Source organism: Marmota monax, unplaced genomic scaffold (genome assembly GCF_021218885.2).
Source record: "Marmota monax isolate L192 unplaced genomic scaffold, Marmota_monax_Labrador192_F-V1.1 WCK01_AAM20220418_F8-fsc00001, whole genome shotgun sequence".
Taxonomy (NCBI): Eukaryota; Metazoa; Chordata; class Mammalia; order Rodentia; family Sciuridae; genus Marmota; species Marmota monax.
In genome coordinates this window covers 14,104,900-14,231,456 of record NW_026693777.1, presented here as the reverse complement: position 1 = coordinate 14,231,456, position 126,557 = coordinate 14,104,900, and the positions used below count along the sequence as shown (strand labels likewise).

At 42.2% G+C, this 126,557-nt stretch overlaps 2 long non-coding RNA genes and 1 other non-coding gene across 3 annotated transcripts; 2 read left to right on the top strand and 1 right to left on the bottom strand.

Annotated features, from left to right (window-relative positions):
- The first annotated feature begins 5,463 nt into the window (after window positions 1-5,463).
- Window positions 5,464-77,786, top strand: LOC124104729 (uncharacterized). The gene is made up of 4 exons (XR_006855500.2): window positions 5,464-5,606; window positions 6,206-6,280; window positions 75,935-76,037; window positions 77,614-77,786. It is a non-coding gene; the product is annotated as an uncharacterized LOC124104729 (long non-coding RNA).
- LOC124104795 (uncharacterized) lies at window positions 18,975-30,396 on the bottom strand. Its single transcript, XR_006855515.2, has 2 exons — window positions 30,196-30,396; window positions 18,975-21,345 (listed from the first exon to the last, which is right to left on the bottom strand). It is a non-coding gene; the product is annotated as an uncharacterized LOC124104795 (long non-coding RNA).
- A 29,794-nt stretch (window positions 77,787-107,580) lies between the features above and the next one.
- On the top strand, window positions 107,581-107,653 carry Trnaa-agc (transfer RNA alanine (anticodon AGC)). The gene has a single exon. It is a non-coding gene; the product is annotated as a tRNA-Ala (tRNA).
- The last annotated feature ends 18,904 nt before the right edge of the window (window positions 107,654-126,557 follow it).

Here is a 126,557-nt window from a genome sequence, read left to right as displayed (position 1 = left end):
ATTTTGAGACAGGGTCTAAGTTGCTGAAGGCCTCACTAAGTGGCTGAGGCTGGCCTCAGACTTGCAATTCTCCTGCCTCAGCTTTCCACAGTCACTTGAATTACAAGCCAATGCCACAGCTGGGCTGACACATCTTTCCTCTCTAGATGCCAGCTGGAATGCTGGGGGTCCCAAGAAGCTAGTCCATGTGCCAGGCTGCCAGGGGAAGCCCAGCTACAGTGGGGACAGAGGAGGCGCTGTTTCAGGGAGCAAGGGGTGAGTGAAGCAGAAGGTGCTCAGGAGACAGAGTCCCTAACCCAGTGGTCCAAAGCAGGCTCCATCTTCCCTCCAATCCATCCTCCACAGGGTCCCAGAATTTCCTTCCATTTTCCCTAATTTCTTGTTTTAAAAAATGTAAAAGTATAGAGAAGTGCTAACTTTTGATCACTTTGTTAAGTGTTAAGTGCCAGCTCTCTCCATTCTAAAGGTCCCATTTTCCCTGGCCATCTGAGAATATTTAAATAAACATATATTCCCATGCCCTTTTCTTCAGCACCAATCCCCACAGGTCACTGCAAAGAAGGCCAGGTGACACTTGCCCACACAGGGGTCACACTGGAGAGAGCCCTGAGCTTGGGAAATTAGATTTCTAATGGGTAGTAAGTCTCCTGAACTGTTCTGCGGGAGACACCATCTTTATGACACTGGACACTAAGCTGCCTGCATTTTGCTCCAGAGGGAGACATTACCCTTGTTTTCTAAGACTGCTTGCTATACAAACATTCTTAGAAAGATAGTCTAGGCAACAAGTACCTCAGTTCGCAAGACATCCACAAACGTGAGAGGCAAAAGAGAGCTGTATTCTGACAGATCCTGAAAAATTATCTTTCTTTCCACCTTACAATCCAATCACAGATCATGTCTATTGCTCCGCAGTAGTTCTCTCCATCCTCAGTGGTGGATGCTTCCCAATGTAACTGTTTCCCATCTTCTCTCTAGCAAGAGGCTTTCAGTGTAAGTGGTATATGTGCAGCTTCTGGCAAGTGCCCCTTGAGGATGGGCACCATGCCTTTCTCTTTCTTTCTTCCTGCAACATAAATTATCAGCCTCCCTAGGACACTTTCTAATCCTGTCATCTACTTTATTATTCTCCATACCAGAAAACAGCTCTCGACACATTCTTTATTTTATTTTGTATGTTGTCTGTCTCTTATTAAAATGTGAACTCCATGAACAGTGTTGATACATCACAGTAGATTAGTGTCAATGGTTAAAATATTGAAATATTTCTGTATCAGTTTTGGTGACTAGCCACTGCCCCAAGGCCCCATATACCTCCCACGGCACTTTCCAGGTTCTAACTGCCTTAGTCTGTTTGTGATGCCATAAAAAAATTACCATAGTCCAGGTGGTTCTGGAGGTTGGGAAGTGTTCCAATTCCCTAAGCTTTCCATCCAGTTCTGGCAGCTAGGGAGTCTAAGGTCAAGATGCCAACTGATTTTGTCCTGGTAAAATTTCTCTTTTTGGCTGTTTTTCTCCAAGTCCTCTCATGATAGATGAAAGAGAAACAGAGAAAGAGAGAGTGCCCACAAGTGCACACTGGTGTCTCTTCTTATAAAAGCACTAATGCCATCAGATCAGATCCCACCCTCATGACCTCATCTAAACCTAAACACCTCCCAAAGCCCTCATTGGAAGTTAGGGATTCAGCATTTGAATTTGGAGAGAACATGATTTAGTCCATTGCACCAACTACACAGTCATTGGTTTTCACAGCAGGGAGCTCCCAGGACCCCACCTCTCCATTAGGACCAGTGATGTTCTGATTAATCCGAGTTCTGATTAATCTGACATGCCTGGAACATGCTCCTTAAATACTTATTGAGTTAGTGCATGATAGACTCTAGGGTGGCTCCAAGCCTTCCCTTTGTCCATTTCAACAACAGGAGCTAGAATCAGATTTTTCAGTAAATAAAGATCAAAGCTGGACATGTTGCATGGGTGCCTATAGTCCTAGCTATTCAGGAGACTGAGGCAGAAGGATCATAAGTTTTGAGGCCAACCTAGGAAACTTTGCAAGACCCTGTCTCAAAATAAAAAATTTAAAGGGCTAGGGGCATAGCTTATGGGTATATCACCCCTGAGTTTTATTTATTATTATTAATAATAATAATAAATGAAAATCAAAGATGGTGGAATGAGATGAACATCATTATCCTGGGTACATATATGATTGCATGAATGGTGTAACTCTACTTCATGCATAATCAGAGAAGTGAAAAATTCTTCATTTGTGTACAACGAATCAAAGAGCTTTCTACTATCATGTATAACTGATTAGAACTAATAAATAAATAAATAAATAATAAATAAATAAAAATCAAGAAAACTACCAAGCAGTACTTCTTTGCTATTTTTAAACAAATAATTTCTTATACTTCTTTTTTTTTTTGTGTGTGTGTGTATGCCAGAGGTGCTTAACAATATTCCCAGTCCATTTAATTTTTATTTTGAGGCAGGGTTTCGCTAAGTTGCTCAAGGCCTTCATTAAGTTAGTGAGGCTGGCCTCAAACTTGTGATCCTCCTGCCTCAACCTTCCAGGTAGCTGGGATTACTTGTGTACACCACCACTCTCAGCTCTTACACCTTTTTCAAGTCCTTCCATGTCCAATTCCATCCTACTCCCATGAAGAAGAGAAAGTTACTGAGTAGAAACATAGAAGGGGAAAACATTTGAGACAAGTCATTGCTAGAACCTTCAATATATTAACTAAGGGAAATGAGAAGGCCAGAGAAGCAACACAGCAACAGTGACAGGATCGGTCCATCCGTCAACTCAGATCCACACTCACCTTGCTGACCTTGCCTTTCAGGGGTTCCAAGGAGATGCAGTGGTTCAAAAGCATGTATCTATTCTATTTTTTTAAATGTGCAAACCCAGCCAGTCATGGCAGCACACACCTATAATCCCAGTGGCTTGGGAGGCTGAAGCAGGAGGATTATGAGTTCAAAGCCAGTCTCAGCAACTTAGTGAGCCCCTGAGCAACTTAGTGAGAACCTGTCTCTAAATAAAATATTTAAAAAGAGCTGGGATGTGGCTCAATGGTTAAGCACCCCTGGGTTCCATTACCAGTACCTCTCCCACCCACCCCAACCCCCCAAAAAAACACTGTGCAAACCGTGTAAACTAAGCAATTCTTTGTTCTGGAATCTACCTTTGAGAAATTCTTACACTTATGCATGGGGAGGCATTGCTTGCAACAGCAAAAGATTAAATAACGTTGTAGTTCAACGGTAGGAAACAACTCAAATGTGTTGCTACAGCACACTGTGGAAAACCATTTAACAATTAAAAAATGATGAATTGATCTATTAGACCAATATGAAAAGAACCTTGCAGATTTGTTTTGGAGAGAAAAAGAGCCACTTGAAAAATAATATTTGCAGAATTTTTTTTCCTAGTACTGGAGTTGAACCCAGTGGTGCTTTACCACCGAGCAACATCCACAGCCCTTTTTGTATTTTATTTTGAGACAGGGTCTTGCTAAGTTGTCAGACTGGCTTTGAACTTGTGATCCTCCTGCCTCAGCCTCTTAAATTGCTGAGATTACAGGCATAAGCCATTGTATCCGGCTAGAGGATTTGTATTATTATTTGTATTTAATTGCTCCCAATATTTTCTTTAAAAAAATCTTCCCTAAAATGTTATTAATTTAAGCATACAGGAGGTGTTTGTTATTTATTCTCCATGCAGTATCTGAAATAAATTTATTTATTAATTCAACAAATATTTGTTGAGCATATACTACATGACAAACACTGTACTCAAGACTGATAAGTGACATGGATCTAACTGAACAAGACAGATAGCAACCTGCCCTCCTGGAGCTTAATGTTTGTGGGGAAGAAAGAATACAAGCAACAAAACAAATGTATTATTACAAATTATGATGCACAATATGAAGAAAACAAACACAGAAACAGGTTGGGGCTGCCTTGGATAGGAGCAGGAGGGTAGGACCATCTGAGGAGGCGGACTGTGCATGGCCCTAAGGATGGGAAAGACAGCCAGGGAAAGAGCATCTGGACGGAGGCTCCAAAACACTTAGAACAAGTACTGGCTGTAAATTTTGATAAGTCTGTTTAATAAACAAATGAAAATGTGACCCTGGCTGGGGTGGGAGAATCAGTTTCCACACCAAGGGCTCATTACCCCTACCCACGGCAGATGGGAAACCCCACAAGATTGTGACCTCTGTCCTGGGATATGCTTAGTATCTAAATTGGGCCAGCCTGGATGAGAGACCCTGCCAAAGGTGCCATGGGCTCCCTAGTGGGCAGAGAAGACTCTGCTGTGCCTATACAGAGATGCCACCCCAACATGCCTGACTCCAGCCCTCCTTGCCACCCAGCCCAAGCCCCTTTCAGGGGTGAAGGACAATAGCAGAATGTGGGCTTCCCTCTGCCAATGTACCTGGCCAGGGAGGAAGGGGATGGCAGGAGGTGGGACTACAGACTTGGTGAGGCTCCCAGTCCAGTACAGATGGCATGTCCCATTATCCCATCTAACTTCCCTTAAAGAACACAGATTCAAGATGGTGACAACAGTTCATTACACCCAGGCACATGGCTCCTTCCGGGAGCTGGGTCCCAGGTGACTGCACTGTCTCAGGCTCCTCGGGCCAGCCCTGCTCAGAACTGACAGGAAGCAAGCCTCTTACAGTGAGCAGAGACAGGGTCTGAGATGGGGCAGGGGCCAGAGAATGGGTCACTGAAAAGACTTTGGGTTTTGTTTTAGTTCAGGGAAACCACCAAAGAGAAGAAGGAGAGACATGACTACTGATGTCAGGGGAAAATAGTGACTCAAACTCTGGCAGAGGCCACAGAAGACAGATGGATGTGAGACATTGTTTTGGAAATATGGAGGAAGAAGTGGGAGGTGAGGAGGTCAGGAGGTATGAATCCTGAGAGAGGGAGGGTTGAACTAGGCAGGTGTTGAAGTCACACGGAAGGAAGACACACACTGTGGGCTGGAGGAAGTGAGGGAAGCTCCAGAAGCCCATCTCAGAGCTGCCTCTCAGCTGGTGTCCTGCCATCGATTCTGCAAACTGTCTTTCTTGGTCACATTGTTTTTGTGTCCGGTGAAGCAAGCAGAGAGCACTGAGCGTCTCTCTGTTGCCCTAGCAAGTCATATCTCACAAGCCCAATCTTACCCAGCAGATAGTAGCCCAGAGGTCAAGTTGCAGCCTGCGAAGGTTGCACAAATCCCCAGTCCTTCCTCCCATGGCCCTATCTCTTAAAACTGCGTCAGAGTGGGACAGAGGTGAGCCCACAGAAGAAAGTGAGGACCAAGAACGGACAGAAGGGGGAGCAAGTGGTTATGGATGAGAAATCAACTTGCACCTTGGTTACCTTGAGGGCTAAGCCTGTCCTTCCTGTTGCCCAAACCCCTCCCCCTTCTTAGTTCTGAGGACTATAGGAGGAGAGCGCGCGGGCTGTTCTAAGTAAAGAGCTACAGTGTGTTTCCATCTGCATTCAAATACCAATTGAGCAGAAACTTCAAGGCCTTCTTTCTGTAAACCATTAAACCAATAAGAAATTTCTTACCAGGGGAGAGTCACAGAGAAGTAAGAGGGTAGGGAGACGGGAGGATGAAGGAAGAGGGGGCGGTTGGTGGTGGAGCTCTGGTAAGAGCGGCTGCCAGCTGTCCAGGCTCCTGGCAGGCTCCTGGCTGGGATCAGTGGCCATGGAGAAGCATTCTTACAGGCTTCGCTAATGCACACACAGACGGGGAGGAAGTGAAGTCCTGATTTGACCTAACCATGGGGCCCTCTCTAATCACTATTAAAAGCAGTCATTTCCACCTTCCCTGGTGGCACTGGAGTGCTGGAAAAGATTAACGGGAAGAAATTCAACTAAAACCAATTCTTCAACCTATTCATTTAGAATGGCCAAAGAGAAAAAAGCCTGCAAAAGAACAAAAACTCTTGCCTTTATTTTTCTTCAAATTATCGAATCATTCTCTTTGTTCTCCATTGTTTTCTGAGAGCAATGTCTGACTCTGGGGCTATGCTAAAAAACTCTCTGGACATTTGATGGAGGACAATCAGCCTGGTGAGACCCAGCTTTTCTGCCTGTGAGAAGTTGATAAGAACTCCAAGAAAAAATAAGTTTGGGAAGCACTGGGTTAGAAGGAATAAAACAGGTTTCTTTTTTTATTTTCTAGGTATAGATGGACACAACACAATGCCTTTATTTTTATGTGGTGCTGAGGATCGAACCCTGGTCCCGCCTGTGCTAGGTGAGTGCTCTACCGCTGAGCCACAACCCCAGCTCCTAAAACAGGTTTCTTTACTATAAAGCTTTAAACATTTTCATGTGCAATGGGACTCTTCAGAAGGGTGTGGAATCTTGGGTTGGTTTCCTACTTGAAAACATTCTTCACTATACTTCTTTGCCCAAAGAAGAAACAAACTCAGAAGAGCTGTTCCTTCTGTGATTTCCTCTTATGGCATCTTGAAACAAAGAAGGGCATGATTCATTGGATGGTCCCCAATTCACTGGGCAGTAGCAGATCCTCTGGAATAAGTTTCCATGGTATGCTTCTGGAAGGCCTACAGAGGAAGGGGTGTGGAGGTGGCAATCAGAAGTGCCAGGTTCTACTTCAGGTTCTAAAAGCTACATGAGCTTCTGGGTCTCATTTTCAACTCTGAAAAAGACATGTTCACCAGGACAACATAAGTCAAGTTTCTAGGGGCTGGAACGTAGCTCAGTAGTAGAGCACTCACCCAGCGTGCAGGAGGCCCTGAGTTTAATCTTTAGAAATGCTTTAAAAAAATTTTTTTTTAAAAGTCAAACATCTAATACTATTGCATAGCACATGTGATACATGGCACCTATATGTCATAAATAGTTATATTTTTAAAATGAGGGAGGGGAATATTCCACTATCAAAATCTAGTTTATGACAGAGTTCTCACCATTCAAAAAAAAAAAAAATCTGTGTTCCTTGGCCTCATACCCAATAATAGAACCCTCTCACCTCCATTCAGCAGGAAAAAAGATAAATATACCATAAATGTCCTAGGTGAGCACAGTTACGCCAGGGCCCACAGCCTCAGTTCCTCACTCTTCTGCTAAAGCAACCCAGGACTCAGCTGGGAGCTCCTTGGATGGCCAGTGTCCCCCTGAAGGTGTTAATGGCTCCAGGAAACACTTCAATGAGAACTTCCACATGTGCCAAACACCCAGCCTGCCCCAGACTGGTGATCTCCAGTCTCCATGCTTAGGTAGATGCCAAGAGCATTGAGCTCCTCCTTGCCCAGAGCCCTGGCTGAGACTCAGAGCAGCTGGTAGACAGCTGACCTAGGGCTTCTCTCTCTTGTCCACTGAGGCATTTTTTGGTATGCGTGCCCTACATCTTAGGAAAGGAATCCAGAACTTTCCCTGGAAGCAATTCTACCAAGACAGGGAGGGGCTCAGAACCCACTGAGACTATAAGGTGCTGCTAACCTCACTCCTCCTGCCAGCAGAAAGAGACTAGGACACCTGGCTGTCTTCTCAGGAGAAAGGCTGAGAGGGCTGAAAGAGAACCAGAGTAGGCAGGGGGACCCAGCTAGATGACATACCTCCTGTGGGCTGAGCACCAGCAGAGAGTGGGTAGGAGACAGGCATGGGACCACAGGAAGGAGAGAGGATATTTTCTTGACTTAGGGCCTGCCTAGGGATAAAATATCCCTTGGGCCACACTTTAAACCTGACGGTTCTCTGGGACTGAACTATGAAAGTCCTAACTTTTGAGATGTTACAATTACAGTGGTCATGGATTCCTGGTATTGGTTTGGAAGAACTTGATGAGTGTGTCTCGGACGGCTTCCTGGAGGAGTGGCTCTTGAACCACGTTGTAGGTCTGTACTTCTTATTTGCTGATGTGCACAGGAAGCACTGAGGGCCTGCTTCAGCGGGGCTGGGGAAGGGCCTGTGATTCTGCATTTGAAACAAGCTCCCAGGTGATGCTGATACCTTGTGTCAGCTATAAAGGATACTAAAGAGTTGCCCCATGGACAGGGGGTCATTCAGGAGGACATTCCTGTCACCAGGCAAAAAGAGCAAAGGGGGAAGATGAGATGTACCTTAGAGAGCAAGGTGTGGGGAAAGAGTGGGAGAGGCAGGGAAGATGGGGAGGACCTTGCCTGAGAGGGGACAAGGGACACATGAGAAGTGCAGGGAGAGTGAACCACCAAGTTTAACTTTATCCTGTGAATCACAGCTATTTTCCGGGTGCATGTCCAGGCTCTATCAGAATCCTTGGGCACCAATTAAAGGCATGCTTCTGTTGGCCCCCACCCAGCAGAATATCAGATTTATTGGGTATGGAAAGGGGTTCAGAAATCTGCATTTTTAAAAACTTAATATTTTTCTTTTTAAAAGACAGGTTCTTACTGTGTTACCCAGGCTGGCCTCAAACTCCTGGGCTCAAGCAGTCCTCCTGCCTCAGCCTTCCAAGTAGCTGGGACTAGAGGCATGTGCTACCATAACCAGCAGATTCTGCATTTAAAAAACAATAATCTCTATTGATTTTATTTTTTTTTATTCTAGAATTGGGCAACACTTTATTCCATGAAAAGGAATAAAGTACAGGAAATCTGTACTTTTAAGAAGTTCTCTAGGTGATTTGCATGCAGTTTGGTAACCCGTGATGGGAATTAACATATTTCAGACAGGGGAAAGGCCAAGGTTAAATTAGCATATTGACAGATCCCCTGGAAAGCAGAGGAGGGTAGAAGGTAGGCAGAGGGGATGTAGACCAGAAAAACCAAGGACTTGGACCAGAATTCTGGCAGGAATGAAGAGGAGAGTGACCCAAAAAATATCCACCAATGGTTCATATTCATCCTCTCATTGCTCACTGGTGGACCGCCAGTCCAGGGGTATGTGAGGGCAAGAGAGGTGATGAATGCAATTTTAGATCTGCCAAGTTTGGTGGACATCCAGGTAGGGAAGACCATTGGGCAAATGGCTATGAGAGTCTGAAGATCAGAGGCAATGACCAGCTCTGGCTCTGGATTTTAGAACCTGTGACCTGAAGTATCACATTAAACTTTGTGTTGGCAGCAGTAAGCATTTCAGATTTTCCCAGAGATCATTTCTGGGGGAAAATGGCGATCAGAGTCCTTCTTCTGCCAGGAATCAATACTGTTACCAGCAGTGATCGTGATTGTCCCAAGTACAGAGGGCAGATGCTTCCTGGAGAAGCTTGAGCAATGGGGAACTTACGTAAGTTCTCCCCTGGAGACTTGCAGGCCTCTAAGGTGGTGAGGGTAGCCTCCCAGTATCAGCTGAAAAGAACAGAGGACCTCATAACAGGATCTACAAATATCTCTTTCTGCTATGATTTGATCTTGTAATGTACATTTTCAGGGCTTTTGTTTGTTTTAATTCCTGATACTGGGGATTGAACCTAAGAACCTTCTACCTTTGAGGCATATCTCTAGTCCTTTTTATATTTATTTATTTGTTTGTTTTTGGCACTGGAGATCAAACCCAGAGGCACTTAACCACTGAGCCACATCCCCAGCCCTTTTTTGTATTCTATTTAGAGACAGAGTCTCACTGAGTTGCTAAGTGTCTCACTAAGTTGCTGGGGCTGGCTTTGAACTCATGATCCTCTTGCCTCAACCACCTGAGTAGCTAGGATTATAGGTGTACACCACTGTGTCAGGCCTCCAACCCTTTTTATTTCTAAGACAGGGTCTCACTAAGTTTTTGAGGGTCTTGCCAAATGGTCCAGGTTGCCCTTGAATTTTCAACCACCCTGCCTCAGCATCCTGAATCTCTGAGATCTCAGGTATGTGCCACTGTACCTGGCCTGTAACGTACATTTTCAGACTCCAAGAGCAAACTATGGCAAACATGCTAGTGTCAGCTTATGGAACACTCCACCAGGTTAAGGTTGCTGAGAGCCACAGGCAAGTCAGAATGGCCCCTGGCATTTTGCCAGAAGTAATGGTTGAGAGGCGAGCCATTAAGATGATGATATTGGGGCTGTGGATATAGCTCAATTGGTAGAGTGCTTACCTCCCATGCACAAGGCCCTGGGTTCAATCCCCAGCACCACAAAAACAAACAAACAAAAAAGATGATGATATTAAGTTAAGCTGTTTATAATCGCTGTGACTGGATGATGCTGGATTGAAACAGGCTGTGTATTCAATTGTATATTAGACCTTTACTGTCCGGTAATAAGGTGGCTCGCGGGGTTGCGAGAGCGTGCGCAGCCCACTACTTTGGAGTTCTTGTTGAGTTCTCGCGGGATTCCGAGAGCGCGCGCAGCCCAGTGGTGTTCTGGGAGAGTTCCCGGGAGAGTTCCCCGGGGGAGTTCCTGTTGGTGTGTGGTGTTCCTGGGAGCCGCGCGTGTGGCGTTCGGGAGAGTTCCTGGGGAGTGTGCGTGGAGTGCTGTTGGAGTTCAGGCAATAAAGTTTCCTATTTGAACATACAAGTACTTTGTGGCGGCTCAGTGATTTGTGCCCAGCCAGACTGCGGCAAAGGTGACTGTCCCTACCCTTAAGGAACCCAGTTAACCGGAAAAGACAAACAAGGACCTGAACATCTATGCTGCCTTGCTGCATAACCATCCAAATAAACCAGGTTTCAGGGAAGGCTTAGCGGAAGAGCTGACACTGTTATATTTTAAAGGAGTAATAGAAGTTGGGTATGTGAAATAATGGAATGAGGGAGAAGAAGGATTCTAGGTAGAATAAACAGCCCATGCCAGGCACAGGCTGATGTGATCAGGGAACAGAAGAATTAGGCATGGCTGGAGCAAAAGGCAGATGGGGGACAGGGACAGGAAATGGATCTAATACAGGGGAAGGCAGAGCCTAATAAATCCTTACTGTTTGAAGACACTAAGTTTTGGAGAGGTTTGTACACAGCAAGAGGTCGCTGCAACCTCCTCCCAATACAGTGAAGGTTGATGTGCGGTGCCAGGCACTGCTGGGCACATGTGTGGAGTCAGTAGATATTTGCTGAATATGGTTTTTTTGTTGTTGTTTTTGTGTTTTTGGTTTGTGCTGGAAATGAAATCCAGGGCCTCACACATGCTAGGCAAGTGCTCTGTCACTAAGCTACACTCCCGGCTCTGAATGTGTGAATTCAGGGAAAATGGATTTGTCCATTGTCCATGGATCTTTATAAACAAAAATGCTAATGTCTTACAGTATTAATGCCAGAACTGAAGGGAACTGAAGTTAGGAAATGGGATTTGGGGCCAGGTATAATGGCACACACCTATAATCCCAGAGACTCAGGAGACTGAAGCAGGATGATCACAAGTTCAAGGGTAAGTCTCAGAAATTTAGCAAAACCCTGCCTAGAAAAAATAAATAAAAGGAGCTAGGGACATAAAACTCAGTGGTACAAATGCCCTGGGTTGAATCCCCTATACCAAAAAAAGAAAGAAAGAAAAGAAAAGGAGAGGGTGGGGTTTGGAGCTTAACATTTCAGTTCTGAGTTTTGAGAAGGTATAAGACATAGTCACGCTGAAGTGGTGGAGAGACGGAGGTAACTGAAGTTGAGGAGGTAAACAAATTTGAGGTTAACATACTGGCTGAGACAAATGAATATTCAGCTTATCCAGGAAGATGGCAGGACTGGTGCTGGGGAGAGATACTGGAAGGTTCTACCTGAGAGCCATGAGAGGGCATAGGACAGGTGGAATCCATGGAATTATCAAGCTTCAAAAAGGCAAAAAGGATTCAGTGAAGGATCTGTGGGAGCAGATATAACAGGAGACTCAGGGGAAAAGAGGACAACCCAGCACCATCCTCAGCAATGGCTATCAGGTCACCTTCAGGGGCTGATGAATGAGGTGGGGCTTTCACAGCATTGCAGCCAAGCACAGATGAGGCTTCATTCTGGGCAGATGAGAAGCATACTCAGATGAGATCACCAGGAAGATTAACTGGCCTCTGATTTTGGCTGGCCCCGAAGGTTAAAAAAAAAAAAAATGGTTTCCTTGCCAGCATACCCAGAAGATAGATAATGTTTGCCGTTGGCAGTGGAATCAGCAAACTGAGACCTTGGCTCAAGAGTCCAAATGAAACTATAGTGAAAGGATGCAGGCAGGGCTGTGGGTAGGCCCAAGTCAGTAAGCCCCCAACTGGCCTGCAGACCTCGGACGCTGAGCAGAGAGGGAGGAGCAGCAAGCTGAGTCCTGGGGTGAGCAAGAATGGGGCTCACCTGGACTGCTGTGTACCCTAAAACTTGTCCTCACAGGAAGGGTTGGCATGGCTGGTCAGAGTTAGCTATATGGAACCAGTGCTCGGTCTGGAAAGGCAAGATGGTCTGAGTTGATTCTCTTCAAATCCTATGAAAAAATAAACTTTATAATGATTCTTCCATATTATAAAAAGTAGTCACATTTAATGTTAAAAACTCTGTTTTCAAATCCCCAAAGCAGAAAGGCCTTCCACTTCTGTCTCCCTCTACACACATAAAAAATGAGCATGGATAAGAAATAATCCTTAACATACTTTTAAATTCTCATTTTAATAACCCAGTCACAGCCTTTGGGCTATTCTGTTTCCTGCCTTGATATTCCAGTCCAAAGGAACCAAGCAGAGAACGGTGACAGAACTAGAACTAAACAATGGACTCCTTCAAGTCCTTGCAGTATATCATTCAAACTGAAAGGCATTTATTAAGCTCCAACCCATTAGTCAGGTCTCTCTCAATTTCAAGTGAGTGAAACCAACATAAGCTGGCTTAGGCCAAGTAGGAAATTTATTGGTTCATATTTTAAAAGAACAAGAAGAGGAATGAAAGAAAGAACAGAAACAAATAGGAGATCCGCTCAATCAGATGTTGGCAGGAATCTCATCTCATCATTTCAGCCCTGCTTTTTCAGTATCAGTTTTTTCTCAGGCAGGGTTTCCCAACTGGTGACCAAGTTAACAACACAAGGAAAAAGTACCTCCTTTTTGAAGCAAAATTCTGAGGCATGTTCTCATTGGTTATGCTTGGGTCACATGCCCATCCTTGAACCAATCATGGCCAGGAGGATGCAGTTCTCTCATTGGCCAGGCCAGATCGCACATCCACACCTGGAATGGTGTGGTGATGTTAGTCCCATTCAAGCTACACACATAGTTGGGTCCTCAAATAAAAGTTGCAGTTACCAGAGGGAAGGGCATGGCATGCAGGGTAATTGCAAATAGGTGGCTAGACACAGCAGACTTCATGGACCTGCAACCATGGACCTTGGGCCAGACTCATGGCCTGGCTCTTAGAAAGGATTAATGCATCTCTGTTTTGAAATTCTTAATACTTCTTAATAATTCAATATTTAATTTTTTTTAGTTGTAGGTGGACACAATACCTTTATTTTTAATTTTTGTATGTGGTGCTGAGGATCAAACCCAGTGCCTCACACACAGTAGGCGTGCGCTCTACCGCTGAGCCACAACCCCAGTCCCAATAATTTAATATTTCATAGTTTGTTTATGAATTTTAAAGAATTTTAAGCTTCAAAATTATAAGAATAATAATTAGAAGTAGGAGCCTTGCGTTTTCATTTTTCAGTGGGCCCTACAAATCAGGTAGCTGATCTTGTGGTTACACTACTGTGTGCCTGGGAAGGATTCAAGAAACCCATAAAACAGTCCCCTCAGGGAGAAGAAACAAAGGACACTTTTGGGGAAAAGAAGAAGTGATCTGTGCTGGTTTAGGCCTGTAAGGAAGGAAAATGTACTCATTCATTCATTCTTTCTTTCATTTATTCATTTAAAACTTTATTAAGGGGCTGGGGAACTACTATTGCCAGGGAGTAGAGAAAGAAATGACTGTCACAGTCCTAAGGAAGTCCCTGCTCTGCTGGAGTGGGAGAAGGATCACAAGCACAGCAGAGTAAGGGTTGGGATGTAAAGAAACACCCAACGCTGTGGAGTGCAGGGTAGATACTGCAAGCAGTCCAGCCTGGAGATGGGGTCCAGCCTGAAGGTGGGTATATGCTGTTGTCCTAAGAGTCAGGCATGTGATTGATTGGTCAATAGAAGCCAATAGTTGCAAAGCCTGCTAAGCTTCTCCACCAGTGGAGATAGTTTCACAGTGCAGAAAAAATCATGCCAGGTGCTTCCAGGCAGAAGCTTGTGTCTGAGCCATGATATGGACTGAATGAAACTTCTCAGGGTGTCAGCCCTAGCCACAAACTTAACCACTAGATAGCCTTAGGCATGAATATTCTTGCATTCCAGTGCCTGATCTAAGTGTCAAGAAAGGAGAAGTATCCCAGTGGCTCAGGAGGCTGAGGCAGAAGGATCACAAGTTCAAAGCCAGTCTCAGCAACTTAGCGAGGCCCTAATCATCTTAGTAAGACCCTGTCTCTAAATAGAATATTAAAAAATAACATAAAGAGAGTCTACAGAATGGGAGAAAATCTTTACTACAAGCACCTGAGATAGAGCATTAATCTCCAGGATATGTAAAGAACTCAAAAAACTTAATATCAATAATAATAATTAATAATAATAATAGTAATAATACAAATAACCCAATCAATAAATGGGCTAAGGAACTGAACAGACACTTAACAGAAGAAGAAATACAATTGATCAACAAATATATGGAAAATTGTTCAACCTCTTTAGCAATTAGAGAAATGGAAATCAAAACAACTCTAAGATTTCATCTCCCTCATCAGAATGGCAATTATCAAGAATACAAATAACAATAAATGTTGATGAGGATGTGGGGAAAAAGGTAACTCATACATTGCTGGTAGGAATGCAAATTGGTGCAATTGCTATGGAAAGCAGTATGGAGATTCCTCAAAAAACTTGGAATGGAATCACCATTTGACCCAGCTATCCCACCTCTCAGTTTATACTCAAAGGACTTAAAATCAGCATATTACAGTGATGCAGCCACATCAATGTTTATCGCAGTTCAACTCACAATAGCTAAACTATGGAACCAATCTAGGTGCCCTTCAACAGATGATAAAAAAAATGTGGTATATACAATGGAATATTACTTAGCCTTAAAGAAGAATGAAATTCTGGCATTTTCTGGTAAATGAATGAAGCTGGAGAATATCATGCTCAGTGAAATCAGCCAATCCCAAAAAACCAAAGGTTGAATGTTTTCTCTGATATGTGGATGCTAATTCACAATGGGGCAGGGAGCTAGGGAAGAATAGAATTACTTTAGATTAGGTAAAGGGGAATGAAGGGAGGGGAGAGGGTATAGGGGTAGGAAAGATAATAGAATGAATCAGACATTATTACTCTCTCTATATAACTATATAACCAGTGGGATTCTACAAATAAAAAAATTATTATTAAAACAAAAGAGGCTGGGGATGTGGCACAATGGTTAACCCTGGGTTCAATCCTTGTAACCAAAAAAAAAAAAAGAAAGAAATAAAGAAAGGGGAAGTAGCATCAAATCAATTGGGAGAAATTTAATTCTGATCCCTGGACTTTTCATTTATATGAACCATTTTCATGTTGTTTTCACAGTAGAATCATTTGTCCCCACACACTTTGTTTGTTTATAATGGGAGTTTGGGCAACAATTAACTCACATCCAGCGGTGTGGTTTTTTTCCCTAGCATAATTGCAATTATTTGTTCCTTCATAGTTTCATCATGGGCTTAGCTTTTCATAAACTCAAATGGTTGCAATTAACTATAATCACTGCTTTCTTTCTTTTTTAGTTGTACATGGACACAGTACAATTATTTATTTATTTTTATGTGGTGCTGAAGATGGAACCCAGGGCCTCACTTGTGCCAGTCGAGCGCTCTACCATGAGCCACAACTCCAACTCTCTGCTTTCTTTTTGATACTCAAAAAAGCTAAGATAGGTCACTGCCCTCAAGAAACTTAAATTCTTTTTGGATAAACAAGATCTAACATACATGAGAAACACAGTGAGCAGAGCGATGCAGAACGTGTAACAGGCTGTTCTGATCCCTGTAGCCATGGGTGACAGGTAACGCTCTCTTCCTCCCACATGATTCTTTGCATGCACTGATTTTCATGGGAGATAGGAAGTCTCCTCTGGAGTGAAAGCTTGAATTCAATCTACAGTTGGACTCGGGTACTACAAGCATGTCTGAAGGGGAAGGGCACAATTCACTGTGCAAAGCTGGGGAGGAAGAATCAACATGGATAGTCTCCAGTTGCCAGAGATGAACAGCAAGTAAAGACGGGGATCCTTCAAAACCAAAAGGGGCTGGGGATGTGGTCCAGTGGCCACATGAGACCCCCTACAACAATTACATAAAGATTCCAGATATCCATTACTGAATAACAAACTACTAGAGAACCTATTCAGGGTTAGTTGGCACAAAACTCTAATCATTTTATTCTTACGGCTCTGGTTCTGGGGTTGACTGGGACCATCTAGGTGGTGTGAATCAAGGCTTCCAATGTCTAATTTCTGTGTTTACAGTCAGGTGGTGGCTGCAAAAGGAGTCATGTCAAAAGCTCTTGGCTTTTGTGCTGACTGTTTTCTTGAACTTCAGGTGGACTTCTAGCTAAAATATGTCTCTTTGTGGGCCTGGTTTTCTCACTGTGGTGCCTGGGTTCCAAGAGGCGGGGCAGGACATGGAAACTGCATTTAGTGATTATAGTTAATTGGGTTGTGTAGTAAGCCACTGATGTGGGTCTCTTATCTAAATTCTACTGGCCAAGCAGATTCAGAGACCAGACCCAAGGAGAGGGGACATAGAATACCACTTCTACATGGGGCTGGGAATGGGGGAGCCCAATTTGGGAACTCCTTTTAAGTTTTTTGAGCGTGAAGTGTATTGCATGAATTTTCTCATTCAGTTCTCACTTTGACTATTAAAACCATTTTACAAATAAGGAACCAAGTTCAGAGGAACTGAAACAGAGAACACAAGAGACTTGCTGAAGACCACGTGGACTCCATTTCCTATTCGTTTTAGCTATCATTCTCTGTTCCAAATACCTGAGGGAAGAGGAATCTTCAAAGGGATGACATCCTGAGGGGGCAGGGACCCTAAACAATCCTAGCTGAGCTCTAACATGAATCTGGAATGTGTTCACTCACTGGGGCCCACAGCGCTTGGGTTGTGTAGTAAGCCACGCCCTTTTCTGAGGTTTCAGTTTCAGTGGTTTCAGCTACTGAAGTCAACCACAATCCAAAAATATTAAATGGAAAATTCCAGAAGGAAATAATTCATAAGTTTTTAATTGCATACCACCATTCTGCATAGTGTGATGAAATCTCCTGCCATTCCACTTCATCTAGCCTGGGACACGAATTACCCATTTGTCCAGTGTATTCATGCTGTATACATTGCCCATCTGTTAGTCACTTAGCAGCCATCTTGGTTAAGGACTATTGTAGCAGCATCTATATGTTGTTATAATTATTCCGTTTTAGTATTAGTTAATATTACTACTCTTACTGTATCTAATTTATAAATCAAACTTTATCATAGGTATATATTTATAGAAAAAGACATAGTATATATTGGGTTTGGTATATCCTCAGTTTCAGGCATCTACTGGGAGTCTTGGAATGTATCCCCTGTGTATAAGGGGGGACTACAGTGTATTTAAATGATAAATTGCATGATACATACTCTTCACTAAAAAGTAACTTGGAGATTGGACAGACAAGGTGTGGGTAGACTGGTCCCCAGAAAACTTTATGTGTATTTTTTTTGGCTGGGTCTGAAGGACAGGTAGGATCTGAGTCATGGAGAGGAATGGAGAAAGAATAACAAAGTTTTTCTTGTAGGCTCTCTCCAGAGTCCTGGGGCAAGGCCAGGCTTGGTTTTTCATTTGTTCCAGAGAAGCCTCTTTTGCTGAGGTCGACCACATGCAGGACCTTGTGTTAAAAACAAGTTCTTCCTTCCCTGCATTTCTTCATTTTTATTTGCTGAAAAGACAGCAAGTTAAATTAAAATGGCTCCATCACACTATACACAAAATTTATACGTGACCAGGCACAGTGGCACATGCCTTTAATCCCTCTGGAGGCTGAGGCAGGAGGATAACAGGTTTGAAGCCAGCCTCAGCAATTTAGCTTGACTGTCTCAAAATAAAAAGAGCTGGGGATGTAGTTCAGTAGTAGAGCACTCCTGGATCCAATCCCAGTACAAAAACAACAACAACAACAACACACACACACAAACAACAACACACACACACACAAACTTATACATAGTTGGTATTAATATATGGTCTTCTCACAGAACACAAAAGAACTTTCCTCAAAATGTAACCTCAGTGGCTTGTTCCCCCCACATGAGGGTGTGCTGAGGAGAGCAGGGAGTGGATTTGGCAGGGAAAAAATGGAGTTTCAACTTAATTTTGGCATGACCATGTATTTGGAAGGTCAAAATAACTGGCAACGCTACATTTGTTAAAAGTTCACTTGGAGAGATGCCACTCGAAGCTTTGATCTTGTGGGTCAGGGCACTGAGGTTCCAGGGCTCTCGAGCTTGTGGTGAGGTTGCTGGATTTCTGAATAAAAACCTACAGTTAGAATGTAATTTCCTGCCCTGACTCTGCGGTATAGCCATGGTCTGCGTCACTCAGCTGTAGCAGGGTGGGAGGGGTCTTGTGGCACAGTTTTCCAAAATCATCCAAATTAGGACCCGAAGAGAAGAGACTTGTTAAAACAAGCCCAGCAACTCTCTGAGAAAATTCTGAAAAACACTATAGTGAAAAGCACTTCCTTTCTTAAAGCCAGAGCGCTTGTCCCTGGTGCTGAGCTTTCGGCTGTGTGAAGGGCTGGAGAGCTACTCTTAGTGGTGAGAATTTAACCTTATGGGTGGTGGAATTGGAGCCCAGAAGACCCAGCAAGGGACCTGGGATTCCACTTAACATTCAGGAAGAGAAAGTCCAGCCTTCAAGTTCAAAGAAGATCCATCCCTTTGCAGCAGGCTACTTAAAAAACCATTTTTAACTGAAGAAATACATGCTCATTATAGAAAACATGTAAAACTGCCAGACTCAGGGATACATGCCTTTAATCCCAGCTACTCAGGAGGCTGAGGCAGGAGGATGACAAGTTTGAGACCAGTCTGAACAATTTAGCAAGACATTGTCAAGGAAGGAAGGAAGGGAGGGAGGGAGGGAGGGAGAGAGGGAGGGAAGGAAGGAAGAGGAAGGAAGGACAGACTCATCAGAATGTAGCTCAGTTGGAGAGCACTTGCCTAGCATGTGCAAGGTTCTGGGGTTCAATCCCCATCAATGCAAAAAGAAAAGAAAGAAAGAAAAAGCATAAAACTGCAGAATAGAAATACTTTTTTACAAAGCCACCTATAATCCTATTAATAGAAATAATCCCTGTTTCTGGTATAGATTGAGACTTTTTCTATTCATATATTGACATACATAAATAAATATAGGTTCATACTCTCTAAGCTGTTTTGATACTTGCCCTTTTTCAAGTAATACTATAGCATGACATGTCAATAAATACATTTCAGTGATATTAAAATGTCTGAATAATATTCCTGTACAGGGCTGTATTATTTAATTTAATTAATCTTCTATGATTTGAAATTCATGTTGTTGGATTTTTATTTATTTATTTATTTATTTACTTTTGCTGTTATAATCAATACAGTAGTGAGTACCCTTAATTATTTTCTTAGAGTATGTTTCAAAGAATGTTTATTGCTAGGGCAAAACTTATGACATTTTTAAGAATTGTGATACTACACCATTCAGGATAGTCTAAATGTTATAATAAAAACCTCCAGACCTCAGTAGTTTAACATAATAAAGACTTATTTCTCTATTATAGCTCAAATGAAGGTCACCTGGTTGGGATGGGAGAGTGCTCTGCACATCTGTCTGGAACCAGGGATTGGTCATAGAATGGCTTCCCATTTGCCAAAGCCCTGGAATGCTCCACTGGATCGTCTGATTTCAGTTGTTATGTAAAGGGAGAAAGAGTGTGAAGATTCTAAGCTGGTTTTAAGGCCAGGCCTGGAAGTGACTCACATCACTTCTCTACCCACCTTCCAACTGTCTGGAACTCAGTAACATGACCACTGCTAACCTCAAGGGAGGGTGGGAAATGTAGTCTTTTTTGTGTATGCACAAGAAGGGTTTGGTGAACACAGAGCCAGCATTGTCCATTGTCTGCTTCAAACATAAGCAAGTCCCAACCAGCAAAGTGTTTCCAATTTACATTCCTACCAGCAGGGTATGAAAACTCATATTTCCCTACACTCTCAATAGTTAAGAGGATGAGACGAGTGTGTGTGTGTGTGTGTGTGTGTGTGTGCGCGCGCGCTTGCGTGCTTTCCACAGATTTGCACATGACATTGTTACTTCAAGTAGACTCAGCATCTGCTTCTGTCTGTAGTTAATCTTACTGGAAAGTCAGGATCTAATTCCTGATTGCTTTCAGTACAGCCACACCTTTCAACTGTCTCCCAGCCTAGCCTGAGTTTCTGCACCTTTCTCTACCTATTCTTTCCTCTCTCTTCCTTTCTCACTTATCCCCCAACCCCACCAAAAAAAAAAAAAGGTGTTATATATAGGTGTCTGTAAAATGGGCCAGGGTTACAGGGATCTTACCCAAACCCACTGCCCCAAACCCATCCCCGAATGCAAGGCTTACTTAGAGGCCCAAGGAGATTAGAGCTCTGCATTTTCTATGCCATCTCAGGTATAGAAAATACCTGACATTTACGCAAAACAAAAGTTCAAGAACAGAATTTGGAGGCAAGAATTGCTGCCAGATGCTGCCTTGGCATATCAGCTTTGACCAAATCATTCAGTGGCTTTGTCTTTACTACTCAGTGTTCCACCAGAATAACCTTTCCCTCCCTGGGTGGTAGAGTCAGGAAGAGTAAACTGCTTAGAAATCAAAAGGGGAAGACCATAGAATTGTGTAAAGTCTCTTCTTGCTTGTCTTCATGGGAACTCAGGTTGCTGAACACTGGCTCACATTTGAGCTGTGGTTTCCTCCTTGTTTTGAAATGCAATTACTAGAAGATAATGCTTTCGAATGGCTTCTTGTCTTTATCTTCCGTGAGATAGCTAGCTGTTGCCTGATGATTAGCTAGAAGGCCTGGCTCCTTGGCAAAGCAAGGTTTCCAGTGAGATCTGCAAAAAAGTCTTCAAAAAGTAGACTTGTCCCAGGCCTCCTGGGACCTGAGGGCTTGGCATTAGCAGAGCAGAGAAATGCAAATCAGGTGAGTCAAGATTTCCCAGGTAGGCATTGGTGCCTAGCATGCAGCAGTCCTAAAAGCCTAGGACTGTTTTCTTAGGACTGAACCAATGCCTTGGCCTTCCAAGTCCCATCCTCCAACCTTGTTCTCTGGGCCTCCTGAGTGAGTGACTCACACCAAGTGAGACTTATGACCTAGAAAAGGAAACAGGAAGTGGCTTAGAGATGTAAAGAGCACAGCCCAGGGAAGGGCTGTGGTTGAATTTGAACACGGTAGACTTACCGTGTACAGTGGGCAAAGGTGTGACGTGGCATCCTCCCACTCCCTCCATCACTAGGATGCTCTCTGGCAGGGCTCGACCATCTCAATAGGAGTGGGATGACTTTCTGGGGCGGTGTAAAGGGGTGGCAGCAGCAGCTCTGTGGCTGGTTCAGTGGCCTCTCTCCAGAGTGAGCCCCTGGGTGAGGTGACAGTCTGCTCTTCACCCATCTTTGCAAATGGGCTTGGGTTTGAGGGGAGGAATTTTTACAGGCTTTATAAATTGGAGACCTCAAAAAGTGCTTCCATTGCCTCTTCCAACAAGAAATACTGACCTCTGACACCTGCCAGATATTCCAGGAGAATGTCCAAAGCCCATTGGGGAAGAGTTCCCTTCATTTGTACAGAGAAATACAAGTCCACTGTCATCCCTATAATCCCAGGGGGAGGCTGCCCCTGCCCTCACATGGCCCCAGAGTGATTTGGCTGCAGGAAGGGTGGCTGATCCAGGGGGAAAGCAGAGCAGAGGGCTGGCCTCCCTGTGGATGGAGGCCACTACCCAGGGCTTCCCTGCTTCCTTTCCCAGCTCTCCCAGGGATGGGCAGATGTCAGCCCCCGGCTGGTGGAGGCTGAGCTCTGGGGCTGGTCCTGCAATGGCATCCCATCTGTTCTTCTTGGAGCCTCTGCCTACTCTTCCAGACACCACCCCTGCACCTCCTCAGTCATGGAGAGGAACATATCATGCTTTTGTGTTTTCAGGCTGTTCCATTGTATCTGGCCCAATGCTGGGCCTATGGACCCCAAAGACCCACCTCTGTGGCAGGTCAGGGCCTGAGCACTGGAGGACCCCACTCAGTGCTCAATTCCACCATCTATAAATTAGCTTTTTAGTTTTTCAGAGTTTAGTCCTCAAGCTGGCACCAGAAGAATTGTGAGGTGGGAGTGTAAGCTATTACAAAGACTTGTTCTTGGTTACAAAGACTTAGACATCCAGAATCTAATTTTCTTAGGGAAGATCCTGGCAATCTGTACATCTAGAAGTACTTCTTTTCCAGATTGGCCGCTGCAGTCAAATTTAAGAACCTTTCTCCATACAAATCCTGGTCTCACTTATTCTCCTTCCTATGAAAATAACTTTCTTCCTTTTCAAACTTTTGTGGCTACTGAATATGATATCTGAAGCAGAGGGACCCACTCACAGGAGTGGCCAGAGGGATTGTCATTTTTATCAGGGAGGGATTTGAAGATGCCAACCCTGAATTACCAGGCTGCCTCTCTCTACTTTTTCACTGGCCTGCCATCATTACAAGCACCTCTATAGCTTTTTCTTCTCTTTTACTCCGGGAGTCAAGCCTGATGCTTTAGGAGGTTGTGCTCTTGGAGTCTTTCAGCACAGGGGCCAGGAAATTCAACTTCACATTCACTGAAGGAACAGGAGTGGGATCCATTGGTGTTTCTCTCCGAGGAGAGAAAACATAACCCCAGGGAAACATGAAGGGCTGAGGAAGATGATGCCATGAAGATATCAGGAAAGTACCAAACACCCTTTGCTCTGCTCACCCTGTGATCTTTTCCAGCCCCCTCCGACCTCCTCCTGGTAACCCAGCATGTAGTGGTAAAGCAGCTGACTGGAAAAAAATCATCCAACCCGATATGTAGCACTGGCCAGTTCCCACAGAGTAAATACTCCCATCATGGCAGATTTTAAGTTTCTAGTGGTTCAACAACTGGTCTACAAAAGTCTTGGGTACTTAGCAATAGTTTCTTGCAAACCAGTAAGAGACAATATCAGCACAAATTATTGCAGCCCTGCCCTTCAAAATCCCCACATCTCTCCCAGGGTGAATATCATTTTTGATCTCTCTGTTAGGAGAAGTGTGCCCAGACTATAATGACTAAATTTTATCATAACAGAATAAAGAGGGTATTTTTTTTTTTTTGTCTACTAAACTGAGTCCTTATTTCTCAGTTTTGATGTTGAGACACCAAGACTTTCCAGGGCTGGGGAAATTAGGGGGAGCCCTGTGGAGCTTCTCGTGAGCAGAGGCGGCAGTGCTGACACATAAGGCCCCACAGATCCCTAACTGGACCAGTTTAAAGTGGTGGGTTGGGCAGCCATCTGGATTCTGGGTGCTACCTGTTGTCTTAAATGGTGCTAAATATGGATTCTTTCTTTAAAAGCTGTGCTTGGGAAAAGTCTATCCAAAAACAAAAGGCTGAACAGCCCAGACTGATCTTTTCTGATTTTGAGAGAGTTTTATGAACAAGGGAAGTGGAGAATGGGGCAGGTAGTTCTCATAAAGTTGAGCATGACCACATTTACCCACAGGGGTGACAGTAAAGATCTCACAACTCTTCCTTCCCCTTTAGGGCCTGGGGATGACGCTGGACTGACCTACTTTTCCTCCCCAAACGCTGGGCAGTCATTGCCCTTTCAGATCTAAACCCACCCACGTGGCTGCAGTTTCTGTTCTGCTGCCCTCCTGGGCGTGCTTTTGGCTACAGCCTATTCTCTAAATCGAAGCTTACGGTGGGCGTGGGAGTCCTCCCCAGCGGCTAGTCTGACAGTTCCTACCGGTGTCTCTCCCATGGGCATTTGGACTGCTCAAATCCTGGCAGGTATGCAGCACAGGAGAATCTGGGTTTTACACTAGTCTCAGCTGGGGAAGTCAATTAAAGACAGGAAAATTCTCATTGGAAATGGTATTGAATCTAAGATCTTTCTAGTATTCTAATCACTGAAAGTCAGACACTTAACAAATATTTATTGAAAACTCACTAGGTGTCACACAATGGGAGGCAAAGGTGAGCAGAGTCCCTGCCCACATGGAGCTTACAGTTTTATTTTCAGATAAGATGGTCCTTACACAGAAAATTCCAGATAATAAAAACAATAACCAGGATGAAATATGCTTTGAGGAAGAAGCAGAAGGTGCAATTAAAACACCAAACAGAGAAACCTAGTGCAGACTGAGAGATCCAGGGAGGTTTCCTTAAGGAAAGGAGGTTGAAGCCGAGACAGGAGGGGTGAATCACAGGCATTGGAAGAGAAGATCCTCCAATACGCAAAGAATGCTTCAGAAACATTCTCTTCTTGAGGATAGGTTTGAGAATTTAGATAGCAATTATTTCCTCTTCATGCATATGTGGTGGGGACCACTGTAGGCCTGCCCCCCAACATTCCCTCTTTTCTTAATAACAAATCCTCAGTTTTTGCAGGATACATAGCTACTCAGAGAAAAGATTATTTGGTGACCTTACTAAATTCTGACCAATAAGATAAAAGAAGTAATATGTGGGTTTCCTGAGAAGCCAATCTTCTGCTACCTTCTCTGGATGTGGTGGCTGGAGGCTGAGCAGCCATCAGGGACCCTGAGGAGAGTTGCTAAGTTTGGAGGAACAGTATTTTAGGTGCAATCTGTTTCCCCTGATGACTCCAGGGCTGCCACACCAGCCCTGGATTACCTATCTACAGACTTAAATAAGGGAGAAATAGAGGCTTTTAAAAGCCTCTATTGTTTTGACTATTTTCTGTAATACACAGCCAAATGTAATTCTCACTATTATACACAAATCCTACACTTAATGAAAAGATAATTTTTCTCCACTACACGCAAATTACTTAGAAAAGCTTGTGATACCACTAGTACCTATTTTCTCAGGGCCCTTCTTCCCCTCCCTGGTCCCTTCTCTCCCCTTAGCCTTCGTGCTTCTCCTCCAGGAGTAACCTAAGATCTCAGCTCAGCAACCTCTGAACTCCTGTTGGCTTTCCTCAGTGGTCACCCTGGCAAGAGTCCTGCATTGGGTGTTTTCAGCTGTGCTGGCTTGAATGGGCCTGTTTTCCCAGCCTTTGACCACAGGAGTTCACAAGGTCAAGATTCAAGGGTAGAAGGTCAGCAGGTCTCACCCTTTGAGGCACAAAATATAATCTTATTATATTTTGTGCATGTACAAATATTAAACAGCGGGTCCAACCATTCACCATTATACATAGCTATAAGGCATCAATTTAAAAAAAATATGGAAAAAATGTTGAAGTCTTAAGCCCTGGTACTTCAGAACATAACCTTATTGGGAAATAGGATCTTTATATCGATAATAAAGTTAAAATGTGTCATTAGGATCAGCCCTAATCTGACATGACTTGTGTTCTTATGGAAAGGGGAAAGTTAGAGACAGACACTCATCCAGGGAGAGTGCCATGTGGTGATGGAGGGAGAGGCCGAGCAGTGCTTCCACACGCCAGAGAACACCAAAGACGGTCTTGATCTTGGACTTCAAGCCTCTAGGACTGCGAGACAATGCATTTCTCCTCTTTAAGTGACCCCATCTGTGATATTTTGTTATGCAGCCCTAGCAAACTAATACAAGGTCCCTGAAGTACCAGCCAACAGAGGGATGTGGTAACAGCCACTGTTTACAAACAGTTTTCCCTGCTGTCTCGCATGGTGGTGTGAAGGTGTGGAGGACAGCTGGCCTCCTCTGTTTTCTCTGGCTGATGGAAAATCAAGAGGAACACAAACCACCTCATGGCCTCTGAAGGCTACATTGCTCTGAGAATCAGGTGTGTGTCTCCCAGGGAGGTACCAGTAACCACTATGTAGATGGTACTCACTTTGTGTCAGAAGCTGTGCCCAAAGCTTTAATATTCTAACTCCTTTTGTGAATATAACAGATGAGTAAACTGAGGTGCAGAGAGGTTAACTTACTCAAGCTTAGCAGCTCATTGTATAGAAGGTAGGATTTACATTCAGGCAGGCTAGCCCTAGAGTCTATGGGCACTTTCAAGTTCATGAGTTGGAAGTTGAGCTCAGTCCAACCACATGATGGTTCCTGGTTGATGCTTCCTGGTGTGCTGAGTGAAACTTTGTTCCCGCACCATGTTGATTGCCACAGAGTGGAGTGTGTGTGTGTGTGTGTGTGTGTGTGTGTGTGTGTGTACCTCTTTGTGTTTATCACTGGTGGCTATCCCAGACAGGGTTATATTGAAACACAGCCAAAACGCCAAAGTGGCAGACTCCCATCTCTTCCTCTGCTCATCCTGGAACTTTTATCCATCCATGGCAGGCCAGGAGTCTTCACAGAGAACCTAGAGTCCTCTCTTCAGCTATTGGCAACCAGTGGATCTTAAGAGAGATCAAATCCTTCAGAAGGGCTTTCCTTCTGCCCACCTCCTGGGAGTCACATTTTAAACAGGGTTCTTCTTGAGAAGCAAGGTGATGTTGATTGACAAAGCCTATCTGTGACCATCTGTTACCTTTTCAATACCATCTTTTTGTCCTTTTCATATCAGAAAATTGATGTCCAGGTGGGTAGGAATCCTTCAAATTGTACAGCCTTGAAAGTCCTTTCTAAAGCTTTTCTCTGTTGAACAATTCTTGTATGTGCACACACACACACACTCACGAAAAAACTCCGTGTGAGATCTCTCCTGCCTGGACCCCCACTTTGGTTTAGCTTGGGGGATTGGAAGGCAGCTGGAATAGGAGGAAGAAAGCCAAAGGACACTCAAAGGCTCTGCAGAAGCAGGCCACCGAGACAAGCTGCCACCAGCTGGCTGATCCCATCTGCTCACTTTGCCCATCTCACATCATGACAGTCTATGCTGAGGCTGCCTTGGGCACATAGGCATTTGTTAAGCAGAAGTGAGGTCACAGTTGCTGCAAGCATCATGCTACAGAACACTTTCTGTTCTGCAAATAGTTTTTCATTTTTACTATTTTCCCCTCACCATAACCAGATGTTAACTTGTTTTAAGAGGTTGAATCCAAAGCCCAGCAATTTACTCTGGGGAACCTGAATAAGAGGCTTGGAGCCCAGGCTACAGCAATTCTGAAAGTTCACTCGGTGCCCATGATTGACACCATAGCAATTAAGAAGGTCCTAGAAGTTTGTGCCAAGTGGGCATAGGGACTATTTCCTGAGTAAGGATATTGGTATTTTCTCTCTCATTTGTCCAATAATAATGCTTCAGGTTGATTTTCTAGACTTGGCTACAAAGAGGAGGAGGAAGATGATAATGAAACAAACCTATGTGAATTTGGCAGTAAGCCATCTGCAGGTTGTTTATTGTGGCTCCCACCATGCTAGGTTCATGGAGAAGACAAACAGGAGCTTTGCTTTCTAGGAGACTAAAGTCTAAATGGAAGGTCAAACTAAACTCATGAAGCAGGTAGGCAACTGGTTTGCCTCTAAACAGAGTGGTTTTATTCGGGATTTGCTGATTATACAGACAGAGAGATATCTCAAATTATCTAGGAAAGTATGGATTTATTCTAAGAGTCCACGTGGCTGGTCCTGGAATTGAGACTGCTCTGGAGCCTGGTGAGCCCTCTCCGTCTCTCTTCTGGAAGGCCTAGCTCCTCCCTCATGGTGTCTCTGCCCTCTTTTTCTTTGTGCACCTGTTTCCTGCTCTTCTTACTAATGATGCTTCCTCTGCTCACTCAACTTCTGTTCTTTCCTAACCCCAACTTGCATGTGACTTCCACCTGCTAAGATTCTGACTCCACATTTAGGCATCCTTTCAACCTCAACTACCACCCCAAGATGTAAGTTCTTTCTGTATTTGGTAGTTGTTACTTCCAGGAGAGCTTCTGATTGACCCAGCTCCTATGCCTCTGTGAACCTATATTGGCTGACCTTAGGTCACTTGCCCATCCCAGTAGTCTAGTCGGGTGTGGCCAGGAGTAGTTGATCACAAGTCACGTAAAGGACTACAAGCCAGTAGACCCCTTTACGATTCCTGTGTAAAGTTATTTAATTATAGTCAACCAATGGTCACAAAAAAAAAAGAGAAATCCCTCTGAACTGGAGAAAGTGGACTTCATAGTCATAAGATGATTGGGGTTTCATCATATGGTATTTAAGTCACAGCAGAGAAGAGGAAGCTGAAATGCTGGAATCAGTATGATGGTAGATTGTTTTAGTGTTCACAATGATTTGCTTCCCTTTCCTGTGGACAGATTCTACATCGATGCCCAGATGACATCAGAGGATGAAGCTTTTGTCAATGAAATGTATGAGGAACATACGTCAATTTTAGGCAAACACTTTGATAACCTCTGCATAGTTCAACAAGTACTCATTTCTCTCTGCCATGAGAACATCAGTGTCCCAAATAGGGACCATTTCATCAGCTTGGGTCCCAGAATGAAAACAACCTGGAGCAGAGCCAGAGCCTGTCCATGAAGGATATGTCATGAAAATAAGTAAACCTCTGTGCATTAAGCCACTAAGGTTTAGGGGTCATTTGTTACTGTTGCATAACTTACCTTACCCTGACTGATAAAAAGATCAAGTTATTTTTTTTTTTTAGAATATCAGATAAATTGGAGACAAGGATGGAAGTTAAGAAGTAATGAACAAATAGTAATGAATATAGATGTCAGGGAGGAAGGACTGGAAGCAGGGCAGCAAGACAAGATATGGAAAGAATGAGACTTCAAGAGTCATTTTGAGGGGCTGGGCGTGGCTCAGTGGCAGAGCGCTCGCCTCGCATGTGTGAGGCGCTGGGTTCGATCCCCAGCACCACGTAAAGATAAATAAGTAACATAAAGGTATTGTGCCCATCTACAACTAAAAAAAAAAAAAAAAAAAGAGTCATTTTGAAGAAAGCTGTACCAGGTTTTGGTAACAGGTTGTGAATTTTTTTTTTTTTTAGACTGTCTCAACAGTACTATAGACTGAGTCCCTTAAACATGACATTTATTTCCTGACAGTTCTAGAGACTAAAAGTCCAAAATCAAGGTACCGGCAGAGCTGCTTTATTTTCAGTCTTCTCTTCTGGCTTGTATATGGTCACCTTCTCTGTGTGTCTCATCAGAGTCAGTCTCTGATGTTGCTTCCTCTTTTTATAAGGTTACCAGTATTATATATTAGGGCCCCACCTATATGACCTCACTTAGCCTAATTACTCATTTAAGGCCCTGTCTCCAAATACAATTGTCAAATGGGGCATTAGGGTTTCAACATAAGGATTCTAGGGCAGAGGATACAATTTAGTTCATAGCAAATTGGAATAAGAAATGAAAGATAAAGCATAAAAAATGTTCCTTATTTAATAGCTTGTCATCATTGGGAGTTGGAAACATTTTGAGGGAAAGATTTACTTCTCCACAAATTGAACCTAAGGTGCTGCAGCTAGTGATTTCCTAAAGGCCCTTGGAACTGGGCGCAGGGCCAGGGAAGGAGATTTGAGAGTCATCAGCAGGGGGCCAGGGGTTGGGTCAGCGAGTTTATGAAAACTGTCTTTTGGTTTGTTTTAAAACACAAACAAATAGGTTGTGACAAATGGAACACAGAAACTACATTTGAGGAGAGAAAGCCAGGGAGAGGACCAGCAGGCAGCACTGATGGATGAAAAGAAGAGGCAGGAATAAAACAAAGAGCTCCCAGTAGCATTGCTTCACTGTGTGGGACAAGTTTGTCTGCCCACCTGAGCTTTGGGCTTCTCTGATGGAGCAGGCACAGCAGGCAACCAGCCTGGGTTTCCCATAGTATGAGACTCATGGCAAGACCCCTTCAGCTGATCCTGGATGTTTGGGTTATTAAAGGAGCAGATCAGGCATTATAAAATGGAATCGAGAGGTTATTTTTCAGGGTTCAAACCTTATTCACACACAGCCTTCCATTAAAATTTGACAAAACCAAAACAACCCTCCCCCCATGAGATAGGTGTTATCTCCCTTGTAAAGGGGTTAAAACAACTGCTCCGAGAACCTAAGGAAGTTTCTGGAGGTGGACAGCTGGTAAGCCTCTGAGGCAGGACTCAGCCCTCATTAACATACCTTCTCACTCTGTAGTTCCACCTGCACCTTCCCTCTGAGAAATCCTCCTTTTGGAGACTCAGCAGGGTATGGCTCCAGCACACTTCAGGGCAAGAGCAAGAAGACAAGTTAGTGACCATTTCCTGGCTCTGTGAGTCTCTTTCTTTCCTGTGACTTCAGTAATAGTTCAGCCTCTGTCCTTGGAAACCTTCCAGAAACAAGACCAGGACTATCTTTAATTAATATTAAGGGAAAAAGCATGGCTTTTGCATTAAGAAAGATTTGCATTGGTTTTGAGGAAGCTTCGAAATCACCTACAGTATTTGCATTTTCTCTTGCTTGGAGAGGTCCCCAAGAACTGGTCACTCCCTGACATTTCCACAAAAATCTCTCTTTTTTTGAAACGGTCTTCCCAGATCCCTCAGATTCCAAAAGAATACATGCGGAAGTTCCCATGGTGAGGTTCTCATGGTAGTAAGAGCCTGTGCATAATTTTATTTAATGCTCCTTGAGAGCAATTGCTGCTGTGTGAGAAACACAATTGCACCCATTGTTCCTGTTGGTGGAAATTGACTTCTGGCTCCATTTTCTTCTGCAGCTTGGTCTCCTTTAGGAGACAAAAAAAAAAAAAAAACAGCTGGAGAGATGAGGTGGTTGGCTCACACACAATAGGCCCTGAAAGTGCCTCTAGTCCTTCTCCAGCTGTACCAAATTAACTTGGCATCCGTCTGTACAGTGGGACTCTGTGGCATTACAGAGCATCCTCAACCCGCTGTTAGTCTCAACTTGACCTGAGAGACCCCATCAGTCCCAACTCTCTGCTTGTCTGTCCCCAGTGTGTTCAACTGAAATCCTTCTGGAAAGGAAGGCTGTATTCTTGTTGGATCTTTAACAAAAGAAGCCAGAAAGTTTCCCAGAGTCTCTGAATCTATACTCCAAGTCAAGAGGGGAGAAAAAAAGTATTAACCTAATTTAGCTGTATTTTAGGACACAAATACTGGGACCCTAGAAGCCCAAATTATGCTTCTGGCTATAGGTTTTCTGGAGAAAACAAAACAGCTCAACCTGGGCACATGTGCAAGAAGGGCACAGGCTGTTCCTTAAGAACCCTGTAGCTCTGGACCCTTCAATGAGCAAGTCTGTCAGAAAAAGCACATGTGACCATATTCTGTGAGACGTATACATTTGTAGGATGCTTTGGGCTCAGGAACTTTTCAAAGAGTTTCCTGTCTTGAAGGCATTGGGATGGTAGAAAGGGCAGGACCAAAGGTATGGGGAGAGGGGACCATTGAGTGCAGACCCTGCCTTTCTCCAGCCTCCAAAACATCTCATGTGGAAACACCATTCCCTACTTCAAAGCCAGAGTTACGGAAAGTCACTCCACAGTCACTCACAAGGGACTCTATTTCTAAAGCATTATAAGGCTTATATATTATGCATTTTATTTGATTAACATTGGTACTGGACACAGGCTCACAACTTCTGTAAAGGAAGCTGGAATATTTTAGCAGTATACCAACTGGAATTCTTTCCCACAGGCCCAGGAAGATATCTTAGTCCTCTGCCAATGAGCATCTCTGCAGGCCTAGAGGAAGCCAGCTCTATTCTTATTGGCCACAGTTTTATTCCTTAGAGTGGTATAGGACAAAGTCTTGCTGAATGGCTATGGTGGAAACAGGGACTTTCTTTCTTTTTCTATAAAAAATAAAAAGCCAAGGGGGGAAAAACACCATTTTTTTCCCCTCTGTTGCTATATAACAAATTACTCTTTTTTTAAAATTTTCTCTTTTTTGGGTAACATAGATTGAACCCAGGGGCACTTAACCACTGAGCCACATCCCCAGTCCTTCCCAAGATCTCTAATGTCTTCAGAACATGGCAGTGAGATTCCTCCAGAGTGATCTGGGAGCAAGAAGAGACAGCCCAAGACAGAAGACACACATAGTCTTCTGTATCCTAATCTCAGGAGTGCATTCTATCACTCTGCTGTTTGTCTGTGGTCACACAGACAAACCCTAGTGAAATGAGGGAGGGGACTATGCAAAGGTGTGAATATAGAGAGGCAGGAATTTGGGGGGGGCCACCTTGGAGGCTGGCTACCATACCCCATTTTGAAAAGGATAGAAGAGAGAGAAGGTCATGTGCTCAGAGAATAATGCTTTAAAAAGCTGGTTCATGGGCTGGGGATGTGGCTCAAGCCGGTAGCGCGCTCGCCTGGCATGCGCGCGGCCCGGGTTCGATCCTCAGCACCACATACAAAGATGTTGTGTCTGCCAAAAACTAAAAAATAAACATTAAAAAAAAATTTTAAGAAAAAAAAAAAGCTGGTTCATGAATAGCTCTTTTGTTGTCCTTCAGAAATCATTTCTGGGCTTCATCTCTGAGCGTGGCCTGTACCTTCAGGTATTCAGACTAGCATGATCTCAAAGTTCTCTATGGTCCACAGTATTGCCAATTAGAGGTTGGTGAGGAAAGGAGAGTAGAAAGCATGGAGTAGAGAGAGGAAAGAACTTGGGCCTCATGAAGCAGCCCCAAAGCCTGAGCCTGTAACCCTGAGTTTGCTCTCAAGGCCCCAGGCACAGTATGTTGTATAGCCCTGGGATCAGGCTGGATATAAATCCTACCATTTGCTGAAATAGGAAATGGGAATGGGAAGCTTTGATTTAATAGCTATTGCCCTATTTTCCTGAGCCTGAGACAGGGCTTCCTTGTGTATGGAGCTGGTACCAGTCTGTGTATAAATTGATGATGGTTCCTTACTATCTAAATGTTTTCAGGGTGCAGTACAGCTGAGACCAGAGATGATACTCGTGTTGAAAATAAGGACCTGGGTCCCTGTTCCCGTGGTGTTAAAGACTGAACACCTGAGAAACTCCAAGGCAAAACCAAAAACTTTTATTTAAATGATAGAATATGGCAGGCTGGGGGTGGGGTGGCGGGAGGTGGGGTGGGGGAAGGGTGTGAGGTGTTGGGGGGTGTCAGGGGTGGGGGGGTGTCAGGGATGGGGGGGACAGGACTCCTCCTCAGAAGAAGGGGTCCAAAACTGGTGCCAAAGGGAGCGGAAGTGTCCTGCCTCTTTTATAGATTTCAGATTTCCTTTGTTCTCATGACCCCTCCCTCTCCCATCCTGCCCACAAGACCAAAAGGTGGAGAGATTCAAGGACTGAACAAGTCACCCAGGGGTTCAGGCAGGAAGAGAGCCACCCAGGGGATACTCATTAACAACTTCTCTTTGGGAGAAAAAAATTCCCTGGAGGCAGGTGACCTTGGCAACAGGTTGGTGGAGGGGGAAGTGCTCTGGAGGTATTAGCATTTTATTTCCTTTTGAACCAGCCCCCCCTTCCTGACCCAATCATTCATTACCTACACTGACTGTCCTTTTGCCCCGTCCCCTCACAACTGTGCACCTGCCTCCAGAGAGCAGTTCTTGAGACTGTCATTGCTTCTTATTTCACACCCTCTCCAGACCATTCAGACCCTCTACCCACCTGTGACCCAGATCCACTGGACCCCATGGATCACATTTTTCAGTGGGCCCAGAGAAATCCCAGTGTTAAAGTGCCTTTGGAAAACCTTTGATGGGGCTCTCTTGGTCCATTTTCTATTGCTATAACAGAATTCTGTGGAATCAGTTATTTATAAAGAAAAGAAATTTATTTCTCGCAGTTCTGGAGGCTATGAAGCCCAGGAGCCTGATGCCAGCATCTGTGAGGGCCTCTATGCCCTCATAATGAGGAGGGAGGGTAAGCATGTGAGCTTGGCTCTCTTCCTCTTTTTATAAATCCTATTCTAATCCTATTTTGGGGCCCCACCTGCATGACCTTCCCAAAGCCCTACCTCCAAATTCCAAATGTATGAGTATGGGGGATTAAGTTTTCAATGCATGAACTTTTGGGGACCATATTTAAACCACAGCAGGCTGATCCCAATGTCATAGAAAAGCAGGGAGCGGGAACTCCAAACCTCGGTTCTTGTGTTCTGGAAAAGAAAATTTAAAGTCAAACACCAAAAGCCATGCAAGAGAACTTTATTATTATAGGTGAAAGTAGAAGTGAGGCTTAAGCAGAGGGTACTCTTAAGAAAGAGAGTGGGCCATCTCCGAGCAGAGAATGACAAAGGAGACAATGCTGTCGCTAAGTTTATTGCTGTTTGATGCTTACCAGGAAAACTGGGACCACCTTCTTCTTCTTCTGTACTCTTCACTAATCAGGTGTTCGATTCCTCCTTCACTAGAGTTTTTGACCTTAGTTGATCCTCTCTGGAACTGTCACGGTGGCCATCCTATTCAGGAGGGCTTCATCTACAAGTCAACCTCATGTTAATGTGGGCACTGGGGTCGGTAGCTGGTCAGAAGTTACCTTAGTGTACCTGTGCTACTAAAGGAATCTTCCTTCCCAGACAATTGGAGACACTTACAGCCATAATTCCTAGCTTTACATCAACATCAATGGAGCCCGTCAAGAGTTAGTCCCTTAATCCTTTTTTCTTGACATGATTTCTAACTAGCTCCTTTGCTGCTGCTGCTGCTTCTTCTTCTTCTTCTTCTTATTATTATTATTATACAAATTAACTACTACTCTTTGCTTTCTCATCTACTTTGGAAGTAGTTTAAAGACCCTAAAGTAATTTAAAGAACTTGTGACCCCACCTGCATCTTGCTGCTCATTGCTAGCTACTACTAACACCAGTTGTGAAAGCTGTCTGATGAAATTACTGAACCAGGCTTCCAGGAACCAACCTGACTGCCCTCAGAACCTGAGAAAATGACAGCTCCTTAGAATCAAAGGTGCATGGGCTTCCACAAATTTCGAGGTGAACAACTTTATTCTGAGTTATCTACTTCAGTGACCATTCTGAGTATTTCCTGAAGGCTCCAAGACCCTCTGATTCCTCCCTATAAATCCTTGGCTGGGCCAGGGGGCCTGAGCCATTCCAGGAAAACATCCTGATGTTGATTCCCAAAAGTTTTGAGCTGCTCCTTCAAGAAAGCTTCCAGTTTTGTGGTTCTCATTATAAAACAATAACCTTCAACTGCTTCAGGATGCCTCCAAGGATTGGGGGAATGTGTCCAAGATCTGCCTCAAGCAGATCACTGAATACCATTGCAGAGCTGCAGAGACGCAGTCAGCAAGAGAGAGGAGAATTGGATTCTGGTTGAGCCAAAGAGACTACATGCTAAACCCCTAGCAAATTTGCCTTCTGGGAAAAATAAAAGAAGCCCACTTGGAAAGAAAGAGGACTGTCTAAAAGCCAGCTAAGATCAATGGTTGCATTCTGCTACACTGAGAACATCTAAACATTTCAGACCCTAGAGCTGGAGCCATCTGCTGTCATTTGAACTGACTTGGGATAAAATAAAAGTTGTCCTTTCATATCAAATATTCTGGTTGTGTGATTGGACTCATCTGACCAAGCTCAGACCAGAATTTAACACTCACCCTTCCTTCTTACTCTCCTTTCTCTTTCCCCTTGCCTGCTTTGATTTCAAAAGTAAATGATTCCAGATTTGGAAGTTCAGAACATTCTTACAACCAGAATTGAAGAGATAATTGGGACCTTAGAGGCTGTCTAGTTCAACCTCTCCCCCAGTTCAGAAATCTGCAAAGGCTTGGCCTCTGACAGACACTTTTATGATAAAAAGAACACTGGCACCAAGCAATATATTCTCTTTGGATGACTCTATTATCATAGAACCCATTTTCATACTAAATTTCTTATGGTGAAATCTGCCTCTCTGAAACTTGCACTGACTCTTATTTTGCATTTTATGGTAACCTACAATACAGCTACTCCTTCTGTAGACCACCCTTTCAGGTATTTGAGGGAATTTGCTATGAGGTAGGGTGATACTATAGCCAAAGCATGCACTTTGAGTCTTGGCTGAGTCCCAGATCTGCCACTATTGGTCATGTGTGATTTTGAGAAAGGCCCATGATCTCATCTGCAAGTAGAGATAATACCCACTGGATACAGTGCTGTGCTGGGGCCAGGTGTTGACTGCATCTCCTCCACCTCTGCACCCAGTGACCTCATGATGATGGCTTGATGTGGACTACAGGAGCATTTACACCATGGAAATTGGCAAATGCAACAAATCAGGAGCTGTTTTTATTTTACCAGCACAGCACGAACCACATCTCAGTTTAGTTGAAAGGATCAAATAAGTTGGTGCAAGTCCTTTGTGAATTTGCACAGTGTCCTTTGTGAACTTGCACAATGTCTTTTGTGAACTGTAAAGACTCTAAATATCGATTATAAAATAATATATGTTGGTTATTTTGATAGACTGCCTCAAACCAGTCCTCCATCAGTTGTCCTCCTGAATTCACACATGTGGACAATCACTTTCCATATTGTAATTGAGTAGGTCTTACGACTTGCATGATCCCATAGAAGGTGGCAGACATTCTGTCACAGGGCAGAATTATATATATTATAGGTGCTCCTATAGCAGCACCTTTCACTGTCCTGCTTTCCTAAAATCATGAAGCCTGGGCTACCCTCTTGCTGAAGAAGCAGCCATGTGGAAGAAGATGACAGAACATGAGGAAAGTGGTACAGGTTGTCCCCAGGCATTTTGGCCACCCCAGCTGAAGCAGCAGACTTGAGGGAAGCCACCGCAGATCCTCTAGCCATAGTCAACCTACCAGTTAGTCCTAAATGGATCAGTGAGTCCAGCCCACACCACTCTATCACATGGAACAGAGAAAAGTCCCCAGGCCAGATTGCAGAATTGTGAGCAAATGAAGGATTATTGTTGGTTTAAGACACTAAGTTTAAGGTGTGGTTTTTATACAATAGTAGATGACTATTATAGTTATTATCAAGCCTATCCAAGTCTTCTCTTGTCCAAGTGAAACTTTCTCAGATCTCTGGCTGGCAACCCATCTTCTTGAGGATGCATCCTGTTCACCATCTGGGGATGGACATAGCATGGCTGCTAGTGCTTGGACTGTGCAGAGCCGAGGGATGCCTGTCTGGGTCTAGATCCTGGCTGATCATTGCCATCACAGGCCAAGTGAGAACTTGGTAGCCCCTGACCTGAACACATTCCTGGCACTCAGGGCTCCCTCTCTGAGCTCATCCTTAGCCCTTATAGTCAACTCAAACCCCCAAGCTGTGAAACTCAGCACTCCTGTTCTCATGTCTTTTTAAAAATCTAACTACAAGGTTTTAGTCATCACCATTGTCTTTTCACCTTCAGCTTATTATTTCAGTCTTTCAAAATCTGTATTCCAGTTTGATTTAAGATTTTGTTAACAACTGTAGCATTTCTGCTATGATTTGAATGTGTCCCCCAAAGTCTATGTGTTAGAAATTAACCCCCAACACAATAGTATGAAGAATTGGGATTTAAGAGGTGATTAGGTTATGAGGACTGTGTCCCCATGAATGGAGTAACGTCATTAAAACAAGAGTGGGTTTGTATAAAACCAGGTTTGGCACCTCTCCCTCTCTTTCTTTCTTCCTTCTTCTCTTCATCCCCTCCCTCTCTCCCATGTGGTACCTCCCATCATGTTATGACACAGCAAGGATGCCCTCATGTTCTTGGTCTCTTTAGCTTCCAAAACCATAAGCCATATAAATATCTGCCCATTATAAGTTACCTGATCTGTGGTACTCTATAGCAGCACAAAATGAACTAAGACAACATGCTTATGTATACACAGTAGCCCCTGACCCAAACACATTCATCCATGCTGGTGCATAACCAGATACACATGAGCACAAATGCATACAACACAAAGCAGAAGTTCATTTAAGTTTGCCTGATAGCTATGGTGTCTTCCTCAGAGTCCTGGCCCTTTTGTGCTCAGACTTCTGCCTTCTTTCTCAAACTTATCTCTTCAGCAATCCCTATTTTGGTAGCAGAAACCACAGCTCTGTGACTTTACCAATCAGGGTTAATTTTTCTCAGGCTTTGAAAAACCCAGAGTAGAACAGAGTCCCCATGATGCCATCAGAGATCAAACTTCCTCTGTCTGAACACTCCTTGGCCATTTTTCATATCATCCTCATGATTTCAAGATGGCTGCTCCACCCTAAGAGTGGCATAGTGACTCAAGCAGGAATGAGACAGGAAGGAAAGGGGAAGACAGAGGCAAGTGCCACTGAGTCTGATCCCTTTTATTCAAAAAACAGCAATTTTCCTGAAGGCCCTGCTGTGGATACTTCCAGTTACACTCATTGGCCAGAAATGGGTGACCCCAGGGGTCAGGGAATCTGGGGAGGTGAATACTTATAGTTGGGCACCTTGCCACCCTGAAAAAGATAAGGATGGTTCTATTAATCAAAAAGAAATAGAGAATGAATTATGAGTAGGGAACTAGCAGTGTTTGCCACATTTTCCCACACATACTACACTTTGTCATATCTATATGCCCCAACACATGCCAAATTTATTGAAAAAGGGTTATAGAAAATGAGGAGAGGGGGCTGGGGTTGAGGCTCAGTGGTAGAGAGCTCGCCTGGCACATGTGAGGCCCTGGGTTCAATCCTAAGCACCACATAAAAAATAAATAAATAAATAAAATAAAGGTGCTGTATCCAACTATAACTAAAAAATAAATAAATAATTTTTAAAAAGAATGAGTAGAGGGCTGAGGTTGTAGCTCAGTGGTAGAACATTTGCCTTGTATGTGTGAGACATGAGGTTCGATCCTCAGCACCACATAAAAATAAATAAAATAAAGGCATTGTGCCCATCTACAACTAAAAATATTTTAAAAAGAAGAAGAAGAAGAAAGAAAGAAAAGAAAAGAAAAGAAAAGGAGGAGAAATGGTAGGTTGCAAAAAACAGCCATACATTTCTCTCATTCATGTATGAACAACTCTTTTCCATGTGACTTTGATATTCCACCAAGGGTCTATTTATTCACCCCTTAAATCTGAGTTGATTTGGCCAGGAGAATGTGGCAAAAGTGATGTTGGGTGGCTTCCCATCTCACACCTGAAGAGGACTTTCACCTTCCAGTCCTGTCCTCTTAGAATTCAGTGCCACCTGTGAAGAATTCCAGAATAGCCTACTTGAGGAAAGGGACCAAGTATATATAGTCATCAGCACGAACTACCAGATGTGAGAGTGGAGCCAGTTTAGCTAATCCAGCCCCATTCCTGTCTCTGGCAACCCCAGAGAAAACCACCCTGCTGAGCCCAGCCCACAGAATCATAAACAAATAAAATGGCTATTGTTTTAAAACACTACATTTTGAGGTGGATAATGACATAGATCATTCATTTGAGGAGTGCAGCAGAGTGTGTTATAGTCATGGAGCCTGGATTGACCCAGATCTAGTTTTCAAACTTTGTTCTTAGGAGCTCTATGTGGAGGGCAACAGGAAAGCCAAACTAACTGCTTCTCAGCCCCTGTCCTTGCACTGTCCAGCCCCGTGCCTTCATTTATTTGTAATATTTTGTTTCTACCTATGGTTTCATTTTTTTAAAAAAGGCTGATCTCTAGGCTTTAATGACCAGTCAGAACTTTACCAAATTTGTTTCACCCCATCTCTCTTTCTCTTCCTTTTCCTCTCTGTCTCTGCATTTCATCTCATTCACCACCATTGCAACTTGTCATGAGCACTTGGTATTCTTCAAACGACTTGCACCTCCAACAACCTATCCACCTACATACTCAGCACCTAGCCCTCTCTCCTCCCTTTGCAACCTTCCTTAATGGGGCAGGGGTCTTAGGTTTTACCCTGAAAAACCAAAGCAAAGCTAGGAGAGCAGGTGGGGGGTGGGATTCTGTGTGACTCTCAGAAGGACAGACTAGACCAGATACAGTCCAAAGCGAGAGCAGTGGGCTGTGAGTGACCCTTGCCCAATGAGAGCCAGGGTGAATGTTAAGTCTTAAATGGCTGACATATTCTAGAGCTCTCCATCTGTCATGATCCACGCTAGCTGGTTACTGATCTCACTAAATTCTGAAAACCTCAGGAGATAGGCCTTATCCTCTCACTTCACAGAATAGAAAGATTCAGAAAAGAGACTCTGAGCCAGAACATCCTTCCCAGAGGCCCTTTCAGATCTCAGAGGTCTATGAGGGAGCAGAAAGATGGGCAGATGCTATAACCCATGGCTGATGCTTCTGAGATGGTCAGACATTATTGCTGTCTGCTTGGGTTTCTTTCTCTGGGAATTCACTCTTTTTCAAGTAGATGCATACAGGTGGGGCTGTCAGTCATGGTTTCCACTTCCTCCCACCATCACAAATCCTACCAAAAACAATCCATCATCAGCATCACCTGTCATTCACCCTAACAATGATTTACCTAAGGGGTAGGCACCTGAGGGTTTTTCTCTGTGGAAGTCCTGTAGTTGCTTCCCTAGAGTTTTCAGTACAACCCTTAAAACCATACCATAGGGGTATAAGCATGGGCTCTGGAGACAGACTCTCTGGGTTCAATATCCAACTCCATCAGTTAATAGCTATATGGCCTTGAGAAATCCTCTTAACTTCTTTAATAACTTAAATAAGTTAGTATTTGTGACCTGCTTAAATAGTGATCAGCTATACAAGTTTGTGGTTTGAAAAGAAAATAGCCTGCAGCTGTAAGGTTTAGGACCCAAGCAGGGTCAGCATCCTTTCCTGAGATTGATTTTCAGAAGTGGAGAAAGCGAATGCCTTTATCCTACTGGGATTTCTAAATTAGGGTTTGGGTTGGCCATGATCCTTAGCATGTGGCAAAGGCGTCTCTGCTGAGAGAATGAGGCCAGCATGCAAAGACAGGCAGAGATGAGCAGCAAGGAGAACTGGAGGGAAACCTCGCAGGGATAAGTGGCCATTTTCTGTGATTCCCGAAGTCCTTCCTCCAATCCTGTCACCCCCCCAGGGGTTCCTCCCAGGTGCATGAGCCAGTCAGCCACTCTTTTTATTTTTGTTGACATTAGGTGGGGTTTTCAGTCCTGTGCAGTGGAACCAATCCTGGCTAATCCAGGTGCTTTCAAAGGGGTTATAAATTCTAAAGTCCATAGGAGTCATGGAGGTCAAGTGTGGAAAATCACTTTTGATGGCAATGATATAGAAAAATCTTTCTCTGCTATAAGAAAAACAGCAGTGCAAGTGGAAGGTCTGTAGCACCTAACCTCAGTGTAAGAGCTGTCACAGGGAATGGTAGAGAGAATGCACACGCTCTGTCTAAATGGCACATCCATTTGGCCATGAAAGCCCAATTTAGCACTATCTTCTAATTTTGTTCCACCCAAAGAAGCCATAAATCTGGAAGTCTCCCAACTTATAAATGTTGGATCAAAATTTTCTATGATATATTGTTCAACACATCTACAGATCAAATATGCCCTCAGGTTGCCAGTCATCACCATAGTCAAGCTAGGTATCTGTGTTAGTCAGTTTTCTGTCACTGTGATAAACACCTGAGACAAACAATATAATGAGAAGCTGAGCACTGTGGGGCATGCCTATAATCCTGACTACTAGGGAGGCTGAGGCAGGAGAATTGCAAGTTCAAAGCCAGCCTAGGCAATTTGACAAGACCCTGTCTCAAAATTTAAAAAAATAAAATAAAATAAAAAGGACTAGGGAGGTAGCTCAGTGGTAGAGTGTCCCTGGGTTCAAAAAAAAGAAAAAATCAGGAAATGTTTATTTTGGTTCATGGTTTCAGTCCATGGTTGGTTGGCTCTATTGCTCTGGGCCTGTGCTGAAGCAGTACATCAGAGCAGGAGCCCATGGCCAAGAAAGCTGTCCATCTCATGGCAGCCAGGAAGCAAAAACAGAGAGGAGAAGGAGTTGGGGTTCCTATTCCTCTTCAAATGCAACCCCCCAGACCTAACTTCCTCCCACTAGGCCTCACCTCTTAAAGGTTCCACCACTTACCAATAGAACCATAGGCTGATGACCAAGCTGTCAACACAGGGGCCTCTCCAGAGGACTCTCCAGATCCAAACTATATCAGGGTTTCAAGAAAATTATAGTCCTGCTCTCTGGTTCTTAGATTCAGGTTCTGGAGAGGACTTCTGGTTTCCTAGCTTGACCTCCCACATCAAAGCTGGTCCCTATGTAAAGAGATTTCCCCGCTGCATGGTGGACCAGTACCCTCCTCACCAGTGCTCTAAGTTCCTATTTGACTTTTTATCCACAAGATGTATTTTTCCATATGTGTGTTGTGTGCGTGTATGCACACGTGTGCGATTATGATAGATGAGGCCTGCCAGCCAAAATTGAACCCACAGCAATTTGATGTTCCAGTTCTGCTTGGGTTTTTATAGCTCATATAGCAGCAACCTGGGCACCCAGGCCCCACCAGAAATGTTAATGGCCATTCAGGCAAGGAAAGAGAGAGAGGCTCTCCAGGAAGTCTCTGAGGGCAGATCCAGGTGGCAGCCATCCAAGACCTTTCCTTCTGTCTTGCTGAATCTTCAGTCCTGCTCTACTGAAGCATCACAGCCTGAAACAGAACAAAGGAAGGAGGATCATCAACTTTCATAGGAGAGCAGCAAGGAGGGATGTGAGGCTCACTTTGTAGGCTCTTTTCCTGCCTCTTCTTTTGGAAATTAGAAGGAACACTTGTGCTGCTCTAGCGCTTGTTAATGTAGAAAGAGTCAAGACATAATTTTCTGAGAAACACACCTCAGGTTTTGGAGGCAGCAGTTGTTTCCATGTGAAAATGAAAAGGGATCCTCAGATTCCCTTCAGAACAAAATGAAATGGGAGATGGAATACAGGGAGGAGCAGCAGATGAGGCTCCCCCTCCACTGGAGAACAGGAGAGAAAACCAGAGGGTCTGCCCTGGAGGACCCAGAAGCAGCTCTATCTACTAAGGATTGTGCATTTCCACTTTGCTCACCTGGTAACTTGAGGTGGGTGGGGAAATCAGTACCTTAGAGAGGCCACCAAAATTGTTGTACTCTCATTTATCAAGCTAAAGAGTTTCTAGAATTCCAAAGGAGATTTGCAAATGCTGAGCCCAGAAGAGAGAGCTTAAGGCTACATCTGGAACTCTCCACTGCCTTCTGACCTGCTAGCTTCCTCTGATTTTTGAGACAATCCTCATCCTCATCCCTGGCCACTTTATTTTTGCCCTATAGCTTCATGCGCCCTTTATACAACTCCACCCATACAGGTATGAGAACAGTTGGATCATTGGAACTGACCCTAATTCTTACCCTCATCTTAGTCTGTGCTGCTATAACAAAATACCACATAATTTAACAAGAACAGAAATTTATTTTCTCTCATTTCTGGAAGCTGGGAAGTCCTAGAACAAGGCACTGGCAGATTTGGCATCTGGTGAGGTCCTGTTCCTCCTGTGGGGACTTGCATCTTCCCAGGGAGGTGAAGAAAAAGGGAGACACAGGCTCTGTCCTCACTTGGCAGAAGTGATGAGAGGGCAAAAGGGAGGAACAGCTCCCTAAACACCTGTTTTATGAGGTCATGTATGAAGTCTCTCCCCGAAATCACCTCCCAAAAGGCAGGGGATATATTAATATATTACATTAGGGATTAAGCTTCAACATATGAGTGTGGGTGGGATCTATTCAGACAGTTGCACCCCTACAACACACCAAGGAACCCCCCGCCTCAGATCCTTGATTTCCAACTCCAGCTGAGTCCTCAGATATTTTTTAATGGCTACTGACATTTGAAGTGGGACTTGGGATGGGAGAGAGGTAAATTGGCAGGCTCAGCCAGTTGCAGGAAGATGTCAATGCCAATGTCACAGATGTGTCTGTGGAGTGAGCGCTGAGGAAGGGATATTGGGATTGGGATTAACTATTAGGACCCCATTGAACCTCTGTTTCTGCAGAGTTAGCAGAAAGCAGACTGCAGCTGTCTGGATGAATGAGTGAGAGGAGGTAAACCTGTGCAAGGAGTCACCGTCCGAGGCATTGGCTGCTAATCAGAAGGGAGTGTTTAACAGACTGAAGAGAGGCTAGGGTTCTAGAGGCAGATGGACCTGAAATTAAGTCCTAGTTCTACCACCTGGCAGCTGTGTGGGCTTGGAAATGTCATCAAACTCCTTTGAGCTTCATTTATGAATGGAGAAGACATGATCTACTTTATTGGATTGATGTGAGGATTAATCAAAATAAAACATATTAGTCACTATGCACCTGGCCCATAAAAAGTGCCCAAATTTAATTATGTCAAAATGGATTCTACTGTTATGTATAACTAAAAAGAATAAATAAATAAATAAATAAATAAACAAACAAACAAGATATATTTGCTCTGAAAAAAAAAATGCCCAAATTATCATCTCTCTCATATTTGCAGCTTATGGGAAGGACAAATGAAATATCCTAAAGGAGGTGGTAATTATCACTGGTATGTGCTACAGAAGGGAGAAGATGAGGTTCACCTCTGGAAGGAGGAGAACAATTCTTCCTCTGAGTCAGGCAGTCATGAAGGGATAAAAGAAGACACAGGTCACATTTTGAGGGGAAGAGGCCAGAAGTTGTGGAAGTTCACAATCTGAGAACAATGAAACCATTCTCCAGGGTCCCTTTTCCGTCTGACCAATGTGAAGAAGGTTGTCATGTCTATAAATTATTTTTATAGGCTGGAAATCAAAAGTTTCTCACGTGGTGTGGTCTCCACATTTATACTACCCTCCCCTGGGGATCCTTCTCTATGTTAAAGTGTCTCTTAACGTGGAACTACATACTTCAGGTATGGCTTGGCCTGTGACAAAATCAAGGACCATCCTTCTCCCTAGATAGCTGTGACGCCATCAACATAGTCAAGGGTTGTCTAGGTTTCCATCTGCCACATCAGTCCTTTGTGTACCCTGAGCTTGCAGTCAACCAAAATCTCTGAACAGCTTCACTTACGCCACCATCAAATGGGATTCCTTCTGCCTTCGTCGTTTTCTTCCCTCATTTAATCACTAGGTACAGAACTCTACTTCTATTCCTTTTAAATCTTATCTTTGTTTTTAACCCATCCTTCTAGCCTTTCAGGTTCCTTTTCCTGCGCCCCAGGGGAGGAAGCTACATTTCAGGCCTGTCGGTAACTCAGCCCTACCAACACAAAGAGTCTTTGTTTGCTATATCCAGGCATCTCTGATTTCCCTGGAGACAATCGGGGGACTGCACAAAGTTGCTATGGTCCTTTGGAATGCCCCCGTGAGGATGTGCAGGAAGATGGATGTTAACCTGGGCCAAGGACGCTCGCTGGAGGCTTCTTTGGAGAAGTAGGTGTCTCCTTAAGGAATTGAGACACTGCTTTTGGGAAAGCTTCTGAGTAACATCTCCTTTCAAGTCCAAAACCACTTGGGGAATGAAACAAATTGTGCAGAAAAGGAGATGCAAGTACAAACCCTTCCTGATGGCAAACAGAGATAAGATTTCCAGGCGGTGCCTATAAACATTGACTGAATATAGAATGAGTAAATGAATGAATGAATGAAATGTGGATGGTTTTGAGGACTCCGTATGGCTGTGGAGTGTGGAGGAGTGTGACCCTGGAGCAGGGGCAGTGGCTGCTGAAGACACCAATTGGAGGACAAGGACACCCAGAGATGAAAGAGCTGCCTTCGCATCTGGTGGCAGAAGACAGGGCTCTGGAAATCAGCAATCTTCTCCCAGGGGATTCTGGTATCTTGTTTTACTCTCCCATGGGCATTTTATCTGCTCTCTGACCCTCACTCATCACTTCTCCTGAATTCAAAACAAAATAGCCATTTTGAAAAGCCAGCTGTTTCACTCCCACATTCCCAAGAAAGATGTAAAATCGGTTCTCAGAAAGCTCCATGTGATTCACAGACATTATCACTTCTATGGGCACCGAGTGCAAGACAGGGAGGGAGCCAGGAAGAAATGAACGCAGTTGTCTCACCTTGGAGAAGGGATAACCTGAGGCAGGCTCAGCCAGGAGGCAGGAGGTGATAGGAATCAATGGGAGGCTCTGCTGCTGCTTCTGGGGACACATTCAGCCTTGGCCGCATCACATCCTCCCCATCTCTTCCCAGAGACAGATACAGGGATTTAGAAACCAGCCTCTTCAAAACACTTAGAATTGTAAATGTAAGAAGCAGGTCACCCAGCTTCTTCCCTTGTTTGTGTTTTACTTTGTTTTTGGAAACAGACATTTAAAAAATGGTCTTTCGAAATAACTCGTTTTTTTTTTTCTCTTAGATTATAAACTCCCTGTGGCAGGGACAGTGCCTTTTTCATCTCTGTGATCTTTCCACAGTACTTAAAGCAGTGCTTTATACATAGTGAATATATAATATAATAAGTACTTGATGATGATGATGGTGGTGGTGGTGGTGGTGGTAGTGGTAGTGGTGGTGATAATAATGATTTTTCTCATCCAGAATGCTTAGGCCCATATCCTGAGCTGACCAACATTTTAAGCACTTTCCAAGTGTTGATCAGTGAACCAGGAGGTTAGGTTTCTTTCCTCAGTTGTTTGTCACATGGTTGTTAATGACCTGCCAAGGTGGTGTTTGGAGAATCCAGTTACAGTTCTCCTGAGCTGCAGAAGAAGCTGAAGGGTCTTGTGTGGAAGTCCACAGTTCACTTACTCACAAGCAGACCCTGGGTCTCAGTGAAGCGTATCAAGAAACACTTCCCACTTCACTTCTTCTTGAAGAAAGCTGCTATTGTTTAATCTCAGCTGAGACAGGGTCAAGTAGGGACACGGTTCCTTTGCCTGGCCTCTGGCTCCCTGGAAGTTTTCTGGACTGTTTCTTCAGGCCAAATACTATTGTAGGTCCAGCTGTTCTTAGAGAATTGAAATGGGATTGGAGGCCTTACCCCCTAAGGGTTGAGATCTCTGAATGGTCAGGATAGATGATGAAGTAGGTTTTCCCTGGTGGGCTCAAGCCATTCTCTTAGCATTTGTAGAATGAAGATATATTTCCTAATGTTTCTGCAAATAACTATTCCTTTCCCCAGTGGCCTTCATTGGCTACCCAGCACTGGATTTGTGTGAGGATTTTCCTGTGGCATTCAGGAACTCTTTTTGGCAGAGAATCCTAATGTTCCCCAGTATCCATCCTACATATTTTCCTTAACAATGGGCCCCCAACATTTATTTGGTAACAGAAGATCTGCCTTTCCCTTGCTATTGTGTCTCTGTGCTTTGTCCAATGATGTCAGTGAAAGTGGTGTGGAGGTGGGAGGAGGGGGTAGGGCAGGGAATGCTGGGATGTATATCCCCCCCCTCGCCCCCCTCCCACTGAGGACGGTGGGAAAGGGCGGTAGAAAGACACTGGGTTCTTGATAACGCCAAGAAACCTAAGACCAGGCTCATTTACTTGAGAAAAAGTAGATTTCTATCTTGTTTAAACCATTTGGGGGTGGAGGGTGGGGTGATTAAAAGATTAATCTAATTTTCACTGGCAACTGGTTAGGGCATGAGGTTGCTTGCCCCATGAAAGTCAACACGTACTCCTTGGATGTTTCCCAAGCTGTGGGCTGGAGGTCAAGATGGTCAAACCCGGTGGCCAGTGCAGGAGCAGACAGGGCTTGGGGGAGGAGCCAGAACAAGCCAGGCTGGGGGAGGTTTCAAACAAGGAGGGATCCTTGGGAGAAAACCTCACTGAAAGCTTTGCCTAGCCAGAGCAAGTCTCTTGGAGTCTCTTTTTCAAGGGAGTGTTGCTAAAAGCACAGTGGTGACAGATTTTGCGGTTTGGATGGAGAGAGGGGAATGGTTTTAATAAAGAAGAAGCAAGTTTAGGTAGCATTTTGCAGACTCTGGATTTTTCTGCTCTTCTTGCCCCCGACTCCTCACTCTTCCTTCCGCCCATTCTCTCTGTCTTTCTCCCCCCATGCCCCTTCTTCTCTCCTTCACCTAAAAAATCGCACTGCTTTTGATTGCTGAAAATGAGTTTATACTTCAGCCAGCCTGTGATCAGCTCTCTTTCAAATACAAGTGATATAAAATCCTATTCAAATGGACCTAAAGATCATCTGTCGGCTCATATAACCAGGACTTCAGGAGCTTCAGCAGTGTCATCAGGTGGCAATCTCTCAGAGTTTTTTTCCACTATATGCCTCTCCAGCCCAAAACAGCCTCCAGCAGCCTCGGGGTTCACCGGGCCAGATTAGCAAGCCCTGTGGAAAGCTAGACCCTCTTTTCCAATAATCACAGCAAAAATATGGGGACTATTATCTGTACCCTGCCTTGACCCACCCACTAGGCTGGGTCAGTGTCAGTCCTGAGGCGGGGTGGCGTCAGCCTCACCAGAACCACCATGCAGTGGGGAAGAAGGGTGAAGATGCCAAGAAAAAACAGGACAATGCTGAGCAGCTGAGACAAAGGGCCTTTCCCCTAATATAGCCCAGGGCACCTGGATTTCATAAATGCTGTGCAGGAGGCAAATCTGGTTTACTAGTTCTAATGGAAGAGACAACCAGGGGGAGCGTGGATGGAGTCTTTAGGGATAGAAATTCATTTGTTTCCATGCTGAGTGCTAGAAGGGTCTGGGTCAAGCAGTAGAGGAGGGCATGAGCCTTAGAAATCTGTAGAAGAATGTCTTCTGAATCACAATATCTTATTTGAAATCATGAAGAATCTTCCTGGTCACAGGGAGATGTAAAGAGCAATTAGACCAAGTACAGGGGTACACACTTGTAATCCCAGTGACTCTGGTGGCTAAGGCAAGAAGATCACAAGTTCAAAGTCAGGCTGGGCAATTTAGCAAGACCCTGTCTCAAAATAAAATAAAAAGGTCTGTGGGTATAGCTCAGTGGTAGAGTGTTTGCCTAACATGTGCAAGACCCTGGGTTCAATCCCCACCACAGGGAAGGGGGAAAAAAAGCAGTTAAGGCAGGGGAGGAAGGTCCTGTACTGGATGAGTCTAAGAAGCTTAGATCCCTGCAAATCTGGTTCCATGGATTCTCCGGCACTCAGCTGGGTGGGTAGCACAGCAGTCAGCATGAACCCCACACAACCCTGCCTTGGAGAAATGCCTGGATGCCCTGCCTGGAGGAAAACATTGGGGTCACACAGCCAGGAAGTATTTGTGTTTGAAAGTGGCCCCAGCCTAAATGTACATTTATGAGGATCAGAAGGGTAAGTCTCTGCTCCATCCCCAAAGGAAATTATCCCTCATCTCTTAGGAAGCAGGCACTGTCCTTGTGCACACTGCAGAGAAAGGAACTAAGATAGACCTGCAGTTCAGGGGACTTGCCCAAGGTCATAGGGACTCCCCATCACTATAACCTTCCCTCCCCCTAACCTGCCATGACATTCCACCATTGGTGCTGATCTTTGTGAGAGAAGGGAAATGGGTCAGGGCTGCTGCAGCAGGGTGTCTGTAAAGCTCTGCAACCTAGGGAACACAATTCAGTTCGCTTGCATAGTACATTTGCCAGCCAATGCTGTATACCTCAATGCAGCACTAGGTGTGGCCCCTGGGAGGAGGAAAAACTGAGCCAAACCTCAAATTCCTGTCCCTTTTCCTGCCATCCTGCGTGCCTGGACACTTGGGATTAGAAATTGGACTGGAAATTAGAAGTTTATCTGGAGTTTGGAATGACAACTGAGAATTGGGTCTTTATTGCACATCCTTTTTTTTTTTTTTTACACCATTTCCTAAAATCAGTTAAGATTACTGTCATCACTAAGAAAAATCAAGACTGGACTCTCATTGGCCCAAACTTAGAAGAGAGAAGATTCATTCTCATGAAATAAACCAAAAACAATCCTTAAGTTTAAAAATCAAGTCCAGAAGTCTCTCAACATTTAGACTTTACAGACCAATAGAACCCAAGCTACAGGGTTAACTATAACAAATATCTCACAGTAACAAATATTGAAGGCATTGCAACACAAAAACATCAGAAGGAGAACCATAAATTTTGCTGAGGCCACTATTTAATTAATCCAAGTTGAACATATGGCTTTGGTTATGTGTGGTTCCAGGCCAGAAGCATGAAAGTCAATGTTTATGGGAAAGCTAGGAAGAAAAGCTGCCAAGACAGGCCATGGAGCCAGGGAGTGCCCTTCCCATCCCACCCTGAGCACCAGGTTCTGGCGCCCCCATCTCCAGAGGCACCCAGGCTCACCCTCCTACTTCCCTCCTGCACCAGCCCCCTTTTGTAACACTGCATTGGCAAGATTGTGAGCTTCTTCAATGTGTGATGTTGCCTCCCTCATTTAGAATCTGTGGTGTGCTTCTGGGGAGAATAAATTATCCAATAGAAATGAATGGAGAGAGGGCTGGGGATGTGGCTCAAGCGGTAGCACGCTCGCCTGGCATGCGTGCGGCCCAGGTTCGATCCTCAGCACCACATACAAAGATGTTGTGTCCGCCGAGAACTAAAATAAATAAATATTAAAAAAAAATGAATGGAGAGAGATGGAGGGAAGACAGGTCTAACCAAGGAAACTTATTTTCCTTAGAAAATTCTTGACAACCCTGGAGACAGTAGACTGAACAAAAGGAAATAATACTTTTTAAATGTCTAAAAATTTTTTTTACATTGACACATAATAATTGTACTATTATGGGGGATGGTGTGATTATTTCAATATATGTATATAATGTGTGATGATTATATCAGAGTGATGGGCATATCCGTCACCTCAAACATTTATCATTTCTTTGTGTCAGGAGAATTCAAAATCCCCTCTACTAACTATTTTGAAGTATTTAATTGTTGTCAACCATAATTACCCATCTGTGATATAGAACACATTAGAAGTTTTTGCTCCTAACTGCACCCCTGAATCCATTAGGATCCTCTCTTCTTCTCTCCTCCACACCCTTCTCAGCCTGTGGTCACTACTATTCTATTCTCTACATCTATGAAATCAGCTTTTTTTTAGCTTCCATATATAAGCGAGAATATGTGATATTTGTCTTTCTGGGCCTGGTTTATTGAACTTATCGTAATATCCTCCAATTCTAACCCTGTTGGGGAAAATGTCAGGATTTTCTTCTTTTTATGGCTGAATAATATTCCATTGTGCATACATAATGCATTTTCCTCATCCATTCATCCATTGATGGTGACCAAGTTGATTGTATATCTTGTGTATGGTGGTAATGCTGCAATGGACATGACAGAGTAGACGTCTCTTCAATATACTGATTTCATTTTGTTTGGATAAATACCCAGGAATGGGATTGCTGGATCATATGGTAGTTCTATTTGCAGATTTTTGAAGAACTTTCATGCTGGATATATTTTATTATTCTTTAATACATTGATTGTTACTTAACTTACTAAGTTATAAGAAAATGTGAGAGAACAAGTCAGGGTCTTTTGAGAGAAAGAAGCAGAGACCTATAAATTTCCCTTGAGTATTGTGGGGTTTCTTTGATGGACACACATGGATAAGACAGTAAGAGCTGTAGACCAAATAATGAGTCGGATGGCAACCCAGGATACACCACACCACTTGGCTTTTGGGAGGAATAGGAGCAGCAGAATAGTCATAGAGCCTGACAGAACCCAGGACATAGCTGGAGAACCCAGAGTCTTTCAAGATCAAACACAGCTCTAAAAAGCAAACACCAACCTTGCCAGCTCAGCTGTAGAGTCCATGCCTCTGTGTTTCCATGCTCAGCCACGGGAGCAACTTGGGCATTCCACACCTGCTGCAGCTCTTCCTGCTAATTATTGGCCTGTTGATTTGTGACTTCAAATCCCTGCTTGATTTTGGCTCTTGCACTAGCAAATATTAACTCCAAGTTTCCTTGTCAAATTTGCCCAGTCAGGTATCTCATTGGGCCTGGCCTTCCTTCCCTGATTGTCCAACCAGTAGGTAGGCAGCTACATGGATCAGGTGCGTGGCCACGGTTTATTCAACTTAGCTGGGCCCTGGAATTACGTGTATGACTGTGTGTGGGCAGAGGCTCTTAGCAGGACTGAGAGGATAGCAGGTATACTGAGGACCAGAGCCCCAGCCCCAGATCATGGATATAGATTGAACAAAATGTGAACAAAGAGGGGCAGATTACTTGGAGTAACATGTTGAGTTTGTACATTTCGACAATTCTAGCTTTGTCCTGGTGATTTATTTTACTTGCAAAGATGGGGAGTATATGTATCTCTAGAGGTGTTTATTTTCCTGATGTCATGAGAATGCTCCAGAGAAACCACTTGGGTCAGAAAATCAACGATAGTTGTTAAGTGCATATTAAATTGGTGGGGACTACAGAAGCAGAGGTATATGAGGTCTTGACAAGAAGTGGTGAATATGTGTTAATCACTTTTCATTAAGGAGGGAATCTGCAGGGTGACAAACCTGGTTCAAAGAGAAGGGGAAAAAAAGGTGCATTCAGAGAATAAAAAAGAATGCTAAAGATTGCAAAGTTAGATACAAAAATCAGTTGATGTCCTGCAGGGCAACAAAACTAACCTTTGCAGTTATTTTCCTAGCTCATAGAAATAATTTGCATCTCTATTGAACAGAAAAGTCCATTTACATTTTAACAGTTTCCACACAGTATAATCTAATTTTACAGAGTTATAAATGTCTAGACTCTAATTAATAATAAATAGTAGAATCAGTGGTGCATGCCTGTAATCCTAGCTACTTGGGAGGCTGAGATGGGAGGATCAAAAGTGCAAGGCCTGCCTGGGCAATTTAAAGAGACCCTCTCTCAAAAAATAAAAAGGTCTGTGGATATAGCTTCTTGGTAAAGCATTCCTGGGTTCGATCCCCAGTACTACTATGACTACTACTGATGATGATGATAATAATAATAAATAGCAAGTCAAGGGCTGGGGTTGTTGCTTGGTAGCAGAGTGATTGCCTAGCATGTGTGAGGAACCAGGTTTGATCCTCAGTTTATTAAATAAATAAATAAATTTATTTCTAAAAACATAGCAAGTCAAAGTTGCATTCTCCAAGAAAGCCAGATGATTCTCAGGTGGGCTTTATGGACAGTAATCTGAGAAGAGCTTTGCATTTTCCTCTAGTTGTTACAATTCTTTTAAAAAAACATATTTATTTTTTAGTTTTAGTTGAACACAATACCTTTATTTATTTTTATTTTTTTTAATGTGGTGCTGAGGATCAAACCCAGGGCCTCCTACGTGCTAGGTGAGTGCGCTACCGCAGAGCCACAACCCCAGTTACAATTCTTAACAGAGAAAAATCAACAAAAATTTCCTTCCACTGGCAACAAGGGAAAACAAGGGCCAATGTGGGAGGCATAGTGCCCAAGGAGTGAAGACACCACTCCTGTTCTGACACCTTACCTACAGTGTGACCTGAAAACTGATATCCATGGTCAAAACCCGGCTATTGAGCACCCTGGCCAGGACTTTGCCCTATGGGTCATTTTCAAGAATTAAAAAAAGAAAAAAAAAAAAATCCTGTGTTCCTTTCCCCCATACAATTCCTGAGAGACAAAGAGGAAGGCGGAAACTAGGACGGCTTCGCAGACCAACACCCAATTGTGCATCTTTACCAACCCAAGCCAGGGGAAGGAAACGGGCTCGGCCTGCTCGGAGCTCTGTGGTATTCGCCTGCCGCGCTCTCTTAGCTGAATGCAGGACAAGAGTCACCAAAAGGCTGATGAATTTCTTCACCAACGTCACCCTTCTGTGTCTAAAGCCAGATTACTCATTTCTCGGGCCGCGCAGCAGTGGAGCTGATGTGGGGCGGATGGGCGTCTCCGTATGGACTCGGTACCCGCCGAGCCGCTCCACCCTGCAGCGCGGTCCCCCCACCTAACTGCGCAGCGCGGGAAGCAGAGCCAGCCCCGCCTAGGACCCGCGCCCAGTGGGCTCCGGGCCAGGCGTGGGGCCAGACGCGGGGCCAGGATCTCCCCGGGGTGGCTGCCGCCAGGAGCCACCCACCCACCACTTGTTTTGTCAAACACACGAGGCTGCTTCAGGCAGTACTCTCCAGTTGCCATGGGCGTTTTCTGTTTTGAGAGAAGCAGGGACACACGGAAACAAGTGACTTTGAGTTGCATACTGTGGTTTGTGGCTCTGCTGCTGCGTTACCTCCCTCCCTCCCAAGAAGGAGGAAGGCTTTCACTCTGCGTGCTCATTTTTCTTTCCAAAGTCACTGGGCCTTGTCTAGGCACCAGGTGTTGTCTCTTAGGTTTGAACTCTTTCTCCTGAGAGGTGGAAAGAGGTGGTCAACTTCCTCTTCATCCTCCAGGGACCCCCTGAACCGCACCCTTTCTTCATCTCCAGAATTGATGGAAACATGGATCTCTGCCCTCTTATTGCTCTGTGAACTCCAAATGCGACCACACTCACACACACACACACAAAAAAAAAAAAAAAAAAAAAACTAAAAACCCCAAAAAACTAAAAACAAAACAAAACCCTAGGAATGAACTTTCTCAAGTAAGGAGGTTGGGGGGTGGGGAGCAGGGGATGTCCATGCAAACAACCTAACAAGAGGCAACAAGGAGCCACAAAACCCAGAGGACAGTAAGAAGTGAGTGCTGAGCACATGTCCCACCACTGCTTCTCAGTCGGGGTGTGGAACCCAGTAGGAAGTGCTATGGGCACCTGGCTCAGAACCAGGCTGCACTACAGGAAGATTATTAGCATCTTCCCTTCCCCATGCATTAAATGCCAATAGCACCTTCCCTTCTTTATGACAACAAATGTCACCATCTATGTCCATTCACCCTCTGAAGAGTAAGATGCCTCCTTAGATTGGAAACTATGTTAGATCATTTCCTAATGTATATTCCAAAAGACATTAGTTATGATCAGTATCATGCTGGGTTTGACCAAAGGGAGAACAGGATTTACTTACAGAACTTCTCAGACTTTAATATATATGTGAATCACCAAGAGGGGGAATCAGGTATGCAAAATTCAATTGACTATGATATTTTTCCCCCCTTGGGTCTTCCATTAGATGGAACACATCCACCTTGCATGACTCTTAATTACACTGTAGCCTCCAGAGCACTCCCCAGAGACTTCAGTATTCTCCACAGTGCAAAGTGTGAAAGTGAGCAGTCAAAAGTCCCTTTCGTTTTTTTACTGAACTGAAACACATCCAGAATGTGTGAAGATACCAGGAAGGAGGCCAGAGCTCAGGCAACTTCTGAAAAGATGACCTCACACAGAAACCAGTATGGTGGGCTCTTGGCTTGCCGGAAGCAATCCCACGCAATGGGTCCTACTCCACAGAGGGAGCAGCCCTGCCGCCGCCTTTGGCTTGCATGGTTCTGGGAAATAAAAATAGTGCCGGTGATTGGAAGAGATGTGTGTGGATGAAATTATTCAAATGTTGACAGATTTGGAGGTTTCCTCTCCTGCTGGCCTGGCAGCCTCCGTGTGGAAAGTCTTGCCTAGGAGATGGGTCACAGCAGTGAGTTGCTAGAAATATAAGTCCAAACAGATATAATGGCAGTGAGTCATAATAAACCAACAGCCATCAGGTGCTCAGGAGGGAAGCTGAAGCCAGGAGACAGAGCTGAGCTGAGTGACTGAACAGGACTTTCCTGTTGTGCAAAGCACAAAGAGCAGAGTGTTCAAGTCAAAGGATCAGGTTTCTCAAGATGGAAGCCAGAACTCTGCACTCTGAACACAGCCTTGCTTCAAGGTCAGGAGTACAAAAACCTGTATATTCCCATCCAGGTAGTAACACCTCAGCACACCCATTCTCCCAGGGTCCAGGGTCCAGAGTCCAGGGGTGACAGGGTTCTGATGCTTCCCAGGTAAACTGGGTGAGCAATCTCATAACTTGATGTTCCAGCACTCACACAAACCGCCCCAGGCCTGTACTCTGGACTTGGCCTACAGGCGCTCTGTACTAGTGAAACTTCTCTCTGAGCAGTTTATAAGCTGTTGGCTCTTAAATTTTTCCAGTTTAACCTGACTGGCCACTGCCTAAGGCTCTAGCTTCAGGATTACAGTTCCAAAACAGAAAGAGAAAAGAAAAAAGTGGGTAATCCCCAATTTTCCAGGGCTAATGGGCTCTGGGATTCTGCCTCAGACTGCTGTACAGTCCAGAGAGGCAATAAACAGAAAAATTTGGACACTATTTTTCCTCCTCATAGGTCGCAGTCAAGCTTATTAAACTTGGATGACAGTAAAATAGTGACTTAACTGGATAATTAAAACCACAACTCTGGAGGCCTGGGCAGTTCCCTCTTTTGGACTTTCCAGTGGCCTGTTCCATAGGCAAATGCCCCTCATTGTCCCCACAGCAAGAATGCTTTGTGAATTCGAAACCCTCTGTGGTGACCTCCACCTCCCCTCAAGGTCTGTTCTCCACTTGTCCTCGGCTTCATCCCCTCTCCCCACCATCCCTGTCCACTGCAAGGATGGAGGAAATCTAACCACTGGCCACAGCACAGCCCACACTCACCAGCCTGTCCTGACAGGAACAGGACAGAAGGTTTCCAAGGAAAACCAAAGCTACTCAGCAGAGCTTCCTGCCAGGCAGCCCTGGAGGGCACAGCGTGGGGCCCTTGGCTCTTTCTGTTCTATGAAATTTCTCTGCTTCAATTACTTGGAGCCTCCCAATTTCCTTGGGAGAATGAGCTGAGAACTTCAAAGTGACAAGGCTGCAGCTGAAAACCCCCTGGGTTGTTACAAAGACTGTCTCCTCCTAGCTTGAACCTTCTGGGGAAGGTTTCTTCCCCATTTCTGAAACAACAGACGCAATTGCTGAGTTTACAAAGGCCCTCAAGGCATTCGTGTGTTTCCACCTTTAATCTAAAGCCTCTGGGCCTCCACAGGAATGCCCCTGGCCCTCCAGGCCTTGGCGATGCTCTCTGCAGTTTATACATCACAGTGATGCCTCCCCAGTCTCTCCAGCCTGATACTCTGGCTGCCCCTGCTTCCTCCCTCCTCATCAGCTGCCTTTGTTCCTCATTCAAACTGTAGCCCCTTTCCAACTGAGGGTGGAGGACAAGCTGCAATTGTGGTGGGCGTGGTGCTACAGTTTGAATGTGTCTCCCAACATTCATGTGTTGCAAACTTAATCCCCAATGCCACACACACTGTTGAAAAATGGGACCGTTAAAAGGTGATTCTATAATGAATCACCCTGTGCCTCCATGAGTGGATTAATGATGTTATCCTGCGAGTTGACTTGTTATAAATTGGGTTTGCCTCCTCTCCCCTTCTCTAACATGTATTCTCTCACCAGGTGGTACTTTCAGCCCATACAGTGATGCAGCAAGTAGGCCCTCACTAGATGCAGCCCTTTGATCTTGGACTTCCTGGCCTCCAGAATCATAAGCCAAATAAACCTCTGTTCTTCATAAACTACCCAGTCTGTGGTATTGTGTTATAGCAGCACAAAATGGACTAAAACTGGTGGGCTATGTGATTTTTGTACACTGTTCCAGAATGTTTGCGATTATTTTAATTTTAAACACTAAAGTTCCCTCCAAATCTTTGAAGACCTTGGATTTCAAGAGATTATGAGCTGTGTTTAGGCAATGGTTCAGCGTGCCCTTGGACATGCTGCTGCTTACTCCTGGATAGAAGTTCCTTAACATGAGAAGCAAGAGTGATTTGGATTTGAACTTCAAGCAAAAATCTCTTTCCTCTTTCTGGAGTGTGGGGGTTCTCTGGTATTGAACCTTATTGTCTTACAACAATGCCTGGAAAACAGTTGGTATTCTCAGGAGATGGCATTTATTGAATTACAATCATTCCCTAGAAGAAAAAAAAAATTGAAGTCACTTTCTGTGCGTAAGATGGTGTACGTGAAAGAGTTTCAGCCAAACGCATGTTGAGAAATAGCATACAGATGGTGTACATCTCATGTCACCAGAATCTGAGGTTAATCAGATCTCATGTTCATCTATCATCTTAAAATTTATGTTGAACAGAGAGACATAGGAGCTCAGATGAACCTTCAGGAAAACTACAGACTGATACAGGCATTTGAGACAAAGAAGTCCTGCAGAGTTCTAAACCAAAATGAAAAGTCTAAAAATGGTTGTCCTGTGATGTGGCCAAAAGCCTTAGACCTGCTTGAACTGTCAGTCTCCATGTCTAGTGCCATTGAAGATGCTTGGTGCAGAGTCTCTGCCATGGCTGTGACTTCCTGACCAGCCAGGCCCGAGGGGTGGACAAAGGTGAAAGGATGCACTGTCTGCACGTGGGGAGGTGGCCTAGGACAGACAAAACTGTAGGGGGGCCACCTCCTCTGCAGAAGTGGTTTTCTTGTCTCCTCTCATCCAAATGCACACGCCTACTTTAAAAAAGAATCATTATGCATAATTTTGAAGGCAGACCCATACTGTATGCATGTGCCCTGCCAAAATTCTCTGCTCTTGGGGGGAAGGATAAGCTATAAACACCACATTCCTTTTCAGTGTTGAATTGCCACTGCTTAAAAGTCAAAGAGAAAAAGTTGCAGTCAAACCATCTATTAACAGATAAATTTAAGCGAGAACAGCACGAGTTCCTGCCAGTAGTTGATGACGGGTTTTCCTAAAGAAAATGACGTGCCTACCAGGCAGTTATTAAGTATGATGACAACCATTCATTTAGTGAAGGGTCAGTGGTTTGTTGGCTTACTTATTTTAAAATTGAAACCCCCCTGATCACGTACTTGAAATAATACCAAACAGTAGCATTATGGTAACAGAAAGAATTCAGCCACTTCCTGGCAAGTGATGGGTATTTCATTTGACATTTTCATTTTATTCTACTTTTCTAGAGTTTAGACATCACTTAGAATAAATCTGTAAGTTGGGTCTACCCAGAACTAAGGATCTCCCTTGAGCATGCCAATCCTAAGAATGTCTGTAGGATACATTCTGAGCAATGAGGCTAAGCCACTGTGACCAAGTCACCTGCCTGCCACCAGAACCAGATGTCATAATGAGCCACTGGACCAATGAAGATGAGGGCAGGAGTCTGGGATGTTTCTGACATTTCCACTGACCTTTGCCAAGAAGCAGCTTTGGAATAGCCTAGTCGGGTGGTGAGAATGCACCTCCTGGGCCCAGGACACTTTCAAGAACTAGATTCACAATTCTCAACCTGAAAATTGATTTTTTTTTTTCATGGAGCACCATGGTGCATGCCTGTAATCCCAGCAACTTGGGAGGCTGAGGCAGGAGGATCACAAGTTCAAAGCCAGCCTCGGCAACTTAGGGAGGCCCTCAGCAAAATAAAATATAAAAAGTGCTGGGTATATAGCTCAGTGATTAAGCCCCTCTGCATTCCATCCTCAGTACCAAAACGTAATAATAATAATTAAATATTTTCTTTGAGCAGAGGGGTCTACTTTGCCCCTGGGTTATTCTGAGACTTCCTTTTGCCTATTTCCCTTCTCATCTAAAACAAAGAGGTCTCTGCAGATCTTACTGTTCTTTCATGTGTCTTGACCAATCACAATGGTAGAACCAAGGCTTGGCTCCTGGAGGGTTTTTTTTTTGTGTGTGTGTGTGTACTAGGGCTCTCCAAAGAAACAGAATCAGCAGGAGAGATAGATGGATAGATGATAGATAGGTATATAGATAAAATCGACCGATAGATGGACACACAAACAGACAAATGGAGATACATTCTGAGGAAAATGCTCAGGCAGCTATAAAGGTAGAAGTCCCCCAGTCTACCATCTGCAAGCTGAAGACCCAGCAAAGCTGGTAGTTCGTGCAATTGAGAACCAGGGGAGCCGATGATGCAGATCTCAGTCAAGGGCAAGAGATGAGAGATGTCCCAGCTCCAGCTGTGAAAAGGAAAAAGAGGACAAATTCCTCCTTTCTCTCCTTTGCCTTGTACTATCCAGGCCTTTGATGGGCTGAGCGGCACCTCCCCCCCACTTACCAGAGCACACGTGCTTCTGCTTGTTGCCCGCCCCACAACGCACACGCATGCAGCCCTTGCCCTACTTCCTGCTCAGAGTGTCCTGCAGGCCTTGAGGGGCCACTGCATGGTTCCCACCATGAGCCCAGCTCCCCTGTTTTCTCTGCCTCTCGAAGGGAGTCTAAACATACATTTCCTGGATCAAAGTCAGCCCAGAGGGCCTGAGTTTATTCCTGCCTCTGTCCCCACACAAACAGAAACCTCTTCTCCACTTACTAAGGCAAAGAAATGTCGTGAATATCCCCTAATTGAGACTTCTGAAAAAGGCAGCGTTCACCTCAGCATTCCACAGCTTCTCATTACAGCAGGAACTTTTTGTAACTCTGGAGCAGCTGGAAACATGTGACTGTGAACTCAAGAGCCCACGTGAGGGATGCTGTCCCCCAGGATGTGAGGGAAACTGGTCAGGATTTGTAATCTGCTCTTTGAATTTAGGATAAGTGGATCTGTTGTTCCAGACCACAGCACCACGGCCAGAAGATTCCAGGCCCTCAAGACAAGTCAGGAGATAGACATGGTCCAGCCAAGGCACTCTTGGTTTCCATGTAAGTTTAAGACACAGGCTCTAAAGATAAATTGACCCAAAACTGAATGGGGCACACACAGGCAGCCTCTCACACCAAACTAGGTGGGTGCCCTGTGATCTTTGTGTATCCCCAGGATCACATGTTTCTCTCATAGTGCTTGACTATGAGGGCTGCCATCTCCTGAGGACTGAGTTGTGTGGAATGAGCTTAAAGGGGCTTTGGAGTCAGAATACATGAGAGCCCCACGAGACACCCTTAAATAGCCTTTGCTCCAGAGCTCCCAATGGCATCTGCTCTTCAGAATCATGTATAACACTTCAAAATACAGATTCCCAAGCTCCAGAGAACCCCCTCAGCACACAGCATTCTCAAGAGCACTCAAGAGTGGGAATGCCTGACATTGCCAAACTCTTGGGTTTCTCAAGAGCAGTATTAGTTAGGTTAAGTGATTTTTCCAAGGCCACAGAGCAGGTTTGGCAGGACTGGGATTACAGTGTAGGTCTCCTGACTATAATCCAGGGCTTTATCTACAACACACAACCTCCTGGCTGGGTTCATTAAGGGGGCTATTGAATTGTCTCAAAGATTTTAGGGCATGGAGGAGCATAAGAAACATAGTCATTATGTATATCAAGTGACCCCAGATAATGGTCTCCATGTTGGCTTCTCTTGAGGTTTGTGACTGAGATGCCTCAAGTCACCAGTCTCTCTGGGCAAGTGATTCTGCCTCTAGTCCTATAATGACTGTAGCTCCCACTTGGGAGGTGAGGGAGAGTATGTGTGTGGACACTTCTTGGTGCCTCAGTTAACCTCTTTTTGAAGTGGCATTCATGTCTTCTTTGGGGTTCTGCATATCAATCGAATGACCACATAAAGAAATCCTATGATCTGCTATGGCAGGGAGAGGCAACTTCTGTACTCACACAGAGGTACACAGAGCCCTGACTTTAAGGTCCACTTAAAGTCAGGGCTGTTCTTGCCACACATTAATAATCCTGATGCCAAAATATCACTGTATATCTTCAGGTTACATGCTAAGTCATCCAGGATGGGCTGCCTGTCTTCTGGTTTCCAGAGGTTTGGTAAAATATTGCCCTAGGGTGATATCAAGAGGAATTCCAATTTTGCAGGACTGAATAAGATTAAAAATGTTAAATCAACAAATATAAATGAAACATTGTATGCTTCACAGATGGGGAAAAGGAGGCTCAGAAAAGTTGAAGCATTTGCCCAAGATCACTCAGCTGCTAAACAACAGAGCCAAGATTCAAACTGCACCTGGGGAGCCTCCAGGGACAACGCTCTGATAAAGGGGTGATGACGGCTCTCTGTGGTCACGAGCTTGACCTTTCATGTAGCACTTCCGTACATCCCAGTGCCCAGCTCAAGGGCAGCATGGGTGTGACAATGTGACCTGCCTGCTGGGAGGTTCACTGCTCTGTGAGTTCAGGGACTACCTGACCCAGCCTGGCCAAATTAGAGCGAGTGTGACATAATTTGACATGTACATTGTTAATTGAACCCCATGAGAAATGATTTTAAATAGAGACAAATACCATGCTGTGAACTATTTGGGTTATGAAGCTCTTACTCTCTGACTCTTGAAGGAAAAAAAATTGTGTCATGAAAAGTTGACAACCCTGGAGAAGCTGTTTTAGGGGAGGGAGAACAGAAGCTTGTTAGGTTGGGGAAAATTCTTCCTGGGACTTTCAGAGATTTCACTCTCACTTCCAAGTATCTTACCTGCCCCCACCCCCCAAAACCCAAAGCTCAAATTTATGAACCACTAACTCTCCCCATCCTAGCCCAAGGGACTTCGTAACCAGAGAGGCCCTGGAAAGACTGCAAAATAGGCATTGTTTCAATCCCCCAAACCCAACCCTCATCCAGTCTCCCTTCTCAAGTTAACAGAACCAATAAATACCCATGGTCCTTTCTGGGGGACAACACTGACTGCTTTCTGACCTTCATAAAGAGTGTGTCCAACATGTAAATGCTACTGAGCCTAACGGCTCATTGATTATGTGTTCATCCTCTCAGGTTAAGACCCGCAGAGTGCATGACTCACAACTAACACTCAAGAAATGTCTCCTGGTGAATTAATGAATGAAGGTTAGAGTAGCAAAGATGTTCTGGAAATCCTGTGCCTCACCCCAAATTAATGAGTCTAATGTCAGATTTCAGACTAGTGAAAGTAAAATTTGGAAGCAAAAGAACTTTACCTTTGAGAGAAAGAAAAAACATCTAAAGCCTTTGGATACCACTACCTGGTTAGGATGGCAAGGGTGATATAGAACACCTAGTGCCCTCCCCGCAAGCATTCTCTTTTTTCTCCTGCATATCAGGGTCCGGTACTTCCCATCTGTGTGGTGGGGAGGTGTTAACCTGGTTACTGTTCACCAGGAGGACCTTGGTAGGTTTTTGCCAGCCAGTGGCCCCATCATCCTAGCCTCAGGGATTGGTTTAGGGATGGCCACTCAGTTCAGGCCCATGCAAGGAGACTTTGCCAGGGACTTTTGGGAAAGAAGTTTTCTCTCCCTGACCATACGTGAATGAGCATGCCTGCGAATCAGGTTGCATCTGGCAGCCATCCTGGGACCATCAGGCAAAATAGTCTAAGAATAAAGCCAGGACATGGTAGACCAAGAAGAGACAGAAAGATACTAGATATTGTCTTGTCTAACTGCTATGTCAAGCCTTACCCAAAGCTTACCCAACTTCTAGACATCTCAATTATATGCAAGAACAAAACCACTTTATGTTTAAGCCAAATAAATACATAATACAATAATACATAAACCCTTGATTCCTTTTTATAACTGATCTCACAGACTTGTATTTTTTAAAAAATATTTTTTAGCTGTAGGTGGACACAATACTGTGTGGTGCTGAGGATCTAACCCAGTGCCTCATACATTCGAGGCAAGAACTGTGCCACTGAGCCACAATCCCAGTCCTCACAGACTGTATTTTGACATTTAAAATCACCTTTATCAGCTGGGCACAAGGGTGCGCACCTGTAATCTCAGCGGCTCCTGAGGCTGAGACAGGAGGATCACGGGTTCAAAGCCAGCCTCAGCAACAGCAAGGTGCTAAGCAATTCAGTGAGACCCTGGTCTCTAAATAAAATACAAAATAGGGCTGGGGATGTGGCTCAGTGATTGAGTATCCCTGAGTTCAATCCCCAGTACCCATCCCCCACAAAGAAAAGAACTAAAATCACCTTTGTCTTATAGCTTATTTAACTTAAGCAAATAAACAAGCCCCCACCCTCCAAAAAACAGTTTTTCACTCCTCAAATCCCCCCTAAGATCCCTAGGCTTGTGATTCCCTTGGTGAATGAGGAAGTAGTAGTGGTTTCAAAAAATTGGAAGTTTATTACTAATACAAAGGAAGGCTGGAGTCTGGCTGGTGGGGAACCTATGGTGTCCCCCATGATCCAGGCTTCTTTTATCTTTTTGTTCTACCATCCACAGCAACGGCTTTCATCTTTGAGATAACTTCATAGCCCATATGTCAGCTAGAGTTCCAGCGACCACATTGATCTTCCTGCTCCAGGAGGCCAGGGGAGGAGGGTGAAGGGGAAAGGAGTGTGTCACTAGTATATCCCCTCTTATGGAGTCTTCTCGGAAGACTCACCCAACAACTTCTGCTGAATACGTCACTGGTTTAATAACTCAGGCTGCCAATGTGGCTGCCAGAGGTAGGCTTTCAGCTGAGTTCATTGCCACCCAGATTAAAATCTGGGTTGTGTTCCTAAGGGAAAAGGTGAGAGTTGGATACTGGATGGGCAACTGTCAGTTTCTGCCCCACCCTACTTAACAAACCAGTCCTTCTGTGTTCAGATCTGCTTCTGTGTTCAGATCTGCTGCTCAGTGTCTGCTCTGCAAGGAGACCAGGGTTCTGGAGGCAATTACTCTCTCCACAGGCACTTAGCATTAAAAGCCGGGATCTCAGCTGGGTATTGTGGTGCACGCCTGTAATCCCAGTGACTCGAGGCTGAGGCAAGAGAAGTGCAAATTCAAAGCCAGACTTAGGTTACTTAGGACCTTGCAAGGACCTAGTAACTGTCTCAAAATAAAATATAAAAAGGGCTAGGGACATGGTTCAGTGGTTAAGTACTCCTGGGTTCAATCTCTGGTACCAGAAAAAAAACCCGACCACAACTAAAAGCTGGGATCCTGCACCTCTCTCCAAGGATCTTCTGTCTATCATCTTCTGACCTTTCCAGTAAGGACCATTCTTGAGCACTTACTATCTTCAATTAGAACACATAGTCCTTCATTAGAATCTTCACTCTGAGTTAACTCAGCACGCTTGAATTTCTTCTCTGACATGCTCCGTCAGGCCCCGTTCACACCTATCTTTGTTCATGAGTCTTTCCCTAGAAACACAGTCTTTCCAACACAGGCCTTCTCTTCAACGTTGGTTTCTAGCTTCCTTCTGGCACTACTCTGGTGGATAAGGCAGCCGGAGCAACAGAAGGGCTGTGATCAACAAGAGCTGAGTGGAATCTGGTCTTCAAACATCAGGGATGAGAGTATAATTTTGCCTTGGGACAGAGATAAGGACAATGATTCCTTCTTCACTTCTTCCAAGGCCTCTGGCCCCTTCTTGGCACATTTCAGTCTTCTTGCATAGCCTTGTGAGCCTCTGTTAGCAATGAACAGCACAGATACAGCGATGAAGAGAATTATTGTCTCACTAGAGACAAAACATCTGCTCCCCACTCACCTGCACAAAAGCCAGGAAAAAAAAAATCTGTGCTATTGGCAACAAAGCATGTTACCTTGAGTCCTCACAAAAAAGACTACCTTCCCTAAGTATGTACTTCTCATTTGCTTCAATCTTTCCATTTTGATTTTAATTACAAACTGAAAGCTATTGTAACTCATAATTTTACATTCTGTTATGTCTTTTCAAAGAGAAACACCACCAGGCAGATGTGAACAATTATCCCCAAATGTGATTCCTTTCTGCTTTTTTTGGTTCTTGAAGTTCAAGGCTTCCAAGGAACAACTAAACTGTGTTTTGAATCATTGGTTGACACTAAACCTACAAGAGAATTTTCTGACTTTGAGTTTTTAAAGTCTTGATAAATCGATCTAGTCGCCTTTTATTAGAGGTGCCCAGAGATTTTTAAACCGAACGACTGTCATAATGCATATTTTTAGGGTCAGATGCTTTCTGATGACCAAACACTGACTGGTGAGAAGGTTGGAGGCACGATAGGTTCTGCTGCTATGCAGAGAGGGCAGGTAAGGAAATTCCAGAAGGTGTTGGCCTGGCTCCTCTCTGCTGTTTAATTTCCACCAATAGATGGTCACATCACTGTTCCAAACATTTCCCATGTATTGTTTGGATTAAAAGGAGCTTTATTCTCCAGGGAAAGCAGACAGCCTAAACTAGGGCGAAGTGCCTTTTGCTGATAAGCCGTTATGTACTCAAACATCACAACACTTTCAATGTGACAGGATCCTTGCAGAGAAGCGAGACTGGGAATGACTCCATTCCCCGGAAGCCCAGTCCCAGTGTCTAAGGGTGTTTCGAGGACTGGATGAACATCAGAGGAGGTGTCATCTTGGAATCCGAGAGGATATACTGAGTAGGGCAGATACCAAAACAGGATTTACACTAGAAGGGTCATTTGAAGGAGAATTTTCCCAGAAATGACATCCTCCCCTGCCTTTGGGTAGAAGACTAGGTCTCTGGCAGCCCTACAGTCTGGGCTTCTTTCCAGGACTGCAGCACCCCTGTGGGCAGTTGAATAGTGTGACCCTGGCAGTGAAGAAACCTTCCCCAAGCATGGCTCTGTGGCCAGAGGAACCTGACCAACACCTACTGAGGAGAAATTGCATTGCCCTTGAAGACCATAGTCCTTTCCCCAAGAGCTTACATGCTTCCCCCCCCACACCCCACTGTACCATAGGCTGATTTTTTCTCCCTTCCCTGTTGTACGATTTGCTCAGAGAATCCTGAGCTACAAAACTCCTGGGACCATGTACAGAATTTTACACACGACCGTGATCCTCAAATAGCTCTATGGTATTGGGCAAATTTATTTCAAATTTACTTCAAACTGATGCTCAATTTCTTTGGGCCTCAGTTGCCACAATTGGAAAATAGAGATTATAATGGTGTTTCCCTCATGGGTGTACAGTGAAATATGATTTGTAAAGCAGCAAAGAACAAATAATGTCTGGATGGTTATTGGTCAGAGCTCCATAAAGATTAGCTATGGCTATAAGTGATAGGTGAGTAATTTCTCCTGTTCTACTTTCTCCCTGAATTTCTATCTCATTAAAACAAATTCACCCTTTCAAACAAAGAACAAAAGATGATAAAATAATCTTGGAATCCCTTAATTCTGTCAATAGTTCTTGAGATACCAAAAGATTGGCATGTGCATGACTCCTTTTAATTATACAAAGTCTATGCTGATCTAGTTAAGTTTTAATCTAATGATAAAAAAGCTAAATCACATTTGTTAACTATCAGCACTCGGGCTTCAGGAACATGTGGATAAAATGTAACTAATGTTATCTTGGTCCAAATTCCTTTTTTGTGACCCATGGTTGTCTCAATGAACTTTTGCTGGGTTTTTGTTTGTTTGTTTTTCTTGGTTACAGCAGAGAGTAAAAAAAGAGCATCCAGACTTTCTCACGTGGAGATAGACTGATGCCAAATGAGGTCTGCAGAGGCCTCATTTTGGCTTCTCTGGTCACTGTGTTGAATGTAATTTCACGCACACTGAAGATAGTCCATTAGTTCTTGGCAAGGAAAATTAAGTTTTCAAAGTTGCTCTCTCTAACAAGCCTCCCCTTTCTCATACACAAAACCTTATTGAAAGCAAGACTCTCCCCAGTTCACGGAGAGGAGGAGCAGTCTCCACCTGAAATTGCCCTGCTGTACCTCTGAGGATCATCACGGCCAGGATGTCCCTGGACTCTGATTTGATTTGGATCATTCATTAAGTTCCAGTTCACAACCCAAAGTAAAATCTCTCTTCCTTCCAGGAGGGAAGCATTTTTATTTCAAAATCATACAGTAAGGGTTTTGAAAAGTAATTTGCAAATTTCTTTGCCTCTGGGGTAGACATGCCCATTCATGCTTCCCTAAGGCCTTACATGTTTACGTTTACCAATCTTCTGAGCTCTCACCATGCAATTAAAAAGGAAACAGAGATTTTACTCCTATTCCCTACATAATAATGTGAATTGAATCAGATTCTCCCTGAATTATATAGTCCATTGGGCGTGGTCTCTTTGACCTAAATGTTACTCTGCAAGCAAAGCTTTGTTCACAGAGAGAAGTGAACTCTGTACTGAAAGGTGTTAAGGTGCAAAGGATCAATATTTACCAGCAACCAGCATTTTGGAACTTGGTTACTATGGAAACATTGTCAGCTCCAAATGACTGTCATGAGGTGAAAAATATTCTTAAAATAAATGAAACCAGAAAAGGTATATTTATAAACCTCTTGCCAAACACCTATCTATTCACAAAGTAGAACATGTTTTTCAAGCTCTAAATATTCAAAAGATTGGGGCAAGTTTCATGACATAGGATTTTTCTTGAATTAAAAGATTTGCTATGTACCTCCCACCATAATGCCAGTCACCATGTTGTAATGACCTTCATCAAAGTTCAGTCACAGGGGCTGCCACTTCTTGGACTCTGAGCTAAATAAACCTCAACTCTTTATAAAGACTAAAAAAAAAATATATTGCTATTCTCCCCACCACCCCCAAAATGGTCTGTACAAATAACTAATAAAAAAATTTTTAAAGGGAAGGAATTCTGTGATGTTAAAATTCTGCACTAAATTATCGATTGCTTATTTAAAATTAGTAAAATGTTACTTGACGAGAACTATTAGCCTGAATTTTATTTTATTTTTTTTTTATAATATTTATTTTCTGGTTTTCGGCGGACACAGCATCCTTGTTTGTACGTGGTGCTGAGGATCGAACCTGGGCCGCACGCATGCCAGGCAAGCGCGCTACCGCTTGAGCCACATCCCCAGCCCCTAGCCTGAATTTTATTACTTCTTAGTTGCACAGATTATTTATAGAAGGATCAAATAAATAAGTGCTATGAGATATTTTTTTGCACTATGGGGAAAAGATGTTTGCCATACATTAGATTGAAAAAAAAACTTGAAACAGTATTTGCTTTGCTTTGTGAAGCTCTATTATCTCTTACCATCTTACTAATAGAATCACAAATTAATTTAGGGCAGCAATTTACCTAAAAATACTTGACTTCATAACTTCCCTTGCAGCTAGAGGTGGCCATATAATATAGAACCTGCCAATAATACATAGAAGTCCCTGGGAAGGATAGTGTTGGGAGAAAATTCTCCATGTTCATTTACATTTCTGTGCAAATAGAGGCACTTTTATCTGACTGTCTTTGTAAGGATATATATACAGGATACAGACTTGGAAGAGAGAGATATTCTCTCTTCAGAACAAAGGGAAGCTTGCTTTGAACCTTGGAATTCAGAAATAACAATTATCCTCCAGAGTACAGGGAAGGTCTGTCTGCTGCCTGCTATATAAGAATTGGAGTCCAGAAGCTTGGGGTTCCTCTCCTATGAAGGAGTCCCTGCAGGTGCAGGCATTTCTGTGGGCCTATCTATATTGCCCCTGCAGGACTTCAGGGCAAGGGAAACTATCTCACTTAAGTTGCTTACTGTGTTGTGACTGATATAGTCCAAAGTCTGTGACTCAGGAAGCTCATGCCTTCGGCCAGCATCCCCGAAGCTGGGGCAGGCTAACAAGAAAAAAAATCTCAGCCCCTTCACAGTTCTTTATAGGATGTTCCTTCTAGAATAATCATACATACATATGTATGTATGTATATATATGTATGTATATGTATGTGTGTATATATGTGTATGTATATATATACATATGATATATATATATATAAAATACATATATATGGTAGCAGGAAGCTCTTACCCTTTTGCCCTTCAAGTACAGTAACCACGTTGGGACCCTGAAGGACAGTATGAGGACAAAGGCCTAGATACTTAGGATTCAGGCAGATAAAGAAACTGAGTTCCTTACAGTTACTGCTCTCGCCCAGATTGCATCATTTCGGGCCTCTTGTCATGTGAGATAAATGAACTCCAACTTATTCAAATTGATGTTAGTTTTTTTCCAATGAGATTCATCCCTAGAGTTTGTCAAATGTAGAAACATAGTTACTATGTAATGGTAATGTGTCAAACCTACCCAACTTAAGGCTAATATGTTGCTACCTTCTTTACTTCTTGGTCTTGATTTTATCTTTCTTTGTGTTCACTTTGTTGAATGTATCCCTTGTAAACTAATTCAAATCCTTTTGGGGAAGATAGAGGATAAAAATCAATTCTGTAAGCACAATTTAGCCTTTGGCCAAATTTGTCCATGAACTCTTAAAAGTTATCCCTTAAACATTAGTCAAAGGGCTGGGGGAGTAGCTCAGTGGTAGAGCTCTTGCCTGCATTTGTGTGAGGCCCTGGGTGTGATCCCAGTATGGAAAAAAAAAAAAAAAAATATATATATATATATATATATATATATATATATATATATATATATATGACAAACCAACAATCAGAATGGTACCCTCCCATCTCTGCGAACTTCTACCACAGATCATGGAATTTCTTTTAGTTACCTATATGTATCCAGCATCCAGAGCAAGGGCTGGCTCATGGTAGGCCCTCAAATATTTAGTGACCAAGTTTCCTGAAAGATATTGGTTATGCCCTAAGAAAGTTAAGATTTAACAGAGAATATTTTAGTATACTTGGTCTGTCATTTGACTATGATAAGTATCTTGAAAAAAGACCATAGTTCAGTAATTTCTTATCTTTGCTCCTAATGAGTACAAAATGCTGCATGACTTTAAAAATGAAATCAAAAGAACCCATTCAATCTCATAAGTTGGTTCAATAGAATAATAGAAGTAATGACAATTATAATTTTAAAAATCTTAAAATGCTGTCACAAAAATTATTTTTAGAACATTTGATAAACATTGAAACTTATAACTGGAAGAAAAATTAACTAATACATAAAACGAGGATATAGGAGGGTAATTTATATCTTTATGCCAAAAATAAGAGAAAAAAATACAAGAAGTATTTTTTTCTCTTATTTTTTTTCCCTGAGTAAAGTTGTCTTTTGAAATTAAAACAGAAGAGGAAAAAGATGATGATGAAGATAAGAACACAACAAGAATTAGAAGCACCTTAGTAAATTTTCAGTACATGTTATGATTTCTAATTCTGTTGCAAAACCTAACCCACATGAAATCACTTGTGAAACATATATGTCTTTATATGATTTCTGGTTACAAATCTATCAAACCACGATGAGACAGCTTTTCACATCCATTAGGATATTTTGTTTCCTTAATGAAAAATAACAAGTATTGGCAAGAATATGAAGATACTGGGAATCTTCAGTCTTTGATGGTGGCAAGGTAAAGTAGTACAGTCATTGTCAAAAACATTTTGTGGTGTAGTATATATAGTTTCAATGGAATATTACTCAGATTTAAAGAAGAATGAAATTATGGCATTTGGATGGAATTGGAGAATATCATGCAAACAAAACAAAACAAACAAAAAAAGCCAATCCCCCAAACCAAAGGCCAAATGTTTTCTCTAATATGCAGATGCTAATTCACTATAAGGGGGGAGTGGCACTAAAGAAGAAAAGAGTTACCTTAGATTAGATTAGGGAAATGAAGGGAGGGGAGAGGAAGGGTTATGGGAATAGGAAGGATAGTAGAACAAAATAGACATTATTGCTTTATGTATATATGTGACTGCATGACCAATGTGATTCTACAACACGTACACTCAGAAAAATGAGAAATTGTATCCCATCTACATATGACACGTCAAAGTGCATAAGTGCAGTCTATTGTCATGTATAACTAATTAAAATAAATTTAAAAATTAAAAAAAAACAGTTTGTCATTCTGGAAAGTTAAACAGAATCATCATATAAATGCACCCATTCACCCCAAGGTATATAGTGAAAAGAATTGTAAAGAAGGACTCAAAAAAAAAAAATATATGTCCACCATGTTCATAGCAGCATTATCTTCAACAGTCATTCATAGAAACAATCCAACTGTCCATCAAAGGTTGAATGGATAAATAAAATGTGCCATATACAGACAACGGAATGACTCAGCCATTAGAATGAATGGTATTCTGATACTTGCTACAACATAGATGAACCTTGAAATCATGATGGTAAGTGAAGTGAGCCAGGTACAGAAGGACAAATAGCAAGTAGTATATGATTCTATTGAGATATGTGGAATAGGCAAATTCGTGCAAACAGAAAAGTGGCATGGCAGTAACAGGGGCTGTATGATGAGTGAGAAGAGAGTCACTGTTTGTGTTTGGGATAATGAAAAGTCCTAGAGAGAGTGATGACTGCACACGTGGTCAGTGTTCTTAATGCCATTGAACTGCAGAATTAAAAATGGTTAGAATGGCTGAGTGTGGTGGTGCCTATAATCTCAGTGGCTCAGGAGCCTGAGGCAAGAGGATCACAAGTTCAAAGCCAGCTTTAGCAACTTAGCAAGGCTCTGAACAACTTAGTGGGAACTTGTCTTAAATAAAAAAAGGCGGGGGAGAGGCATCTGGGATGCCCCTAGGTTCATCCCTGATTTAAAAAAAAAAATGCCATTTTATGTTATGGATATTTTTTCACATTAAGAAAATTTATGAAACAAATATAAAAAAAATCCCCCAAAGTGGGTTTTTGTTTGTTTGTGCTGGAAAGAGAAAATAGAACAGATTTTAAAATTTTGTTTTTTCTTTCTGTCCTTGCTTTCTTGAAACCCTGCCTGCCCATGCTGTGAGGCAGAGTGACAAGGACACCCCCACGACATTGCTGCGGCTTTTCAGGCTGTGAATTTGAGTGGTCATGTGCCTCAGGAGATTCTGCGTCATCTGGAAAGATTTCTAGCTTGGCAATTTTATTCTAATTCTTCAGCTTTCAAGAGTATGTATCATTGGAGCTTTCCCCAGCCCCCTAAGTATATGTTAGGCCAGAATTTGCTTATGAAAATATTATTTTAGAATTCCTTCCACTTCTATCATCTGTTTGTTTTCCTTTCTGCATATTTCATAATGAAGCATAGAGATTTCTGAATCAGCAGTTATAGTAGTGTGTGCATTAGCTATCACTTCTTTATGACCTACTTTATACACAATTACTAACTCTGGTGAAAGTTCAGGTTTCAATTTGTTTTTGTTTTTTAAATTTTTTTTTTCCCCTGAGACTAACATACATGTCTAAGGAAAAAAGGAAAAGAAAAGACAGACCAAATTTCTCCTGGTGACCAGGGTGGGCATCCTGGATCAGCCCTGAGGCTCCCCATCTCCTTTCTCTCCTGAAAAGGCTCAAGGCTCTCAAATTATACCCTCTGTGCATTCAACAAACACTTCTGGCTGTTGTTCACCACCACCGTGCCACGCTGCAGGAACACAAAGCAGAGGGAGACCAGGTCCCTGTTCTTAGGAGACATACACACCAGGGAAGTTCCCCTCCCACTTTAGTGTGCGGCAAGAGAATCTGGACCCAGGAATCCAGTTCAGTAAGTCCGCATTCCTAATGTCTTCCCAGATCCCTCTGAGGGGGACCCCCAGACCACACCTGGAGAAACAGTGTGACTTGAGGACAGGCAGGGGTCTATTCCCCACTCAAGACAGAAGGAGCCTCAGAGCACTGAGAAAGCACAGGGAAGGGGAGACAAGAATGCCTGAGAGATGAGGGAAGGCTTCACAGAAGAGGACAATGGGCAGGTGGAAAGGCACAGCTGGAACTGTCACCCCAGAATGTGATGGCAAGAATTTGGATCCTGTTCCTCCCAGCCACAGCCTCTGAAGCATTTGTGGGACAGGAGACTCTGGTGCAAGGGGGAACGCTCATCTCTGAGAGGATCCAGATGGATGAAGCAGACCCACAGCTAGCCTTAACCTCTGGCCTTGGGTGATGGATGATGTTACCTGCTTTTCAGGGTTGGGGTAAGAATTAGAGTTGGAGTAAGAATAAAGTGAGCCAATGTGTGGAAAACCCTTAATGCACAATTAACATGATGTCTACTGCTATTTTTATTATTCTAGATTTTTCTCTGGATAGATTCCTAGAAGTGGGGTTACCGGAACAAGGAATCTTATACGTGTTATTAAATGATACAAAAAGAAGTATTAAATGATACCGGCTGAGGCAGGAGGATCGAAAGTTCGAGGCTAACCTGGACAACTTAAAAACACCCTATCTCCAAATAAAATTAAAAGGAGCTGGGGATGTTGTCGATCAGAGACAGAGTGCTTGCCTAGCATGTGTGAGGCTTAGGGTTCAGTCCCCAGTACCACAAAGAAGAAAGAAGGAGGAGGAGGAAGAGAAGGAGGGGAGGAGGTGGTGGGGGGTGTCCTGTTTATGCAATTTTCTTTTAAGTTTCACAAAAGTGGCTCAGTTTGACTACTGGAGATAAAGCTATTCATTTTTATTTATGTGCTGGGTACCTGGACATATGACAAAGTATTGGCAGTGGTCATGTCTGGGTGGGAGGGACAATGGGTGTTTTCTGTGTTCTTTTTGCTGAATTGATAAATAGTAGCTATTATCTTCCTACTACTACTATTCTTCTTCTCTTCCTCTTCCTCCTCTTCCTCTTCCTTTTTCTCTGCCTTATCTTTTCTTCTTCTCCCATTGGAGAAAGAGAGAGAGAGAGAGAGAGAGAGAGAGAGAGAGAGAGAGAGAGAGAGAAAGTGAGCTTATTCCAAATCCTGGAAATTCCTTTAACATTTCTCCCATAGAAGACCCTGTTACAATGCAAATATGTTTCCTGGGAAATGCAACTCCTGGATCTTGTTACACAACCCCCTCCCCAGTTATTGATCCAACTGTCGGGCTCTTGACACCTGGCCCACAGTAAAGACAGATGGAAGGTCTGGGGCAGAGATACCATCCCAGAAAGGCAAGCCCAGAGTCAGAGTGGTGGCAGTGGGGGCCCTGAGAGCTAGAAGGCCCATCAAGAGACACAGGAGGCTCACAAAACCCAAAGCAGTGGGCAGATTGCCAGAGGAGCCCATGAAAGGCAACAGCTGCCCTGCTGTCTGACCTGGCTTGTGTTCAATGGCAAGAGACAGAGGAATGAGCCAGTGGCCTTCTGAGGTTTCTGTGAAAGCCCAGTTATTGGGTGGAAAGAAAGATCCTAAGGCTGCAGATTGCCTATCAGTGTATGCCAATTCTCCTTGGCATACACTTTATACCAGAAGGTTACAGTTTATGCTGAACAGTTCCAAAGTGCTGGTAAGTGAGTCACTCTGGAAGCAACTCTAAGATCTCGGAGTAGATGCTACAACAGTTTGGAATGTTTCATTAAAATATTTTCTATATGAAAACTTCCCTTTCTTGACTATCTTATTACATAGCTATATTACTACAGGCTTCTTTTTAGACAAAATGAAACACTCTAACATTCCCACTAACATTTTCCTACCATAATTGAAATTTTTTGGAGAAATACTTTGAGAGATTTATATTTCTGAAATACAACGGTGTTGCTTTTGATTCCCCCAATTCCCTTAATTCTAATATGGGGCAGAAACCCCTTTTTTCCCAAGGGTTCAAAGAAGCCTCTGAATAACAGAGAAGCTAAAAACCACATTAGAATTGTGCTCCATTTGTATACAAGGAATTGAAAAGCTTTCTGCTATCATGTATAACTGATTAGAACTAATAAAATTTTTTTTAAAAATCCAAATTTCAAGAAACTGAGAGGTTTATGACTCAAGGAGACAGAGTCTGGGTAGAAGGGAGGGTGCTCAGGTTGTCAATATGGACAAAGGCTGACAGTCTTACATTTATTATAACAAAGAAAGGGAGGTGAGGGACCAAAGAGAAGGCTACAAACCCTCCTAGATACTTCTTCTATCCTCACTGTCAACCAGAATTACTCCGGTGGGCTTCTACATGTTCCTATTATTGCAAACAAACCCAACCATGCTGGAAATAATGTTATATCCCTTCTTCAAAAGAGGAAGGCAGTGGGGCTGGGATTGTAGCTCAGTGGTGGAGCGCTTGCCTAGCATGTGTGAGGCAATTGAACTGGATTCGATTCTCAGCATCACATATAAATAAATTTTTAAAAAATAAAATTCTATCAACAATATATATATATATATATATATATATATATATATATAGAGAGAGAGAGAGAGAGAGAGAGAGAGAGAGAGAGATATTTTTTTAAAGAGGAAGAGAGTATTGGGAGAAAGATATGAACAGAGTGCAAGCTACTCAGACCTGCAAGGTTTCCAAAGAGCCCAGTGTTCAGAAGCCCCCATGCAAGGCACTGTGGAGATGCTACCAGAATGTGCAGGGGAAAGGTAATGGGCTCAGGAAGGCCTGGTGCAAACAGAAGCATGAGTGTCCAGCAGCAGAGGAAGCAGATTGAAACCCCCTTGGGGGCTGCACCTTACTGGCACCCATCATCCCTCTCCTTGTCTTTTTCCACAGAGCTTCTGAGCAGAAAGTTGTCCTCTGATCCAGGAAAGAAACCCAGCCCACACTTCAGAGCAGAGTTCCAGATCTGGGCCTTCGCCTGGCTCTGACCTTGAGGGTAAAGGCCCTGGGAGTTGATGCACATCTGTTTCCTGAGCCAGGACCTCAATCTAGATCTGGTTAGAGTGGTGGGGCCTTCCTCTCTGCCCCCTTCATATTTCTGGAGAAGAAGGAAAGCAAGTCTGCAAGAGGCAATTCTGAACAACAAACCGAGCCAAATGGAAGGGGCAAGGAGACACCAAATAGGGAATGAAAGGTTTCCCTGTAACAGTTGGGGTTGCTTTCAGTTGGCTACAATAGAAACCCAACTTCACTGGTTAATAAAACAAAGGGTTACTTTTTTCACATAACAAATCTGAAGTAAGGCCTTCCAAGGAGGTACAGTGGCTTTACAATGTCTGCAATATCTTAGTTTCCTTCTGTGTGTGGGGCCACTCTGAGCTATTTGCATAGCCTCTACTCCGCCTTGAAGCCAAGGAGATTTTGTTCTGGCATTGCAAGTCATTTTGTGGCTTATTACGCAAAGCACATGACCTCAGCTATAGAGGCTTCACTCAGCTATAGAGGCTGCTCTGTAGCTCTGCAGTTGGTCATTACCCATTGGGCTTGGACAGCCCACTTCTTGCCTTATTTGATGAAGAATATTCTATGGAAAAGCCTTTGTGTATCCCCATATAAAAATAAAAAACACAGGCTTACTCTCTTTTCCCAGTGTGGAAGAAGAACCCTTAAGGTCGCAGACCGTCCCACACTCGCATTTCAAAATTATCTCTGGATCCTATGATTTTTCACTGTATTTCACAACCAGCTCACTACATGCTGGGGATCACAGTTTATCTTGCCTGAGCGGGACGCAGGCGAGACCTCTGTCTTCCTACTCTATCACACTCAGAATGTGGCTTTCCTTTTTGTGGTTGCCTCAAGGCCACAACATGGCTACTTTGCCCCTGGCCTTATACCCACATTCCTTCCAGGCAGGAAGAAGGAACAAGGAGAGATGGCATCCATATTTGGAAAGCAACAGTTTTCCATAAATCCCTGGACATATGATAAAGTATTGGCAGTGGTCATGTCTGGATGGGAGGGACAATGGGTGTCATTAGCCATTTCAAGTCTCATTAGCCAGAACCATATCACAAGGACATTCACAGCAGTAGCAGAGCCTGGGCTTTGAACTAGAAGCTGTAACTCCCTGGGGATGTCACCCCATAGGGAACATGGAAAGAATAGATAGTAACTGGTACTATCTGCCTCGTTCTCCACCTATAAAATAGGGTTATAAACTACCTTGAAGAGTTGACAAAATTAAGAGAGAATATAGCTGGTCTTGGTGACACACTGCTATAATCCCAGTGATTTGGGAGGCTGAGGCAGGAGGATTATAAATTTGAGGTCAGCCTCAGTAGTTTATCAAGGTCCTAAATCCTAAACAACTTAGAGAGACTCTGACTCAGAATAAAAAATAAGAAGGGCTGGAGATGTGGTTCGGTGTCAAAACACCCCTGGGTTAAATCCCTAGTGAGAGAGAGAGAGAGAGAGAGAGAGAGAGAGAGAAATATGTAAGCAAATATTGTACTCAGTACCAAAGACATGGTAAGTATTCAGTAAAAGTAATTATATTATTGCATTTCCAGATATGGCATTTAATTCAAACATCCAAGAGTTTTCCCTGAAGGGGCAGAAAATTCATTGGTAAAGACACTTGACCCACTCTGCCTGCAATTCTTCTACAATGAATTGACTTCTGGATTAATGGCTCTTTTCTCAAAAGTCTATTCAATGTTAATAAATCCTAACTGGATTATCATTATGACTCTTCACTTATAATGTGTGACACAGAAAAACAAATCTTGGAGAGACACAAAAGGCAAATGAGCTGTTTTCATTGCTTCGTGGCTACAGCCCTACATATTTCATTTCTGATTCATGGAAAAAAGTATTCAGCACACAGCAGTCAGCAAAATCATGAAACACCTCAGACCAGGGAGTGAAGTCCCAGTGTCTTAGTCACTTGGGCCTAGAAGGCTGACTTGGAAAGTGCTAAGAGCAGGAAAACTTTGACTTGCTTTGAAAATCTGCAGCCCCTCTTACCCACTACAGCCTTGTTTATTTTCACAGCATATTTTTGAAGCTTTTTGTAATGGTTAGGTTCCCCCCCCACACCCTCACCCCTCCCCTTGCAAAGGAAAAGCACAAACATAGCACAAAATGACTTATTTAAAAAGTTTTTATAGGGCCAGTGCTGTGGTTCAGTGGTAGAGCACTTGCCTAGCATGTATGAGGCACTGGGTTGGATTCTCAGCACCACATATAAATAAATAAAGGTCCATTGACAACTAAAAATATATATGTACTATAAAAGAAAGTAATTTATTGGCTTGAGTGACTAAAATGTCCAAGAGTAGAGTTTTAGGCGTGACTGGATCCAGGTGCTCAAATGAAGAATTAAGGAATCATTCTGGTTCTCCCTCTGTGGGTGACAAAACAGGCCCCTCGAAATTTTGAAAAACCAGCCTCTACCTCAGAGCAAAGCCTGTCCAAGGAAGGGACATCACCTTTGTCCTTGGAAAGACCCACAGAGCATTCCTAGGCACATTCCCACCCTGCTAAGTGGTTTATCTACAAATAACAGGAGAGATGTGCTGCGCCAGGTGTCCCTGACTCAGTCAGGCTAGGTGGAGATCCATAGTAACCCCCTAGCAGCCACCAATCAGCATGAGACAGGGAAATACCTGGGATGCCAGATGACCCTCCCAGTAGTTTATGGTGGTTGATAACGTGTTGGGAAACCATGTAGTTCAGCACGTACACCCCTCTTGGCTTAAACCAATCAGTTCAAATAAATCCCCCTCTTGTAGTAATCAATCACCCCTACCCAACTTGTTCCCGCCAGTGAATGTGCTAATCATGTTTTAGAGTTGTTATTTGATTTTCCCGCAGTGTGTGATGATTTGCTAAGAGATGCTATGATGTATGTAGGGGTCCCTGCCTTCCCCAAAGAGTGTATAAAACTGCTGCAAACCCTGGGCTCGGGGCCTCTCAGCGTCACCAGTTGCTGTGTGTGTGCGTGCGTGGAGGACCGAGCTAGCTCGCAATAAACACCTCTTTGCTGCTTACATCGATCTTGGTCTCTGGTGGTCTTTTGGGGGTCCCGAATTCGAGCATAACAATTTCTGAATGACAACCTACCAGCATGGGAACCCCAACAGAAAGAGAAGGACTTTTTCCCCAATAGTTTCAGCAAAAGCTCTAGGACAAGCACAACTTGGGTCACTGCCCACTCCTGGATCCATCACTGAGCTAAAGGGAATGTGATTCTGGGTCTCGTGTCTCCTGTGGAGCCAGGGGTGAGGCCAGACTCTCTCAAACCACTTAGGTTGGGTGTGGGAGAAAGGGGGGTTCTCCAAAGGACAGCTGGTTCTCCTGCCAGCTGAAGACTGTGCCAGGACCAGCCTTACAAATGCTCCAGGATCTTATTAGATATAGATATTATTGAACATTAATACCATAGTAAGACTAGTGACACCCGTTTCCATCTGTTAGTATACTATTCATTTTTCAGACTCATTTCAAATGTCACCACAAACAAATCTCCCTAATGAGATTAGTTTTCCATCAGCACTTTGTCTATTTTTCTCTTGGGGCATTTATCATAACTTGTGATGCTGTAGGATGAGCCACCCCCACCCCACCCCACCCCACCCCCACCCCCACCATTGGTCTAGCTCTGGTTTGGAGGGAATTTATGGCAGAGCCAGAGCTGAGAATGCCTCCTGTTTATCACCAACAGCCTGAGGATGAGGGCTGCTGGCTGCTTGTCCTGATGTGACCAAGCCTCAGAGTGAAAAGAATGCAGAATGGCGAGGAGGGCAATAACATGGCTCCCTCCAGGAAGTGAACCCATCCAAGGTGCAAAACTGGGCTTTAGAAGGCAGGCTGGCAGCCGGGCACAGTGGTGCATGCCTGTAATCCCAGCAGCTTGGACGCTGAGACAGGAGGATCGCCAGTTCAAAGCCAGCCTTAGTAACAGCAAGGTGCTAAGCAACTCAGTGAGACCACGTCTCTAGTAAAATACAAAATTGGTCTGGGGATGTGGCTCAGTGGTTGAGTGCCCCTGAGTTCAATCCCTGATACCTACCCATCCCACCCCCGAAAAAGAAGGCATATCGGAACTGTTTTTAATATGTGTGGTGAACCCTGTCCTGGAGCTTAGAACAGACTCAAACCCTAAGACGGCATTGTCTTAGAAAGTTCATGTACTAAACGAATTTAAGAAAATAGAGAGCTGTGAGATGCCTGTCTCCCTTCAGTAAATAAGATGCACCCCAGATGCCTTTTACACGCTCCCCGGGGCTGGTACCTTATTAATAAGTTCTGAACCTTCCTGTGCTGTTCATACTTTTTTCTAGTCATCTGTTTCCTCTCCTGACATTGGTGGCTTCATTCCAGGGCCACTCCCCTTGGGGAGAGGAAGCCAGCATACCCAGGTCCTCCTAGCTTCACCCTTGCCTGCAGGCACCTTCAGATTTCCCCGGTTTCCTGTTCAACTCATCAGGTTTTAATTATGTGAACTAATATTTGCTCACTATTAAACCAAGTTTACCCTCGTAAAAGGCAAACACCTAAAGACCAGAAAAATCTAACCGTTTATGCAATCATGCTCTTGTTTCCTGCTACCTCGAATTTCCCTCCTGCTCTATCATTCTGGGTATTCTGCTTTGCAGACACCTCCCTCCTGGTCTTCTCATCATGGAGGCTACAGTTCTTTCTTTTCCATGTCCACCTATGCCTGGCAGAGTCAGGACTAACTCTCCGCCTGCAGATCCCGCCCCTCACCTTCTGGGCAGAAATGGCCTCCACTAGCTCCTTAGTAAGGACTAACGTAACAACTTTCTGGAGCTGTGGCGGTGCTTCCCTTTCTGCGGCTTCTGAGTCATATTTCTGGATCAGAAATTGAGGGCTGTCTGAGCAGAATCTGAGCTGTATTGTTTCTCAATTTTTGTCAAGCAGATCACAGATTCTTCCTCTGCCAAGTTTCTCCCTCATGATTCTGACATGTTTGTCCCAAAACACACTCATATCTCATAACCAAAAGAGCCTGAGGGGGAAAAACACTAGAACTCAAGTGATACAAAGATAGAAGCTTGCAGGGTGCAGCGGTGAACGCATGTAATCCCAGCAGCTTGGAAGCCTGAGGCAGGAGGATGGCAAGTTCAAAGCCAGTCTCAGCAACTCAGTGAGATGCTGTTTCTAAATAAAATATAAAAAAGGGCTGGGGATGTGGTTCAGTGATTAAGCACCTTTGGGTTCAATCCCTGACAACAACAACAACAACAAAACGATGGAAGCTCATTGCAGGAGACTTCGTTCATTTTGATAGTGACCCAGAAGTTCCTAGTCCATTACTTTTAGTGGTTGTTAGAGTACAGTGTACTCAATTTGAAATTGAAGCCTCCCCCCCGCACCCCCACCCCAGCAGGCTGCTCAGATTGTGAGGTATCTTAGGGAAGGCAGTAAAAAATCAAGCCACAGTCTATCAACCAACAGGAAGTGAGCCATTTTATCCACAGGCCAGACAGAAGGAGGAGCTCAGAAGCATCCTTTCTTCTATGATAGGGTACAATTACCAGAAATCTGAACCACACCAGAAGTTCTTAGTGCAGTAGATACTTAGTAAGAAAAAACACACACGCTTCCTCTGCTGGAAACTCAGTCCGTGTCTGTGGCAGAATGAAAGGCTTTGGCTTTGAGTTCACATCACGCAGATATAAATAACTGCCTCTGATGACTTCAGACTTGACTTCCTCAAAGCTTCGGTCTTCACTTCCTCCAGTGCATGCATATACACCTGTTCCTCCAAAAAATGGCACCCTGGTTTCTAAGTAAATTATCCTCAGATATTTCAGGACTCTGAGGTAGAGTCCTAAAGGAAGGCAAAATCACTGTACTCAACAGATCAGCTGCACTTTTACATAAAATTCTCCATTACACTTCTCCAAAGATAGTAAACCACAAATTCAAATATGTAATTCTTGAAATGAAAGAAAATCTGCCATACACTGTGATCTTTAATCACAGCCTCCCTGCGGGTATAAACAGTTCAGCTATACAACATGTCTATGCAGACAAGCCTGTGTGCTGCGCATGCGCACATGTGGGGACATGCCACACACACCCCCCACACACACACACAAGCATGGACACTCTCAGTGTCATGTATAACAAACAGTAGAGAATTTCATGCTTTCAGAACAAGCATCAGCAGCCAAATTCTTAAAATGTGAAGGTAAGCATGCAAGAAGCAAAACTTGTGATCTCAGGCCACTTTGATTCTATTTCTGGAGCTCAGCCAACAGAGAAATCTCCAAGAAAAGCAGTCAGACAGTTGTACATTCAGCTCACCAGCCTTAGCCAAGCTGTTTGTCAAGCTAAGGGGGACGTTTCTTCTCATCCAAGGAGCTCAAACTCTCGTCCCACAACCGGGTAACTAAAATAACAAGAAATCAGCCTTCATCAAAAGTGTACACAGAAGGGGAGGTGTGGGAGGAATAAAACCACCCCCCACTGTGAGCAACCAGAGGGGAGCACAACCAAACAATGACAGGCTGAGCTCTGCCAGTCAACAGGCGACAAGGCGTGTCCGTTTCTGACAAAGGGGAGAATGGACTGGGTTCAAACACACTCCTTCCTTTTGTGACCCAGACACCAGTCACCCAGGCTGCCAAGAAAATCGCTCTCCTTGAGTGGGCAGCCTTGCCTGAAGAAGTTATGTCTGTAAGCAATGTGGACCCAGAAGATTTGTAAAAGTTCATACTGGACTTTTGTCTGTCCTGGAAATAGGATCAGAGCTCATAGTCCATTTCAGGGCCTTCTGCTCAGATTGGGAGCAGCTGGAGCCTTGGAAAGGAAAAAACCACTGTGGTCCACTGCAGCAAGATCCTTGTGAGTCATGCTACCCTGAGGCTCCCAGAACGGAGTCTCTTACTTGGACACATAAGTCCATGAGAACTGCAATTTAAATTCTGTAAGTACAGAGTAAATAATAAGTACCATTTAGCATTTAAATGTGTAGCATTAGAGGTGGCAACCACCAACATAGAGCATTGCCTCACTTAGAATCTAGCTCAAGCTTCACTCAGGGGATAATATTCTGAAGTAAAAATAAATAAATAAACTTAAAATGTTTTGACAGTTTCTTTACTCTTTGATGTTATTGTCTATTTTAAGATATTTCTAAAATAAATATTAAAAGATCTAGGCAGTGCTGGATGCAATAGCATATGTAATTCCAGCAACTCAGGAGGCTAAAGCAGAAGATTGCAAGTTCAAGTCCAGCCTCAGCAATTTAGTGAGGCACTAAGCAACTTGGGAAGACCCTGTCTAAAAAAATAAAATTAAAATAAAGGCTGGGGATGTAGCTTAGTGGTAAAATGCCCTTGAGTTCAATCCCTAGAACAACAACAAAAAAATCTTCCAGCAAATGGTTTAATTTTATTCATCGCCTGGCTATTAGATAATTAGCCTCTACCTTTCACCCTCACAAATGAAGTCCAGACTGATTAGAATGTGAAAATCAAAATAAAATGCAACTTATAAGAAAACGTAAGAGAATATTTTATAATTTGAGATAGGGAAAGACTGTCTAAGCAAGATATGAAACCCAGAAACCGTAAATAAAAAGAATTGCAGATTTAATTACATAAAAATTTTAAACTGCAAAATAAAAGGTACTATAAATAAAAACTAGGAGCAAATATTATATCAGATATAACACAAAATTAACATCCAGAATAAATGGAACACATGCAAATCGATAGTAAAACACAAACAACCTAATAATAAACATGCAAAGAATACTCATAGGAAATTCAGAAATACAGTTGGTCTATTTAGGGGCTATTGAGCACTTGCCTAGTATGCAAAAAGGCTCTGGGTTCCATCCCCAACACCAAAACAAACAAACAAAATTGGTTAAGTTAAGCAGAGCATTGCTTCTGACCCTGAAGTTTCATTTCTAGATATGTACCCAATAGAAATGTATGCATGTGTGTGCTTAAAAAAAATTGCACAAGAATGCTCATAGCAACATTATCTGTCAATTTCTAAAAGTTATAAACAACCCAGATGTTCATCAATAAATAAATAGTGGTATATTCACATAACCGGATATAATAAGTAATGTAAATGAATATATTACAGCTGCACACAAGTACGTGAATGACTCATAAATATAATACCAAATGAAGGAAACCAGATGCAAAAAACTGTATGTTTATATGATTCCACTTGTATGAAGGTCAAAACCTGACATGACTAATCTATAAGAGTTAGATGTCAGAATAGTAATTACTTCAGGGGAGATGGGAGGAGATCTGACAATATTCTATTTCTTCACTTGGCTTGTGGTTTTAAGGAGGATTTACCTAGTGTTAATTCATTGAGCAGTACCCTTAATAACTTGTATATTTTTTCTGTTTTCTTCAAGAAAAATGCTCCAAAAGACCCAAAAAATCAATAGGCATATACAGTCCCACTGGTTGGCCAGAACAATACAATTTAAAATGACAGTTTTTTTCCTGTGCATGATGCTGAGCTATCTCTCTATGTATCTATCTATTCATATATCTATTTATATACATTTTATGTATATTTTAGTACCAGAGATTGAAATCAAGAGCACTTAAACACTGAGCCATATCCCTAGCCCTTTTTTTATATTTTATTTAGAGACAGGGTCTTGCTGAATTGCTTGGGGTCTTGCTAAGTTGCTGAGGCTGGCTTTGAACTTTCCATCCTCCTGCCTCAGGCTCCCAAATCACTGGAATCACAGGCGTGCGTTAATGCACCTGGCTAATATATATATATATTTTTAAATGATAATGTCCAGTATTGGTAAGTGTAATGGTGACTATATAAATTAAGACAGAATTTTCAGAGAGAAACTAGATATTGTTATCTATTAAAAATTTAAATGTGAGCAAGGCGCAGTGGTACACACCTGTAATCCCAGCTACTGTGGAGGCTGTGGTAGGAGAATCACAAATTGGAAGATAGCCTGGGTAACTTAGAGACTCTTTCTTAAATAAATAAATAAATGGATAAGGATGAAACTCAGTGGTAGAGTGCCCTTGGGTTCAAGCCCCAGTACCAAAGAATTAATTAATTAATTAAATGTGCATGCCTTTTGATGCATAAGTTCCCCTTCTTGAAACACATACCTCAGAAACACTCAGACGTATGCACACAAATTTGTGTACAAACATGATTGCTACAGCATTGTTTGTAATGGTGAAAAATGGGAAAATACCTGTGTCCTTTGATAGAATAGTCGGTAAAGAAACCAGGATTCATCCACACTAACTGGAAATTGTTCCTTAAAGGAAATGGGGGAAGCCTAGCCCTACAGACAAAGAGTGAGCTCCTGGGAAGTTAAGAAAATGTCAGTCTGAGAACAGAACATGTTATGTGATCTTGTTTATGTATAAATGACCTAAATGACCTAAACATGAAAACCTACCAAAAAAATTAACACAGGAAAACAAAAATAAAATCTGTTGCAGCTCGTTTATCTAAAGACCTTACAAATCTGACCACAAAATAAATTTTCCTTGTCTCTTGAGACGTTACATGCCCTATAGAGGAATCTCTAAAACTGACTACCAACCCTACAGGACTGCACCACATCAGGAGGGTGCTGTTTCTTGTCCTGCAGCTTCTTTTTCTGTGTCTCCTTGGAAATGCCAGCTCCCACACAGGCCAGAGAGAGAGCACCCAGAGTCTTTTCAGACATTTGTGCTTCTGAAGCACTTTTCAATAATTAACTAATCTGCCTCAGGGTGGGACGGGCTGTGGCTCCCACAGACTGAGCACTCCCTTCTGCCAGCTGCTCTCCTCTGGAATATAAAGGCATCCCCTAGAGATGGCTGCTGGTCAGCTCCTGCTCTCTCTCAAAGGCCCCAAGCTCCAGAGGCCGAATAGACCCAGGGCAAGAGAGCAGCTTCCCGTCTCAGGATGTTCTCCAGGAAGTTATCCTAGTCTCCACCCTCGGCTGGCTTCCACCTGTCTCTTTTCTCATCTCCCTCCCCCAGTCTAAGCAAGAACTGGGAAAACCAGATCTCCATGTCAGCTTCAACGTGCCCACTTCTTGCTTCAGGATTGTAAGAACCATAGGAAAATGGATAGGTCCTTTCCATTGTTTGTGGTACAAACAAGATAAAAAGTAGGAACAGCTTCTTTTTCAATATTTTAAAATGGCTGGTGTCTGGCACAGTGGTTCACGAACTTTTGAATTTAACAAGCCATTAAAATTTCAAGAACTTTTTGAGACCACCATAGGACTGCTTATTTTCTTTGCCAAGCACAGACATTGAAAATGCCACCTGAACTGTGATTGCCATCATAAATGGCAGTTTATGATGATTTGGGTAGTATTTTCATTGTAGCCACATTTTTAAAAATCCACCAAAACAATGTAATACTAACAATCTCCGATTTTGAAACGGCAATTCAAGTTTAAATACACTTAGATCTGTAAACAGTGCACATGTATTTCATGTGGCCTGGTGAACATTTCCTCACAAACAGTCACCGTCGCTATGGAATGATTACCAGAGACTAAATCATAAATTTCCAAACCTGGCTAGGCCTGAGAAAAATAGAAAATCTTTTTTTTTTTTTTAATTACAGATTCCAGGTTCCCACCCCATATTTATTGAATTAGCTTCTCAGCTTTCCTAAGGGTGGGGCCCCAGAATGAATATTTTTTTTGAAGAATTTTACCGTAGTACAATATACATCTTAAAATTTATCACTGTGACTAGTCTTAAGTGTGTAATTCAGCAGCAGTACGTATATTCCCAGTGTTTTGCATTTATTACCATTATTCCATTTCTAGAACTTTACCATCACCCCTCACAAAAACACTGTACCTGTTATTCTATAACTCCCCATTCCACCTCCCCCAAGGCCTTGGTAACTTCTATTCTACTTTCTATGAATTAATTTGATGTACCTCATAGAAGTGAAATCATGCCCCGTTTGTCCTTTCGTATCTGACTTATTTCACCAATGGTAAGGTGAAAACACTTAGCATAGTATTTTCAACATTTATCCGATTGTGGAATACATTGGAACTTCTTTTCCTCTTACGGCTGAGTAATATTCCATTGTATGTATATGCTACATTTTAAAAAACCATCTGCCTGATGGCAGGCAAGTGGGTTGCTTCTACTTTTTGACTATTGTGAAGATTGCTGCTACGAACAAGTATCTGTTTAAGTCCCTATTTTCAATTTTTTTTCTTTTTTATATGAACCTAGGAGTAGAATGGCTGGATTATATGGTAATTCTATGTTTAACTTTTTGAAAAAACACCAGACTCTTTTTCACAGCAGCTGCATTTTTTCATTCCTACCAGCAACATACAACTTCTCAACATCCTTGCCAACCCTAGTTAGTTTCTGTTTTTGTTTTTATAATAGCTGTTCGACTGGCTTTGTAGAGAGTTTTGAAATCATAAGTGTGAGACCTCCAACTTTATTCTTTTTCAAGATTATTTTTGCTTTATAGGGCCCGCTGAGATTCTATCTGAATTTTGGAATGTGTTTTTCTGCTTCTGTGAAAAAAAAAAAAGCCAATGGGAGTTTGATAGGGATTGTATTGAATATATAAGTTTATTTGGGTAGTATTTTCATTGTAGCAGTGTTGAATTTTCCAATCCACAAATAGAGAATGACTTCCATCTATTCCTATCTTCTGTAATTTCTTTTGGCAATATTTTGTAGTTTTCAGAATAGAAGTCTTTAGTCGTCTTGGTTAAATTTATTCCCAGATATTTTATACCTTATGATGCCATTGTAAATGGAACTATTTTCTTTATTCTCCTTTCAGATTTTTTTTATTGCAAAATGCATTTTGTGTGTCTATTTTATAACTTGCAAGTTGGCTGAATTTATTTAGCTCCAGCTATTTTTTGTGCAGAATTTTCTAGAGTTTTCTACATATAAGATCATGTCATCTACAAACAGAAATAATTACTTCTTATTTTTGCAATTCGAATGTCTTTTATTTCTTTTCATTGCCTACTTGTACTACTTCAAATACTTAGGTTGAATAACAATAATGAAAGGGCCCCCCTTTGCCTTATTCCTGATCACAGGAGAAAAGTCTTCCAGTTTTTTTACCACTGAGTAATATTGGCTGTCTTTTTTACTTTTTTTATCATATTGAGAAAGCTTCTTTCTATTCCTAGTTTACTGAGTGGTTTGTATTATGAAAGGGTATTGAATTTTGTAGCATGCCTTTTCTGTATCAATTAAGATGGTCACATGGTTTTTTCCTTCATCTGATTAATGTGGTATTTTACATTAATTCATCTTCATATGTTGGATCAACATGCCTTTCAGGTAACAAATCCCACTTGGTCATGGTTTATGATGCTTTTAACATGCTGCTGAGTTTGATTTGCTAGTATCATGTTGAAAAGTTTTACATCTATATTCCCAACAGATATTGGTCTATAGTTTGCCTTTCTTGTAGTGTCTTTTCATGGCTCCAGTAACAGGGGAAGGTTGACCTCACAGAATGTGTTAGGAAGTATCCCTCTTCTTAGATTGCCGGGTTTCTATTCAAGACTAAAAGGCTCGGGGGTCACTCCAGATAAAATGGGCTAACTGGGCTGCGCAAAATAACCACACAAGAGACACAAATACCTTTTTCTTTGGGGTCGCTGTGATGGCTCCTCTGACCTTAAGGGTCCGCAGGAAGAGAGAGAGAGAGCACGTGCTGACCCCTTTTATTGAGGAGAAGCTATTCAAATGAGGCAAAGGATCAGGTTTCAGGGAACTGAGTCTATCTTCATGATGTCCACTGTCAGCAGATTGACTGACGCCTGGGTAGGCCACACCCAAGGGCACAGTAAGAGAAGGGGACCCACACAAGGCACTTCCATGGAACATTCTATCCTAAACAGGGCAAGAGGTAATATTACAAAGGAACAGGTGAGTGTAGCTCCACCCATGTGGCTGTAGGAAGACACAGCCCATGCCCGAAGACACAGTCACTGGAACCCTAGAAGAGCGGGGCAGTCTAGCAGCATGGGTGCCTGACGCCACATTGCCCAGCAGGGGAGTTAACTCAGTCACGTGCGAGGTTGGTCTCCCACGTTGGATTTTTTGGAAAAAGTGAAGAAGGATTGATGTTAAGTCTTCCTTAAATGTTTGTTAGAATATACTAGTGAAGCCGTCTGGTCCCACTATGTGTATTTTTTAAGCAATTCCCTGCTACCTCTGTGGTTCTGATTTACAGCTGACTTTGGAAGCAACTATCCAAAATGCTTGATTTAACTAGGTATAACTTTTGATAGTTATATTAAGTTGCTTTTTTTTTTTTTAATAAGATCCAGGTGATTAAATGAGAGAAAGCAGCCTCAGGAGCAAAAGTGTTTCCCTGCTCTGTGGCCTCCACCTGTCACCTGGCTGTAGCCGCCTATTCAGCCAGCTCCCCTCACTCCCTCAGTACTTGGTCTGTAGCACCTGAGTGCTGGGCGGGTCCTTAGTCTGTAGGAGGGAGAGAGCAGGAGGTGTTTTGTGCAGAGCATGATTCACAGGAGTTGGACAGCCAGGGTCAAAAGCTCTGTGCATTTTAATAGGCCAAGCAGACCCAGCCACAGCAGGAAAGAAACTTCTTCTTGGCAGAAATAGATTAATTCAAGGTTATTCTCATTAAAATATTTCCTTGTTCTATTCATGCACAAAGGCACAAAGATCATGGAAAATGTAAATGTATCAGAAAACTCATAATTGGACAGAAAAGCTCTTTCCCACAGTTTTCTCTCGAACTTTCTCTCTTCTCTCCACCCCAACTTTTCCTCAGGCACCAACTGTATGTTTCTAGTAAAAACTTGTTTGGTTGCTTATGCAGAAAGAGGAATTAATTTAATATTTGAATACTCAACAGACTGGTTCTCCTTGGTAACGAGTAGCCAAGTAAATATCCAAGAGAGAACAGGAAAGGAAGAAAATGGCACCAAGCCCGAATGAAGAAGTCCTCAGTCATCCTGCAACACCCTGGATGTGCACATAGGATAATATCCTCTCTCTGGGTGAGTCACCACTGCCCACACCCAGCGGGGTGTAGAAACATTTGACTGAAACCTGAATAAAATAGTAAGAACTAGTCAAGCAGGTAAAACATTCCCCTGCTGCGGACTTGATAAAAAGTTCAATCCTGCACCAAGATGGAAGGAAGACAGAAAGGGAGTTTTCAGCAATATACATAGCACTATATAACCTGTGGAAACTAGGGATCTGCAGTTAGGTCTAAAGATTCTTAGTCCCACAGATTATTTCCACCCGAGGACGTGAAATCCCATGAAACTCTGCAGTCAAGGGTTTTTATTTTGTCTTGAGAGGATGGGCATTCCTCCAGAGCTCCAGACATTGGGTAGGTGACAGTTTGGAAATGCTGTTTCCTCTTCAAAATCAAAGATACAGACAAATACATATTTATACTATTTCAATTTTACTTCTCCCCCTTCCACCCCACACCCACAGAATGGAATAGAGGAAGTGATAGCATCCTTGCAAGTCAGAACTGGCTCATAGACCGAAGGCCTAAAAGAGATCTCACCATCAGCAAGAAAGTCTATGACTAAAAATCCCAAATTTAAAGCAACTATACATAGACCCAACGCTCAAATATTCTAAGACACTGTTACATCAGAAACATCTTTTATCAAGACTGAGAAGAGCCAGTAAAACACCTTTTGGGATTGCAGAGGTACAATAACTCTAGCTCTGATTCTGATGAACACTGGGGTTTCTCTGCCTCTTTATATAAATAGAAAATTTCTCAGGTAAACTTGCCCTAGGTCACTATTGTTGCCAATAAACACTAGGCACCCTCTTGGCCTGCACAGACCTGACCAGACCAATTTCAATTTCTCTGAAACATCACCTGGACAGTGAAGCACATTTAAAAGTATTGCTTCATCACCATTTAGAAATTATACCCTTTTACATTTTTCTATAGGTATGTGCTGCTTTTGACACAAGCATTCATTGTAAGTAGGCACTAAAATAGAGGCTTATAATTAGCTCTCTGGGGAGGCAAGTGTGTGGTACAGCAGAGCTCAGCAAGAGAAAAGTTGAGGCTGGTACTACGGGAACACTCCATGACGGCTGTGTGATTTGAAGGTATTTTGAAGTATGGGCCCCATCACTAAAGTAAGGGGAGAAAAGGGAGTCACTATAGACCTTCCCAGTTAAAACACCTGGACATATTAGCATATCATTCTGGAAATGTACTTTCAATTTATCCAACCCCATTCCATCTTGGAAACCTTGATACCTGATCTCAGACAGATCATCATTCCCTGAGAACAGCACTGTGTCTGCTCAGGTCCGTCCATATCTCCAGATCCAAGGTCAGCACCTGGCCTCACGGTGGGCTCTCTATTTGTGCTTTGAATCACATCTCTTTGGTTGTTACTGTCTTAATCTTTTGACATCTAAGTCTAAGACTTGAAGTCAATTTTAACCCCTCATGTCTGTAACTTTCAAAGTCCCTACTGTTGTGCTTAGATCTGTCGTGGACCTAGAAAGGGCGATTATTGACTGCTTGCTGCATTCTCCTGAGTGGCTTACCTGTGTGAAGTTCTAGCAGCCTTATTTTCAAAATATCACTGTCTGCCTTGAAAACTTGGTAACACAGAACCAGCGCTCAAGTACTGGGCCTGCACCTGTCCACTCTTCCCAATGTCTTTTCTCACTTTGTACCAATTTTTCTTGCTATTTTCCTTTACACATTTGAAAACTATTTTTTGCCAGTTTACTCTAATCCCAGATGACCTACTGAACTATTTTCTTTTCCCAGATTATTAAAATTAGAAATTACAATGAACTTGAGTCTTTGTTAAATGTTAAGGTTTTTGGCCTCTCCTGCAGTCTGCTGTGGCCTGAGGGATACATGTAGGTGTGCCCCTAGAGTACTTAATGGCTGCACTAAGAAAATAATACACTCTCCAGGAGCATTCTTCTTCCTCCCAAATGTACAAGGTTGTATTTGTGTAAATCTAGAGTGGGGTTTTCAGGGTACAGATCTAATGGAAGAATGATGCTCAGCAAAATCATTTTCAGAGTGAAGTAAAAATTTCTAGGCAGTTCTCTTTACACCCTATTGAGAAAAATCTCAGGCAAACTTTTTTTTTTAATTTATTTTTTAAATTTTAATTCATTGCATATGACAGCAGAATGCATTACAATTCATATTAGACCTATAGAGCACAATTTTTCACATCTCTGGTTGTACACTCACGCAAATTTAATAGCTGCAGGTTTTCAGCAATTACACAATGTTTCATATTGCAATGTGTGTCATGATATGATTTCTGAATTAAACTGAAAAGTGGTTTATTCCCTGGAGAACCTGGAAACATCCACAGCACTCCCAAATTTCAAGCAGGCTCTACTCTGAAAAGGTTGTTTTGGTTTTTTTTTTTTGTTGTTGTTGTTGTTGTAAAATGCATAACTAAACTACTAGGTGTAGAATAGTCAGAAATAAAATACAAAAGAAGTTAAGCCTGTTCTGAGGATTTTAACATACAGCACACCTTTTTAAAGTGACATCCATTTTTCAATCCAGCCCAATTGTGAATTGTCCAGGGCTTAAACCAAAGGTGGTGCTAAGTAGGAGGAACCTCCCTGAAGTCAACTGAGGAGCTGAGGGCTTTTGCTCAGTGGGAGAGCACTTCCTATCATGCCAGAGGCCCTCACTTCAATCCTCAGCACTGAAGGAAAACAAAAACAACAAAAAAGTCACCTGATACAAAAAGAAAAAAAGAAGAAGCAGAAGCAGCTTCCTAGTGCTAGGCATTTTCTTTATTTGGACTTCAAGATCCCCACCCTGAGAAGAGCTCTCAAAGGGTTTTATATAATGCACCCTGAAGCGATTCATCATTAATCCTATCTCAAAAAAAAAATGTTTCCGGTAGTTCAGTGGTAGGAAAGAAAATACTCATCCTCCCCTGTCATTCCCGGAAGGAGTGCTAGAGAAAACATAACCAGTCAGGCGTGAAGTTACTACACCGGGTACACTTACAGGTGAAGAGGATTTTGCAGCAGGGCGTAGGAGGTGACAGCACAGCTCCAGGTTTGCAGGGCACGGTAAATCAGGAACTGCTGTACTTCAGAACCACCATACTGCTACCAAGAGCTTGTCATTATGTCAACAAACATTCTGCCTTCTTTCAACAACAATGATCTATTCACTTACAAAACTAAAACTTCTGGGTTTTCTCCCCAAAGGTCACCTATTTCTGAAAAGCTTCAATGAAAAGAAAACACTGGGTTGAAAAAAGCATTTAATTTTCATGATTTTTAAATTAATAGATGTTCATTCATCATGTTTTTATGAGACAGATTATTCGGTTAATTATTTTTTATAAAATTAAGATAAAATATTTGAGGGAAATCGTCATAAAGCAAAAAACTACAGATTGTGGGGAAAGAAGCTGGTGGTGATGGTAAATTTTTGCACACTAGAAAAATCTCAGTTGAGTTCATTTCAGCCAATTTTTATGGAACAAACTTATGTGTCAAATAAACACCATGCTGGAGGTTTTGAAGAATCCAAAGGCAGTGTGATGGTGTTTGCCCTCAAGGCATTTGTACTTTAATTGGAAAGGGCAGTGATAAGTAGATACACACACACACAGATATATATATATCTGTGTGTGTGTGTATATATATATATAATATATATTATATAGATATATTCATATATATAGATATGAAAATTCAACATTAGATCATGAGTATTGTAATAAGCAGGGCCTGGTGGCATACTCCTGCAGTCCATGGGGCTCAGGAAGCTGAGGCAGGAGGATCACAAATTTGAGACCAGCCTAAACAATTTAGGAAGAGCTTTTCTCTCCAAATAAAAGGGCTGGGGATGTAGCTTAGTATTAGAGCACCCTAGGTTCAATCTCTAATACCACAAAAAAAGAAAAACAATCTGGAGCCAGATTGCCTGGGTTTGAACCTGGCTCCACCATTCAAAACCAGGATTAGAATGAAGCAACCATCTCAGACACAAAATTTAAAGAGGTAACAACAACAACAACAAAAGGTTGAGTAATCAAGATAACTAATATTTTAATGCAATATTTAAAAAAATAGATTAAATCCAAGCCAGGTGTGCAATAGTGCACGCCTGCCCCAGAGATTCAAGAGGCTGAGGCAGCAGGATGTCAAGTTTGAGACCAGCCTCAGCAAGTTAGCAACACCCTGTCTCAGAATAAAAAAAAAAAAAAAAAATAGGGCTGTAGATGTAACTCAGTGGTACAGAACCCCTGGGTTCAATCCGTAATACCTTAAAAGGAAAAAAAAAAAAGATGAAATCCATCATGCACAAAACAGCAAAAGTTTAAATAGAGACGATGCCATGCCAAATCATATGTGAACCAGAGGGAAAGGAAAAATGTGTGTCCTGCATATGTTTTAGTGCAATTTTAATTTGTAATTATTTTATTTATTTGTTTTGTGGTACTGGGAATTGAAGGGCTTTCTACATTTGAGCTATATTTCCAGCCCTTTTATTTTTTGAAACAGGGTCAAGTTGCTCAGGCTGGCCTTGAATTTGTGATCCTCCTGCCTCAGCCTCCCAACAAGCCTAGTAGCTCGGATTATAGGCCTGTTTTTGTGTATTTTTTTAATCATTCATATTTTTCTGGATTATTATTGTTGTTGAGAAAATTTCAACACTGAAAAGTAGATCTAAAACTCATAGCACTATTTTAAATATAAATAATTTATTTTTACACCATACAGAATTTGTTTGGGGTTTTTTTGTTTGTTTGTTTGTTTTGTTTTGTTTTGCTTTGGTACTGGGGGTTGAACCCAGCAGGCACTGAGCTCTATCCCTGACATTTCTTTTTATGTTTTATTTTGAGACTTGCTAAGTTGCTTAGGACCTCCCTAAATTGCTGAGACTCTCCTCGAATTTGTGATCCTCTGATGCCTGGGATAACAGGTGTGCACCACTGTGTCTGGCTCACAATTTGTAATGATTTTACATTTCTGGCTTTAATGAAAATAAACTTACCGATTTCTAGCTATATAACCTTAGGTGAATTTTTGGTTTGGTTTGGTTTGGTTTTTGAGATAGAGTCTGAACTCTCAATCCTCCTGCCTCAGCCTCAGAGTAGCTGTGATTACAGACATGGGCCAGGTGCCTGGTCAAATTCTTTAACTCCTGTGGGTCTTGGTTTCCTCTTCTTTAAAAAGGTGGGGCAGGGAGTGCTACCTCACAGGGTGGTTGTAAAGATGGAGCTATTGTGTTAAGCACTCAGAATATCAGCAGCCCTAGCAAATTCTCTTCAAGGTAAGCTACTGTCACTGTGAATCTTTATTATATAGGCAATTAAGTTCCAGAATACCAGAGATGCAAGGGGAGTTGGATTCAATCAATCTGAGTTCCTCCCTAGCATTTGTTACTCACCACCTGGCATTTCACCCCTCAGGAATGTATGGTTAGTGGCAGAGAGAGGATGAGGCTTCTTTCTGGCCTTGTACTCTGACCTGCAATAGGTCCAGTCTCATAACAGGCATTCGGTAAATATTTGTTGGGTGAAAGGTAATCCGAAAGTGCTTCAAAGAGAAGATGGGATTTGAAGTGGCCTTGAATAAATATTAGGAACAAAGTGGGAAGGAAGAAAGAGGACTATGAGGGAGGATTTGAAGAGAGATTGAGTTATTTGCATTATATCCAGTTAGAAATAGTCATCTATCATATGGAAATGTGAGATTAGCACTTGGAGTCAGGAGAAATTGTAAATTTGGACATAATTTGCATGGTTGTGATAGAAACATCACATAAGCTGAGGCCCTCATGGAGAGAGCGGGTGTGTACAGAGTAGTAAAGATCAAAGGTCAAGAGATGGAGATGTATGAAGGGAGCTAAGGAAGACATTTTTGGAATCCAGGTATCTCCAAGTGATCCGACAGCTCCTGACTCCTACAACAGCTCTAAAATAAATGACAGTGATTTTTTAAAAAATATTTTTAGTTCTAGATGGGCACAATCCCTTTACTTTATTTATTTTTATGTGATACTGAGGATCGAACCCCTTGCCTCACACATGCAAGGCAAGCATTCTACCACTGAGCTACAACCCCAGCCCCAGTGATGGTGATCTTGAGGAAAAGAGACCCAACTCATTAGGGAGTTCTTCCTAAAATATTGTTTCTTTTGGAACTTGATGAAAGTTAAATGAAACATTCAGCAGTTTCAATATGTTTACTTCTGATTCAATCCCAGAAAGGAGATGTTTCTAATAATACCAAAGTATTTGCTAATACTTTGAAAAGCAAAAGAAACTAGACCCCACCTACATGCCTTCCTTTTAATAAGGAACACTTTATTACTCCCAACTCACAAATTAATTATTCTTCAAAAATTCATTTTTTGAGCCAGCAGTTTGGAAACATCAGAAATGTGTCTTGGGTCTGGTGTGGTGACCCATACCTATAATTCTAGCTACTGGAGAGGCTGAGACAGGAAGATTTCAAGTTTGAGTCTGTGCAATTTAGCAAGACTCTGTCTTAAAATAAAATTTAAAAATGGCGCTGGGGATGTAGCTCAGTGGTAGAGCACTTGCTTAGCATGTGTTAGCTCCTTAGTTCAATCCCTTCATTCAACAATGAAGTGGGTGGGGGAGTAAAGGAAATGTGGTTTTAGTTCCCAATCTTGCAAAAGCTTGTTTTCCCCAGTGTCCCTGGTCTGAATCATCCATAGTTTTCTAATCCTATACTTATATAACAGCCATCACACTGGTTTCCTCTCTAAGCTCCTTGAGGAGAGAAGCTGTGCCTTCATTTCTTTTGTACCCGCAGCACCCTGCCAGGTTGGCAAAGGGCAGATACTGAATAAATATCTATGGGGTGAATGAATGAATGGAATTCTAAGCTCTCTTCCAGTCTTGTCAGGAGAAGAGAGCTTAGCAGGCCACTGGGACATTCAGTGGGAGGTGGGGGGCATCTAATGGGGTGTGGGTTGGAGAGAGAAGACACTTGAGGCTGAGTTAGAGTGGGGATGGTGGCTGTTCAGGAACATCTAGAGTCCAAGGAATGCAGAGAAGGGCTCAAGAAGTAGGAATAGAAATGTTTAAAATACATTTACTGGCTATTTATAAACTCATGGAGGAGATAAGCTGGTACAATATACATTGCTGGTTGTCTGCCTTAATCCATCCCCTTCTTCTTTGGGAAAGCCTGGATTTGGTCTTCATCAGGCCATGTGCTCTAAGGCCACCCAAGCAAGGTCAAGCACTGAGGGAGTGGTCTCAATTCAATTCTTGTCAATTAGATATGAGAAGAAATCTGCTAGAGTGGAAGCCCAGCTCTGGGAGAAATTTCTTGCTATTCAGAGACAGCAAGAAAAAACTTCCTCTCTTCCGACTTGCAGAAATCTGCTATGATTTGATGCCTAGAAATGCCTCAGCCATAAGGAATCACCTAGATGGTGGCAAAGAGGCAAGTTGAACAGGATCTGGGTCTTCTGTGATGTCACTAAGCCCCTGAGCACACAGTCTCAGAACCAGCCCTGTCAATGGGACAATGAGTCCCTCTCTTCTCCAAGCCCATTTGAATCAGGGTCTCAGAGTTAAGGGTGGTTGGAGTTGTGAAGACCTGACTGGCTCTCTCTTGCCCCTGCCTTGTCTAGTGACATACCAACGGTACCAGGATCTGTCCTTCACATGTATGAAATGAACAAGAGTTGTAAATTCCCAAAATGTGGATTCTTTGCTCCTGAGAATCAGCATTTATGATAAATTTTAAAATGTTAGCATGTGCTTATTTTAAATATGGCTGCAAATTAATTATTAGGCTCACCATCCAGCAAAGACATCTCACTTAAACATGGCCCTGCTTTCCACAACCACAGAGAGTGGATTTTGTTCAAAGAAGCAGCTGGACCATGAGACTCATGTAAGAAGCTGGATTGTGGATTATACGCTATTTCATTTATCAACACAAATATTTGTTTTCAGTTAGACTAGAAGTTCCATATTAATTAGAGAGAGAACTGCTGACCTGACTCACAGAATGTAGACAAGAAACACTCCTCATTCCTGACTCTAAAAAGTTAGGGAGAGAAAGGAAGAAGTGACATTCATACCAGAGTAGTTTAAAGATCAGATGGCATCTCTGATGAAACTTCAAGAAATCACAGAAAATGGTGACATCAAATATAAATCCAATTAACCCTTCTGTTTGGCAGCCGGTAGCATTTCAGAACTTCTATTTTATTTTTCATTAATTTTAGATGTTGTTGACAAGACTTTAAAGATTTATTAATTTCAAAATTTCCCCCTCCCACCCCATATAATGACCCACCTCCTTCCTCCCACTGGAGCAAAGAGCAGGCTCCGCGCTTCCTCAAAGGAGGTTGTGGCAAGGTAGAAAACACAAGTTGCCGGTGGGACATCTTCCTCCAAAGCTTAAGCCAAAGCCAGGCATGGTGGTGCACACCTGTAATCTCAGCAACTCAGGAGACTGAGGCAGGAGGATCACAAGTTTGAGGTCAGTCTCAGCAACTTAGTGAGACCCTGTCTCAAAATAAAAAGGGCTGGGGACATGGCTCAGTGGTAAAGTGCCTCTGGGTTAAATCCCCTATACCCCAGTACCAAAAAAACCTTAAGCCATTGATTAATTTATTGGGTGGGGGTAGGGAGCACTTTAAGGGAAATATGGAGAAAGTGGAATATTTATCAGGCTAAAGGATTCCTGGAAATGGGAAGGAGGGTCAGAGGCCTATGGGTTCCTCAAGCATCGGGGGCTAGTGCTCTCCCTATAGTAGGTGATCAAATCTTCATGTCTTAGCTTTGTGGTATACACCTGCACATCTAGGCAGCAGCCTTGCTAAAGATCCCAAGCTTCAGATGCTGCAGGGAGAAAACAGAGCCAGCAGGTCTGAAGGGACTGCAGAGGACAGGACATTGGGTGTCTCAGCAGTCACCAAGCGCAGCTCAGTGTATGTCCCCCTTGTCTTGACACCATAAGACCCTGGGCTTCCAAATGACCCTTGGGAGATGGGGCTCTGCCTGGGATACATTTCCTTCCTGCTAGTAGGAACAGATAAAATTGAAGTTAAGTTGATTTAAATACATGAAAAACTCAACATTTCTTGCCACCTAAGCTGAAGGCTCTGGATTCATACCTACAAACATTGACTATTCAGAGCCTGTTCCCAATGGAACTCCTCTCTATGTTAGTTGTGTCCGCTTGAGAGCTTGTTTGGAAGTTCTAGAAGTGAATGCAGCTACTCACATGCCCTTGACCAAAGAATGATCCTCTTCAATTGGAAAAGGTCATCCTCCTCAATGCTCAGCTTCAGTTGGGACATATACAGAGCAGTGTGGGAGGAACAGGACAACCCACCTAGCCAGCCAGATCAGCTGAATCAACCCTGGCAATCAATGGGGTGACAGATGCTGTAGCCAGATTGTCCTTACATCCAGTCATGTCCACTTGAAACAAGCCAGAACTCCTTGACCCTAGATTGGCCTTAAAATCTCTCAGTACAACTGCTCTCCCATGAAGAGTACACTATGCCCGCTGCAGTCTGTGCTAAAATAGCACTCAACTAGCAGCACTAGAAACACCTCTTTAGATTTTAGGACAGCAACATCAGGACCCCCCAATATAATTCTTGGTTGCAAGCAACAGAAGCCAGCCCTGGCTAATTTTATCTAAGCTGAAATGTAGGATATTGAATAGTTCACAGGAAGGATGGGAGGGCTAGAGAATGAGGCTTGGGAAATGGGCAGCAAGGCCTAGGACATTCCACAGGACTTTTTCCTGCTGCCACAGGAATGACATCAATATGGCTAGTGGTCTCTGAATCATCCTTGAACCTCCTGCCTCTCTGTTATTCAACATCATAGAGAAGGGACTGATTGAGACTGGCTCCTGCCCCATACCCTGGATTTCTGGAGTAGGGAGAGGAGGATCACCCTGAATATAGTGTAGAACACTGTATCACCCCAATACTATGTCCACTGAGGAATCCCCTCCAGAATGGAAGATGGCATGCTGAGCGGAGAATAACTCAAGGGCTGGGATGTAGCTCAGTGCAAGGGCACTTGCCTAGCATGTGCGAGGCCCTGGGTGCAATCCCCAACACAAAGAAGAGTCAGGGAAGAAGAAAAGAAAAACAAATGTCCACCGCATCCCCGACCACCGAGGAAGAACAGAAGAGTGTCACAGCTTTGAAATTTACAGATTTTATTTCACTACCTTGGAAATGTACACACCCTCTTTCCTGTAACCAAGGCCCTGTAAAAAGCTTTATGCAGGCTCATAATTTCAGTCTCAGATCAATTTGTAACCTGTGACCCTGATTCCTGCCATACGCTTGGCCCTGCACATTGGCCCTGCACATTGGCCCTGCCTTGCTTCCTGTTGAGTTTACACTGCTGCAGGGATTCCCTGGCCCAGGGACTGAAAGGCTTGCCAGGCACCTAAGTTCAAACAACCTTTTGTACTTCATCCCTCACCTCCCACCTCCACCCTGATGCACATGTGTCCTGTTGGCTTCCTGGTGAAGTTAAGAGGGAGGATAAACTTAAGGACCCCAGATATAGAAAGAGCTATTTTCATTTCTCTACTTACAGACGGAACTCTATTCTCAGAAAAACAGGAATATGGCCTATTTTTAAGCTCTTCAAAAGCAAGAAAATACTATTCTTGATACATCCAACAGTAAATAAGATATAAACTGTTTGGAGCTGGGGTTGTAGCTCAGGGGTAGAGTGCTTACCTAGCATGTGTGAGGCAATGGGTTCGATTCTCAGCACCACATATAAATAAATAAAATAAGGGTCCATCAACAACTAAAAAAAATTTTTTTAAAGACATAAGCTGTTTTTGACAATTCAATAGAAAACAAAGAACACTTGATTAAAATTTTTAAAACAATGGGCCCCGGGGAAAATGTCCATAGACTTATCTTCAAATCTGTTCAACCACATAGGAGGAAGAGGTCACAGGGTCACGGTGGTGGCTGGAGATCTGTCTTCCCCACAGCTGTGCTTCTTGCTGTTTCTCCAGCATAGTGAGCAGATAGAACCTATGGCATAGGTTCAGGCAGGAAAGAGGTCCTCTGTTAGATCTGGAAGCTCCAGAGAGAAACAGCCTCAGGATCTATAATTAACAAAGAATCTCCCTTTTATAGAGGTTTATCAGGATCTGGGACATGACAGAGGAGAGGAACCCTCTGGAAAGGGTAAAACTAGAGGATGCCTAAGAGTACATCCAAACCTATCACTTGAGTGACAGTGAGTCACATGTCTTAGAAAGGACTTTGAAGTTATAAGCAGCTAATAAATGCTTAATAAGTTCTTATTAGTTAATTTTCTTTAAAAGGAAAAAGTTGGGAAATTTCACATAAAGCCCAAATCTCTTCAGTTTTAATGTTCCCTAATTTTTTGCTCAGTTCATTCTGTATTCAGGGTCTCATATTGTTATTTTGGCCAAAGGAAGGGCCAAGTCTCCCTGGCTGTTCTGCCCTCTACCATCCGCAACCCATGTATGTGTGATTGAGCATGCCAATTAGCAGGATTTTGAAGTCACAGCACCAGTGGCCTCAAAGTTGGCCATTGGCCGATAATAAACAAGTTCTGGCTAGTCACACCTGAGGTTTGGAAATCTGCTTTGTGCCCAACCCTGAGGTGGGATGAGGAGCCTGGACATGAACGGGCAAGCTTCCGCTGAGCTATGTGGATGTGTGAATGAGCCTACTCTGGGCTGCCTCCAATTTATGCTCTGAAATGGAAACCTCAACAAGATATGAAGTCTCAAGGGGGAAAATAGAGCATATTTTAAAATTCTGAGAGCTCTATGGAGAGAGAGAAGATTATATCTCACCCTTTGTCTCTCCCCCCATCACTGTTCACTCTGCCAAAGAAGTTTCTGTCTTACGTAGCAGCAGGTATGTCAAAACAGAGGAGGAAACTGAAACTAGACCTATGTCATATTTTTCAGAGGCAAACCCAAAGTACACAGTATTTATAAATGTTACATAAAATATTTTAAAAAGTACATTGTACTTAAGTTCCTCACAAAATTTGCCTGAATATGATTGACAATGGATGAAGAACATGGCATGAGGATATTGGGTGAGTCATTTTTCTTTCTTTCCATTTCTTAGCCGTCACACTCACCCCATAATAAAAGGCTTTCTAACGTATTATTACATCAGGAACACTAACATTTCTCAAGGGAACTCCCTGCCCCAAGGAGCTTTTACTTTCTCTCGGAAGAAGACATAGCATTCTTGAAGAGCGACTTGATTTATCAGGTTAGTTAAGGCATAAATTACTCAGCCATCACTCTTTACGTGAATTAGTTCTGCATAGGTTTACTGTATCAGACCCAATTTCACATTAGAAGTTAAGCCCTCAACTGATCAGAAACTCCCAGGGTGAGGTTTTGTTTTGTTTGAATTAGCTCTCGCTAAATCACTGAGATTGGACTTGAACTTGTGATCCTCCTGCCTCAGCCTCCCAAATCCCTGGGATTACAGATGCGCACCAGTGCGCCAGGCTCCCAGGATGAGTTCTGTAAGCAGGGTTGAGACCTTAGCTCTCCCATGGCTCTCAATATTAGCTTTTGGCTCTTAAATGGATGTTTTTTGGGTTCAGAAGAAAATGAAAAATGAAATGTAATATATGAAGTCCACAAAAGAGAAATGCACCATATATTTTAATTGATAATTCCTCCCATTCTCAGCAGATGACCCGAGAGAACATCAGTTCTGATAAATCCCTTTCTTCTCTCCTTTCTACTCCCTCAATTACATATTCATTTTCTTCCTTCTACCTGAAGGACTAAGAACCTTCCTCCAAGACTCACCCCTGTGCTCCTGAGACTGCCCCACCTCCCTGAAATCTCAAGACACCAGGGAGGTGGCTTGAGGCCCCACTCTCTTCTTTCTGTAGTCTCTCCCTTGCTACTACGTTCCCCTCTCACTGTTCTCCCAAAGAAACATGGTCCACACGTCACCCTGGAAAACCTGTCAGTTCTACTCGCCTTCTCCCTGTCCATCCCTGTGAATAGACAGACCAGCCTCCCTTCTCACCAGTCATTCATGCCTGAACCCAGGAGTTTTTTTCTTTCAGCTGCTCCGCTCCACAAACATGCTATTTGAGACCAGTGACTGTCCAGTGGCCATACTCGTATCTTGGCCTTGACTTCCAAAAACAGGACTCTTTCCCAAACCCCAATACTAAACTTTTTAAAATCCGTGAATTTTCCTTTGAATGTTTACCTCTCTACTCCAGTGGTTTCACTTATTACTTAGAAGCTGATAATTTCTACCATCCATCTCTAGCCTTGAGCTGTCTTCTGAGTTTCCAAGTGCATTTTGGCAATATATACCTGGGGGATCCCAGAGGCCCTTAAATAAACCAGTCTAAAGCCAATTTATAATTAGCATTATAAAGCATAAATTGGCTTTATAATGATGCTCATTATAAAGTGTCTCATCTCTTCTCTAATCCTCCCCACCCCAAAGAAAAATGCCTAGATTTTTATCCACCCAAGTGTTATCTTTGAATATCAGAAATTTCATTATCAAGAAACTACTATTGGGGCTGGGGATGTGGCTCAAGAGGTAGCGTGCTCGTTGGCATGTGTGCGGCCCGGGTTCGATCCTCAGCACCACATACAAACAAAGATGTTGTGTCCGCCGAAAACTAAAAAATAAATATTAAAATTCTCTCTCTCTCTTTAAAAAAAAAAGAAACTACTACAAGGGCTGGGACTGTAGCTCAGTGGCAGAGCACTTGCCTAGTCTGCGTGATACACTGGGTTCGATCCTCAGCACCACATAAAAATAAACAAATAAAATAAAGGCATTCTGTCCATCTACAACTACAAAAAAAATTAATAAAAAAAGAAAGAAAGAAACGACTACAAACTGTATATAGTAGTACACACCCATAATCTCAGTGAATTGAGTGGCTGAGGCAGGAGGATTGCAAATTCAAAGCCATCCTCAGCAAGTTAACAAGACCCTGTCTCAAAATAAGAAATAAAAAGGATTGGGGATGTAGCTCAGTGGTAAAGCATGTTCAGTCTTCAACACTGGAGAAAAAAGGCTGAAGAAGGAGGAGGAAGAGGAACAGGATTAAAAAAGAAAAGACTATAGTTAAAGTAAATAATCCCAAAGGGACATCTGTAACAGCCTTGAAAACAATAAAAAAAAAAAAAAACACTGAAGAATGGCATGAAAGATTATTGAATAGAGAAAGTCCAAAACAGTATAGAAAAGCATGTTAAAACAGTAAATTTAAGTGGTGTCTTTGAGACAATTGGTGAAGACCAGACATGTCTGGCAATTAAGAAATAAGTAACTGATGGTACTTGCTCGGACTTAATTTGCTCAGCCTACTATTTCCCATTGAAAAGATCAAAGGACATCATTACATGGAATATGGTATTTATCACTGGCTAAGTGGAGTTGCCTGGTGAATCTGCCCAACATGGTCAGAAAAGGTGCTTCAAGTAGAGTGTTCCTGATCCAGTTTTCCATGCTTGCTTTAGTAAGGGCCCTAGCAAGAGCAGATACCATCGTGAACCAAGAGGGAAAGCCAGGAGAAGAGGGATTTAAGAAGCATCACTTTTCTCCATGTGCTAAACAAATTACATCACAAATAATAGTCATTTTCTTCGAGTGACTCAAAGATATAAAAGAATTGGATTCTAATCAATATTCCCAGCCCTAATGTGCATATTATTCACTGGCCTTTGGCAAAAGACTGATATTTTCTAAGACCATATCCAGATCTAAAAATGGACTGTCTCACGGTTAAAAATCACTTGACAAAATCAGGCTCAAGCTCAAGAGAGATGGCTAAGCGTTCAAAATCCCCAGCCCTGCCAACTGACTTGTGGAATGTTCCGATCTGATTTTTCCAGTTGCCAAAAAAAAAAAAAATGGAATCATGTTAGCTTACATTTCTAGGAAATGTCAGATGAAGCAATTTGGAAAATCTACCTGCTGTGCCTAAGCCAGAATCTAAAACAAGAAATGGTCCATTTTTCTCTGGAATTTGAGTTATCCTGAATCAATCTTTTTATAAGACAAAAGCTTGAAAGTGAACATGATGAGTCACAGCTCCTGGCACACCTGCTCATCCTGGTGGCCCCTGCTTTCTCTCCAACACGGCTCTAGTAAAGAGCTGAGCCGCTGAAGCAGCGTGATCCACAGATGCTCATTCCATTCCTGGCACTTCTCCAGTTGCCGACCCCAAATTTAATTATTCACTTATCTGAAGCAGAAAAGGATTTCTGAAGCATTCTAGTAATCTGTGCTACCATGCCCCTGCCCCATGGGCCTGCTTACTCAGAAGTCTTTGAAGGTTGTATGTTCTAGCACAGGCTGTGTGTGTCTCTTCTTACTGCAAACAAACCATTCTCTAAAAATGCTTATGAGAATTTTCTACTAGGGATAAAGTCTAGTTCAGTGGAGACTGGAGACTACCCATGATTCAGGGGAAGAATACTAGAAATAAAGAGCATATGTAACTGGGTACTATCAGGTCAGCCTTTGGGCTGGGGCAACTCACAACTCTTCTACCATCACCTCCCCCAGTTTGAGGTGATCTTGAACCAGCAGCTGGATCTAAGGAGGTCCCAGGGGTCCTCATTCATTTAGTACTGTCCATGTAATACTTTTTCCCAGTCTTCATTCTGCTGACCCTATATTCAGTGAATTCTGCCTCGGCTTCAAACCCCTTGGAACAAAGGGACTGCCTGGGCTTTAGTCCTCTGGACTGCTCTACAATGGGGTTTCTAGGAACTGGTCTGATCACATGACCCGGCAGCCACCTCAGAGGTCCTGTTGGCTCAGGGGCTGGTGTCAGGCTGAAGCAGAAGGTGTATTTACCCACGGAGTTAGGAGGGTGTTGGCAGATGGTATGGGGAGGTTCAGCAGGGTGCTCACTACCTGCTGTGGGTCTGTTCCTTGCATTGGCTGGCATCCTTCACTCTGTCTTCAGGAGCAGAACTCCTCTCTTATAGAGGGTGATGAGCCACTTCTATGTGGTTCAGTTGGCAGGCTTTTCCCAGGGCATTCCAGTCCCAGCAAGGCCACCGTGACTGGGAGAAGGTCATACTTGTGACTCGGGCTAGACCCTGAAACTGACAGGTCTTTAGAAACTCAGGTCCCTCTCTGGTCACTGAGCTGAAAGACGTGTGTCTTGCTCACAACTTGAAGACAGCCCATCTATCAGGTTGGGGGCGGGAGGGGTTCCTTTTCCACCATCTGAGTCCTGCACTCAGCCCTGCCTGGAGCCAAATTTAGTATGGATTTCATTTTTGTGACTTCACATGAGTTGTGTGTTCTTTCCCTGAAATTTTTCTCACTAATGAACAGTCAACCTCATTCTCTCCCCAGTTCCTGCCTAACTTATTTAGATGAGAATCTTCCTTCTTTTTGTGGTCTTTGCCTAAAATTGCCCATCCTCACAGACATTCCAGACCCTCCATTCCTGACCTTTAAACTCAGGTTAACTCTAACTCTTAAAGGGATATGCTCGGATGAACCCATAGATTCCAAAGCCTCAGAGTCTTCAAGGTATGAACACATTAATACATTCCATCCTGTGATCACACCCTAAGTGCCAATCTCATCCTTGCTGTATCATTGTTCTTTAACCATAAAGTTTTTGTGAGGATTCTTATTTAACATCTCTTACTGATTTAAAAAGAAAAAAAGGGAGGCACCCAATGTGACATACAGTGAGGATCCAACCCAGGCATACATGTTTGTTAAACAAATGCTAATATTTGAATGCTTGTTGTGTGCCAGGCAGTGGGCTGAGCAATTTTTACACATTCTTCATCTACTGTTAGAACAGTGTGCTAGGTATTATCTCCTATCTTATATTAGATTATTTATTTTGGAACCAGGAATCAAGCCCACAATTACTTTAGCACCAAGTATCATCCCCAGGCCTTTTTTTTTTTTTTTTTTAAGACAAGTCTTGCAAAGTTTCTAAGGCCACCTTCAAACTTGCAATCCTCCTGACTCAGCCTCTTGAGTCTCTGGGATTCCAGGCATGTACCACCATGCCTGACATATCTCTTGTTTTACAGATGATATATCAAGACTTTGAAAGATGAGCTAATTCACTCAAGGTCACACAGCTGGTGAAACACAGGAGCTGCACTTTCTGAGTCCTTGGGCCACTCTTATCACCTCCACTCCTGCCCACGCGCTGGGAGCAGGCAGCTGCCTTCTTGGAATGGCTGGTGCAGCTTCCCTTACAGTTACCCTGCAAATGTAACTCAGTACTAGCAGGTCAGTGTTTTAACAAGTGAACTCACAGCTCTTCTATCATTTCTTACCCATCATGGGATTCCCTCCAGCTGGATCCCAGATGGCCTCAGTGGCTGTGTCTTATTAATACTTCTACGGCAACATTATTCACTTTATCAATTCATCAGCATCTATTTTAGACATATATAAATATGCTCCTTTATTTTATTTCCTGGTTCATAGCTATAATAAACAAATAAAACTTAGGAGGGAGAGCTGGGGATATCGCTCAGTGGTAGAGCACTTGCCTAGCATGCACGAGGCCCTGGGTTCAACTCCCAGCTACCGCCAAAAAAAATTAAAATAAAAATAACTTAGGAGGGACTGTGAGGTGAGGACTAACCTAAGAAAACAGTCACAAGTGACAAATAGAACTAAAAGGAGCTTGAAAGTCTGTTAAAGGAAGACATGGGAACTGCCAGATTTACAGACAGCCCTCAGAGCAAGGAGGCCCTCCCTGGTCCCAAGGACAGCATTATCACATGATGTATGACCTCCAAGGCATAGGGCAGGGCAGAGGGGTAGCATACAGCTCTGTATGTAGGGTTGGCAAACATGTCACCAGCAGGTTTACATAAAGATTAAGTAGGTGTTGAGAGCCACAGCCGAAGGGGCCCCAGCAAACTTCCAGCTGCCAGCAAACTTCCAGCTGCCAGCTGATGATTGGCTCACAGTGGCCCCAGCAAACTTCTAGCTGCCAACTGATTGGCTCCTCTGTGGTGATGCTCATTGGGCTGTTTCCCCGCCCTTTCAGACCACGGAGCTGCTCACTGGGGGACCTTTTTTGGCTCCGCCCACATGACCCAGCCAATCGGCCTCAAGAGCAGGAGGAGTGGGGGAGGTTGAGAGGCTTGTGGGAAGCCGGTGGTGTCAGTTGGGCTCTGAGGGAATTCTTGAAGAGCTCCTGTGGTGTGGCATGTGTGTTCTAAAAATAAAGTTCGTTTTTGCTTGACAAGTGGCGCCTGAATTGTGCCCAGACAGACTGCGGCAAGTAGGTGTTCTTTTTATGACTATTCAATCATCAAACTGTCTTTACAAATGTCTACGTTCACTTTAGCTCTTCTGTAGGCCAATAAATTTGACTAATAAATCATATCTAATAAATCTGACTTCACAGTGTTTCACATAGTACTTGAGGCCCAAATGTCTGTATTACATAGATACTAAATTCTAGTTCTTTCTGTGATAAACCAATTGGACATTATTACTTTGAACACTGTCTAGTTTGTAAATGTTTTGTTTTGAATATCATCACAGAGGAATCTGTTTCTGAAACTAAAGTGTTCCATTCACAGAAGAGCGTCAATGGACACACAAATTCAATAAATCCTCACATATTAGAATGTGAATAAGAAGAATAGGGAAAGAATTTTTAGAAAGAGGCCCATTAGGACAACAGGTGAGAAAAATTGAAGGAGGAAGAAAAAGCTTTATCAAAAGTAGGCATACCAAGCCTGGTGTGGTGGCACATGCTTTGTAATTACAAGCTTGGGAGGCTCAAGCAGGAGGATTGTGAGTTCAAAGCCGACCTCAGCAACTTAGTGAGGCCCTAAGCAACTCAGTGAGACCTCCATCTCTAAATAAAAAAAGTTTATCTGGATGGTTCTGGGGTCTTTAAAAAAAATGGCTGGGGATGTGGCTCAGTGGTTGAGTGTCCCTGGGTTCAATCCTTGGTACCAAAAAAAAAAAAAAAAAAGTATGCGTATCAAAAGAATCAGCTAAAAGTTAAAATGATGATCTCAGAAGAGAAGGGAATCTCCCCCAATTGTCCTTTTACACACACATATATACCTACTCCACAGGTTTGAAAGAGTGATGATTTTGCATCAAATTTTGGAGAACTGCAGCAGTCTCCAAAGTGGCCCCTTAGATGATTCTTGCCTAGTGGTTCACACTGTTGGTAGGTCACTCTCACAATGAGTAGGCCTGACTTGTGTGACCAATCAGATGCTGTGGAAATGATGGAGTGTGACTTCTGAGGTTGGGTCATAAAGCACATTGCAGCTCTACCCTTGGATGGGAAGGAAGCCAGTTGCCATGTTGTAAGGACCCAATGGAGAGGCCCACAGATGAGGAACTGGACCTCCTGCCAACATCTGACCCCAATTTGCCAGCCATGAGAGAGGGAAGTGGATACTGCAGCCCAGCCAAGCCTTCAGGTATTAGCAGTTCTGGCCAATATTTTGACTACAACCTCATGAAAGACATTGAGAGACTCCAGAACCACCCAGATAAACTTGTTCCAAATTTTGACCCACAGACTATGAGATAATAAATGCTTATCATTTTCTGAAGCCACCGAATTTTTAGGGTAACTTGTTATGCATCAATAGAAAATCAATACAAAAACCATTTGACTCTATACTTATATGCTTATGTACCTTTGATTTAAAAAACCTCCAATCTGTTTCATACTAATATTTTCACATGGTTTCTGGGATCTTTAATATCAAAGTTAAAGACTATGGAGACAGTGGGTTCCATGGTCAGTTTGTATATCTATAGCATACAAGAACCATACCTCTTCAGACCTTTTTCTGACATATAACTACTCAAGTCTCAAGAGGACTGAAATATGAGGACCTTCTCATTGAGTCCATATGCTCCATGTTCAATGATTTTAGTTTTACCTCAGCCAAGTCTTGTAAAGAGTGTATGTGTGTGTGTGTGTGTGTGTACATGTGCACATGTGTGCATGTTCATACATTACAGATATTAGGGAAGAAATTAGGGTTTAAAATATAAAAGTAATATGTTTTTAAGGAAAATTAGGATACAAGTAGGAAAAAATAAAAACATAAAAAAACAAAGCATATGTTGAGGAAAAAACAACAGAACCACAATTCATATTGTTTTTTATTTCCTTCCCATCTTTGTGCCTACCCAGGCATTCTTATTTTGCAAGCATAATGAAGAATGAAGCAATGTTCAAACCTAGCCTTGACAGTTCGAGCAAAAGCTTGGCTTCACTATGTTGTTGTTGTTTTTTTAAGATTTGTTCTCGAAGATACAGAAATGACAATCATAAAAATGTACAACTGTATAAATATGCACTAAGAGAGCTTTAGTAAAACACTTAACAAGCATTTTCAGCACTTCCTGTGCACACCAGACCAGAGCACGTTTCCGGGAATCCTAAAGAAAAGAGTTTCCACCATTAGATTATACTTTATACTACTATTCAGATAACATCAAAATGCATTTGTTTTGTTGTGAGCAAGTAGCCATATTCTTCTAATCATTTGATATAATTTATTTGATATAATTGATGATTTCCTAAAAATTTAGATCCTCCAGTGTTTTATGATCCATGGAATACACATACATGTGAATATGCATTGCTATATGCATATATGTATGTATATATGTATATACACATATGCACACATATATTCTTAATAATTTTAATTTTCACCTCACTGGAGACAGGAAATACCAACTGGATAAAATAGAACCAGGTTAGATGTATATGTTCCCAGGTAATAATGACAAAAGCTATTGTGAGTTGAAGGTCTACTTTGTATTTAGCATTTTACATAGACCACATTTGATCCTCATGACAGTCCCCAAAAGGTAATGATAGCCCATTTTACAAAGGAGGAAAATGAGATATAAAGAGAATGAGCCACTTGCTAATATCACCTAGCTCTTAAGTCCTGGAACCTGGGTTGGAAGTTTAGTCTGTAACTCCAGAGCACTTTTTCTTCTCACAGAACCATCTTACCTATTAGATAGGGCTCTTATTTTCCACCTGATCCCTAGACCTCCTGTTACTCACATAAAAAATGGCTTTACAGGTCTTTTTCCTTCCACAAGAAGACTGCGGTATCTCCTCAGCTGACAAGTTGAGGTCCATGGGAGGGGGTTGGGGAATCAGAGGGATGATCAAACATGGCCACTGACCCTCAGCATCCGCAATACAGAGGTGGAAGTCAAACACCTGGTAAAAATTCACTTGCAATTTCTTCAAGGAAAAAGTCTGATTTGCTCAAAGAGTTAAAATATTTGCAGAACACAACAGATGCAGTAACTTCATCCTATTATTTAACCTTGTTCATTTTTCTCTGAAAATTTATTTTCTAGACCATCAATTTTTATTTGCTTGCAGAGACAAGTCAATTTCTTTCTGTCAGAAACTACCCACTCTTTTGTGTGCAGTACCTCACTCTTGCTTCTCCATAGTTGGAATGAGAGGTTTAAACATGCCCACTCTGAAATGGTGTCATCAGCTATTCAGATTCAACTGACAGCCACAGAGCACCCATGTGTTAGACTCAGAACTTAAAGATCTGGATGCACTGTCTCTTGAATGAAATTTCCCATCTGATAAATGCTAAAGCTCAAGTTTGGACTCCCTTCTTCACCCAAGTTCTCCAGGCATTACTTATTTCAACAGTAGTTTCTAAACACCAACTAATGACTAGGTTAGTAATTCTCAGTGTGGTTAGTCAACAGCCACACTGCTGGTTTTGCTATAGATCCAGGAAGTAAATGAAGAGAATAAAGCTTGTTGTGATGGTTAGTGCTCACACAGTGCTTACCTGTGCAGAGCAGGCAAAGGTCAAAGTGCTCTACATATAGTCATCCATTAAATCTAGCACCAGACTCTTCCTCCTCCTTTTTTTTTTTTTCCCCTTGAAATACTGGGAATTGAATCCAAAGCCTCATGCATACCAGGCAAAAGCATTTTATTCTAAGCTATATCTCCAGCTTTTTTTACTTTATTTTGAGGCAGGTCTTACTAAACAGTTCAGGTTTGCCTCAAACTTGTGATTCTCCTATCTCTACCTCCCAAGCTGCTGGGATTATAGATGTGTACCACTGCACTCAGCTATCTACCTTCATTTTACAGATGAAGGAACTGGGTCACAGAGAAGTTAAGGAATTACCTAAAGGGCTGGGGATGTAGCTCAGGTGGTAGAGTGCCTGCCTCACATGCATAAGCCCCTGGGCACAATCCCCAGCACCACAAAAAAACAAAATAACAACAACAAAAAATTTACCTAAGCTCACACAGCTTTCAGAGCCAACACCCAGGCAGCTGGACTCCAAAGTCCACATTCTTAAACATTGCTATATTGGCTCTCACATGTTGAGGTTAATGGTAGCCCAGGGATGTTCAAAAAGTAGACAACTGTTTTTCCCCAAATGCCAGCCCTAGCAAAAATCATTTATGTAGTTACATTCACCTCTTGTAATCCTGAACAAAGATATAGTTAAAATGAGATGTTCCAAGTGTCCTCTAAGTTTGAGCAGTTCTGTATGTGAAGTGCATTCATTAATCAGCAGAATGTAACTACTGATTCTACAGTTTGGAAGAAGCTCACTAAGGCTGAAGTGGTAGTAATTCAAAAGTGACAAGTTTGGAGACTTAAAAAGTCAGACTTCTTATTAGCATTTAATGGAATCAAATATTTAGTAGACTATAGTAGAAAGAACTACAAGAATAAGTCTCAATAAATCAGCAGATTCCAGGAACTTTTGGGGGTTAAGAATTTTTAAAGTATTCTATATCAGTAATGGCTACTCTTGGAAATGAGTCCCTTAAGTTGATGGAATAGATTTAGATTTTTTTTAAATGTCTATTTTTAGAAATGTCTAACTAGAGTTATTAAGTGATCTAAGCCAAAAAAAAAAAAAAAAAAGCTCAACTATCAAAACTTTTTTATACTACACAGTGGTAAAGAAAGATACAACAAGATATAACACAGATTGTTATATATGAAAAAAATAAATATCAGCTTTTTAATTAGCATAAGTTACAACATTGTGATAATAATTATAATCTGAAAATAAAGGACATGCCTCACACCCATTGAGATGACATTTATCAAGTAAAATGGTACAGTTGTTATGGGAAACAGTATGGAAGTTCCTCAGAAAATAAACAGAATTACTATATGATCAAGCAATTCGAATTTGGATATATATCAAAAAAATGAAAGTAAGTTCTCAAGAGATATTTGTACACCTATCAGGATGCATAATTTTACATGTTAAATGATGGGACTAAAGACAAATTCTAATCAGATCAACTATAGAGAAGAAACTGAGAAAGTTCTCCACTAGAAAATATGGGACGTAGACGATTTCACAGGACAGGTCTGCTAAACCAGTGGCTCTCAGCTTTGGCTGCACAATTACCCTGGAACCTCTTTAAAACTCTAAGAGAACAGTTTGTGCCTCATACCAATTAAATCATCATCTCTTGGAGTTATCAGTAGTTTTAAAACTTCCCAGATGATTTCAGTATGAAACCAAGCCTGAGAACTGCAATTCCAAATTGCTAGACATTTACAATGCTGATTAAAATTCTCCCTGGCATGGATAAGTAAAGACAAATTTCCAAATTATTAATGATTTGCAAAGTAACCAAATTATTAATGATTTGCAAAGTAAGTTCTTACTTTGTGCTATCATCTGAATGTTTGTGATCCCTGAAAACTCATATGTTGAAAACAAATCCCCAAAGCAATAATATTAAGAGGTAAGGCCTTTAGGCATTGATTAAGTCATGAGGTGGAGCTCTCCTGAATGGGAGAAGGGTTCTTATAAAAAAATACCTGAGATGGGGCTGGGGTGGTAGCTTAATGGTAGAGCACTTGCCTAGCATGTGTGAGGCACTGGGTTTGATTCTCAGCACTGCATATAAATAAATAAAATAAAGGTCCATTGACAATTTAAAAATATCATTAAAAAAAAAAAGACCTGAGATACTGACCAGTTCCTTCCACCATGCCAAAACATATAGACATCTAAGAACAAATGCTCACCAGACATCAAATGTGCCTTGATTTTGGACTTTCCAGACTTCAGAACTGTGGGCAATAGATTTTTGTTGTTTAAAAATTACCCTGCCTATACTGGGCATGGTAGTGTTACCGCTGTTGACCAGTGATGAGTCCTTGCTTCCCCAATGTTGAAGAATAACACAAGAGAAGCACGCCGAGGCAAGGTCAGAGTGGAAAATTAGAAGTTTATTAAAGGACAGTAGAAAAGACTTCTCCTGGAGGAAGAAGGGGACCCAAGAGGTGGAATCCGTGGAAATGCGGTTGTCTCTCCATTTTATAGTTTTTGGTGATGGAATGTAGGTGGGAAGGGCTGAGGGGAGGGACACAGGTGGGCCAAAGAAGTAATCTGGGCACTTCCGAGTCAAGTTTGCTGTTCATTAGTATTTCTTTGGGATGGGCTATCTTCAAATCTGTTGGGGGCTGTTTCCTGGGCTTCATCAACATTTCTTTGGGATGGGCGGTCTTCAAATCTGTTGGGGGCTGTTTCCTGGACTTCATTAACATTTCAAGAGTTGCTCAACTTTTCCCGGAATTCATCCTCATGGCCTCCATTTTAGATTTCACTCGATATTAGACCCGATTTACCTAACTACACTGACTACCTAACTTTAAATCTGGCTTCAGTAGCCCACACCTGTAATCCCAAAGACTCAGGAGGCTGAGGTGGGAGGATTGTAAGTTCAAAGCCAACCTCAGCAACTTAGCAAGGCCCTAGCAATTTAGCAAGACTCTGTCAAAATAAAAAAGCATCAAGGATGTGGTTGAGCAGTTAAGAGCCCTTGGGGTTCAATCCCTAGTACCTCCCCACAAAAAAAAAAGAAAAAGAAAAAATAAATTATTATCCAGGCTAGGACTGGGGATGTAGCTCAGTGATACAGAACATGCCTGGCATGCACGAGGCCCTGGGTTCCATCCTCGGCACTGCAAATCATCATCATCATCATCATCATCATCATCATGACCACCACTACCATCAGCACCACCACCATCCAATCTAAGCAGTAAGAATAGGGTAAGATACTTTGTAATATTACTATTAATAGTATTACTTTGTATTAATTTATAATGTTATTATTAATAGTATTACTTTGTAATATCACTGAATGTAACACTGACCCCCAAAATAACAAATAGCACAGGCACTAAAATCAAAACTGCACCTGGGTACAGTAGTGCTCCTGTGTAAACCCAGCAAGCTGGAAGGCTAAGGCAAGAGGATTGCAAGTTCAAGTCCAGCCTCAGAAATTTAGTGAGGCCCTCAGTAACTTAATGAGACCTTGTCTCAAAAAAAATAAATAAATAAAAATAAAAAGATTGTGGATATAGCTCAGAGGTAAAGTATCCTTGGGTTCAATCCCTAGTACCAAAAAAAAAAAAAAAAAAAAAAAAAAAGGAAAAGGAAACTATAGACCAATATCCCTAATGGTTATCAATTCAAAAAAAGCCTAAAATAAAAGTCATCAGAATTTAACAGTACTTTAAAATAATAATATACCAGTGTGTTTCATTCTAGGATGAAAATATTAGAAAAACAAATATTAGAAAAACCTACTAGTATAAAACACCATATTGATAGATTTAATAAGAAAAATCATGATATGTCTATAATTACTATAGAAGATGTAATAAAAATTTTATCAAATTGGTGATATGCACAAGTAGTCTCAGCTACTCAGGAGGCTGAGGTGAGAGGATCACTTGAGTCTATGAGATTGAGAGACTAGCCAGGCAACATAGCAAGACTCCTCTTAAAATAAAGAAGTAAGCAGTATCACTTTTTGATTAAAAACTCTTACTAAAATAGTAATAGATAAGTAAAGATGGATACTTCCTTAATGTCATAGAAATGGACTCTCTCCCAATTCCAAACCTGAAATACTGCATGAGGACACATTATCCCTACAGAGTCCTTGTATGTGAGGCCTCATTGAGCTCTTTGTTCCTAGATGTCCTCAAAACTGATTACTCAATGTTTGGTCTCAGATTACATGTCACCTTCTCTGAGAGGCCTCCTGTGACCATTCAATGGAAATATCTGTCTCCAAATTCTCTGGTTTGTTCATTTCCTAGTCACTGCCTTCCCATGTCAATTCCACATAAGCATGATCTGGTCTGTTCTGGCACCACTACATTCCCAACACCTGGATCAGCACCTGGATTTATAGTAGATAATCAATAATGTGTGTGTGTGTGTGTGTGTGCACGCGCGCGCGCGCGTGCATGAGGGGTGGGGGGAGGAAGGATAGTTTCTTACTAAATTGCCCAGGCTGAATTTGTCATCCTCCTGCCTCAGCCTCCCCAAATAGTTGGCATTACAGGTGTGTGCCAACAGTCCCAACTGCCTGTTTTTTTATAATTTAAAATCAAACAATGCAGTGCCTGCAACTTCAATACTCCTTTATGTGCTGTAATATATCTCCACTTGAGAAGTGTACATGTGTATATGTGTGTGTGCATTTCTCTTGGCCAAGTCCACCTGCATATAATTTTCATCATCTACTTTTCTTCTTGGAAGTAGCAATAACAATAGTTCAAATTTGATCTAGGAAAGAGTCTGCTTTACACAGTCCTCAGCTGGTTTCCCTTCCCCACCCTCCACTTCCTTCCAGACCTAGTCAGTAGGCGCCTCAGCAACCCCAACTGATGCGTCTTTCTCTGTATGCAACCCTTGGTGGAAAGAGTTTATGTGCAAGACCAACACAAAGCCTTGGACAAGGAAAATAATAGAATGGTCCTGGATTAACTTAGCTGTTTCTGTGGGAAAAAAAAGATGTCTCATAAACCACACTCTTGATCTGTTAGGCCAAGTAGTTTGAATATCAAACTACTTGACTGCAAAGAGAGCAAACTGAACTAGGAAATGTGCATCAATATCAGTATTGACACACCAGATCTTCTGCAGCATAACCAGAACTTTCCTCAATCCTTTTACTTTGTGTGTGGGTTAGGGACGGAACACAGCTCACATGTGCTACACAAGCACTCTGCCTCTCAGCTGCATCCTCAGTCCCTGAACTATATTTTTAAAAGTAAGTTGGATTTTACTCTAGATTGAGAGTGAGAGCCATCAATTTATTACATGGGAAATAGCCTAAGTTAGACATCATATAAATTCTAAAAGTGTAACACAAATTCCCCCTGAAAGGAAAAGATTGAACATATATGTGAGATATTACCAGAAAAAGATAATTAGCCAGAACAGATGAAAAAATGTCTGACTGGAGTGGTGGCACACACCTATAATCCCATCAGCTCTCGAGGCTAAGGTAAGAAGATCTCAAGTTCAAAGCAAGCCTAAGCAATTTAGCAAGGCCCTAAGCAACTTAGCAAGACCCTGTTTCAAAATTTAAAATAAAATGGGCTGGGGACATGGCTCAGTGGTTAAGTGCCCCTAGGTTCAATCCCTGGAAATGATGGATGGATGGATAGATAGATAGATAGATAGATAGATAGATAGATAGATGATAGATGATCTGGGGATGAAGCTGAGTGGCAGAGAACCACTGGGTTTAATCACCAGGAAAGATGGATGAAAGAAAGGAAGGAAGGAAGGAAGAGAAAAAAGGAGAAGAAGAAATATAAGGGCATTTCCCCTTAATATCATACTGTGAAATTTTTGAAACAGGATTTGAAAGAATTTTAACACCTATGTATCCACCACCTACATTCAACCATCACCATTTTACTTTGTTTGCTATACCACTCTATCCATCCCTCTATTTTAGTTCTTGATGCAGTTCTAAGAAAATTACAGACTTCAGTATATTTTCCCCTAAATACTTTAGGATGCATATTACTGACTAGAATTCAATATTTGCCTACCATGTTTTGTCAAATTTACATACAATGAAATACACTTTGAGTGTATATTTGCTGAGTCTTGACAAATGTACACACAGGCAACTCAAGCCCCTCTCAAAATACAGAACACAGCCATTACCCCAAAAGTTTCCTCATGCCCCTTTCCCAGTTTGTCCCCACTTCCATGACCTTCAGTTAATACTATTGCTCTGATATTTTCACCATAGATTAGTTTTGCTTCTTCTGGAATTTCATATAAATGAGATTATAAACTTTACACTCCTCTGTGTAAGGTTTCTTTTGTTCAGCATGCTTTTTGAGATTCACCCATATCATCATGTGTTAGTAGTTGTTCATTTTTATTAGTGAGTATGGTCTGCTGTGTAAAATACACCACAGTGTATTTATCTGCTCTCATATTGATAGACACAGGCTATTTCTAGTTTCAGGCTTATTATAAATAAAGCTGTTATGAACATATTGTATAAGTGTTTTTATTAACATATATTCATTTTTCAGATAAGTGACTATGTTTAATTTTATAAGAAACTGCCAGACTTTACCCAACAGAGGGTAGCACATTTTATGGTCCTACCTACAATATTTAAAGGTTTCTATTGTTCCACATCACCACCATGGTAGGTATTTTCAGTCTATTTAGTTTTAGCCATTTTGGTGAACATGTAAGCAGTTTTATTTTTGAATTAAAATATTTTTCTTGGCTCTCTCCCCCTCTGGAGATGGCCTATATTCTCCCTTAAATGGACATTCCTTGCTTTATCCCCCACAAAGCTTCTCACTTTCAAGATGGCTGGCATTCTCCCTTAAATGTGTATTTCTTACTTTACCCTCCAGACAAAATCTTTTCCCTGAGATAGCCCACATTCTCCCTTGAATATGTATCTGCTTTCCAAAATAAATCTGTCTCAAAAAAAAAAAAAAAAAAAAAAACGACTTCTTTCTTCTTCAAAAAAGTGTTTGCAGAAGACTACAAAAATTCATGTGGCATGAAAACCAAACACAAAAATCAGAGTGAAGAAAAAACAAGAGTTTCTAAGTATGATGAACCCAGGAAGCTTTTATGGAGCGGAATAAATGCATGAGGTGTTACATAATGATTAAAGTTAATTCATTTAACTGAACTCTGAGCTTCTTAGTGGCCCAAACAAAGAGGGAAATTTGAACAGACACAGGACATATGCTATCCTTAAGGTAAAAATAGCTGTTATCATGCACTGGGACTTGAGAGATCTCCCTTGCTGGTTCTCAGGTAGCCCATTCTCTGAACAGTTCTGTGGTATTAGAACACTAAAGATCAAATTCCCTCTTCAATATAACATCCCTCAATGCAATCTAGAGCTGTGTGAGGGTTTGCCATTCCAGAATAAAAGCATGGGATAAAGTACAACAGAAAATACAAAGCTCCCCTTTTATAACGGAGGTAAAGTAATCAGAATCACCTTTTTTTAGTTCTTCTGTGCCTTAAAACCTCTGCCTTATCTAACTTGATCCCTTTAATTCAAACTGATTTGCATTGTTAATTTCAAATTGTTCACATTTCTGTATTGAAATTTACTATTCTCTACTTTGTTCCAAAAAAAATTATGTGTGACATTTCCTTTGCTTATGCATTTTAACAAGTGACCTTAAACTTTCTGTGTATCTAAATATTACCTCTTCGACTGGATTATAAATTCCTTGAGGGCAATGATGACTTCCATGTTTCAGCCAATAGTAAATGTTGACTAAGAAATTGCTGGTAGAAACCATGTGTGTAGACACAGGCCTATAATCCCAGCAACATGAGAGGCTGAGGCAGGAAGATTGCAATTAGTGAGACCCCCATCTCAAAATAAAAACAAACAGGACTGGGGTAAAGTGCCCCTGGATTCAATCTCCAGTTTAAAAAAGAAAAAACAAAGAAGAAGAAGAGAAAGAAAAAGAGAAGAAAACAAGTCATAAATCTAAGCATGGTGTTGTATTTATAATGCTTATTTACATTTAACTAGGGATGGTAGAATGGCAAGATTAGAGAGAGTCCATTTATATATGATAAAATATACCTGAGTATATTTATATATGATAAAATATACCTGAGTCTCCATGCCAGCTGTGGATTCCCTATGGTTGTGGCCAGCAACTAAGTTGGTCCCCAGGGATCCTCAACTGCTTTGAGTAGTCCCCTCCCATAGTGAATCAGGGCTGGCCTGTGTGATTAGCAGAACAGAGCAGGAGTGAGATGTGTGTGTCTTCTGATGCTAGATTATCAAAGTCATGGCAGCTGCTGCTTTGCTCTCTTGACTGCTCCCTCTGGGGAAAGCTAGCTGCCATCCTGAGAGGACAATGTGGAAAGAGATTGAGGCTTCCTGCCAAAACCTGGTGCCTCCTTGCCAATCATGAAAGTGAGCCATCCTGGAAGTATTGCTTCCAGCCGCTTTCAATCCTTCAAATCGACTATAACCCAGCTGACAGCAACCTTGCCAGAGATCCTAAGACAGAATCACCTAGCTGAACCATTACTGAATTCTTGAACTACGCAAAACACGAGAAAGAATGAATTATTGTTATTTAATCCATTCCATTTTGGGGGTGATTTGTTATTCAACATTCGGTAATATATGAATTCTTATTATATAAAATAAGCTGATACCAGTGTTACTTGGGCAATATTTTTATTTGAGGCCAGACATTTCTAACTGATAAACTACTCTTGGAAAAAAGTTTTAAAGTATAAAAATTCATGTGTCTGGCAATTTATCCTAAAAACTACCTAAACTGGTGGTATATTGTGTGTGCAGCACACACAAGACTCCAGATTCAATCCCAGCATGATCAGAGCAAAAACAAAAACAAAACAGTAGTTAATATACAAAGTGAGGTTTAATATCAATACTATCTTCAGGGGAAAAAAAATGAAAAAAAACAAACCACATCTCATGCAACCTAAACTCCAGCCCCACCTCTACCACTTTCTTATACGGGGCAGATGAATTTGTGGGCAATCTTTTTTTTCTTTTTTTCACTTGAATGAAGAGAGAACTAGACTAGACAAATTTTATAGCTTCCTTTAACTCTGTAATTCTGACCCTATGTGCTGTAAGAGTTGTTTGGTATGTTTTTTAGGGATCTTGATAATCTTTAATGAGGAAACATTACCTATACAATTTAGCATAGCACTGGATTTCCATTACTGGAAAAATGCCAGGAGATTGGCACTCGCCACTGCTTTTGGCCACATAAATTCGTTTCATCCTCTTAGAAAGCAAATTAGTATTATATCGATTATATCAATAGTCTTTATTTTTAAAAGCCAATATTCTAATAGAAAATAATAGCATCGTAATCTTAAAGGTAAAACATATAGTAGCATTACAAATTATGTTTATGAAGAATTTATAGGGAAATATATTTTCATGCTAAGATAAAATTGAAAAACAGAAACATCTATGTTAATCATCTTTGGGTGGCAGATCTAGAGATTATTTTTCTCCCCTGTCCCATTTGTTTTTGTATCTTCCCAATTTTTCATAAAAATCTTGATTCTCGGGCTGGGGATGTGACTCAAGCGGTAGCGTGCTTGTCTGGCATGCGCGGGGCGCTGGGTTCAATTCTCAGCACCATATAAAATAAAATAAAGATGTTGTGTCCACCGAAAACTAAAAAATAAATATTAAAAAATTCTCTCTCTCTCAAAAAAATCTTGATTCTCTTTTATAATTTTGAAGCGCTAACACAAAGTTAGAGAAGGTAAAATTCAAGAGAATGGAAAAATTAAGAAAAAATATTTAAGAGGGTGACTTTGGGTAGGCTAATTAAGCCCAAGGATCTATTGTATCTTGGGGGCTGGTCAAAAGAAGATGCTGGCAGTATGATCAGTGAAAGAAGAGGCAGTTGGTGAAGCTATGACTCGGAAAATTGGATTAGGAAATCACAAATGTATATGGCACAAATCCAAGTGGGATAGAGTTTATAGAGTCCGAGGAGTCAAGGCCAATGGGAAGTTTAAAAAAATGAAATATTCAACAGAATATAGGAACAAAGTGATCACCCAAGTAATAGGTAGAATGAGAAGACTAATTGCTATTGTGTTGTGTAGCATGCATACTGAGTCATCAATGAGTCACAAAATCACACACAGAAAGTCAATTTATATTTTCTTTTCACTTGGAGTATAAGCACTAGGTTATATACAATTGGATAGTATTATTTAGAGCATTATATTGTTAGCTTTTAGCTTTTAATTAAAATTACTATGATAATGTCACTTCTGTGGTTGGGAAGTATAAGAAGTGAGTGAACACCATGTCTAGTACTTGCTTTCCCTCTCTAGAAGCTATTTATAGGCAGGAGACCAACAGTGAGCATGGAACATGAACACCCCCCACCAGGAAGTGTCCATAATTTCCACACACAATGAAGGGACCAGGTCAAATAGTAAGTGTCTAAGAGGAAATGCTCCTGGGTATTCTAGATTCAGTCATTTTTTTCTTCTACATAGCTCATCAAATTAAAATTAGTATACACTTCACTACAAAAAACCTATAAGAAATGTGACAGAGCCAGGCATGGAGGTGCACATCTGTAATCCCAGTGACTTGGGGAGGCTGAGGCAGAAAGATTGTAAGTTTGAAGCCATCCTAGGCCACTCATGAGACCCCCATGTCTCTAAATAAATACATAAATGGCTCAGTGGTAAAGCACCCCTGGGTTTAATCCCCTCACTAAAAAAGAAGAAAAGAAATGTGACAGTACTTAGAAAAATAGTTTTGAAACCACAAATGAAGGTTAACAGAGACAAGTTCTACTTTAGATATCTGTACTGGTTATAAATTGGAGATAAACTAAACCAAAACAAACATATGGGGCTGGGATTGTAGCTCAGTGGTAGAGTGGTAGAGCGTTTGCCTAGCATGTGTGAGGCACTGGGTTCAATCCTCAGTACCACATATAAATAAGTAAAATAAAGGTCCATCAATAAATTTTAAAAAAATTTAAAAAAACATTTGCATACTACCTTACACCCAGCAGAGTGTTCCATGACATGAAATGATTCTAAACTCACTAATGATCTTCTAGTTTTTGTTTCTTTCCTCCATCTAATAATAAGCATTCTTTGCCCCCACCACTTGTCTTGTCATTCTTTGGGAACAATTTACAACTTATCACATTAATGGCAATACACCAAAAAAAAAAAAAAACATATTGAGCATGACTATGTTCTCTTTTTTAGTTTTGTAGTACTGTGGTACTGGAGATTTAACCCAGGGATGCTCTACCACATCCCTGGCCTCTTCTCTTTATCCGCCACTTTTTTTAATGTAGGTTCTCACTAAGTTGTCCAGACTAGCCTTGTACTTGTTATCCACCTACCTCAGTCTCCCAAGTAGCTGGGATTACAGGCATATGCCACCACACCCAGCCAAGTGCCAACTATGAGCCAGGCACTGTACTATACATAAGGGCACACCAAGAACACTCTGTCCACAATTCAAAGGAAAATACTTGAGTTACAACAATACATTATGTTAAGTTCTCTACAAGAGGTTAACGTGGATTACTATGGGAACAGAAGAAAGGGCATGACCAATTGAAGAAAGCTTTACAAAAGGGGATATGGTTAAAGGAGGACCAAAATATTAAAAAGCAAAAATGATAATTTCAGACAAAAGGAATGATAGGTGCAAAGGCCTGGAATTATGACACAGCATAACCTGTCTGGAAGTTTGGGATGGAGGAAATGAGGGGACTCGTGAGGGGACTCGTATTTGAACTCTTAAATAATTCCTCTGGAGCAGTTTGGATGTTTCCCTGTTAAAAATTAAGCAGGTAAGGGCTGGTGATGTGGCTCAGTGGTCTAGTGTCCCTGAGTTCAATCCCCAGTACCCCCCCCAAAAAAAAAAATAAACAAAAATTAAGCAGGTAAATGAAATTTCAATAAAATCAGTGAAAATAGTTCCTGGAGACCATTTGTCAAGTCAGGTGAATGATGAAAGAAAGAAAAAGCCAGAGAAGAGAATTGGGATTTCATCTCAAGACCATGAGAAGAACTGAATGGGATAGAGACAAAGAAAGAGGGGTAAAGACAATCAAGATCATGAGGGCAACAACATGGACCCTGAAAGAGAAAGGGACAGAGAGAGAGAGAGAGAGAGAGAGAGAGAGAGAGAGAAAGAGAGAGATGAAGACTGTGAGGATTGCTTCAGATGACCTAGGGATGTAGATGGCTGGAGAAGAGAACCAGCCAAGGAATCTTTTAGTGGGAGATATCCAAGTTGCTATGATGACAGGGACGAGATAATCAAAGTGAGCTAAGAGAAAAGTGAGATCTGAGAGATGACAGAGACTGGAGAGGATGTCCTCTCAGATCAGAATGTTCTGGGAGACATGATGATAGGAAAGATGACCAGGCAGAAGAGCAGGACTCTCCTCATGTTCCGCCCCCCAGCTCTTTCAAGAGATGGAGAAAGAGACAGATCAAGCAATGGAAGGTGAAAAAAGAGAAGCCCTCATGGAGAGCTGAGCTAAGAAAGGCAGGGAATCTCTCCATGGTATTAAAATGAGACTGATGAAGATGGTGAACCACAGAACGATGATAAATCCCTGGATAATGGATTCAAATTTGTGTTTTATTTAGGTTTTTTCACATGCAAGTATTCTTATACTTGTGCTTCAACCACTCTAAGTCAGATTCCTTACTGTTTCACCATAACATAAAAAACAACTTGCATTAATCCTGTGTGATAGTGATAAATTGGCCTTGTACCATATCCACAGAAGATTGGAAAAAACATGTGCTTTCTGGAATTTAAGGTATTGCATTATCTTATCAATTATTTGTTTACTAAAAAAGAAAAACTAAAAAATAAATGTAAAAAGTGAGCCCTTCACATACTAAATAACACATGTATCTTGATATAAAACTGATTTTTTTCCTTTCAACTTTGAAATATCTGATATTAATTTGGAATGAGTTATAGTTCTATAAAAGGAAATGCATTGGAGGACCTTTTAAACCAGTGGATTGAAACAATTTTTACACCATTAGTGGTTGAAACATACTTCTTTAGGTATTTTATTTACTGGTAACTAAATTTAGGAAGGTTTTAGATTTACTACAAGCACAGTAAACATTACAAATGTTGGGTACAGTGGGATTTTGTATAGTTTTGACTTAAGAAAAGGTGAATTTAAAGCAATTTGCAGTCATTATTGTAATGACAATAGTGCTCAAGTGTGAATCCAAAATAGCACAGCTTTTAAATCTTAAAGCATTTGGTAAACTATTGCTGAGCTTTTTTTCCAACACATAGCAAACTGTTTTTCCATTAAATGGAGAATTTGTGCCTCTCATGCATTTTAAATATGACAATGTTTATAAATGTGTGGTTTAGAGAAATTGTTTAAATTCTTTTTTCCTAACTTCCTTTCTCTTCAGAGCAGATTCTTTCAACAGATAATTTATAGTAATGACTGTGTTGAGTTCAGTTTTGGAGTAGTAGCTATGTTAAAGATTAACTCTTTGGAGTTGGGTGCAGTGGCACACACTTAACAATCCCAGTGACTCGGGAGGCTGAGGCAGGAAGATCACACATTTGAGGACAGCCTCAGCAACTTAGTGAGGATCTAAGCAACTTAATAAGACCCTGTCTCAAAATAAAAATTTAAAAGAAGAACTGGGGATATGGCTCAGTGGCAAAGAGTCTCTGGGTTCAATGCACAAAAAAATAAAGTAAAATAAAATTAACTTGTTGAAGCCAACAGAGAACTTGCTATGTTTTTTCTTCAGGGATAAATAAAATATTTATAGAAAAAAAAATCTAGGTGAGAAGTGTTGGGAGCCTAAACTAAGAGTGGCAGTGGGAGTTGGAGGATGGATTCTAGAAGCAGAATTGATCAAATCTATGAGCAAAGGAATGTAGGGGATAAGGAAATGGACCCATATAAGGGAAGAAAAAGCAAGGTACAAGGCAAGGGAAAGCAAGAAAATGCTATCTATTTTAGATATGTGGAATTAAAAGAATGCTTTGGACTGTCCATGGGCAGATGCCCCATGAATACTTGAATACAAAACTGCAGAACTTAGAAATAAATATGGGGGCTAAAACCATCACCTGGACAGTTTGAGTACTGAAAGGAAATGCAGTCATCCAACAAATATAGGATAGAAAGCATATAATTTTATCTATAAACTCAAAATCTCTCAATATTCAACTCTCAAAAACTCTTGTTTTCTGTTGTGCTCTATTTGTGCACAATGAATTGAAATGCATTCTGCTGTCATGTGTAACTAAGTAGAATAAATTTTAAAAAATGGGAAAAAAAAAAAAAAACAGCCAGTGGAACAACAACAACAACAACAAAAACTCTTGTTTTCTCTTTCTTCATCTACTCACCAGTCTTCCATTTGGACATCCTACCATAAACTCAGATATGAATGAATCTAATGATATTGTAGGTCAAAATGGCTGAATGTTGGAATTATCTGTTTTAACCTTAATAATTAACATTTCAAGGCTAGGTTGTGGCTCAGTGGTAGAGTGTTCACCTAGCAGGTGTGGGGCCCTGGGTTTGATCCTCAGCACCACATAAAAATAAATAAAACA